Source organism: Cyprinus carpio, chromosome A16 (assembly GCF_018340385.1).
Source record: "Cyprinus carpio isolate SPL01 chromosome A16, ASM1834038v1, whole genome shotgun sequence".
NCBI lineage: Eukaryota > Metazoa > Chordata > Actinopteri > Cypriniformes > Cyprinidae > Cyprinus > Cyprinus carpio.
This window is the reverse complement of record NC_056587.1, coordinates 15863393-15989631: the sequence shown is the minus strand read 5'-3', so window position 1 is coordinate 15989631 and position 126239 is coordinate 15863393. Positions and strand designations below refer to the sequence as shown.

The window sequence follows — 126239 nt, the reverse complement described above, 5'->3', positions numbered from 1 at the left end:
CAAGTGTATCAAATTCATAAGGTTTAGTCTGTTTTATTACCATAGAAAGTCTTTGTAGCATTTCAAAAGGTTACTGTGGTTTTATATGCTGTCTATTTTCTCTCTCTCTCTCTCTCTCTCTCTGTGTGTGTGTGTGTGTGTGTGTGTGCTCAGTTGGTCTCTGTGGATCTGGCTCAGCGTGTGATTTACTCTGCTGTGTCTACCACACAGTGCACTCACCAAGTGGACTCAGCACATGCTTGTTTATAGTAGCACAACCTAAACTTGATGTCATTCCTATTTGTGGCTGCTTGTACATTGTACAGTTTAACAAAGGTTTATTTCCTAAAGGATAAAGTAAAAAGCAATGTTACTAAACTTACAGTACTGTTCAAAAGAGGTAAGTAAATTAATACTTTTAGTATTCAATTATTTCAGACAATTCATTTAACAGATTTACAAAAATGATTCACCAGTCCGAGTCCCTGAATATTAACTGGTCATATTTAGTATACATCTGCCAGGTTATCAGGTTTGACTTCCATAACCTCTCATTGTTTTTGAATGAGCAAAAACATCTCTGTCTGACAGGCCAGTGTCACATAATGCATAGAAACAAATCTTTCTATGAAATTATAGCATACAATCAAGTGAAACATTATCATAAATAAAAAATGTAGGATTCAATCCATTGTTGGTTGATCTTGAGACTTGCAGTTGATTGTAGGAAGTGAGATTGGAGAATGATTGAAGAAGTCACAAGAAAATCCAGTTGTGACATTTTATGAAGGTAAAAAAAAAGACAGAAACGTAATTGCTCACAATAAGATGAATAACATATGTTTAGAAAATAAATTGGGTGAATTTCCATTTTATTCCAACTTTAAGGGCCCACTGCTGACCTGTGTGTCAGACCAGTTCATTTAAAAGACACCTCATGTTCACAGCTCTTTACAGGCATAAGATTCATTTACAATTGGGTCTATGGGAAGTGAGGAAAAAGGTAACACATGCTTTGTGTTTACTTTGGAGTGCCGCTTTTGCCAGAAGAGTCACCATAAGGAGACATCAACAGCAGCCATCTGAAAACCGAAATTGTGCTGCTTAACTACTGTGTGCGTAGTTTTCCGTGCCTTTGGAGCACTACATGTGACACGAGGTAGACCTGTGTTTCCCCTCATACGCCTGCTCCCACAGAAAGAAAGCATTCACTGAAATACGTTCACTGTTCAGACATTTTATTTTGATTTCTGACAAAAGTAGTCAAGGCTACTGATCTATGACAAAAGCAGTTCTAAAGACACAGTTTGGAGCAATGGGTGAGGTGTTCTGTGGCTTTAAACAACCGCTGTGCTTTTCCAGTCTTTTTTGTTTTTTTCCAGCAATATCTTCCAATTACAGAAAATGAATGCAGATGCCATTTACAACAGTATTTACTTTGAAAGCAAATCTCGACCCCAGTCTGACAGGATCACTTTCAATCTTAGCCTACACATGACTTCAACTGTGTGCCTGCTTTGTTGTAATGAAGCTTATTCCATGGTACCTTTGACCTCTAGACCTGGTCGTTGTGGCAAATTGCAATTATTAAGAAACACATTTTCTTTATTTATCTCACTTTCTTTATTGGCTCCAGCACACACATACAGTACATACAAAGACACTTACAAGAGGATCACACACCTCTTGTTCAGTGCCAAGAAAAACAGTCAATTCTCGACTGATCCTGTGACATAAAACCTGTTCTAATAGTATATGCTCATGTCTGTCAACACATGCACAGGATTACATGCTGCTGGATTGATTTTATGGATGTCATTCTTTCTTATTGTTATCTATGTTATCATGAATGTGCTGGTAATCTTGGTCCCCAAAACTGAGCGTCACATTTACATGAGATGTGATTGGAAAACACAAAATCGCATTGTCTCCCATACACTCCAACATGTGCTCTAAAGCTGTAAAACCACAACCAAAGAGCACCTCATTTAAGCTTACAGCCTGGAAACCTTTTTCCTGTTGTGAAATACTTTTTAAGCTCACGACACTGCACGTTATTTGGAACTCATTCTGTTTAGCAAAACACTTCCTGCGACCGAATGGTTCACGCCTCAGTTGCCCTCAATGTGTGGTGGCAATAGAGCATGACCCACAGCTCACCCATGCCACTGTCACTCCTTGGACTCGGTTCGTAAGATCTATAAAGATGTTTTAGAGTTTTCCCATGTGTCTGCTAGGCTTAGCAAAGCACAGCCACAACAGAATCCATACAGGACACCTACTGCAGCAGCGGCAATACAAAAAAATGACTGTTGTCACCAGTTCTGTAAACAATAAGCACAATTACGAGAAACCACTGGAAATACAGCTTGTTTTTATAGCACGTCTGTAATTTCCTCAACTTTACTCTGGCGGTGAAGAACAGCCGAAGCTCAATGATTTCACAAGACCACATGCTTGATTCTCCACAGAAATAGGTCTTCCCAAAGTTGCAGTATCCAAAGTAGCAGTGGTCTGGCCCTTCTCTGCTATTGTTGCAACTGAAGATGTCCTCAGGGGGTCAGCAATTATTTGAGGTTTTGGTGCATTAAATAAAAACGCAAAGTTAGCGCCATTTCATTTTCATTTGTAGCTACTTCATATTTGCCTCATCCTTGTTATTTACCCAGGCAGGACCATTTATGTTTGTAACTAAATTAATTTTCTTTTTCTCAGTGTTATAGTGTTAAAACCTAACCCATATCATTTTATCACAGGTTTTCCGCACAGCACAGAGTTTTGATGAATTTGTTTAATATAGATTACTAGCTATCAGTTTTTGCTCATTGAAAGTTTTATATATAAATAAATGAAGAGTATTTTGGGTTTGGGTTTAGGGTTATTGGTTTGGATTCAGTAAGACTTTTTTTAAAATGTTTTTGAAAGAAACCTCTTTTGCTCACCAAGGCTCCGTTTATTTCAGTAACATTGTGAAGCATTATAAAAATGTAAATAACTGCTGTCTTTATATATTTTAAAATGCAATTTATTCCTGTGATGGCAAGGCTGAATTTTTTGCACCCATTACTCCAGTCTTGAGTGTCACATGATCCTTTTCTCTTCTGTAAATCACTTTGTGAACACTGTTTTTTAAAGGTGCTATATAAATAAAGCTTCACTTACTTCAGAAATCATTCAAAAATGCTGATTTGGTCAAGAAACATTTTTTTTAAATTCTTATCATTGTTGATAATAACAGCTATACTACCTAATATATATGTATATATATATGTATGTATATATATATATATATATATATACAATATATAAATTGTTGTTTTTTTTGTGGAAAACTGTAACCTTTTTTCAGGATTGCTGAGTAGAAAGATGTTTCTTTACAGTCACCTTTGGTCAGTTTAGAGTAATGCATCCTTTATGAATAATATATATATACATATATATATATATATATATATATATATATATATAGTCAAAATTGACCCTGTTTACAAATATAATGTTAACCAGTAGCCATTGTTTTAGTAATCTGTTTTTTGAAAAATTTCACTCTAAAATATATCACATAACATTGGTAAATGTGATGAAAATAGCATTCACAACAACACAATACCCCCCCCCCATCCCCCCATTATTGGACATTTTGTGCATTTTTGCACATTTGAAGAAATGCAATTTAATTTTATAATTTCACACCAACATTAAAATGCATTTGAACATCCAGAAAAAAACTGGACATTCTGCTTTTACATTAAATCACTAAAGCGTTTAAAATGTAGTCTTGACTTGAATTCTCAGCGCAAGCAATTGTGTTCTGGCTTACATGTGCGGTGCAAATGTTGTCTCTCTGCGCTTGGTGCAATGGGAGGTTCTGTGTGAGTTTGCATTGTTTGCTCACCCAAGTCAATGGCATCATATACGATAGTGCTGAAGTCAGCATCAGGCACAGGATAAGGGGTCTGGGATGGTAATTTATCACTAAACACGTCCAACGAGTGAGGTGATGCATATCTAAAAAGCGGAGGAGGGGGGGGATAATTTGAATTCATATCGCTGGTACTGAGGCCCTGAGCAAAGGTTTGACTTTGAGGTACAGTATCATGCATGGAGGCATTCATCTTTAAAGGCAATTGATTTGGATTAATTTGATATTGCAATGAAAGGCAGCTGGATGACTTGTCTGGCAGTGTCTTCTACATGATAAGGCAGCTATTAGTGGGGAATGGTTTTTCACGAAAAGTTTGGCTATGTGTTGCTATGTATATGGTCCTATTTCATTAGATCTTTTTTTTTTTTTCGTTTTCATTAGACGTCATTAACTGTATGCAGTGAGTCAAGTTTTTTTTTTAAATAACAGTTGAAAACAAGGCTGTCAGTATTGCCTAACATGCTAATTTAGTACAATTCAAGGAAGAATTCAAACATGACTAAAAAGATTGACGATAGTTAGGCTATTCAACATGCAGCTCCATGTTTTTAATCAATATCTTGCTTCTCTTATGAAATCACTTCACTTTCCCACTGACTTCTCAGGCCGCAGCTGGACTCTTTCTTACAATCTAGTCGCAAACTTTGTGTAGGCCTACTGTTTATATGATATATGAGATGGTGTAATAAAACAATAAACACAGTGCGAGCCGCGAATCACAAATAAATGACTCGTATGAACCAGTTCTTAGCCAAAAAGATTCATGTCTCGAATTCATTTAATGTCTGTTTTGAAATGAACTAGGAACCGTTTCTGTTGTATACTTCAGATTATCGGTATATTACTCTATTTATTCGCTGATTATTTTATGACAACGTGTAATTAAAGATACATATTCACAGTCAGAATTATTCTTGCACATATAACTTATAACACATAACACATATACAGTCTGGATCTAGTGAGAGTGTCAGTTTGGAGTGTATTTAAATATAGTGCAATGGGATGTTCCTTAGTCACCATCAGACAATTAAGAGAGACTAAAATGGCACGTTTACAGTGGATTATTTTTATTTTTTTACAAGCATCCAATCAAACTGCACTATGTCCCTGGCATATTTTCCCTCTGATTCACAGTGTGGGCCATGGATTCTCATTAAGGCTGCCTTCATATCTCCCAGGTTGGGTAGACTGTAGAGCACCTGGCAGCAGCAGCCCACACAAAGGTGCAGAGAAACTGTCCAAATGTGGCTGCTCTAGGGACCACCCTCCAATCTTCCACCCCTAATGGAGTCAGATAAGAAACAACAGGGGGTCTCCTCGACACTATATTTAACAATAGTTCCCTGCAGTTAAGCCCTGGCATGCACTAACACACCTGCTTTTGGCCCGAAAGTGGAAATGCCTACAGGGCCCCATATACATTTCAGAAATATTTCACTTATGCTGTGTTCAGTTAACTTATTTATTTATTGTGAAGTGACATAACATGTTGTTTGTTTGTTTAGTGATATAGCACTAATAATATAACAGGATTGAACATAGTACCAGAGCTTTCATACAAGTGGTTTTTACTTACTAGTCTTATGTAAGGTGCTGTTTCTTATTTTGAGGTTTATGATCGTGAAAGGAAGATAGATGTGCATTTGTGCATGTGCATTTGGAGTGGAATACTTAATTGTGCAAGTTATTATTTTTGTGGTTATACCCACCACTTTTCTCAGTTGGGATGGGTGGAGATGGAGCGTGGGCGTGCAGTATTCACTCCGACGTGCTGTGAAGCATCTGCATAGTGAAGTTTCCAGACAGAAGAGTTGTAAAAAAAAAAAGAAGCAGCAACATCTGGGGCAATCAGAACTATTCCTGCAAACATTTTACTGTCTACCACAGACATTTAAACCACCCATTTCCATCTACATAAACACTGCATGTCCAAAAACATCAAGGGAGATACTTTAGGAAATTTATTAATTGAGTTCATCTTTTACATCAGATTGATTTGCAGCATTTTGCAGGGAAATGTAGACTTTCAACCATGAGCTCATTCAACACTTCGTCAGTCAAATAAGGTTATAAAAAATTAGGCTAGATTTAGGCCTCCTTTTAAGAAACTGACTTTAAAGATCCAGTGGGACCATTTGGGTTTACTAACTTCATCCAATTGCAAATGCAGAAAGGTCTCTATTTTTCCGGAGCAATGGGTACGTTTCCCTCAAAGGAACATCAGCGATTTAATCACCTTAGCGCTCACAGTTTCCCGTGCATTAACAAAGCCACAATTTGGTATGATTCACTGTAAAACACAGTTCCTCTTTATAAATGGCTCTGTTTGTATTGAAATGACCTGTTAAGGAGGTACCAATGCCAAGAGAACTTTTTATGCATGTCCGCTTGCGTTTGTACTGCGTAAATTATGGGTCGCCAGCGTCACCTTGACTTGAAATCTGTAGCCTGCTCTTCAAATGTGTTTTGGTGGCTTGTGTTAGTCACTGGTGGTTTTTTGTCATGGTCTGTAACCACAAATATTAATAAGCAACGGATTCATATGTTCTGGAGTATTAGCTAACGTGTCAATCTTCAGGAACTATTATTTCTCCATTTCCTCATATGTCACAAATAGGTTGCTTCAAAGCAATATGCACTCATACTATAATAGGTTTTGTATTATTTAGCTTGATTCAAGTTTAAATGGATGTGCAACAGAACTAAAAAGTGAATTTTCATCACGCTCGCTGTCTCTGACTCTTCTAGCCTCACTCTTGTTTGGTGGAGCGGGTAAACGTGGATTTTCCAAAGCTGTGCTCCAGGGCCTCCTTCATTAAAATGATTGGCTGGTTGAAACAGGAGAAACCAGAGCAATTTGGCTTCAGAATTAATTTTTCAAAAGTAGTCTTAATGTCAATTAGTATTCTATTGCTGTGTTTAACCTTTTGCTTCTTCCTTTCCAACAGTCTTTGCCAGCATTGTACTTTTTCTGGAACTCATTGCCTTATCAAGTTTACAAGCAAAGTAAATAAATAAATAAATAAATAATAATAATAATAATAATAAAAACAGTTGATTTTGTTTGCTGATTTCAGCATATTGGTTGCATTCGCTCTAAAATACCTAATAAAATACTTTGCTGCACTCATCATATTTAGAAATATAATAAGAATTTAAAACACCAAAAAAGTCTCCAATTTAGAAAGACCTTATGAGCTACCAACTTATGTTCATGCCACTTTCATATAAAAAAATTACACTTTGATTCCTGAGAGAGAGAAAGTGGAACATGTGTACTTTATAAATAGGGACAGTGAGGAAAAATAGTTCTACCTTAAGTGCCGAAGCATTTACAATCCAGTTTTCACGGTTAAACCAAACCACTTAGTAATAGCTGGTAAATTCCTTATAAGCCTTGTATAATAATTTCACAAGAATTTTCATGGATGCCTCCCCAAGCCTGAGTGCCAGCTATAGGCTTGATGTGCAAATTGTTGAAACGGAAAATAAATTTTACCATTTTTAATTATAAAACAAATAAACAAAATAAGAGTATTAAATAAATGAGCTCCTTGCTTTTCTACAAGGTTATCACAGCACATGTACATTATATGCTCCCAAACAAGAAACACATTATTGATGTTGAATTATTTGGACAAAATTAGTTTCTCATGAACTCTGGGAATGTATTGTGGGTGTGACTGCAAAAACTACTCAAACTTTACTCAAAAAATTCTAATGATTGGTTTGTGAAAAAGACTGTGAAAACTCATAGCTAAAGCAAGCGTGACATTTCAATGTGATTTTTCAATGTTTCAAAGAAAGTCATTGTCAACCTTTTGACCTTAAAACCAACACAATGTCATTCCACTTAATGCTTTTCAAAATCTGTGAAAAGTTCGTCCAAATAAAAGTATTAAAATACAACAAAAATGTTTCAATATAAAGTTTTCAAACATATGAAGGCTTGAACAAAGACGTCTTTAACTATACTTCTGAATTTTCCCTTCCAGACTTTAAGTACGCCTGGGGTGAACGGTTAAACAGAGTTGGCCAAAGTGACAGCTTTACATTTGTGACTCATTCCACAGTCAGGAGAAATGAAAGGATCGATGTTACAAGGGGGAAATTGTTTTGGGATCCAGGACAGTGTCGTGTGGTTGTCAAGTAAACATGGTGCTGGTGGAACCTATTATAGATGGACCATTTAGGAGCTGATATTGGCTCTTCTTTGCAGTGCATGGCCAACACATGGGTATCTTTATGAGACAGCTGCTGAAGTGTGGAGTAAAACCCACTGGATGCGCTTCTGCTCCTGTCTTCAATTTCTCAGTTGAGGTTAGGCCCGTATTGCATGATTATTTTGACAGTAATGTCACTGAGTGAACTTTTTTCCTGTTGGACCTTGCTTTTGTTTTGATCTTGAAGTGAAGGTAGCTCTGTGTTCCAGAGAGAGGTCACTTTTCCCCGGGCCCGGTGAACTCTCGCTGATACTTGTCTGCTGGAGGAATTTCAGTGGGTTCTGAAAGAGGCCCATTATTTCAGCAGGATTTTACAAATTCAGCAAGTTTACTTGGCAAAACATGAGCTCTTTATAAATAAAATGTTTTGTTGTATCAATTCTGCAGTTAAATTATAGATTCTTGAAAGGTTTATAAGCATAGCTGCTATTTAACTTTACACATAAAAATCTGAGTATTACACTTAAGATTCTATTCTATTCGATTTGACTCTATTCATGTAGAGTACATTTTAGTAAACTTTCTATTTGTGAGAACAAAAATTAAACTTTAATTTAATTTTATTGCATTCAAATTGTTCTTCCAGCACGGAGTAGTCAATTACATTTTATTAATGACAATTCTATTTTATTCTTTAATTTTTTTTCTGTTCAGTTCTATTATATTTTACAACAGAATAATTATTAAACCTAATTATTTTCTAAATGTTTCCACTTTCTTTTATTCTGTTAGTTTTACTTTAACTTTATTATTAGAAGTGCAGATTACAGTTGAGCAAATTTTATTATTTAAACTAGCGTATTCTGATTTACTCCATATGTTTTATTCTATTATAATAAATTAGTAAATTGTATTAATAAAATTCAGTTTTATTCGTTACATTTATTCTTTTCTGTTCTATTGTACAATTAGCTATATTTAATTAGTTCTCTTTTGTTATCTTTATTCTATCATATTCTATTAGCGCAGAGTAGTCAAGTATTTTAATTACATTTTATTTTATTTACAGTTATTCTGTTCTGTTTTACAATACAGTTTTATATCATTAAATCTAATTGTTTTCCATTTTTTTTTCACCTGTATTTTATTCTATTAGTACTTATTTCAACTTTATTCTTATCTGGAAGAGTACAGCTGAGTCAATTTTATAATTTAACCTATCGTTTTCTGTTTTGTTAACTTTATTCTATTATATTCTATTAGCGTAAACATCTTTATAGAGCCAACATCATTCAATTTAAAGCAGTATATTCGCTTTGATGCTGTGTGACACCTGCAGATGCAGCCCATGGCGCTTTGGACTGTGTGTGAATAGATTTTATTAAATAAAGTTTTTCCTGTTTTGAAGCGCGTCCTCTTCCGTTGTCAACATGGCGGAATATGATCTGACTACCAAAATCGCCCACTTTTTGGATAGGCATCTCGTTTTCCCACTGCTGGAATTCCTCTCAGTAAAAGAGGTACACGTGTAACTTACGTTCGTATTTGAAAAGCGCTGTAAAACCGTTTGTTTGTAGACGGCGGCAAAAGTAGTACCACGTGCGCCACCGGCACGTCCGGTTGTGTAGATCACATAACTCACGATTTCGACCGGTAACGTAATAAAATAATAATGAGTATCGAAAGAGCCAACAAACTTTGACATGAATAATAGTTTATTCATAATATAACCAACTCTTCTGCTGGTTATTTGCTAGCTGTAGGCTATATCAAAACCTAGTAAGCTGCCTAACTAGACAGCATTGTAAGCAGCTTTAGAGAGCTTAGGACAGCTGACAGATCTGTCACTTTGTCTTGGCTTGTAACTTTCAAGGCAGTGCTGCGTTGTTTACATTTATCTTCTACGTTCGTGTGTTGTGATGTTGTTTCATTGTTTGAGTTTTCACCAAGATATATAACTGATTATATCTGACAAAGACAGACGAGGTTTTGTTGTAATTGCAAAAATGACGTCGAAGTGACAGCCTTAGAAGAACCAGTGCAGTTGATGCATTTACCAGTATTTATCATATATGTGTATGTTTAAGCAAAAGTGTTTCTGAATTTACATTGCAGTTACATTATAGCCGTTACAGTTTATTGCAACAAGAATCGTGTTAAGAAAAATATATACAAAATAAATTTCTGTATTACTCAGAATAGATGTTATAGTAGTCGGTGCATATACTTTTGCGTCCTCCTTATATCTGTGTGAACATACTGTTTATGTTTCCATCACTGTTTTCTAGATCTACAATGAGCACGAGCTCCTCCATGGAAAGCTGGATCTCCTCAGTGACACCAACATGGTGGACTTTGCCATGGATGTGTACAGGAATTTATTTCCTGACAAAGAAATACCCAGCTGTAAGTGGATTAACTTCTAATGGTCTTCTGTGAAGAAAGGCGCTTAATGTGATGCATGAGATTCATATGAAAAGAATGTATCATCTGTACTTTTTCAGCTCTCAGAGAGAAGAGGACTGAAGTTGTGGCTCAACTGAAACAGCTGCAATCTGAGACCGAGCCGATTGTGAAGGTGTTTGAGGACCCAGAGACCACGAGGCAGATGCAGTCAACAAGGTAAATGCTAAAATTATACATGTACTAACAGTGTAACATCTTCAGTCATCTCTGTCAAATACTGTGTCTTGTCATTGTATTAATTAAATGGTTTTATTGCTGTATTGCCTGCGTATCTAAATATCAATCTTCATAAGCTGTTTGTAAGATTTCCATTTAACACGTCTGTCTAGATTGTTATTCCTCGCCTTCTTGACTGAGACTTTGAGAAATTGAATTCTGTTTTTTTTTGTACTACATTCAAAGCAAAAAGCATTACTTTGTAGTCAGACCAAAAGTATATTGTATAAGTATATATTATTATATTAATATTTATTCATTTTTAAATATTCTGTATTTAAATATTCTATTCTAGAAATTAAATTATTTAATTTCAGTTCTTTAGAATTTTGCAGAACTATTTATTTATTTATTGGTGCTTATGCCATACATGCAAAACATATAAGTGTAAGTGTAAATCAGTAAACCCAATTTATTTAAAATTTACACTGGTTTGTCGATCCAGATGTGTTTGAGCAAAGAGATCCCCCAAAGTCTGCTACTTTGGATAATCTAATAATGAGTTGTTTAATACACGCTTTAGGGTGTGTTGTAGTTGTCTGAAAAGTGACCCTTCTGTACTTTATAGTACATTGTGTAGACCTTAACTTATCTGCGGAGACTGTGGAGAATCTTTTATGACAGTAGTTTAGTCATTTTCTATTCCAAGCAACAGCTAACATGGTGCTTTACTAATTTTGTTGTTCATCTTATGTAAGTCGAACAGTGTTCAGTTGCACAGTTTAGACAAGACAGTCCTAAGGGATGTGGGACAGAGCCCTGCTCGATGCTAAATGATACTCCAAACAGAACATTTGTGGCTCTTTTTCTGGAAGGTCGGGATTACAGTAAGTGCCATTTAATTAAGTGGATGGCAGAACATCAGTGAGCATTTGTTATCACAATCGGTTTGTTTGAAATTGCCATGTGGATGAGTATATGGTTTCATTCTGCAAATTTCAGAAGAGCAGAATGCTAGAGCATCCTGTGGTGCGTTTCATGGAGGCTTTTTTTTCTGATGCTGACTTTGCCTTAATTAAAATATTTTGGTTAAACCCAGTCTTTGTCCAGTGCTTGCTTTTCTTTGATGGATGTTTCTCATTTCTAGCCGCCTGCCAATCTAGATGTTTTAGGTTTAAATATGTAAGGATTAGAGATGTTTTTATTTCATTAAAAGAAGGCTGTTGAACTGATCACTGAAGGCAGTAGAGATGTTCTCAGATAGTTGTCTCCATTAGCATAGATTAGTAACAGAGGATTCTTGTTAATTATGTTGGATTGAGAAGACATTGTTCTGCTCTCATTCAGTCTCCATCAAACCTAGACCGAAGATACAGCACTTAGTGGCTGATTTTTCCACTGCATTTGATGTGATTTAGGCCTGATCTTGAGAACACTATAGGCTTGTCAAAATGTCAAAGAGTTTAAATATTTGAGTCTCTCTGTGTCTATGCTATATAGCAGGGATTTCCAAGCTGAACCTCTTTGTCCTAAATTTATATTTACTTGAACTATCCCCTGAGATTTTAAGAAAATATTTCAATAATTTAACAACACATTTGCTTGTTCATGAGTCTCTGATGTCAGTTAATGACAATATGACATGCAGGTCAACAAATAAAATAGTAAAATTTTTTAAAGGAGTGTTTTATATTTATTCTTATTTTAAAATTATTTATTTGATTTTTACATTTTTATGATTTGAGTAATGATTGTATACTTTTATGATTTGAATAATAAGTTTTTCCTTAATTCATGAACTGCATAAAGTTCCCTCATGAACCCAGCAAAACTGTTAATGAATAATTAACTGAAATGGTGAAATAAATGACAGTGACATGTAGCTTTAAGCTGTTTAATTAAGTTACTTTGACTAATTATTCAAAACTGCAAATAACAAAAAAATAAAGTTTGCTGAGTTTTTTTTTGTCACTTTGGTTATTGTTAATTTACATTTACCATTTAATTTACATTATTGCTGTAAATTTTAGCATTTTAATTTTAGTAATTTTATTACCTGGGGCTTTGACGTCTCTCATGTACATTGTTTAAGCTTTGTTTGTTTTGAAGATTTAGTGTAGAAAATTAGATAGTTAGAAACTACTTTTTTGACTGGAGAATATTTGTGGTATTTTCTATTGCAAAAGTTGCTGATATGATACTAGGGTGCTGTTAGTGTGTTCTGTGAGGTTTTTATTCTGATTCTATATATTTGCTAGGTTATCTTGCACCTGATAGCTTGGAAAAATTTAATTGTTATATAAAAATTGTTATAAAATTTATTTTGTATAGCGCCTTTAAAAATTACTTTCTCAAGGCGCTGTCCAAGAAAACTACATAAAAGAAAAAACACAACAATAAAATACAAGATATTATACAAAGCAATAATGCAAAAGAAGATAGATTACAGAACAATCAAATAAAAGCTTCCCTAAAAAAGAATGTTTTAAGCAAGGTTTTAAAAACAGCTAAAGAATTAGCAACCCTAATGTCAGTTGGGAGAGAGTTCCACAGTATTGGGGCATATGAAGTAAAGGCCCTGTCACCCCTGGATCGTAACCTTGTTTTGGGGACAGCTAAGAGACCGTGCTGAGAAGAGCGTAAATTGCGAATTGCCGTGTAAGATGTTAAAAGATCTGCCAAGTACTGTGGAGCGAGTCCATGCAGAGCCTTATATGTAAGCATTAAAATTTTAAAATCTTAATAGCTGACCAAGAGGATAAATATAAATACTGAAGAGCAAGGGACCAAGAACTGAGCCCTGTGGGACACCAGTACAGACAGGGTCCACATCAGATCTGAAACCATCTCTTAGAAAAAGGTGTCTCATATTCTAAGCACAAACCACGTAGGACAATGTACATTTCAAAGTTTAATTCTTGTTTGTTTGTCAGGGCTATGTTGATATTTGCATGCCATAGCAATTGTCATTAATTACTTGTAGCTGTTTTGTGTCTCTGTTCAGTGCTTGAATCTGTTGGCCCCCACCAAGAGGCAAAAGTAGAGGCGGTAGCTGATGCCACAATCTGTACTTATTGTTTAATTGCTTGCTTTGACTAGCGCTAATACCTCACCGAGCTTCAATATATTTTATCAGGCTACCGCTGTGTGTTTGTGGTGTCTCAACAGTGAGAAATCTCAGTAGGTGGTATTGCCTTCCCTAGACATTTTTAAAGACCAGTTTGCGTTTCGTTTCTCCAAAACATGCTTTTATCACAGTTCAGGATTAAGTTTGTGGCCTTAGAACCAGGCGCAGTCTTAATTAACCCACTCAAATGGATGTCTGCTCTTCATTAACGAGCGACTTTGAAGTTTACTTGTTCGATCTGAATATTTCGGGTTTCGGAGGGCATTTTTCGGTGTCTGGAGTTTCACGGGCCGAGACGACCACGAGGAAGTGCAGATCAGGACTCGTCTTTATTTGTTCTTTTATTTGTTAATGGCTGCTCGCGTGTGACGTGTTTCTTTTAAACCGCGTCGTCGGATGTTTACTGGATCAGTTCTCTGACAGTGTCGCTTACGGGCCGGATGCTATAAGCAGGTGATATCACATTTGGAAATCTGTCAGGACCATTGTTTAGGAGTGTTAGGACATATGGAGTGGCGATGGATTTTTTTTCTGACTGAGGGTGATAGATGGATGAGCTGTGCTGAATGGCCAAGGGCCGAGTTATCTCGCAGTTCCCTCAGCACCAGTGCATTGACCTCCATAGCAAAACCTGCCCTGTCTGTTCCTCATTTCAACCCAGAAGGGAGGTGGTGAGAGCTGACAGAGTAAAGATGTAATGTCCTCTTCAGAAGACAGATAAACATGGACTCACTGTTAGTTTTTGGAGATACTAGGTGAGGGCTGAGGATGTTGGTTAAATGCATAAATGCTCAGTAAGGACAGTAACACTGTGTCTTAACTAGGTTTGATGCAACAGTTTTTAGTGACAAGACAAGCAATTTGAAACAATCAGTGTTAGTAGATATTTAAAATTTAGAAAGATAGTCCAAAAAATGTGATGTTTCCAAAAGTGTATGACTTTATTTCTTCTGTGAATCACAAAAGGAGATATTTTTAAGAATATTCACACTGCTCTCTTTCATACAGTGCAATGAATGGGGACTGGGCAAGACTGTATGTTTAATCAAAATAAAACTGAAATTTATGAATCTGCTCAGCGCTTCGGTTGTGTATAACATGTATTTGGAAATGCAACTTTTTTTTTTTTTAACTTACTAGTTATATTTATTTTTTGTCATTATAATTATTTATATTTATTACTTACTACTCAGAATTTTGGGGGGATTTGTGAAGCCCTGCAAACAAGATGAGGAAACATTGAGCCTAAACCAAAAGAAAAAACAATAAAAATCACAATTTTTTTCAGAAAATTGTTTCCCCAAATTGTGCTGCCTTAGGACTGGGACTGTCAAGCTCCCAAAAATGCGTATCATCAAAGTAGCCCTCATGATTTGTGTTCTGCTCTATATTCTAATCTTCTAAAGCCACGTGATAACTTTGTGAGGAACAGACTGAAATTTAAGTTACTCAATATTTAGCTTGACAGTTGTGGTCACCATTCACTTTCATTGTGTGGAAAAGAGCAGCTTGGACATTCAGCTATAAAATTCTATTTGTGTTTCACAGAAGTCGTAAAGATTGACATGAAGGTGAGTAAATAACAGAGTTTTTATATTTTAAGTTAAACTATTTCTTGCTTCTTATGGGATGGGAATGAGATTTTAGACCAATGAGAATATGAGATTTCAATAAGGGTGGGACTCGCCAGCCCAATGCTGTAGAAATATAAATCAGACAATTGCAGAATTGTAATGTTTCTTGTTGTGGCTGGTTAGGTCAGTCAAATCTGATTTACATGAGTGAGATGGTTAGGTTTTATTGCTTATCGCTGGTTTGGACCCTGTGTAAGGGAGGTGGCCCCTCTCCACCCAGAGTCCCAGCATCTGTCAGATGATAGTATAATGGAACAGAAGCAGTACTGCAGGAGAACGCCTTTATAAACAGCCTTTGAACCTCCCCGCAAATAAAATAAACGTGCAACCTCCTCTTTCTGTCTGGAGCACATAGTGACGCAGGCCTTCGTTTTTGCCGAATTCTTCAGATGACGGCCACATTTGGCGGAGGTGGTCATGTGGTAAGCATGGTTACCAGACCCCGTGCTGAGCATTTTGCCAAAACTCAGTGAGCATTAAATTCTTACTTCATCGCACCTGATGAGGAGACACAATGTTTGTTTTTCGTTTCTTCATTACCTTATTTCTTTATTTAGTGGTGTTTCCTAAGGAGTACTTACTAAGGCTCATATTTAGGCTTATTGGTTTTTCAAAACCCCAGTATTAAATGTTGGTGTGTAACTTATCCCACAAAGTTTGTGCAACGGATATGAATGATACCTCAAATCATGAGTCTGTTTGAGAAATATGTGCTATTATAAGTAATCAGACTTACTATTTTTGCCAGGCGGACAATAAAAAAAATATTTACTTGTAATTGAAAAAGACCGTGAGGCATATAGGGATCATATTTTCTTTCGATGTGTCAGGAAATAATCTGAAGCAAAAGAAATGTTTAATAACAGTTTTGAGTTGTCACCCATGTGATCACCATACTGTAGCTCAATGTGTTAAAGTGAAAGTGAAGTGACGTGTGGCCAAGTATGGTGATCCTTACTCGGAATTTGTGCTTTGCATATAACCCATCCAAGTGCACACATAGTGAACACACGCGCACGCACACACACACACACACACACACACACACACACACACACACACACACACACACACACACACCAGGAGCAGTGGGCAGCCATTTTTGCTGCGGCACCCGGGGAGCAGTTTGGGGTTCGGTGCCTTGCTCAAGGGTCTCACCTCAGTCGTGTGATTGAGGGTGGAAGAGAGCGCTGGTTATTCACTCCCCCCACCGACAATTCCTGCAAGACCTGAGACTCGAACCCACAACCTTTGGGTTATAAGTCAGACTCACTAACCATTAGGCCATAACCATTAGACCATTTAGGATTTTTTTAAGTTATTATAATTTAAAAAATCATATCAGTCAATATCAATAAATACCATGCTACAGTTAGTGTTACTACAGTAAATCCATGGTAAATAATGTCGTTATGGTTAGGTATTTGTATTATGATTGTTTGTTTGAGTAGTTTTTCTAATGTTTGTTCATAGCTGTTTGTTGTTTGAAGTGTTTACTTTTTTAAATAGCTTTTGCGAAAATAAAATCATAAAATAAATTAAAAAAAAATAACATTTTGTCAAAACATGGGTGAAACAATGTTCGTTTATCATTCAGGGTAATAGATATGTAGGCTGTATATGTAAAAATGAGGCAACAATTATTCTGACCTGTACTTGTGATCATTCTAAAATTAATTATATTTTAAATGATTAATAACTTCTTGCTGATAAATGAGTAAAACCCAGTGGTTCGAAGGATAGTGGCAAAGACTGGTGAAGATTTAAATTTGCAATAAAGGAGCTTTTGGGTGCTGCACTGTGATTATTCTTAAACGGAGTCTTTTAATGACATCTAATGATGAATTTGTTATAAAAACTACTGTTATACTGAATTAAGTTTTTCTGAAATCATGGGAAAAATGTATGAAAGTCATTATTTTTTACTCAGAAAAGATTAAATTAAACAGGATATTTTATTTCCTAATGTACAGGAAAAAAATAAAGCTGTAAACTTAAACTTTTATCGTTTTGATGCTTGAAAACCCCTTTTTGTTTTTGACCTGTGTCTGTATATGTTTTTAATTTAAAATGTATGAATCTATTATATATGTATTAAATGTTATTTAATATTGTTTCATTTATATGAGTTATTCTGGGAACTTTTACCTTACGAAAAGAAGTGTATTTCATCTGGTCTTGGAACCTTAAGAAACCCTTGCTAACCCCAAAATGTTTGTCTTTCAGGGACGGGCGTATGCTGTTCGACTATCTGGCTGACAAGCATGGTGTAAGTACTTCTGCTGACTCTTCCACCCCTCTGAGGAGTTCTCATGACTCTTCTATGAACCCAGTGTTGTTTTGGGGGGCCAATGGGAGGGGCAGCCCTGAGTAGCAACACATTAAACGACTTCCCAAAACCTTAAGTCATTTTTGGGGATTTTATGGCTTGCAGAAATTTCTGCGGACATTTACATTCTGTGGCGAATTGTTAAGAATAAACGGAACAGCTCGGGACCCGTGAGCATGGCCTCAAGAATGCTGGGGATTCTATATTTGACTTGACGGCACTCCCACCCCAGCATCCTGAGACTGACCTGAGGCCTGTCCTCTGTGCACCTTCACTGCACGGGCTGCGCCGTCTTTACGACACGATCCTCGCCTTAACAACCCTCTCGTCGCCACCCCCAGAAAGGCCCCTGTAGCCATAATGACATCCGCACCAGGACTCTAGTTTACTGTGACCACACACACATAAACTCACACACACACAATGAGTGCTCTGTTCTGAGACGCTCTGCCAGCAAGTTTCCCGAGCGTGATCCACCGAACTGTCCGTCAAACTGATTGCGTTTTCTGGTCATTGCTGTTAGCTGAATTTGAGAATTGCAGTTTAAAATGGTGACATGGATAATCGTGGGGTCATGTGTGGTCACAGTTTCCTGAAGAGGTTTAATGATAGTGTACAAATAATTTTTCTGTACACAGAAGTGAAATACTACTCCAAGCACCAAAATCACTGCCAGTCATTGTTTAAAGCAGGGGTACCTGCAGGTATGAATGAATGAATGAAGGTGTCTCTAGACACGTAAAAAACACTTTTAACCTAGAAAACAGCAAAAAGCAATGGAATGGTCAAATTCATCCATCGCATGTTCACACAGGAATACAACTGAAAAACAGCACGGGTGAAAAAAAAAATTAATTGTGAACGGCCGCTTATTTACAGGACTCAGCACAGCAGTAGCTTAGAGTTTGGAAAGATAACTATCAAAATGAAGACTATTGTTTCAGTTGTTTGTAGTTGATTGTCCAGTTGACGCAGCACACGTTGGTCTCTGGATTCTTGTTTTTTTACTGACTGAGAAAGCACTTCAGACCCTTCAGCATAGGCAGAGGTTGAACCAGCTCCATGGTATAAGGCTAAAAGGAGCCTAATATTAGTGTAATCTGTTAACTATGCACATCATAAACCTGTCTCTTTAGGCAACTACCAGATATGGGTGTCATGTCATAAAAATTTTTTTACGACTAAATTTGTATTTGACATGATCACAGTTTAGCAAAAAATTGTAATTTAATAATCATTTCATTATTTTAATTTTCACGTTTATTCAAACTGTGAATAAATTATATACAGATGGTGAGCAAACATTTACATTATCACATTACCACTATATAATAATACAGCTGTGGCCAAAAGTTTTGAGAATGATACAAATATTAATTTTCACAAAGTCTGCTGCTGAAAAGATCTTTTTGCCAAATGTTACTATGGTATACTGAAGTATAATTACAAGAATTTCATAAGTGTCAAAGGCTTTTATCGACAGTTACAATAAGTTTATGCAAAGACTCAGTATTTTCAGTGTTGACCCTTCTTTTTCAAGACCTCTGCAATTCGCCCTGGCATGCTGTCAATCAACTTCTGGGCCACATCCTGACCATTGGCAGCCCATTCTTGCATAATCAATGCTTGGAGTTTGTCAGAATTTGTGGGTTTTTGTTTGTCCACCCACCACAAGTTCTCAGTGGGATTAAGGTCTGGGGAGTTTCCTGGCCATGAACCTAAAATTTTGATGTTTTGTTCCCAGAGCCACTTAATTATCACTTTTGCCTTATGGCAAGGTGCTCCATCATGCTGGAAAAGGCATTGTTCCTTACCAAACTGTTCTTGGATGGTTGGGAGTAGTTGCTCTCGGAGGATGTTTTTGTATCATTCTTTATTCATGGCTGTGTTCTTAGGCAAAATTGTGAGTGAGCCCACTCCCTTGGCTGAGAAGAAACCCCACACATGAATGGTGTCAGGATGCTTTACTGTTGGCATGACACAGCACTGATGGTAGCGCTCACCTTTTCTTCTCCGGACAAGCTTTATTCTGGATGCCCCAAACAATCGGAAAGGGGATTCATCAGAGAAAATGACTTTACCCCAGTCCTCAGCAGTCCAATCCCTGAACCTTTTGGAGAATATCAGTCTGTGCCTGATGTTTTTCCTGGAGAGAAGTGGGTTCTTTGCTGCCCTTATTGACACCAGGCCATCCTCCAAAAGTCTTCGCCTCACTGTGTGTGCACATGCACTTACGCCTGTCTGCTGCCATTCCTGAGCAAGCTCTGCACTGAAAGCCTTCTTCACAGCAATTGAACCTCTCCCCTTGAAGTTCTTGATGATTTGATAAATGATTGATTTAGGTGCAATCTTACTAGCAGCATTATCCTTGCCTGTGAATCCCTTTTTGTGCAAAGCAATGATAACTCTACGTGTTTCCTTGCAGGTAACCATAGTTAACAGAGGAAGAACAATGATTTCAAGCACTACCCTCATTTTAAGCTTCCAGTCTATTATTCTAACTCCATCAGCATGACAGAGTGATCTCTAGCCTTGTCCTCATCAACACTCTCACCTGTGTTAATGAGAGAATCACTGACATGATGTCAGCTGGTCCTTTTGTGGCAGCCAGGGCTGAAATGCAGTAGAAATGTTTTTGGGATTAAGTTAATTTGCATGGCGAAGAGGGACTTTGCAATTAATTGCAATTCATCTGATCACTCTTCGTAAAATTCTGGAGTATATGCAAATTGCCATCATAAAAACTGAGGTAGCAGACTTTGTGAAAATTAATATTTGTGTCATTCTCAAAATTTTGGCCACGGCTGTAATCTAGCACTTGTTAAAGTACTCTCAAGAAACTCCCGTTATTATCAGTGAAGCTGTCTACACTGTCAAATGAATTTCTTACTTTCATCGTACATCCATCTGCACTTTGTTGCTTATGATAAGAGAATCCATGAGAGTGCAGAATTCATCCAGAGAGTGCACAAACAGAACAAAACTCAGGCATTTCAGCGATGACTCAGTTGTGTATGATTGGTTATAATGTTCAATACTGTAAAATGCTTAAAAATAAATATGGTGGGATATGAGCCAAGCAAAATGTAATGCTGCAATCAACACTTTTTTTTTATTTAATTTTATTTGCAACTGTCCAATTTGGTGGCATTTTTGACTAAAGACCACGTTAATTTCAGACCGATGGGCAAAAAAATACATATTAAACATTATTATTTTCATTGTTATTGTTATCATTATTATTAAATGATATTTTGTGTGTGTGCATATGTATGTGCGTGTATATAAATGTACTGTATATACCATATATAACTATAATATTATTTTTTATTTTAAAAATGTCTTATATAATATTAGTATAATACTATATATTAATAAATTAAATATTATATTTATAATAAAATTTCTATTTAAGCTGTCTTTTTATTTTATTTTTTAAATATGTTAAAATATATTCATTTTATTGACTGTTCTCATTTGTAAGTCGCTTTGGATAAAAGTGTCTGCTAAATGATTAAATGTAAATGTAAATTGACTAATAGCTAACTTGTGTAAGCTAATACAATACCAGAAATTTCTTTACTATCACAGTTCATTACCTTTGCACATAAGTACACATTTTGTGTATTTAATCGCACACATAGTGTGTACTGTTCTACATACATTTTTGTTTTAACTTCTGTTTTTCCATGCAGTTCCGTCAGGAGTATTTGGACACCTTGTACCGATACGCCAAGTTCCAGTACGAGTGTGGGAACTACTCAGGTGCAGCGGAGTACCTCTACTTCTTCAGAGTCCTGGTATGTGTCTTACCACGCCCCTGTCTTAACAGATGACAGAGTTGTGTTTTCTAGCATTTTCCTCTGGGACGTTCCCAGCGGGGCAATTTTCAAGAGCTTCATTTCATCACGACACCCTTTCATTTTCTCCTTCACAAATTGAAGCCATTAAATGCATTCTTGTTTAATAAGTTCTTGTCTAATGGACAAACAGTTTTATTTTGATGGAGAGTTCCCCTGTGAGTGTTAATTAAGCCAAACAGTTGCCCTATTGAGCGTTTGAATTATTGTCTCTGCTTAATATGGTTCTGCTTTTTTAGTACAAGACTCTGCCAAATCCCATGAGTTACGAGCATTACGCATGCACTTAACATTGTGTTTTCCAAAATGACAAAGATGAAAAGTGGACATGATTCGCTCACAGGTAGATTTTCTCAAATTAGAATCCAGATCCTTTTATTCTGAAATATTGTGTCATTTATCCATGTTATCCTTCTGTTACAGCAAAACAGTCAGTTTTTTTTTTTCTTTTTTTTTGCACTTGAGGCAATCCAAAGAACTAAAAGCTCCTGATCTGTAATTACTTCTCAAAAGTGCCATCCCATGGCTTGTTAAATTCCTTGCAGGTCTTGAGTGCTGAAAAGAACCTCTTCAAGGACTTGGTTAAGAGTTGTTTCAGAGCTATGTTTAGTGGCAGACTTCATAAGCTTATGGGGTTTATGGGCAGTGCTGCTACTTATAGATGATTGGTGGGGATTTTGTGGCCTAATCATTCTTGGTTTGACAGGATTCACCAGTTTTTGCAAGGGTTAAATGTTACACAGCATGCTCCATATAATCCCGATTCACCAAAAGCATGCTTTTCGACAGAAGATAACTAGAATTTGTGTTCTTCCAACAGTCAAACCATTTTGAGTATTTTATTGAGCCAGAATCTAACAGGATATTTAGGTCACATTCAAAATGCATTTGAATGAAGCCCAAATCAAAAATGTTTTACATTTTAAATCAGATCGTTTAAGTTCTGATCAGGGAATAAATCAGATGTATCAGATTTTGTATTTATCTATTTATTTTTTTTGATTTCAGGTATTCAAGTTGTATTTTTTATTTTTTTTTATTAATCTCACGTGACATTTGTTATAATTGTGCTTAAATTAACTGGCAAAAAAGTTAGATATATTAAAACTATCCTAGATGACAGAAAGTTATTCTAATAGATATTTAGCAATATCTATAATATATCATTTATTGTTATTATTACAACAACAAAAAATAATTGTATTATTTATTTATAATAATAATATTATACTACTTATGATTATTGATTATTATTAGAATTTTAAATGGCATATGAGTGCTTTTTTTGTTTGTTAATTTTTCATAATTTTTGTTTCATTAATCGGTGACTGTTGAATTATTGGCATGGATGAAATATTAAAATTTTAATTTTGAATTTCATTTTTCAGTGTTAAACATCCAAGGATAGGATTTTTTCACATGCTGGTTAGTTGTCGCCTGATGATCCCCTTGTCTGATATGGGTTACATTAAAAGGCTAAGTGAACAACCTTACCAAAAAATCTGATTTGAACATAGAATTGGAATTTTTTTTTTTGTCTTTCGGTGTGAAACTAGCCTAGAACACATAAACACCCACATCTTCCTCTAAGTTCCCTGCATAAGGATGACGACCAATTTACCTTTTTTTTTAATGTTGTTGTCTGGATAAAGATCCAGGCGGTGGTGCACCGAGGACCTTGGATTAAATAATTTTCACCAGTGGAATACTTCTGGAATCAGATAATACCAAAGTAGGTTTGTGGGGGAAGATAATTGCAGTTCACTGAGAGTACTGGCAGTATCCATGTTACATGTCCGTACTCCTTATTTCCTCTATAAACAAAGGGCTCATTGCTGGGGCTCTGGTGTTTGTGGCTTCTCTCCCACTGCCTGTAGAAATGAGTGAAAGATGAACTTTTGGGGAAAAGCGGCCGGACGCTCAGGGCCCAGCGCTGTGCTGTCTAGTTAGTGGGGCGGGGGGCAAATGACGGGTGGGAATGAACAAATTGACCCGCTCCTTTCTCTCTGGCCGCAGTGTGTGGAGGTAGTCCAGTATCTTAAAGAGAGGTGCCCATTGTCAACGCTGCCCTGGGCCAAGAGTGTTGCAAGAGGCTCCATGCCTGGCTAAGTTATCGGACTCCCTTGCCGGCGAGTGTTTCTCATGTAACCACATAGCCTGCCTTCTCACATGGAATGCTCTCCTGTTTCTTCAGACCTGCTCTCACGTATGATTCACTCAGCCTACATTGTTGTTAAAAAAGGCCAGACATTTGCTAAGCGATGCTGTGGCAACAAGTGACCGAAAAGAAACCCTTTATTAGATTTGGAATGTTTTAGCATTTCAGAGGTGTGATGAAGACTGTGTTGTTTAGATTTGCAACATGTTTCCCATTTGATAATGATTTGCAGCATCAGTCATGCTGTTTGTTTTTTTTGTTGTGTCCCTGTGGTTTTCTTGGGAGCCGAGGGAAGGAACAGCCGACAAGCCTTGAATTACACCCTTCTGTTTTTCTCACTCTTGTTTGCATATTCATTAGTATAGATGCGTAAAGGGATACTTGAGCATTCTGTCTTCATTTACTCACCCTCATGAGGTTCCAAACCGATATGACTTCTTTTTTCTGTAGAATACAGGGAAATATTTTGAATAGTGTCCAGACAATGGAAATCAGTGGTGTTCAAAACAACACTGGAGCCTGTTGACTTTCACTGTATGGCGCTTGACTTTCACAAAGACACTGAAACAATATTTGGGGTTGGGTAAGAATTTGCATCCTTGCTGAATAACATTATTATTTTTTTCCTTCAAAAAACAAAACAAAAAAATAAATAAAAGTGTCTATGTTTCAAGAGCTCCGTTAAGTTTTTTTCTGAAAGTTTTTTTTTTTAATTTTTTTTTTTTTTTTTAGAAATGATAAAATTCGAGTCTACTCATCATAGGAAAACTACATCATTAATATTTTGATCACATCAAGCACTTTGAGTAGATTAGATCATTCACAGCAACCAACCTTGTTTTTGCCGTCACAGCTTAATCTAAATAAACCAAAATAGCTTCCAGAAATTCCCTCCCTGTGTATGTTTTGAAGCGTTCAAATTGTTATCTTCTCATTTAAAATTCAAGATAAAATGCTTTGAAACTCAATACCTTCTGTTTTCATCAACAGTGGAAAGACGCTTGGAATAGCCATGATATAAAAATGGATTTAGTTGAGCTTTCTCACCGAATACCTGCCTCTTTTTTTCTTTTCTTTTTTACTTTTTGTCCACCCCTGTTCAAGCCGGACCTCTCATCTCATCAGTCGGCTCCTAGCATGGGAGATGTCAGGCTCTAGAACTCCTCTAGCGTGGGAAACACAGCCATTTAACGAAGGAAGCCAGGCTTGCAAAATCCAGACCCGAGGTCCTGTTACAGTGAGGGCCCGGTGCGAAAAGAGCAACTTATTCATATCATCTGTTAATGCAGGGATTGGATGTTGAGAATAAAGATTGAGTGTCTCGTCGGATCCCCAGCACAGTAAATTTATTGTTGCTGGTCAGTCATTGAAAATGTGCCCATTTCGGCAGGCAGTGGAAACTCAAGGTAACTTGTGGAAAAACCCAGGTATTGAAAGTATTCTTGCATGGCCGCTGCTGAAAGCCAGTCAGTGTGCACAAAGCTGCCATAATGACATGGAGCGTCGCCAAATGTAGCAGGCAGGGACTTCCAGGAAAAAAAACAAACACTTTTAGAAATGAAACATTGACCTTTATGTTGGCAGAGATGATTGCTTTTTCCCCAGCTGTCCCTCCGAGCTGATCTCTGGGAGTTTTTGGGCTTTGACTGTTGTTTAGATGCATCCAACTTGGGAATTTTGATCAAAGTGCTCTGCTGTTGCAAGTGGATGGGTGGTTGCATCTGTGCTGTATGGATTTTTTAAACTGTTCCATACTACTGAGTGTCACTATGGAAATAATATATAAGTATATTTTAACCCACAATTAATGCACTGGGCTATCTATTCATTTATATATTTATGTATTTATTTATTTATTTATTTATAATATATTATAATTATTATTATCATCATTATATACTAACAAGTACTATTATATTGCTATTAGTATTATCATTATTATTATAAACTAACATAAATACTGCCTTACAAATAACAACAAATTGTATCTTATGTATTTTGATACTTTGTTTTTGTAGACCCTTGTATTCTCCTGATTTCCATTTGTGTATAGAAATTTATTTATTTTTTTATGCATTTGCTGCACTGCAAATACAAGCACACTGTATTTTATTTGTATTGTACTTTTTGTTATTGTATACTCTTGTATTGTTCATATTTCCATGATGCTTTGCAGATGGCATCCTATTTATAATTTTCCTTGTGGAACTTGAGAGATTTGTCACATAATATCCAGTGTTTCTTCTCGTCCATATTTAATGATTAATGTGTATGAGGAGCGATATGTTCGTTCAATCAGATTTCAGTGTATGCATTGCTCCTTATAACATTCAGAGCCTAACTTCCTGGTCGTCTGTGTGCCGCTACGTCTGTCGTAGGTCATAATCACTGACTAGCCTCTGGCTATAGCTCATCCCCCTTTTATTCATGAAACATGCTTAGATTCTTCAGCAGCTTGCTAATCTGCAACACATTATCTCGTCACTTTGTTTGTTTTTGTCTTTTTGGTCATAATTTAAAACCGCTTGCATTACTTTGAGGCTGATTGTCTCTGCAGAGATGGACATGTTTCCATATAAGAAGCTAAACGAGTATCTTTCAGGGGTTTCATAACTCGATTCCGCAGGATGTTTTTCTTTTGCGCTAAATGTTCAGGAGATTATCACAATTACTAGTTAATCAAGTTATTTAACCCCTTAACTGTCACCCCCATTTTTTTAAATAGACATTAAAGTGCACTATCCAAACTTAAATTGTTGTATTTTATGAACACTTTGGAATATAGACCTAAGGTTGGTCTCTTTTTAAAGAAGAAAATTAGCAGATTTTTGTCAAAAGTGGAATTTTTTTCAAAAAATTAAAGTATAAAAAGTTATAGAAGTTTAAATGTACTGTGCTATATTAATTTTATTTTATTTTATTTATTATAAATATTTTTTCATAACAGGTATTTTACTCTAAAATTGGTATAAAATTAACACCTTGTGTCTAAATAAGGTTCTGTTCCAAATTTGAAGTTGATATGAAAAAAATTGAGGTTCCTGTGAGATTTTATGTAGGGCGTCATACCACAAACAGCCACTGGGAGCCATCACAACTCCTTTGAATTTTGTTTAATGAATTTTTCTCTAGATTTCTCTGTCAATTTTACTTCAATACTCAAAAATAACCACCAAAATATGGGAATAGACTCAGACCTTTCCAGTGATATGTTTGTTGCCAAGATTGTAAAAAGTTTTGATTCTAAAAGACCGTAATGCATTTTGTAATATGACACTTGACACTTGCCACTACGGGGGAGGAGACCGCCATAGATTTTAAAGTCAAACATTTCCATGGTAACGCAATGTCCAATTTCAAAACTGGTTTTCACAGGATGAATCTTGGGCTTCTAAGCTTTCAAATGATATATAATTTATGATGATTACTACTAAAAGATTTTTATAGAAAAAAGGACAACAAAAAAAAGAGTGCCAAGCGTCCCACAGGTGGGACGGTGACAGTTAAGGGGTTAAACATTATTTTCAAGGGCCTGTTTCTGCTTAACAGGACTTATGTTATTGGCTTCTGCTGTCAAAGGGTTTTAGTCAAGGTAGAAGTGACGTAGGACCATAGGAACAATGTAGCCCCTGTAGCCTCATGAAAAATGAAATGCTTTTAATTATTTGTCCAGCAAAGGCCTACTCAAATGGTTCTCATTTACATCCTCACCCAGTTTTTGTGATTAGTTTGTTCTTTGATTTGATTGGTTGAATTTCTTTACCTAATGTCTGGACCTCATTCCCTCACTCCTCCACGAGCAGACATTTTGATTAGCGTCCCGCCACTCAAGCCCTGTCCACATCTCTGGGCTGATCAAAGCTTGCAGACATGTGTTAGGGCCAGTAACAGAGGCTGCAGCAGTAGCAGCACACGTCATTAAAGACCCCACACCGACGGCAATGCACTAAGGTCACCGCAAGTTCACGTGAACTTTGGAGAGCTTGTCTTCCCCATTTGTGCTTGATGATGCTTCATAACAGATATCAGAAAAACAAATTATCTGTTTATATATAACATATATTGTTAGACTTTAATTCATGTATTTTTGTGTGTTTCTGTGTTTCAAGTTGATGTTTTTGTTTTTGTTGTTTGAGTGATTTTTAGTCTCTTGACATGACCCTCTTTACCCTCGAGATAGCACTTGACCCCTAGCTAGTTAAAGAGCACTTGTTTAACTTGTGTAATTATTTCCCAGCAATATCACAGACAAGTTGGCCTATAACCTTTGGCTCTTGTCTAAGGACCTCTTCGACCTACTCACCTCAAAAACATCTTTTCTGAAAAAAAAAAAATCTATTATAAAACATGGATTCATTGACTAGAAATTTGACATGAATCATTATAAACCATCAGTGTAAAAAGACAGAAATTTTAGTTGATTCCTGACATAAAAAAAATAGAAAATTTATTAATTAGTTCATTTATAGGGGTTCACACGTGATATAGATCTAAAGTGAAATGCAGAACAACACCGCAATGGCTATCACAAAAATTCAGCAAATTAAGTTTTATACAAAGCTAAATAGCCTTTCAGGATCCATTTCTTTTTCCCTTGCAAGCCCAATTCCCGAAGATGACATAATTTAATCTGTTTATCCACTGTAAATAAATAAAGAAGTTACTCTGGTGAGCAGCGTTGCCAAGAGAGCTTAACTTTTAGCTCTGGGGAATGGTAGATGTCAGAAATACAGTATTCAGAAAGTATTCAGTGTATTATAGTGAGTTGATTCGTTGTCTACCTTTTGTTTACAGTGGGTCAATGTATTTTTCTATGTTTGTCTCTGTTTGTGCAGGTCCCCGCCACAGACAGAAACGCGCTGAACTCTTTGTGGGGCAAGCTGGCCTCAGAGATCCTGATGCAGAACTGGGAAGCTGCCATGGAGGACCTCACCCGCCTGAGGGAGACTATCGATAACAATGTAATGCCCCGCCACTCAGAATTCAATACCACACTCAGATTCCCTTACATAGGCCATAATATTGACCGCCTTGCATTTCAGCACAGCTCTGCCACTGTTGTCGTTCCTCCCCTCCTCTCCTCCATCTCCTCGATTCCTTCTTACCGCAGCTCACAAGTCAAGCAAAACCTTAATTGCTGTGTTATGTCGGTGCAGCTTGATTTTTAATTGGAGGAATTGAGCTGGGAAAGAAGGGTTTGGCCTGGGGAGAAGTATGAGTAAATAAAAAATTAAAGTCTTTGGAGATTGTAAATTTCTATTCTGAACTTTGATTTGTACTGAGCCTGGAAGGCAGTGGAAGCCAATTGTTGGTTTTTTCAGAGTCAGAAGTTTTGAAGTCTTGTTATGATCAAGTCACGATCAAGGGAAGTCACGTTTTAAAGGGATAGTTCACCCAAAAAACAGTATTTCATTATTTTTTACTTGCTATCATGATATTTCAAATGGAAATGAATACTTTTATTTAACAAGAACACTTTAAACTTAAAATTTAATTTTTACAAAAGATCTCAATTCGAAATGAAGGCTGTTCTTTTCAACTTTCTATTAATTGAAGAATCCTTTGACAAAAAACAATTCATTGAGAAAAAACGTTTACATAAAAATATGAAGCAGCACTACTGGAGTAATGGCTGCTGAAAATTCAGCTTTGCTATTACAGGAATAAATGACATTTTATAATATATTAAATAGACAACTGCTATTTTAAATTGCAATAACATTTCACAGTATTACTGTTTTTACTGGATATTTGATCAAATAAATGCAGCCTTGGTGAGCAGCTTTCAGACTTTTTTTTTTGCATAAAGCTATAGGGATGTAACGATTCACTCAACTCACGATTCGATTCGCGATTTTGATTTCACGATTTGATTCGATTCACTTTTTTTTTAACAAAATTATATTTAAGACAAATTAAATGTGTCCTTTTATTATTGCTTGGACAAAATGCTGTATATTTCTTTGTGAAATTGAAATATAATAATATACTAATATAGCACTTGCATATTATTGCTATTTTGTTGGTTTTGGTCTGTAAGTCGCTTTGGATAAAAAGCATCTGCTAAATAACAAAATTTAAATGTAAATCTAAATAACAAAACTAAATTGAAAATTTACAACAAGCCCCAAATTAAATACATAAGTAACACAAATAAAATAAATCTCTTCATATAAACAAAATAAGGTTTTGTCCGCACTCTTTCCATATAAATTAGAGGCAACCACTGCATTTTAATCATGATCCAAAAAAGATGCTGCATACATGCAACATGAGCAGTTTTTAATTTAAATTAGATTGTATAATTTCGAAATTTTGAAGCAAAAACATAATGATTTGACTTCAGTTTTATGAAACTATACATAAAAATATCTGCATGAAACAGCGGATGAGCTGAATGAAACGCAGATTCACTGTCTGTCAGCAGGTGGCACTTAAAGCATATCCTTGTTTTCTGCTGTAAACGAAGCAGCACTGCACTTATGAATTTAATATGCATTAAAGAGGCAAGATGAAAAGAAAAAAATACCATCTAAACTTTTCTAAAGACAGTAAGTTCCCCTCGGACATGCATTCATACAAACTCCTACCCCTAAATGAATCGCGATTTGTTTAGCATCTCAACCGATTTGAATCGTCACATATTTGAATCAGTTTTCAACTGGCTCGCGGTTAATCGTTACATCCCTATAAATCATATGAATTCAAAACAGCACATGAGCCAAGTGGAGTATTTTATGGTAATTCACTGGTGCTTTTTCTCAGTTCCTAATTATTAGTAATTTCATTGAATGACCAGTACATTCAGTTCAAAAATCTCCTTTTGTTTTCCATGGAGAAAGAAACTAATATATATTTGGAACAACATGAGGATTTTAATTTGAAGTTGAACTGAACCTTTTCGGTTATTTTTAACACCCCATTTTGTTTTTTCTCTACAGACAGTAAGTTCTCCTCTTCAGTCTCTCCAGCAAAGGACTTGGCTGATCCACTGGTCTCTCTTTGTGTTCTTCAACCACCCCAAAGGGAGAGACAACATCATCGAGCTTTTCCTCTACCAGCCACAGTAAGCACCTTCTGCAGCTGCTGGTTTTCCATCTGGGATTTGGTTTTGCTTTGGTTTGACTCTAATAAAAACGGATGAGGCAGGAAGAGAGCTTGGGTCCAGGTTGGAAAGCCCGCCACAGTCCGCAAACAAAACTGCTGATGCTGGGCTCACCAGCCAGCCGCTCACAGACCCACGACCCCAGCGGTCAGCGCGAAAACGAGCCTGGCAGCTCGGACGAATGCTGACAATGGCAAATGCGCTGCTTAACTCACGGGTTCAATGTTTTAAACTTCTTTAAGATATGTTGTTGAGCCTGGAGTAGTCTGTTAATCTTTATTCAATCATTTTCAGTTTGTTTGTGAACAGAAAATTTCCAAATGGGAAAAAATAAGTTAATGAATCAACTCTGACCTTCATTTGTAATCAGGTCTCACTGTTCCATGAGGAAAAAGTGGTTTCCCTATGAGACGTCAGTAGTGTGAATTTAAGTTTGTGGTCACAAACCCAAATTTCAATTTCAAACAAGCTCATGGTCATAGAAACATGAAAATGTTATCAAACAACATGGCAGAAGGATATGTGGGTTTTTTGCACCGATTTGCACAGAACATTGGATAACTTTTTCATGCTTATTTCCCCAATTTTGCTAGGTTCTACAAGTGAAAAAAAAAATAAATAAATAAAAAAAAATATATATATGTATTGCGATGTATACTTGTTCCAAATGGTTTTAAATATAAAATAATAATATATAGTAATATAATTAATTTTTTGTCATATATAATATATAAATATTATTATAAGTATATATTATTTAAAATTATAAATAAATTAATATCAAAATATAAATATGAAATAAAAGAAAATAAAACATTTTTTTGAATATAATAACTTGCATTTATATATTACATATACTACTACTACTACTACTACTAATACAAATTTTTGTTGTTAGAATTTCTCACAAATAGGTAAGAGTCTTGGCCCCAGCTACTTGCTGTAAGTTGTCTGTAATCTGGGGCCTTTTGTTGCTCACTTGTCAAGGACTTAACACATTTAAGGGCTACAAGGTTCAGTGGTGTAGTGTGCACCTTAGTGCAAAGAAGCTTCAAGAGTCTACTAGCTTTTTTTTTTTTTTTTTTTTTTTTTTAAAGTAGGTTTTTTTTTTTTTTTTAATGTAGGAATCTTGACCTACTAAAGGATTCTACATTCCATCTATTTTAAGGCCACACTTTTCTCCTAATGCACTGTTGTGGAGCCTAATGCCTGTACACTGTTCGAAGACAAAATTAATTTATCTGCCTTTAAGATGTTGTTTTCCACCAGCACAGATGATTAAGGGTGACCAGACCAATAATTAATCATTAGTACCTGACCATAGTGGGTAAAAAGACAGATTGAGGTGGGCTATTGTGCTGTCGCTAGCTGGAAAACCATATTTTGGTTTGGCTTTTTCCTTCTGTTCATGAATGCTGTGTGCCGTTTTAAGGCCAATGACCTGTGGCTGTGAACCTAGTGTGAATGTTTGACCTGCTTTTAAGACAGTGGGCTAGCTTAACAGCAGCCCTTTGGACATAGGTGCTCATTATACAAAAACATTCATTATTCGTCATTAAAACCGCTCCAGAAAGGTACTTCTAATTTGCGGTTGGGCTCGTCAGATCAGAGGTCTTTCAATGCTGGCAGCGTTCTTTTCACTTTTTGTTTTTGTGTAGTTCTCTCACCTCTTCTGCCTTTAGCTTTTATTTGCAGAGCTGTGGCCATGTAGAGCAATCAGACCCCATAAATCTGAATCTGAGTGTAATTTACTGCATTAGATACACTGCGTTTTGTGCACCACAACAGTATTGTGTTCTTGGAGGATAGATACATTGATTGTCTTGTTTTAGTTGGAAAACGGCAACATGGTCTGTTTTTGGCCCTGTGAAAAGACCTTTTGTTTTCTGTTCTTCTACTTTTGGTTATTCTTAAAGTTTTGTTGACAATTAGGCTGACATCAAGCCTGTGGCGTTCAGGTTCATTTCATAGTCGTTTGGCCATCATTCAGGATAGTGTACGATCCAGTGCTCTCGGCCTGAAGATCGTTCATGATGTAGCCGTGCCGTCGAGCAGACGGCCAAAACAAAAACAGAAACCAAATTTTTTTTGTGCAGGAAAAACGATACCAAAGATAGACTATCATATAATATGCTCCAACCAAGTCCAAGGGCAGTTCGAGAGAGAATATTGTCACAAGATGACCTATGATGTAGGTGCAAACAGGAAAGCTAATGCCGCTGAAACACTATCCTGGCCAGCGCAGAGTGGATTCAGAGTTTCACTTGATTTACCTCTAATTCCCCTCCTCCCTCCAGATGCATCATGAAATTGGAACCGCACCACCGTTCCTTTCTTTGCTTCATTCCTATACCTTTTTCCATCCCTGCTCTCTCAGAGCGACCAAATTAGGGCTGCAACAACTAATCAGTTATAAAATTAATTTTACATTGTTACATTTCGATTTCAAATAAATGCTGTTCTTTTGAACTTTCTATTTGTTAAAGAGTCCCAAAATAATTGTTTCAACTAAATCAGCGTATCAGCGTATGATTTCTGAAGGATCTTGGGACTCTAAAGACTGGGGTAAAGGCTACTTGAAAATTCAGCTTTGTCATGACAGGAATAAATTATATTTTAAAATAAATTACAATAGAAAAACTTTATTTTAAATTGTAATATATATATATAAATTTAAATTATAATATTTCACAATATTAATGTGTTTACTTTTACTCACCAAAGCTTAATTATATCAAAATTGTATGTCTTTTAATGTATGTTTAAAAAGTAAAACAAATTCTAAAAAGATACACACACAACCATTCAAAAATTGAAATTGTTGCAAATTATAAATGTTTTTACTTTAATAACACTGTTTAATTTATTGTATTGAACTATTATGTGATGACTAAATTCACTAAAAATGTTTTAAAAGCATTTAAAATCGCTTATTTTATTTAAAATATATATATATATATATATATATATATAATATGATATAATATATATATAATATATATAATATATATATATATATATATATATATATATATGAATAAATATATATATATATATATATATATATATATATTATTTATATATATTATTTATTCATTTATTTATTTTTACTTGAAATAGAGTAATCATGTTATTGTGAAAAATAATTCAGTCAGAATTGTAGTAATAATTTTTTCAGAGGAAGGAGAACATTCTACTTCTTACTACTTCTTCCTAGATGACACTTACTTTGTAGCATTCCTTATTTAAACTGCTCCAACAGGAAAGAACAATTACACACACACACACACAGAGAGAGAGAGAGAGAGAGAGAGAGAGAGAGAGAGAGAGAGAGAGAGAGAGGTGAAACGGGAGTGAGACATGATGTGGACCGGACTCTAACTCGTGTCAACTGCACAATGAAGACCTTAATCCATTATCAAAGTGAACTACTACTTCCTGTTTTGCCCTCTTCCTCGCGAAGTCATTTAGCAACTGATTAAGCCGTATCATGGCTTTGGTCGTAGCTGTCGGGCTTGGTTAGATAATGTTTTTTTCCCTTGTTCAAAGCCCAGATATGGCATCATGACTCATGTGAGCAGTCTGGCCATCGGAGCCTCCCTGGGAGAGCGAGTAGGTGTAAGTTAATCAGGAACACAGCATGAAGTGTTGTGGTTTGCCATGAAGTCAGACAACTACAAAGGGAGGAGAGACCGAAGGCTGCACCAACTGGGATCACACATCGCCGAAGCCCGCTGCTGTTTTTAGCTTCGACATCACAAGTGCCACAGGCCCCCTTGTCCCTTTAATTGTTTCGGCTAATTAAACCATCCGGCAGGACCTCCAAAGGACATGCGTTTCTCCATGCTGATCCATAAGGGAGCTTTAGGGCCTGGCCAAGGCAGAGCAGCACCACTTCCTCCTTGAAATTTAATTTAATGAAGAGGGGGGGTCAAAGATGTTCGTACAAATACCACAGGCACTGAGGCCGTCTTCCTAATTTACTCAATGGTAAGTTCACTTTAACAGGAGCTCTCAGCCCTGTGATGAGGTATCTGTTGTATGTATTTATTTATTTATTTATTTATTTTTTTGTCTTTTTAGCCATATAAGCATGTCTCTAGTCAGTAGAGAGGAAACTTTGTCTTGGATTGTAATAGTAGTGCTGTGTAGCTTTCATTCTTGGAGAAGCCCACAGCTAGTTGACCTGTGGCTGAAAAACAAGTCCCTGGTGTATAGTGTTTCACTGCTCTGCAGGCCTGTAGCTGGTGATCCGTGTCTAGAAAGGGGCTTTTCCTTTTCCCTTCACTCCACAGTGGGACCAATGAACAGAGATGCTTTCAACACAGTCTTGTTCTTCTGTTTAATGAGAATCTGCAAGTTCACTATATGTGAACTTGCTGGAAATTGCTGTGATGATGTCCAACCTTGACATATTACATCTTGTGGCTTCGTGTTTTCATGTAGAGATCATAGCTGTCCTTCAAGCATGTGACCATTGTTTGTTTTTCTGTTTTCAGGTACCTCAATGCTATTCAGACCATGTGCCCACACATACTGCGCTACCTGACCACAGCCATCATCACTAACAAGGACGTCCGCAAGCGTAGGCAGGTGCTAAAAGATCTGGTGAAAGTCATCCAGCAGGTATCAGGCAGGACTTTGGTTCTTCATTTATGTTCTGCTTTGTCAATTTCTATTCTGTGAGAGATATATATATATATATATATATATATATAGATATATATATATATATATATATATATATATATATATATATATATATATATATATATAAAAATATATATAAATTGTTATGCATCCTTAAAAAAAAACAAAAAAAACTGTTGAATTAAAAATATAAATATATCATAAATTTGTAATTGTGTAAACTTTATTTATATCTATTTTTTATAAACTTTAAAATGTTTATACTAGTTAATTTAAAAGCAATTCACGTTTGAGTTTGATTAATTTGCCTTTTTATTTGTAAAGTATTTGTTACATTAGATATTTATTTTGTTCACATATACAAGTCATTTTAAAATTATTTTTTATTCATTTTACAAACAGTAAATGGAGAGTTCCCATAAATGTTATTTTTTTTATTTTTGAAACACTTACGTTTATGCTAGATAAATACAATTAATTCATATTTTTTAATAAATTAATTCACATTTTTATTATTGTATTATTTAGATTACATTAATTTATCTTTTATTAATAAGTCTTAATTATTATTTTTAATACATTTTACGAACACAGTAAAACTTGTGCCAAGCTGAAAAACATTTAAAAACATATGTTTTTCTATTGTTTCTACACTGTGCACTTTGTATAATTTTAAGTGTATTAAATTTCAAGCCTTTATCCTTTTATTTCAGTATGAGCAATGCTATTGGTCAGGTGGTGCTCTGTTTCATGACCATTTAGGCCTTGTTGACACTGCATGTCTTCATGCCCAATTCTGTTACCTATATTAAAAGACCTTCAAAATGATTTATGATTTGTTGGAATCGGACAAAAAATTACTGAGTCACCCATTTGAATTCGATAGGGAAGTCCTCCGTCTTTTCTTATTATTAATTGCTATATTAATAATTACAATACAGCTATTTTTTATTTTATCTTTGCTATTATAAATAAAAATAGATGCAAAAAAAAGCATTCATGTACGAAAAACAATCAAATGTAAAAATAACTTGTGTGTTCATTACAAATAAATTGATTATTAAAACTACAAAAGCAGTTCAATGAAGTGCAGCGAGTGATTCCCTCTTTTCTTTTATTGTTAGATTAACATTATCATAATGATACAGACGTCCTATACTGTAATGCATGGATCTAATATAATGTTACACATCAGATGTTTTCCCCTAACAGTTCCATAAGCGTTCACTTAAGACAGAGCAGATTATGTCTGCGTGAATTTTGAAATACTGTAATTCTGTATATGTGTGTGTTTATGGGGATCACACGCTGTCAGAAGCGCTGTTATACGCACTCACTTAGGATGACAGTCAGCACGAGAAGCTAGCGGAGAAAATGTACAAATACATTTTTATTTTTTTTTTGTCTGTAGCTCAAAATAGCCCGTGCAAATTTACACTTATTTTGCCAGCACAGGACACATATGACGTCATTAAACCGCGGAGAAGTACCAAATTGTCTCAGTTTTAATGATGTACAGAACGCAGTGCCTCAGAAAATCCAATCAGCCTGTTTACATGACAGTCGCATTGGCACGTATCAGAGTTATTTCCACATATGAATGAGGCCTGAAACCGATCACGAAATATCCGAATGCATGCGTTTTTTTTCTGGTTTACACTGTCATAGAACAGATCCGATCTGTGTCACATATGAGCAAAAAATCAGAATTGGGTCACATTTAACTGGCAGTGTAAACAAGGCCTTCATTTTCTGTTTGTCTTCCTGCTATCATCCACACTGGCCTTGCATCTGCTGAAAGATGTTTTCAGTGGGAGGTTACCCACAACAGACCAAACAACAACAACTCTCTCTTGTGTTAAAAAAAAAAAAAAAAAAATTATTTGGATTTAATACATCCAGAACATTGCAGCGAATCTTATACCTCACTGTGTCTGTGGAAATAAATGAATAAAAAGTGTATTGGCCTGAAAGTAAAATCTCTGTTTATCTATGTGCCGCCTCAGGCCGTGTGAGTCTTGAACCCATTAGATTTGATGAATGGCCCTGGACAGTCTGATTGTAGAGTTCCTATGTCTCCGTGTCCAACAACAGTAGCTTCTTCAGCGATCAATGACACTGAAATCCAAATAAGCGTGTCCCCGCAGCCTTTGCGTAATCACTTAAACATGTGTCCTGAGGTGCTCACCATACTCCCTGCACAAATTTCCTCTCTCATGGTTACTTAAGCATCTATGGTATTTAGATCTAGGGAAGACCCGAGACTATCACATATCCAAATCAGGCTCATCCCATCAGTTCCTCTGCAAAAGGGACTGTACTAAGTCTTTCAGCTTTTGGCTATTTGCAGACGTGGCACATTAGACAGAAGTTTTTGCTCATAATTATATACAGCCAGGTTGTTAAAAGGATAGTTAAACAAAAAATTAAAGTTCTCTTGATCATCTGCTCACCTTTATATTGTTGGAAATTGAAACCAAGATTTTCTTTCTACTATGTAACACAGAAGATATTTTGTAGAATGTAAAGGATGTTCTTTTCAATAAACAGTAAAAGGTGAGTTGTTCAGTTAATCTGTTTGTCAAAGCTGAAAATGTAATTTATTTGACACTTTTTAACATTTTAATCAAATTAATAAAGTGGTACCCGCAGGGAAAGCTACTAAGACTTTTATTAAATTTAATAGATTAATCAAGTATTTGTTCTTTTCAGACCAAAATTATTCGTAGACATAAATTTAGAAAGTCATATTAGTCATTCACTTCTTGGTGTTTCCATTGAGCATTTTTACATGAAATTGCAAAACAAACAAACAAACAAACAAAAAAACAAATGCCATAAAGTAGTCCATATGACCTGTCTACTTAAGGACAGTTCTACTATTAAAAACTCATTCTCATTATTTCTGCCATATATGTTACATACTGTAGCAAATTGACTGTCAGCTTGTGCCAATTAAGAAAATGGATACAAAAGTTTGGCGACAGCCACGATTGTAACCACAAGATGAAAGCAGCAGTAATTTAGTGCTTGAACAGCTGATATCAGTTCTGCTTGTAATGTGAAATTTTATTAGTTAATAAAATACTGACATGCATGTTATCAAGTAGATTTACAAAGAGAAACGCACCCCAGTTTAAGAACCAGCATGGTAGGTGAAAAGTACATTTCATTTGTGCTTTCCCTTAAATTACATAATTTTTTTTTTTTTCGTTTGTTATCTTCTTTTTAGGAGTCGTACACCTACAAAGATCCCATCACAGAGTTTGTGGAGTGTCTGTATGTGAACTTTGACTTTGATAGTGCTCAGAAGAAGCTGAGAGAGTGTGAGGCGGTAAGTTCCAGCTGTCTTTTCCTGTTACCTTTTTATTAGCTTGTTTCTCAGCGTGTCCTTAAAAGCATGGCACACCCTCCTCTTTATAGAGACTTTGCAGATTGATTGCATCTTCTGTCATGTTCCTGTTTTTCCAAAAGCACACGATTCATAACGTAAGATTCATAACGTTTCACAACAGGTTCCATTAGCGAAAGCGTTTGAAGAGACTATCCTTCTCCTAAGACGTTAAGCTCATCCTTCACTACTTGTCTGGCCACAAAAAGCCTTTAGCTTTGTAATTTATGCAGATTATGCCTCAGTTTCCCTAATGATGAGATGTGATGTCATCACACAATCTATGACCTCTGATTGGTCAGAGGTGACCTCTGAACTTTCCTAGAACTGGTGATAGTCATTAGTGATGCTGTGTGTCACTTTTCTGCAGCCACAAACATCCTACCCTTCTGTTTTGGGCCCTGAAAGGGGTCTTAAAGCACAGCGGTCTCTGCATGCCGTGGTGTCATGGGCAGCTGTGGAAGTGGGCCCCTGAAAGAGCCTCTGACTCACCATTTGTCATGTTTTTATGATAGCTGGTAATTGTCAGATCAGTGGGATGGTTAACAAGAACTGCTTTTGGTGAGCATAGGCGGACACACACACTGGAAAGAGCTTTTGCGGTACAGACAAGCCAGTGATGTGTATTTTTGTTCCCGTTTATAAATGGCCTTCCATAATGGTCACTTCATCAGTTTTCACCCTTGACCTGCTGTATCATTCTTTCTGTTTTTACAGTTAAACTACTGACTTATAGTGGCAAAACAGCACAGAAAAACAAAATGAAATGAAATAGAGTAACAAACAATGTTTCAAAGGAATAGCTCACCTCAAAAAATTAAAAATGTCATTGTAAATATCACTCCTTTTTTTGAGAGATATTCAGAAGACTCTGCTACCCACTCTTTTCCATGCAGTTTTTATTAAAATGAGACTGAAGCTTTCACGTTTTAGAAAGTCCAAAGCATCATTAAACTATCTTAGAAGTGGTCCATGTGACTTGTGAGCTATATTCCAATTCATACACCAGTTTTATCTGAAGAACAAAATAAAATTTGTGTCTGTTCACAAGCAGTCTTCCCCACTTGGATCTGACGGAGTTGTTGCTTTGACTAAACTCAGATGATAATCGCCAATATCGAGAATTTTTTTTTAATATATTTAACATTGTCCTGTAGTTACCATGCACATTTTTTCACATGATATGGCATGAATGAAATATTTTGTAGCTTATGCTAGTAGCTAATTAATAGGGAATAAAAAAATCTATTCTGGAATCACTTAATTTCTTAAAAGCCAGAAATCAAATAGGCCTACTCTTTATAAAATTAACATTTTTTATTTTTATTTTTACTTATTAATAATGTGATTTTATTTTTAATCCATTCTTCAAGTGCAAGGTGAAGCTGACACTTCTGTAGCTACCTTGTGCTGTTTTCTGAGCTGTGCACACTTCCAAAGCCACCTCATAGACTAGTTCGTGGACATATACAAACAAAATTGTCAAAATATCCCCGTAAACACAGTTTTGTCATGTAAACGGTTGAGAAAGAAAATGTGTGTGTAACAGCCTACATTGGATTCGTGGATTAACATCAACCTACCTGCTAAGGATGTTCATTTCAGTTTTAACCGACAAGATCATTACATTACAATTAAATTAAATTAAATTAGAATGGATAAGTGTCTATGATTCATAAAAAATAACATTTGTTTTCATTTTACATGCGCAAATACCAGCATAAGCAACAGAACTGGAGGATTTACATCACGTATAAGCTTATTTACCATAAATGACGGAGTATTTTAAGTTGTTTTCACTGACGTAAGGAAGCCATTAATTTTAGACAAATAACAAATATCTTATAGCTTGACTACAAGTTAAAAAAAAAACAGTGATTGATGCTAGTGGAGGTTATTATTTTTTTTATTAATTGTGTGTGTCTACTGAAAGAAAAATGAAAGAGAAACATTGGACCTTATGAAAAATAGGCAAGACATATTACTATGTGACATCAACATGCATTTATTATACTTACAGTCACCACCAGAATGTCCACCTACACAATGAACTCTGTTCAATTCAACAGTTGTCTTCACGAAACAAAATTAATTTCAAATACTGGATAAGAGAAGTGTAGAAATTAACGACACTAACATAACAACAAAGCTAATCTTTTATATTAAGCACAAAGTAAGAAAAGAAAAACAAAACTTTAATTAAATTAAGCTTACTGAATCACAGGCTAACTGATGTGTGTTTACAGTGTGTGTCGGCTGTGTTGTCTCCGGCAGGGGTGGGGCGGAGGGGGCGTGGTAGGGGGGCTGGGCTTAAATAGACGATATTATCACATATCGCAATATTTATTAAGATGATTATCGATAAAATATTTATTACATATCACCCAGCCCTACTTATAAGCTTTAGTCTACCCTCACCATACTCTTCACGATTTTTCCTTTTGTGTTCTAAAAGATTTTAGGGCTGCTGGTGCAAAACAATAAATTGTGAATGTACTGTACATTTTATTTATTTTTATATATTTTTTTAAAGGGCTTTAGTAAGAGAGGGTATTTTTCTCTTCGCAATAGATTGGTTTTATCATTACCATAGTGTAGGAATAGTGCAAAGACTTTTGCTACCATGGGATTGCAGACATGGCACAGCACTGAGATTTGTTCGCCGTTCTGACCCTGGAAAACATTACAATTCTAAATGCACCTAAATGCATTTGGTTAGCTGACCCACAAACGTGCCAAATCTTAAATGGCAAAAAGTATTTTACTTTGAATAAGAAAGTCTCATTGTGATAAAAGCCAGAAATGGCCTTCAGGCACGTTCTTGGTTGCAGTAAACACATTACATTACAAGGATTCATCCCAAGCGTAATTAGCTTGAGTGCCTGTAGCCTAGTGTGCACTTATGTCGAAGATCATTCCTGTTCTCTAAATTATTATGAATTCAAAGACCAGTTGCACTGCCCATCATGTGCCGTTGCCTAAAATAAAACAATTCAGTTTTGTTTAGCAACAATCATATGTTAGATAGCAGGCTTTTTATAGGAGAATGGAATAACCCAACTTGAAATGGGAACCTTCCTAAAATGCTGACATGATTTATAAACATTTGCTCCTGTGAGAGTGCCCATTTGATCAGGCCAGCTGTTTTTCATTCTAGCCGTTTATCGTCAAGAAGCAGAGTGGAAAACGAGGCCCAAATCACCAGGGGTCTCATTTATAAAACTCTCCGTAGATTTCATCCTAAAAGTGTATGTGTGCACAAAAGCTAGATTTTGTGTACGCACAAAAGTTTTCAGATTTATAAAACCATGTGTATGCCAGAACCTGTGCAAAAATCCCTTTATAAATCTCAGTCAGGAGAAGATGTGCATTCGTGCATCTCCATCCCGTCTCCTCCCTGAAATCACCATATATGGAGCTTACAACGCCTAGTTTTACTATGCATAACCTCATCTGCATATGATTTCCATGCATATTCCCATTCACATGACACCATATTTAACACCGTTAAAGGTAGAAGACATCAAGGAAATATGAGATACAGAGTATAAATGCCATTATTATTGCTAAAAATCATCCAGTATTCTTGTTGTTTAAGCATAAATATATAAAAATCCATAAAAACAAAACTGTTTAAAATAGTTCTCAGATAAATATTTTAGAATTGAGTTGATCTCCTCCTTTTCCACTGGCCAAATAGTATTTCAATTGTTTTAAACAATTCAAATCAATTTTAATTATGCAGTTTTGCTGAGAAGGTGAACATCTTTTAGCTATTTTTAGGGTATATTTATTGAGGTGTAAATATAATTGTCTGAATTGTCAATGACAAAGTAGACTATTTTAAAAAGAAAACATGCAAATTACCATTTTCTTCAAGTTGTATCCTTCAAATACAGTGGTATTTTTTATAATGATGCCTTCACACGGCATCAACACTTCCGTGCAGCTGTGGTTGTACAGTAAGATATTATCACTGGACCTATTCAAACCAGACATGGACCGGTCCACCGAATCATTAAAAAAGCATGCCACAGGAAAAGTGATCAAGCGCATCCACTAAACATGCCTAAATTCATATTCATAAGTTTTAACTTCTGCGTGATGACTTCATGTAATTTCAGTGATTATCTCCATTAATGAGAGTGGAATATTTAATTTAAATGTGTATATCGAAATGAAAACAGATTTTAAAATCGTTGTTTTCTAATGCATCTTCATTACTTTTCTCACTTCAGGAAAAAGAGTGCGTACGCATGGTCTAAAATGTCCATAACTTGCGTACATATTTATGCCAAGTTTATTTTTTATAAATCCCCATATGTGCATGGAAAATTGCGTATGAATTTTCTATGCCCATTTTGTGCGTACGCAATGTTTATAAATGAGGATTTAGGGGGGTCTCTGTTGGTCCAACTGATCGAGTCATTTGGGAGATCTCTATTACACTTTGCATGCTTGGAGGCCAGGCTTTGTAAGTCTAGCAGTAATTAGCACACCTGCATCTGTGAGATCTCGTGAGAGCCCTCCGGCTACCGGACCTCCAGAACCAGACGTATTCTACAACGGGAGCTCAGCCCAGACTCTGGGTAAATGGTCACTAATTAGTCCTGACCCTGATTATGAAAGCCTGAGGCATTATCGAGATCACAAGCTGCAAAAAAAGTTAAACTATGTGGCATGTGAGAATAACTGGCTAGGCTCAGATGTATGTCAGCTCTAAATGCTCACAAATTCACAGTCTGATTGAGTGGTTACTTGACTTAGAAAATCAGAGTTGCCCATCTACAACACCCCACGGCTTTTCCTGTTAGACTGTCGAAGCCTTGTGAGTCATCAAACTGTCTGCACTCAGCCGTCTTTGCTCGTACTAAAACAAACATCCTCTCACCTTCAAACAGATCAGTCGCATTGAATATTTGGTTTATAAGTGACTGTAAATGAAAAAAAGACCCAAATGTGCATTTTATTTTTTTTTTTAATTAAATAAAAAATATTATTGAAAGGAGCTGCATTTAATATTTATAAGTGTATATCTGCATATTTGTCTGTTGACAATTTATCACCATTTTAAATAAAAATATGTACGAGATTTATACAATTTCTCTCCTCATTTAAGTCTTTACATCAATTATATTTTTTTTTCCAATTTTATATATATAATATTATATATATATATATATATATATATATATATATATATATATATATATATATATAATATATATATATATATATATATATCTATATATATATATATATATATTTTATTATTTATTTAATTATTTATTTATTTATTATTATTATATTTTTTTCATACACTGCCTTACAAAAATTCAGAATATTTTCTAAATGCTTCTGAAAAACTCTTGTGCTCACCAAGACTGAATTTATTTGGTCAAACATACAGTGTGAACCTGATTTTTCAGCATACTCAAGTCTTTAGTGTCACATGAAACTTCAGAAATTATTTGATGCTCAAGAAACATTTCTTATTATTATCAGTGTTGAAAACCGTTAATAAACAGTTAATGCTTAATATTTTTGTGGAAACTGAGATGCATATTTTTCAGGATTTTTGATGTATAGAAAGTTCAAAATAACAGCATTTATTTGAAATGGAAATATTGTGTAACATTATAGAAGTCTTTACTGTCACTTTTAGTCAATGTAATGCTGGATAAAAGTAATTTTTTAAAATATTGTACTGACCCCAAACTAGAAGTCTAAAACAACCCAAAATTACCCAAATACTGTACCCGTTGTTTACAAGCAATTCTTTAGCATATCATCAGCACCCATGGCTCCAGAGGTTCTGCAGTCCTGTGATTCAATCCAACTGGACACGGTCCTGGATCTGTAGAGATTGACCGCATAAGTGTTCTGGAGTTTCTTCAAGCTGTGGATCATCACATAGCTTACTTTGCACCTTGTGATTACCTTGCTTATCCAGTCAGCTTTTGTAATTTTTTCCTTTTTCAGTTGATCTATCTCAGTGGTGTGGGGCCATTTGCACAATGGTTTGGGCTCAGAATGTCTATGCTATGCATAAAACATAGATGCAAGCTTATATAGCTCAGTCTGAAAAAAATAAAAAGATTCCAGTTAAGCTGAAACTCAAAAATTTTTGTGCTACTTTGTAAAGCGTCGTAGCCTTTTTCTCCCCCCTCTTACAGAAAAACCTCAACAGTAATTATAGCACTTAACTAAACTGTTATCAGCATAAGATAAGACATTGTCAATGATGAAATGTGTGTTGGCTGATAGGGCCATGACTGTGTAGTTGGGATTTCTTCAAGCAGAACCACAGAGATAGTAGCTCTCAAGCCTAAGCAAACAAAGTGGGAGCTGTCAGTGGAGACGTGCACATGAAGACGCGGGACTGCATGTGGACCATGAAGGGACAGCAGGGGCTCACAAATGTCTTCAGCTGTGTGGAATGCACTGACTATTTGCGTTTTGACTGCAAGGTAAAGCACACCAGGTCTCTGCAGGATGTGGGGGTTTAGTATGTGGTGATCAGAACTCAGCTGCTCTGCGTGTCAGAGATTGATAGAAGACGGTAGTTGAGACTTTTAAAAGTAGTGGCATTGTAAATTGGTTCCACCGTGCAGCCCGGTGGACCCTGCGGCAATGGGCAAGACTAACGGTGATAAGTCACAGCCATTGCGGTGAATTTGGTGGCTGGCTCTGTTCCTGCCCCGTTTCATGTGGGGAATGTGGAATTCCAAGATCTGCGGTTAGTTTAGAGTGCTGAGAATGACCCCAAAATCTTTTTTTTTTTTTTTTTTTTTTTTTTGTTCTTCCAGATACTGGTTTTCTCCTATGAGGATTACATTAAACACTGTCATTTATGTGTTAGCTATAGGCCTCTCTTGCTTTAACTTGCAGCTATGAATTCATTTCCAAAATTTGTCATAATTCTATTTTAATTTGTCTTGCTTTTGGCTTTTTTCCCATACCCTTATTCCCCAACCAGGTGCTATTACAGAGACCTCAGGATGAAGTAGAACTGTTTTCATTTCAGTTTTGAGTTTATATAAACTTCCTGTTCTGCTCCTTGTCCAGTTTAGCCACAGTTTTCTGTGTTCCAGCAATGGTTGGGAACGAGCACTGCTCTTAAAACATGTGACAATAAGTGCATTTACATATGTTTACTTAAACGCTTACACTAGAACGATTACATAAAAAAAATTCAGATTTTCATTTTTCTTAGAAAGTTTTTACATCAAAACTTGTTTCCTTTATATTTTACAAATAATATTTATACTATTTATATTTTTCACAATATAAAACATGCATTAACTGAAGACATTTAAATATTCATTTATACAGCAAGGATGCATTAAACTGATAAACTGTAACTATATTTACATTGTTACACAAAATCAGTTTTAAATAAATGCTGTTCTTTTGAACTTTGTTCATCAAAGAACCCTTGAAAATAGTTTATCACAGAGTAATGGCTGCTGAAAATTCAGCTTCATGATCCCAGGAATTTATTACATTTGAAAATACATAAAAATAGAAAATAATTATTTTAAATTGTAATTATATTTCACTATTGCTTTTGTACTGCATTTTTTTATAAAATAAATGCAGCCTTGGTGAGTATAAGAGACTCCTTTAAAAATATTACAAAATCTTACAGACACCACAAATTTTGAAATGTTTGTCATGAAAATAAAAAGCCTTTATATTTTAGGGGGTTATACATGGGGTGTTAGAAAATATCGATACATGTGAGTATCGTGATATTTTGTTTGGCGATACTGTATCGATTCTCAAAAATGGAATATCGATATTCAAAAAAAAGAAATAAATAAATTCATTAGTGTTATTATAGCTTGCTGCCAGTAATGGAGGATGAAAGAATTGTTCCAGTTGCCGCTTTGGTTCACCAAGCTGAAGTGTGCCGTCATTTGGGCTTTTGTGGTAACATCCACCCCAGGACCGCGGCACGGGTGGCACCTCGGTTCCGCCGCTTGCCGCGTCCCATGTGATGAGCTTTCGCATGTGGCGCGTTGGGCGGTAGGGTTGCCGCGCGGCTGCAGCTTTCTCTCGTTTTGTGCAGTTGGGGCGGTGGTCGCGTCGTGGTCTCGGTGATTCCACACAGAACAAAAATACAAACTGAAAAACCTGTGAACCGTTTTTTTTTTTTTTTTTTTTTTTTAATAAAATACATTTTATACATGTACATTTAACTAAAGAATCCTGCAAGCACTTGAATTTTTGCCCCTTTACTCATACTGCCCAAAAAGTGTTTCAATAACGTATTTTATAACGTTTTCAATAACAGTATCGCAGTGTATCGCAATATATCGTAATGCAACCCCTGTATCGTGATACGTATCGTATCGCCAGATTCTTGCCGATACACAGCCCTAGTTATACAGAGGATTCATTGTATTTGGGGGTCAGTGGCATTAAAAAGTTTGAAACCATGTGATTTAAGGCATTTCCTTGAACTTACATGTTTTTTAGCATAATCAACATTAAATTGAATGCATTTTCATGCACGGTCTCTAATGCAAATGTTTGTATCTTTTAAAGGTGCTGGTGAATGATTTTTTCCTCGTGGCCTGCCTTGAGGACTTCATCGAAAATGCCCGTTTGTTCATCTTTGAGACCTTCTGCCGAATTCACCAGTGCATCAGTATAAGGTGAGTACTCGGATTTCGATGTAGTACAAAATAACTTTGCTGGATCATGTAACACAACATTGAAGTACCATTTAAAGTGAACAAATTGTTGTCAGGAATGATCAAAAAAAAAAAAAAAAAGGTAGTAGGTCTAAAATTGTGTCCGCAATGTGGGAACGCTTTCTGTTCCCTCTCTTCCATTCCCACTCCACTCTCTGATAAGTTTTATTACCCATTCTGCTGGAGGAAGCATGTCCAGAGACCGGCTGCCAGCACCTCGATCACACACATGGAGACACGCATTCAGAACCAGACATCCCAGGCACATCCACCCATCTGTTTTAAAGCATGTCTAAAGGGTCTACATATTGGCCCTCAGGAGGATCTTAATGGCTGCATCCTGTCTGTGGATAACACAGCAGATTTTTCTCTTCTAAGCCCCACTTACTCTGTTATTGTCTGTTGAATCTTGTCACATCCTTGTTAGGACTATAACATAGTGTCGGTTTGAGATTTTTGTCCACTCTAATTCACTTATAGTACAACCAAAGAGGAATATTGCCACAATTATAAAAATTATAGCGACTAGTCAAGGTTAATTAACAGTGATTTATATTGTCCATTGATCCACATGGTTCAATTACTACTGACATGATGCGTCTTCTGAACTCCTCATAGACTCTCCGGTCTGCGTCCGGCTGAATGCGGCAGGTGTTTTATTACCACTTTACTCTGGTTGTGCTTTTTTATTACCCCTTTTACGGTATTTATGCGGCATTGTAGGCTTCCAGTGAAGACACGCAATGGTTTCAGTCCTCAAGATTTTCCATTGGTGGAAAAGAAGTGGTCTGTATGGAAAGGGAGATTTGGGCGGGTGTCACTGGTTTCCCTCTGCCTGGTTCCTATTAGCCTTCCAGTGACAGAGTGCAGAGCAGAGAGGCCTCGTTGCCCTCCTGCCTGTTTAATGAGCTTTCATAACTAGTAGTCTTTGAGCATCTGTCCTGCGTTCATTTTCCCGCCATCGCGCCAAGCAGAAAGCACTTGACGGCAAACTGGAGATCTGCTAACAGGTTGCATCTACCTCGGGGGATTTATGACATCCTGTAAATCCCAAGAGGGACCATGTTCGCAAATGCACACGCTCACCCGACACAATATCATATTCCACGTTCGATGAAAGCCCTGTGGAGGTTTTCTTTTTGCAGTTTCTCCAGCAGCGCACATGCAAACATAGTTGTAGCCATTCGGAATCTGTTATTTCTCTTCTAACCGCACGCTCGGCGATCAAAAAACGGCCATCCCCAGGTTCTCACTCTATTTCCATGCTTCATTGTACAGCCTAATTGCTTGCTCGCATTTTCTGAGCTGTATTAAACCGAGAAGGGTTGGAGTCAAGGTTGAAACATGGAAAGTGATCAGGCTCTGTCCAAACCTCCAGTTACAGATAGTCTGGAGTTGATTTGGAGTGCTGGCTCTTTGCAACTGAATCCATTTTCTTGTCAAAGGCGTCAAAGGTAATGCTCAACTAGGAAACTGAATTGTGATTGCTGTTTATCTGTTCAAGTTAGTAGCTCAAAGGAGTCACCTGAAAGGCTGTATAGGGGATTGGTAAACATCCATTTTGGTCTACAAATGCATGTCACTGATACAGTATGCAGATGTCCTCTGCAGCTAATTGTGGGTTCAAATAAAATGTATGCCAGTTTTGTAGCACTTTTGTTATGTTTACAGTTGTTGGCCTTGAATGAGTAGTCAGGATTTTTTTTTCTTCTGTTTTTGCCCTCAGCATACACCAGAAAAAAACCCACAACTACAAATGGCTTTATATATAAAAATGTCTCTGAAAAGGCTCTATTTGAAATCTGGTTTTATGACTTGCATTTATGATGGCATTTGCATTTTTGTGTCTTGTCCTCAAAGTCTTAAATTCCCAATTTTGCATTTATTGGCCCTGATTTGAGTAGAGTCTGTGAGCACTTGATGATAAATTTTAGTTTTTAATTGGATGATGTCTCCAATCTTGTCATCTGTAAATCATTGTGATATTTTACAGTCCACAGTAATTAATTTTGCAGTTGTTGTATTTTGTCTACATGATTGTTTTTGTTTTCCTTACCTTAAGGCCCATTTGCACTAAGTATAATAACTAAAGATAACTGTATTAGCGTCTACACCAAAATGATTCTGTTAATTACAAGCTTGTGCACAGTTATGTCGTCTGCTGCTTTAAATGCAGAAGCTCTTTAAACTCTGATGGATTCTGATTGACGTTATCGTTATAGCATTATTGTGGACTCCCCTTTTTTCATAGAATTAGAATGATTATTAAAACTTTATAGGTAGTTATCATAGTTACAGTCTTTCATATGGAAATGTTTAACAATGCATTTGTTTTAAGTCCACTATGTAAAAACTACTGCAGTGCAGGTCAGCACTATATCAATTCAAAGCTGACCTTTTAACAGTCTACAACTCCTGGAGTGAGACCAGTTGCCCCAGTCCCACCGGCCTGAATCGGAATTGGATAAATCAACTGCGAGGAGCTGTTACATGTAAGGTGAAAACGATCCTTACCCTACACCCCCCAACCCCAGAGGACCAGGTTCAAGTCTGTGTAAAATGAGACTGCAGTGAGAGGAGTCAAGCTGCTTAGCTTAAACTGCCCTGTCAGGCACTTATGCTTGAGTGGATCGTTCACCCAACCTCTTTCTTTTCCATAATTACTTCTTTCAGTGTTTGTGTATTTTTGGTTTCAGTTCAGACATTTTCATATTAGTGGCAAGCACGTGTACGTACTACCTTTTCCCCCCTTTCTCATTTTAAAGACGAATTTCTGGATAAAATTAGATTAGTGTGTGTGTGTGGGCCATTTCATTGTGCCAAGGCTGTGGTTGACCTTGGTCTCTGGTTTAGCTTGTCCAGAGGGTCAGCTCCCCTAAGAGGAAACACGATCTTATTTGTTTTGAGTCGATCTTTGACTCTGGCTTGACTGATGTGTGTCACCACTTAATTAAACCAGTGAAATAATATTCGCTGCCGCTTGCATCACTAGAGTAAACCAGCACTATGTTTGTTTAAGCTGTTTATTTATCATGTGATTGACTGCAAAAATGTTGGCTTTTGATGAACTCTTTGGCATTTCCATTGATTTTTCTGTGAAAGCTCACAAGTCTGCTTCATTTCAGACATGGTCTAGTCCTCTAAATCTGTGGGCCTGTAATGGATGTACAGCTATCTAAACTTCCCAGTGTCCTAATTGGTTTCCTGTTCCCTTTCGGCTGTAATTGTTCATTAACATGCCGCATGCTTCACGGAGTACTTTGGGGCTGCCGAAGAGCTTGGATTTCATTTCCTTGCTTTACCCCTGGAGTCGTCAGGCGTTCCTTTTTTCCGTAGCGAGTGTCACCGCTTGATGTTGGACATGTGTTGACCATCACCAGCTTGGAAACCGTGATGTGACAACTGGCACATTCGTTGGTGGTTAGCTCTTAAATAATGAGCTTCATTACCAATCTAGCCTGTCGCGTGTCTTTTTCTGAAAGTTTCACTGGGAGCGAAGCTGTCATCTCTGCCTGTCTCCAAACCCATGCTGTTGCCACGGTGGGTGATTGAGTTAACCTTTCACTGTGAAAGCATAGTCATTGTTTTTGGAAACCTGGTGTGTAGGCTTTAGTTAAAGAACGGAATGGGACAAGCCTGCTCTCTCTGGTTAGCATAAAATGAGCTTAGCCAAAAAGAAAGCCAGCTGCGGTAGTAGGATTTTGGATCAAAGAACACTAGAGCCCCTGCTGCCACCTTCCTCCCTCAGTGGCACATTTGTTAAGGAGAAACCTGACTTCAATATGGAGAGTTTCTCCAAAATGTCAGGTGGATGGTCAGTGAAAGTCATGCAAGCACAAGCATTCTCTTTTTATTTCTGTCTGCAAAGTTAGTTTCATCGCTACCTTGACCTCATACTCACAAAAGCGCAATGATGTAATTGTACTCCATTTTTATGGGTTTCTTAGTGCAATTAGAATCAAAGACTTGATTACATAATGCAACGCATTTGTCACTCTTGAACAGACGTCTAAATGCTGAGCTATGACAGTAAACCCATTATCATCCAGCACTTTCGATCAGCACTTTAAACCTGCGTGCACACACACACACACACACACTCCACTTATTATATACCTCACGATTTTCACGTAATGCCATCAGTGTATATAATGTTCTCCTAATTTTTCTCCCAAGTTTTGTCCTAATGGACTGTGTTGCCCCACAGTATGCTTGCCGATAAGCTGAATATGACTCCCGAGGAGGCAGAAAGATGGATTGTCAACCTCATTCGTAATGCCAGGCTGGATGCCAAAATCGACTCCAAACTGGTGAGAGTCTCTCATATTTTATTTCACTCTTGTTTCTCGGCCTCCCTCATCAGATAGCTAACGATTGATAGATGCTGCGTTAGTGTCCTTTAATTAGTCTGAAAATCAAATTCAGCCTCTTTTGTGCGGGGATTGTGTTCTGCTTTAAAACATAAAGGAGAAGCAATCAATTACGTCAGTAATTCTGCTCAGTGCTGGCTTACTCACCATATCCTTCCTCGAGGGTAAGAGGACTGTCATTAGTCCTGAAGGAGGGTCATTCTCAATATGGTGACAAACACGTATCTTTACTTCTTAGTCATGGCAAAGATTAATATTTAAGATATATATTTATTTATTTATTTTCTAACTTTATTAATGTTTTTACTCTCATTTTTTATTAATGTAATGCGTCTATGCTGGAAAAAAGCTTACTGACACAAAACATTTGAACAGTATTGTCATTATTTAACATTTATGTGAAAGGAACAACACATTTTTTTTGCAACTGACCCAGGAACTTGGTCATAACACCCTAAACAAGTAACAGGACTTCTGATCTCAGAAATGACATGGCATTTTACTGGAATGACCTAGAAATTAGCTCCTGTGTGTTCGTGAGGAGGTTGTGAAAATGTATCTGTGATAACAGAAAAGGATAGGTGTTCTCAGAGTTTAGCTCTAATATTCTTTTCCTCTCCTCTTTCCTTTGGCAGGGTCACGTGGTGATGGGCAACAACGCCGTATCACCATATCAGCAGGTGATCGAGAAAACCAAGAGCCTTTCATTCCGCAGCCAAATGCTGGCAATGAACATCGAGAAGAAGCAGAGCCACGCAAACAGGAATGAGGTCAAAGCAGCAGAGCATCTCTCCTTCACTTCTTTTATCTGATCTCATCTCTGTTCGTCTTGAGCCCTGTAGTTTACACACACAAATGTATGTGTAGAAGAATGTCGAGTGGCAATCAGCCCAGAACTGTCTTTACACGGTGTAAACCAGTAAGAGCAAGTTTAAGAGTGAGCGCTTTCATCATGCTGTTTTTCTTCAAAGGCCTAATGACAAGGTAGCACAGCACAGCCATAAAGAAGAGGGTCTGAGTCCCATGACTCAGCGCTGCAGAGTAAATAACGCATGCACACAATCGCATACACACTCCTTGGAGTTCCCTTCATTTAGGAGTCACCACAGATGTTTTGCTTGGGGTCCAGTTGGTCGTTTGATCTTGGCCTTGCGCACTGATTGGCCCACGATAAACGTGCCCTCGCTTCGTTTGAAATAGAATGTCTCAAAATAACGGCCTTTAAATGTCTCAGTCCCTCAAAGCACATCATTTAACTGACTCACTCACACAAACACCACAATAGCAAAGACCATAACACACAGTCCTGTATTTTGATGTGTTTGGCCAGACGCAATTTAATAGAACATTTTCTCAGGGAAAATCCAACGGAATGGTGTGAACGTGAACTCGATATTTTTGTGTTTTATTCTACATCATAAACTACATCAGTAATAGCACGGGTTTTTTTTTTTTAAGCTTTTGTAGCTAAAGGGGACTACAGAGGTTCTCAGGGACAGTATAACATAATTCTGAAAACTCATCTACTGACAAGTCCACTTTCACAGCCTCTTTTTGTTTATAATCACACTCTTGTAAACTGTTCTAACTTAAACTTCCAGGGAAAAGTTTTTTTTTTTTTTTTTTTGTAAGGCTGAAAATGTTGATGGAAGCATGCGACCTTGATGTAATTGGTTTTTTTTTTTTTTTTTTGTTAGGATTTCATAGTTGTGTTCATTTGCGAAGATTCTCATGATAAGACCTATAAACCTTAGTTGTTTTTTATTTGTGTTGTAAAAAAAAAAAAATCAGAATTGCGAGATGTAAACTCTGAATTGTGAGAAAGTAAGCCTGAATTGCAACAACAACAACAACAAAAAAGTTTAATTTAACACTTTTTAGTTTTATTTTTATAAAACTTTTTATTACATGGCAGAAATGGGCTTCCATAGTGATACTAACTTCCAGATTGGCCAACAAAAATACATAATCACTGTAGCACTGTATAGCATGTTCATTCATATATAATGAACTCACCTGCGTTTGTGTTGGATAATAACATTTTTTGGCTCTCTCTTCCTCCTTATTCAGACTCCAAACTGGGCGGCTCAGGATACTGGTTTTTATTGAGTGGATCTTTGCAGGAACGTACACTTCCATCTAACCTTCCAGCATTCCCATACTGCAGCCGAACATCCTGTTCTCCTTCTTGTGTCCCCCAAAGGAGCGTGACAGAGGCCTTAATTTTACAATTGGGTTCAATGCGTCTGGTATTAAATAAAAAAAAATACTTACAAAACAATCTTCATCTCATGCTTGGATTTTATTCCTGGACATTACGAATGGTGGTTGAGGGTTAAGTGGTTGTGATCTTTTGTGTAATAGATAAATATTTAATGTGCTCTGAGTCACTGAGTGGGATGGGTGGTTTTGTGTCGCTGCACATGTATGCGCCGTAATGATAAATGTATGTTTAGTCTGCAGCATTTACGGCACTGTTATGTAGTGGTCCACTCCGCTGCGGCGAAGAGGGCACGGAAAGGTGATGGTCCCAACTCTCGTTGTCATTTTCAACATCGCTCGTCCTACTTTGTTTGCAGACGGGCACGTCAGATGTGCTAGACAATCAACATAATGCCTCTCCACCTTTCCCATCTTATCCCTTCTTCTGCATGTGACACCTAACATCTGCCGCCGCTCTATACGTTTTCTATTTCCATCCCTTGCTCGCAGATGCTGCAGGATGGGATTCGAAGCGTGTCTTAATGTCTGCTTTGGCCTCTCTATCAGCTGACATGTTTATGGGCCCTGTCTCTCTGGACGAGTGAAGAGGGGGCTTATAGCTGCCACAGCGCTCGGGCTCCCAGCCAGACATCTAAAACAACTGACGTCACCCTTACTTTCCCAGCGAGTGTGCGGGGAGGAAGGAGGGGGGTGGGCTAAAGTGATTGGTTTACCGGTCCTGTGCCATGACACATTACGAAAATAAAACCCTCCTAGCCCTTAATTATCACATTCACCTTAGGAGTGCTGTCTCAGATGTTGTTTTAGTAAGACATCCAGACCAACAGCAGACGTGTGGCTGAGAAGGTTGTCCACCACAATGTCTGTCACTTCACTTAAAGTAAATAAACAAACACCCAAACCAAAAGGTCAACGTAGGTTTTGGTTAAAAGGGCTACATAATTTTTCCCTTTTTCGCATTGTTCATTACTTTTTTCCTACATGAAAAGGTTAAGGCATTTGTTCAAAAACAGGCCACATATTTAAAATATACAACATTTGTTCCCTAATAAATTTTTGTCTGGATTATTCTTGAATCCTGTTTTCCAAATTGCAAATGTATTTTTTACAAGAGCAGGCCTTTATTTAGAGCATGCAATATGAGAGATCATTACAGAGTCTTTTCCAATGCATAAGCTTTCAGTTGAGTTGAGTTGAGATCGCTTCAGGTGCATCAGTTTTATATTTAGATTCTACATATAGTATGAACTTAAATGTATCTGCAGTAACTGAACTTAGACAGTCTTCAGCTACAAGCAACCTGATACAACTCTAGCGTAAATATGGCAGGTGAATAAATATATCTTCAATAACATTTTTTGATGAGAAATTAAACTCTGTGTTTCACTGATAGAGCCAAATAGCCGTCATATAATTAACATTGACTTTGGGAGAATTTCACTTTGATCTGAACATCAAAGAGCTCTGGAGGAGAGAGTGTCATCACTTAGAAATGATATATATATATATATATATATATATATATATATATATATATATATATATATATATATATATATATATATATATATATATATATATTATTTTTTTTTTTTAATTTTGGGGAGGGTAACGGGGTTCGTGCGGACTGTATCAAACATGTTTTTAAGGATGGATGGACATTTCTCTGGTGTATATTTGTTTTGTTGCATAACACCTTTTTGTTATAAATCGGTGTATCACCTCACCTGGAAGATTTCTAGATAATTTGAGCCAGAAATAACGGGAAGAAAAAGACATTTTAAGATAGAGTCAAAAAAAAAATGATATATAAATAAAAGATTAAGTGCCACACCTAGTGGTCAAGCTGGGTAAAACATTTTTTACATTTCAAAGCAATGTCTATTTTGGCATAGAAGCTTCTAAAATAAATTGCCTCAGCAATCAATTTTTTATTTATTTATTTATTTATTTTTTACACATTTTAAATGGATTTAAAGCTTAAAATAATACTATTATATTAAAAGAAAGCTGTTATGTTCGACCTGAAAATAGATATTAAGTTGTATTAAAGCTAATGTATAAAAATAAATTGCAGTCTTTAGATTTTACGACTTCCAAATATCAATAAACTGAACCTTTTACGTTATTGTACCATCAGAGATCATAAGAGAACACTTATTTTTCCTTCTCACACTGTATGTATTAACTATTTGGGGTTTTCTGAATTCATTTATCTGATTTCATCCCTGTTGATTAAACAATTCAACCACCCTAAGAGGTTTTGCTGATCTTTAAACTGGTCTCCCATCCTGGCCAAGCTGGTCTTCAACTCGTTTATTGAGTCACCAAGCTGGTCTTCTAAGTCCCTACGAAAACCAGCAAAACCATCATAGGCTGTTTAGGTTTTTGTTTGTTTTTTCCAACAGTATGAAACCAGTGAAATTAAGATTGTAGTTCTGGTACTTTATATACAGTATTTTAAGTTATTTTAATTATGTTACTTTTTTGTGCAAATCTCTGTTGATGTGATTTGGGGGGCGGGGGATATAAGATCAATCCATAATTCAAGCCAATGCACTAGGACCCTGGGGAAGCTCATATGTGGTATATAGATACAGTGGGAGAAATTTCATTTGTCATCTTCTAAAACTTAAACAAGGAGGGGGGAAACAGCCCTCTCTCTGGCCGAGGGGCTTCTGAAAGTGCTCCGAAAAGATCTTGGAGTCTCCACGTGACAGCAGCGCCTATATAGCATCAGCACCAGAAGAGTGATACTCCATCACCAGCCGAGCACTGCAGCACATGCCACAGTTACACACACATCCTCATGCACCTCAATGGTTTATTCTAGAGCTTTTGCAGACTATTGCATCCATGTGTTTTCTCGCTCTGTCTAGGGGACGAAGGGACTAAACTTTTCCTGCGAGAGGGATGCTGGATGTTTCAAGTTTAATTTGGCAGTCGGAAGGAACTTGATGTATAGGCAAAGTTTATCTTTTTTGGACTGGACTCACGCTCCGTGCATCTACTTTTAAGGGCACCCATCGCGTCCCGTGCGCTTTTGGTTCAGTTCAACCGAAGTCCTTTTGAATGAAATAGTTCGCTCGCAAACACGTTGATCCGTCAAGGTGTATTTGTTACTCGAAGAACATAAAGTTCAGAGCCTTTTCGCTCTACAGACAATAACAAGGTACTTTTTAGTGTATAAAAAGCGCGTTTCGCTCTCTAAAATGATATTAACCGGTGGTGAAAAATAATGTTTTCTTTAACGTTACCTCTCTAATGTGTGACACAACTGAGTCCGGACTCCTCAACTCCCCGCTTGTGTGGAAAAATATACATATTGAAACCTCATATACGGACCTTGAAGGCTCGCGGCGAGTACCTTTGACGCTTTCTACCGTGAGTCGGGACAATCTTACAGCCGCCCAGATGCAGTTTCGTCTGGTCTCATTTGCGCTGATCGTGTTGAACTGTGTGGACTACAGCCACTGTCAGACGCAGCAGTCTCACCGCTGGAGAAGAAACAAAAGAGGTGAGGGAACTGTGCATGTGGGTTTGATAGATGCTTTTACTAATTCTCTAATTATTAGTCATTTAGCTGACGCTTCTACACGGAGAGACTTACGGTCCCCGCATGACAGGGACTGTCCCATCTGGTGTAAGGCTACTTCTCCTCACAAAAATTACCGTGGAAACCGTGGTCACGCTTTCATAATCTTTCTGTGATTTGACTTTATTTTTTGATGGCAGCAGTGGCAAGTTTCCATAGTTAAAAACAACTAGTTGTAACTGTAATAGTTTGGCAAAAAGTCTCTTTACCACAGTAATTTTTGTAGGATGAGGTTCGCTGTCATGCTCAAGGGTTCAGTGATGTTCACGGATAATTTCACGTTTGAACGTACAACTTTAAGCTTCCTCGGGGCACCGTAACTTCTCGAAGTTTTAGACTTCCACAAGTATGTTGGCAAATGTTTAAAATATGACACTTTTACTGTTGTTAACATAAATAATGACGTGTTTTAAGAACATGTGTTACTCATCCACGTTTTTTAGTTTTATTTATTTTTGGCATGCTTAAGTAATCCTAGTGCGCTGAAGATTTTTAGGAAGTGTAACGTTACCTAAATTGAAAATATCAGGGGTTGTTGTATCTTGAAGAAGAGAAGTTTGCATTAGAATTGTGTTTCAGCATCTGTTCCTATCACAAAATGTGCGTTCTATGTTCATTTTAAAGCTCTCTTTCTTCCATCGGCATGTTGTTTAACTCTTACGCCTTTAATTTGTTAATAACGGCGCCCTGATCCATTTTTCAACCGAGAACGCTATTAAAACACTGTAAAAGAACATTTTTGTTAATAGATAACATGACAAAAATGTGATCAGACGTTTTATCTTTTTTTTTTTTTGTGCACCACTTTCCAGTAACATAGTTTCATATAAGTTAGTGGGTGTGAAAATATAGGCTAATTATTTCAACATTTCAGTAAGTTCAAAATAGCCTACCGTTACTGAAATCCCGTTTGTCTACAGATGTAACCATAGCAACAGTACGCTGCTCGATTACCGGACAGTAATAAACGTAGGTGTTTGCACTCGTTATGTATCATTTTATCATATATTTATCACAGTTTAATATATATATATATATATATATATATATATATATATATATATATATATATATATATATATATACACATATACATACACACACACACACACACACACACACAATCTTTGAAAGTCTTTAATTGACGGTTGAATAAGTAAGTTATGCTAAATACGTTGCGACAACCTTAACAAATGGCTTCCGGAAAGTTACTGACATTCTTTTAAAAAGTCGACACCCTGAAAGTCGTTGAATAATTAGCACACTTTACTAAAGCCTTGATTTTATAATGTCAGATCTCATTATGATTAGGATAGGTTGGTTAGCATGTCTTGTTTTGGAGAGCTGCAGTATGTACAGTATGAATAATATTAAAGAATCTGGAAAATTCATTCTCAAAGTAACGTTAGGCTACTGACTGTTGATCAGATTCTCACGGTGCGGCGCTGTCTGGTGGCCGTTTGATGAATACAGCTTTCCTTTTGCCTTTTCCCTTTTCAAATGCTCTGACCCTCCTTTTGCCCTAAGCCGCTTTTAATTGATTAAGCTTTGAACAACTGGTGCAAGTATAACAATCCACTCTTAAGAGCCGCAGGGATTTAACCCATCAGTAAATATGAGGGCTGCCTTGCTTAGCCAATGCATATGGACACGGGGGTCTGAAAGTCAAACATTTCAAACTTATCCATCCCTCCCCAAAGCCTCAAACCCTTGAACATCAGTCATTCACTGCATGTGGCAGAACAACCGTCTCCCAATTGAACTTGAACCCAAATAAAGACACTTGCTGTCACCATGCGTACTTAAATCTGCAGATATGTAAATTGGGAGGCATTCATATTTAATCACATCCATGGCATTCCAGGGGAAACCTCTGCTCCCATCTGCAAATAATCAGCCAGAAACTGTTGGCAACTGGCACTCATGAGTTTTCAGCCCCACTGTTTTTCTACAAGATTTGCGATTTCAGATACTACGTAATATAATTTTCTTAATAGGATCAAACTTGTTGGCAGAGGCGGACTAGTTAAGCATTTTCAGGGAGATTGGGGGAGTTTAACAGGGAAAATGGTGGCAAAAGTGCATCTGGAGGTGAGCGGGATTCTTTGTAGTGTATGTATAAATGGTGACGCATTTGTAAAACATGCCTTGGAGGTGCAGTGAACTCGACTGGCTTGAGTTTGATCCTGTGGACAGAAATGTTTGTGCGTACGGGCTTGTTGCAGAGTGACATTTTGAAATGCCGCCAAGCTTTGGATTTTCTTCATTTCTATATTTATCATACTTACTGAGGGTTGTATCGCTGTTCAATTGAGTTTTCTTGCTCTCAGCACATTTGAGACAGTCTTTTCTGGCATTCTCGTGTGCAATCTACAATCCCACATCACCCCAGCGGCACGGTCAATCATCTTGAACTGTTTTACAAGACTTTGTCTTAACCACCCCTCAACTGTGTTTATTTTCATCAGATACTTCATTAAAGCTGAGCAGGAGCACATGACCTTTTACTTTGTTTTTATTAATAATTGGTTACATTTCAGCTGTTTGTATTCACATAGACTTCCTCAAATGAATATAACAAAACCAACAGCAAGAAACATTAAATTTGCTCTTCTGCACCCCCCATTCGGTGCTTTACGGATGCCAGCGAGTTTATGATATCATTGCTTGGCCCCGGGGTAATACTTTTCATTTTTATTCTCTGGCTAATGATGCCACCTGCTGACTACATAAAAACTGTGGGCTCGCTTATACCAGCACAGACCAGAGAGCAAATTCACACACAGGACTTGCTGGTTTGACAAGCTGGAAGTGGTCTTAATGCTTTAGCCTCAGTGCTACTGCTCTAAAAACATTAAAAAAAATCTTTTAGTTTATGTAAGAACATATAATTCGGGCCTTTCTCAGTGCGCAAGCCATTTACTTGCACTTTAAGTGAAACTCTGCACCAGGGGAGGTTCAGAAGTGACTAGCTCTGATGAACGGTCCGATTAAGCTCACGGTAATGGAACTAATAGAAGTCTGTTTCCAGAGGAACACAGTCCTGGTAATCCATGGGAAAGTGGAGGAGAGGAAAGGCTTAGCTCCATCACTGAGCTCCTCAGCTACACCCTCAAGGGATTAGGGGGAAAGCACCTGTATTTTAACACTATCGAACAGTTATATCTTAATCTGCTGGCAGCACACTGTGATCTGTCCCATTAAGCGTCAGAAGTTGTTTTGGATAGATAAATGTTTAATAAAGAAGTTTGAAATGCAAGTTTATATGGCTCTCAGTTGAGTAAATCTAAAACTGTATGTGGTTCTTTCTTCTGTGGTGCACAAAAGAAGATATTTTGAACAATATCTCTCTCTTATTCTGACTTTTTCTGTAGGATGAAAAGGTAACAATGACATTTTTTTATATTATTATTATTATTTTAATGAAAATGGGCTTTCATAGATGACAGAATTTTCATTTTTGGGTAAACTATGTCTTTGCTGCATGACATTACCAGTGTGTACAGCTCAATGATCTGTGTAATTAGAGAATATATGTCAGAAACTCTTGCCTGTTTTTGAAACTGAAAGAGCAGACTGTAAGATGTAAAAGACCTCTTTGTTATACAGTGATCAGGTCAATAAAATTTGTTCGGGAAGACATATAAAAAGAGTAGGGACAAAAAGAACAGTTTAGAGCTACACTTTTTAAAAGTTTACCCAAGGTCCCAGGTTTATGGGTGTAAGTGTTAATGTTGGCTCTTGCTATGTTCATGCCATTTAATGTCTTGATGAAGTGCGTGACAGGATGGGTGACTGCTCCAGAGTCTCTTTATTAAAAAAATGACATGTCTTTTCATTCTAATCCATAATGGAAGTGATCTTCTATGGAATTGACGTTCATTTCGTTTCATCAAGTACATCCAGCTTTCTCACCCAGCCGTTCTTTCTACTTGCCAGGAGTGATTATTTTATTCCAGCAGGTTAGACGGGGTTGGTGGTTGTGCCCACTGTGTCCCTCTCCTGTTGTACCGCAGCCTGCTGTCAGTCTGTGAAGTGATCGCTTTAGTGAATTTCTGAGAACTCCGTGTGCGTGAGAGAGAATATCGTTAGACAAAGAGTGTAAACTGAGGGTGGGATAGAGGCATATTTGAGGAGATCAGTTAGAGATGGTTTAATGAGAGCACCATCACCTGAGATGGATTAAATCTTTTCTGGTGTTCTGAGGGAACAAATATCTAAGACGTTCCGCTTTCTTTTTTTTACTCACTTTCAGCTATCCTGTATACTCTTAAAAAAAAAAAAAAATAAATAAATATATATATATATATATATTTTTTTTTTTGCCATTTATGGTTCCATGAAGAACTTTTAACATCCAGGGAAACTTTCCATTGCACTAAAGGTTCTTCATGGTGAAAGAAGGTTCTTCACACCAATAGAATGTTCTTTACACAAAGAAAACAAATTGAATTGTTTTTGGAATCGTTATTTTTAAGAGTTTATCTGCACAATGTGGTGCTTGTATATAAATACAAGTGGGGCTGCTTTTTTTGCCTGATTTAAATTTTATTTTTTTTCATTGACATCAATGAGTCTGATTGCATAGAAAAGTATATGCTTTTCCTTAACAAGCTGTACAATTTAAGGTCTCAGTTACACAAAGTTTTGAAAAACCCTAAGATGTACTACTAAAAGACTGTGTCTTCATTAGTTAACTCAGTTAACTAATTTAATTCATTTTAACAGGCCCAAAGTTTTGCACAAGACCAGGAATGCAAGCTTGTGCAAAAAGTTTTGAATTTAGCTGTGCTCAAGATCGGTTAACTCTGACCTGCGAATTTGCATCACCAGAAACCATGTGACCAACAGCAGATTGATATGTCACAGCATGACCTCATAGCTGAATTAAAAGAACATAAATTTAAAACTGCAGTGCTGCAGGAAAGTGTAGTAGATTGTATGTTTTTACATTTTAGATGTGTTATTATTTGTTGCAGAATTTAAGTTTTTAAAAAGGCACTGCAGAGTGTGACTTCATATCACGACCATTGCAACGTAAGAAGAAATTTTGCATGCTCAAAGTCTAGTGTGGCCGTGGCTTAAAATGTAAGTTATTTACGTAACTTTTCAGACTTACAAAGGAATTCTTGTGAATATTGCAATCGCGGTATTAAAATTTTTATTATATTGTATTCAGTTATCCTTGGCATTATGTTTTAAACTCTATTTATTAAATGACATGATAAAATTATACACACATCTTAAAGATATAAAAGATTTGTAAATATTTTAGTTTTTTTAAAAGCTGTAAACATTAATTTTGTTTCAAATTTCAAATTGTACGGTTTATCATAAGTCAAAACGTACATGTTTTTTTTTTTTTACATTTTTTGCATTTAAACGTTATATATTAATACTTACGTATAAACAGTTAGACTAGGCTGGGCCGTGTAGCTGAGAAATCAAAGGTTTCACAAAACTTAACAGTCCATGCATTCATCATGTCACGGCAGAAAAATTCCCATTGTGCGTTCATGTTAGTTTTTTTGTTTGTTTGTTTGTTTGTTTTTTGCATCATGCACAAGGGGATCCTTTCCACTGGCCTCAATCATGGTCATCAGAAGATCCAATATGTTGGCAAAATTAAATGCCAAACAGATTGGTTTCATCTCAGGCTACAATTTACCACACTCAGAAATGTGAAATAAAATAGACTTATTATATAAATCCTATTATAATATGGTCTATAATTCCCGATGATGATTGAAAACCACGGTGCCACAGACAAAAGGTCCAATGTGCCTTTTAAATTCCAGGGAGATATTTTTGACATGTTCACCTCTGTTATTTCCTCAACAGCCAGCCCCCTGAAGTAATTTTACTTTAATGCATTTATTATAAGGCTACTAAATTTGTTTCAATTTCCTCTGAAATATTTGTTGATCAGTTTACCTGTAAATGCGATTAACATATTTGGCCTTTCCATTGTCTCAATTTGTCACCATTGTGAACATGAGTGTTGCGCTTTTAAAGTGGCATGTCCATTTAAGTAGTAACATTTTGGAAAAGTACATCTTGAGCCCCTTGCATTTTGTTCCACTTCATTCCACGCTGTCTGTTTGGTTTTGAATGCAAAAATGAACAATTTACATTTGCACATCTGTATCGTGCATGTTATTCAAAAGCTTTGCTTTTTACATCAGGTACTGGTTTTACTTTACTAAAATATAATACATAAAGTAGTAGTTCTTTACTGGTTTTTATTTAGATTATGCTGCTTATCCATTGTTTTTTATATGTAAACATGGACGCGTTTGACTGTTGTGCTCGCATCATTTGCAGCATCTCATGCATGAAATGGCATTCTAAAAATGCGTCTCTCAAGTTAAAAGAAGTTCAACTGCAAACTTCTTGCATTTTTTTCCTATTCCACTGCCCGCATCGCATCTTTGTCAACACAAAAGTGCATTTTATTTGAATGGCACCTTATGATCCTTCACAGAGCGTGTCACACGTGAGCGGTTAATCACGTGAGCCGACATGCCATTGGATCATTGTCTCTTTACTGTTATCATTGGCATAATGTCAGTGTCTAATCCTGACGTTTGGTAATATTTCTATGCAAAATCGTGAATCCTCGATTTATAAAAAATAAAATTGTGGCAAAATATTAAATTCAAATTAATCGCCCAGCCCTAATTGCAACAAGAAAATTTATAAAATACTTATACTTGTACGATAGACTATGCTTAGCCTAATCCCTTGTCTTGTGTTTTATTATTATTATTATAACAAATCCCTGCCTTTTGTAGAGCGTTACGAATCACTTATCATTTAGAGGTTATCTTTCAGTTAGAATGCTGCCAACCCCCCCCCCCCCCTCCCCCATCCTGATCCAGCTATATGAGAAAGGACGGGAGAGCACAGACAGGGTAATGGGGTGTCAGTTGAGTGTGCTGGACATTTTGAAGAAGTTAATTGGTGGTTCAAAGTGCTTTGGAAGGGTTGGAGAAATCGAACTGCCTTGAGTAGGCTCTCTGTGTTCCCAGGCCTTGCCAGGTTCTATTCTTTACCGCATTTATGTTCATCCTTTGCGAGAATGTCGGTCCGTGTGTGCAGGCCTCCTAGACCGAATCGATCGGCGAGGCCTTGTTGTAACATGAGCTCTATAGGCTTCCTCAGACAGAAACACACATACATATGCAGGTGTGTGAGGTCTGTCTCCTGCTCTGATGGATATTTACATCCACGCCTACACAAATCGCTGAAACAACAACAAGGGGAGCAATGGGCTATCGTTTCCCCCTCCCTGTCCCCCTAACACCCGACAGATGGGCTTGATAGGACTTCTAATTACGCATCCACACCACATCAAACCAGCCATCCACACGCCTTGCTTTCAGTATGGTGCGGAAGTGAGCCATTCAGGGGCAATAAAGCTACACCGCTCGCTTGTAATTTGTCCGTGGATTGAGCTTGGGTCTCATCCCCTTTGCCCTGTCATTGTATCCGTCTTCATTGTGGGTCTGGGTCGAGAACGTCTGGACTTTCTAAGAACTTGGAAGGGAGGTAGAGACACCCTGCCTGCCTGCCTGCCTGCCTGTGGAACCCAGAAGCCCTGGTGTGGTTTTAATCAAGGCCAGGCATGGTAGTCATTACAGTGCCCTGGCGCTAAGCTCATTGTCTTTCTTTGTCTCTCTCCCTCCCTTCCTCCCTCCCTCCATCCCTTTCTTTTTTGTGAGGATTCAACATGCAACTCAGATGTGAAGAGGTCCTCAAGGGTCACTAGCTGTTGATGAGAAAGTGAATGTGAGTGGTTAGTGAGCAGTAGCCAACATGTATCTGTAATCAACGTATCTGTTCGGAGTCATGAGTCATACGCGATGCCAGCTTAATGCAACAGAACTAAACAAAAAGGACTTCAAAACATTCTGTTCTCTATTATATAATAAGCTGTGTGCTTTTTGCAATGGGAAATGGGAAATGAATGGGCAATTCTGTGTCAATCTTGAATTTGTTATGGCTAGGAGTATAAAATGCTCAATTAACTTCATTACTATCATGCCGTCACTAACATGGTTTATAAGTTCTCTCTCACAGACTGAGGTGTTTGTTCCCCCAAGAGAAAAATAACCTTTTACTAATATATATAAGGGACACAGTGATGTATATTACGAATATATTTAATAATCTTACACTACTGTTCAAAAGTTTGGGGTCTGTAAGTTTCGTTTTTTTTTTTTAAGGAAATTAAGATCTTTTAAATGTTCTGTGTGTCAGAGAATCACAGTTTCCACGAAAATATTAAGCAGCACAGCTGTGCTGAAATGTTTCTTGAGCAGCACGTCAGCATATTAGAATGATTTCTGAAGGATCACATGGCACTGAAGCCTGGAGTAATGACACTGAAAATTCAGCTCTGCCATCATAGAGATAAATTACATTTTAAAATATGTTTAATTAGAAAAAAAATCACATTAAACTGTAAAAAAAATATTTCACAATATTAATCTTTTTACTGTATTATTGATCAAATAAATGCAGCCTTGATAAGCATGAAACACTTTATTCAAAAACATTAAAAAAAATTAATAACCCCAAACAAATGGTAATGTTTATTTGAGAATATGTTTTATTGCTATATTTAGAATATAGTCTCTTTTTTTTATGTAAAATATCTTGATGTTAAATGCTAGCAGTTAAATCTGTAAGGGGTTTAATACTGATTTGAGTTATAATCATTGTATCAAGTGATACAGTTATGTAGTCATTCTAAAAAATATTTGATTGCAGAATGACCAATCAGAATCAGGTTTTCCAATGAGCTGTGTGATAACAGGAAGTTTCAGTCTAGTACTGCAGCAGTTATTGTAGTCTGTTTGTGCGTTGTCTTTGCTGATGCTGGTTTGTGTGCATGCATATTATGTAGTCTGGCATTGTGCCATATAAATAGGAAACAACTGAGGAGAAAAGCGTTGTTTTGTGCTTTGTAATCTGTTGCGCATAATTTGGGGAAATTCACAAGCTCGAGTTATGATTTTAATGTGCATGTGGCCTTAAAACGCATTCCTCAGACTCTTCAGTTTCAGAACACAGAGGACTTCAGTTGTGGTGAGTTTATGTATTGTGCGACTTCAGTATATTTCTATTTTTGTCTCTTTATTTCCATTTTTCTTTAACTACTGACTGAGTAGTAGATATTTAGAAGGGGTCAGGGCAGTGGCGGGGGAGAATGTTAAAGAAAGGTTTGGGAGGAGTGGAAAGAGAAAATATCCCTGTACATTTCACAAATTCCTCCGTTTTTCACCCTCTCAGTTATCCACTTGTATTACATCTTGGCTGACTTGTGTATTATTTTATCTGAACCAGAGCCAGACCTCAGAAGCACACCGTCTTCTCTTGTGTAAACAGCTGTCATGGAGAGGGACGGTACGTATCTGCAGGCAGGGGTCACATGTAGTTGTCATGTTCATGTGCTAATAATGGCTTTGGTACTTAGATACTACTACTTTGTCACTGTAATTAATTAACTTGCATAAAAGTCTGGTTACTTTATGGTTTTGCACACATTTTTGTTTCGGTTATAGTCTTTTGATGATTTATTTATTTTTATTTTTCAGTAAGTCATATTCATTAATTTAAGTAATTTTTCATTAGGATATTTGGACTGTTTAGGATATTTTTTACAAGCAAAGTACTTTATGCAAATTAATTACATATTCTAACTAGCATGTATAGTTCAAGTTCATTTGTGTATTTGCTTAATTTTCTGTAAAAATGTAGATTACCATTAAAAAGTTTAGGGTCAGTAAGATTTTTTTCTGTATTTTTGATAGAAGTCTCTTACAGTATCTGTTTACAAAGGCTGAAGTTATCTGAACAAAAATGCAGTAAAATCAGTAATATTTTTAAATATTATTAAAATTTAAAACAACTGTTTTCTATTTGAATATATTTTTAAAATATAATGTCTGCCTGTGATGGAAAAGCTGAATTTTCAGCAGCCATTACTCCAGTCTTCAGCATCACATGATTATTCAAAAATCATTTCAATATGCTGATTTTAATCAGTGTTGAAAATCATTATTATGCTGCTTAATATATTCATGGAAGCCATGATCCATATTTATTTTAGGATTTTTTATTTTTTTTATAAATAGAAAGTACAAATTAACAGAATGTATCTGAAACACGACATTTTGTAACAAAAGTTTTTTAGAAATGACAGCGACAGACTTTTGATAAATTTAATGTCTCCTTTCTGGCTAAAAGTATTGTTTTTTTATTATTATTTTTTTTTTATTAAATGTTAAATAATATACTCTGTATAGGATGTGTTCATTCATTAAAGCAGTTAAATAAAACAAGTTGTATAATTTATTTATTTTTTACAATGATGCATTATCATTTTGTCAGCAAACATTTTTAGCAGGAATTTCATTGTCGAGAGCAACACAATTCTCAAAGGCAAAAGAGGAAAGTTGCATGATGTGGCCAATGTGTTTATGGGAGTACGGGGCCACACAGGGGCCGTATCTGAGATGTATCTGGCTGCCAGACAGGTCTGTTTTGGTAAGAGCAAGAAGAGGTTGAAGTTGAGTGATTATCACAGAGCTCTTTAGTGTATGCTCTGCCCTGGGGAGCAGATGAGATGAGCGGCCATTACATAAAACCCTGCCCTGGTGTTCATTTGTATCTGGAAGTGTTCTGGCATGTCCTCGCTTGCCAGGTTTTCACAGGGATTTGACAAATTTGTAACAATACACAAAGATTTTATACATTGTGCCACCCATGTGTTCAGGAAACCGCAACCGTAGAACCTGTTTTTGTTATTTTAAAGCGTATGCTGATCGTATGCATGGTGTTTTTGAAGTCGATGGCATGGGTGTTGCGTGGTATCCTGTTGAATTTTTGGTTAATTAACTCAATGTAAGTTTTTAGAGGGTCTTCTGAAGCTATTTATGAGGTAGAAATCTCAGTCTTGGGGATCAGGCTTTGAAGTCCCCTCTCAGTGGTTGGGACCATATGAGGTTCCTCGGCATGTTTCTGCCTGCCACCCCCATGGTGCTCTCCACTTTTGACCCTATGGATCACTTCTGATCTGGCCTGGTAGGAAAGTGGAGAAGAGGTCTCGTAAAATGGTTAATAAGGTATTACCTTTCATGTTCCCCAGCATAGCACAGAGTCAGCCGTGAAAGCAAACAATTCTGTTTTAGAGGGAGGTCTGCTGGATAGTGTGTCTGTATATGTATGTGTGGGTGAGTTTTATGTGCATTCATAGTTCTAAGAGTTGTTTGTTAAGGCGAGCATCACAATTACAAATGCTCATACTAAAGATCTGAACAACTCCTTAGCTGTTAGTATTAACCATATCATGTAATTCATAAGGACATGAATGACTCCTCAAACTGTGTGGCTTAAGAAGAGGTGTGCTATTACTTTTCTAAGCGAATCAACTATATTTTTTTGCTGATCGATGATAAAATGAAAGAAAAAAACAAAACAAAACAAAAGACAGAACTGAGTCATATCTACCAAAATATAATTTAGACTGGTGGGTAGCAACTGCATAGCAACACACCAAAAACCACCAAAACCACCCTTGTGCAAAGGTTCTTAACCTTTAGACGCAAGGCCAACAATATTTGAAGGAATTTTAGAGCATGGCATTTTTAGAAAAACATTTATTCCATGCTGTATTAAGGGTTTTATTAATTTACATTACTTATTTTATTATATTATTTAAGTCTAGAAGAAGATTAAGCCTCCTTGTCCAGGTTTGGGGAACTGTGGGAATCCTGGTTCTTGTAGCTGTTTTGCCCCTTTGGAAGTTTTCTAAGGCCCCCTAGTGGCCCCTGGCCCCTTGGTTGAGAACCACTGCCTAAAGCCCAATTTATACTTCTGCATAGAACCTATGCTGTAGCTACATCGTAGGTTGTGCGTAGCATGTGTAGCCTACGCCGTAGGCAATGCCCATGATACCCTTTGATTTAAGAGAAGTGCCTCTTAAAGGGATAGTTCACCCAAAAATGACATTTTTGTCATGTTCTTCTTAACCTTGTATGCCTTTCCTGTACGCTTTCTTTTATCAAATGCTAAAGGAAATATTTTTAAAAATATAAAAATATGAAAGTCAGTCTAATATTGTTTGCACCCCAATATTCCTCAAAACATCTTCTTTTGTGTTCTACAGAAGAAAGTAAGTGGTACAGATTTGGACTGACATGAGGATGAGTAAATGATGAAATAATGTTCATTTTTAGGTGAATTGTCAGTCTTGCATAACTTTGTTTTGGATTGTAGGATTGGAGTGGTATTATTATTATGAACTGGTATGCGATTGGATCACTGGCAGGTGGAAAAGGAGGGTCTTGTTAGGTCCACTAATGCTCAATGGTGTGAAAAAATCCCAGGCATGCTGTTTCTCTGATCTTTGGCCATGATGCTCTTTCTCCATGCAGGGAACTCACTGCAAGCTTCTCAGCATGTGTGTAGAACAGCATGTGTGACTGAATTGCGGGATTCAGAACCCATTGTGCCACAGGTGTGAAAATTAGGTGTGAGTTTTATGTGTGATAAATTACCAACAGGTGCGCTAATTTTAGCTGTTCCACTTCCCACCCTCTCCACCACCACCCTCCTGTCTTCCCTTCTCTTCCACTTTCTTTACACTGCTGTTTTTTAAAGTATTTTTAAAGCATAAATTACACAGTTTAATACAAATTAAATGATTTTAAGAAATATGAATATAATCATTAATTAAATAATGCCAGTGGAAGTGGAAATAATAAATCAAATTCAGTTCATATTCAAGATATGTTTTGTTTAAAGAAGTCCTAATACACCATTTTAGTGTAAAGTTTAGTGTATTTACCTTTTTATACAAAAAATAATACCAAAATATTGATGGAGATTTTTTTTTTCTTTTTTTCAGTTTATATCTTTCTCACCTCTTCTCTACAGAACTGAGAACATAACAGAACATCTCACTCTGAGAAGAATTCATAGAGTGGAAATATTTGCTGACTTCCAAATAGTGTATTTTATAACCTACTTTTCAAAATGTTATCTATTTTTAATTTTTATTTAATTGTATTATTATTTTTTTAATTCAGTTACTTTAAACTCTTTTTCTCATGTATCATACCCTGCAAGGATAGAACCAGCAACCATTTTTTTATGAACCCCAAATTTTAAAGACTTTTAATCAAGTAAATACATTTACAAATGTTTCATCAATGAGGAAACATTACAGTTCAGTTCTAGAGACAGCGTTTCAATTATTGTCTACCTTAACTGTATTTCCTATTTATTACTAATTGAATGAGTGAGAAGTCAACAATTATCAGTCCGTGTTTGTGCTCTACAATCTCTCTGCGGACTAAAAAGCCATGCCAGAGTATTAGCATATACGTATGCAGGTTTGCCCTCAGGTCGTCTGAATCCCTTTTTGTCTTGCGCAAACTGAAAACAAACACTAACACAAGTACCAGGTGCCCGAGCTTACAAGGTATGTTTGGATATCAAGTCCACCGATTCAATCACGGTGATCCAATCAACAAATCTATCGGTGCTTGCCATGTCTCCCGGGCCTGTATCACAGGAACACTCTTACTAAGCTAATAATCCAGTGCAGTGAAACAAATGTGTTTGCTCAAACACATGGTGCAGAATCATTATAAGTAATGGGATTGCCCTAAATTGTAAACATATGCATACAGTACAATCTGTTAAAGTAAACTGGAGTTGGGTGGGGAGTGGGGGGACATGGATGCCTAAATCCTGACTATTTCCAGCTGCAAAGTAGTCGGAGGTGAAGTCCAGCATATTTTCTGCTAAATTGGAGGAGAAATGTGCCTGTAGAGCAAAATGCACCCTTGCCATATACCACCATTCTGGCTCTGATGTTTTAATCTTCAGCAAAGTGTGATTTCCATACCCATGACCATGACAAATAAAGTCAGATGCAACAAATGCGGGCGGATTGATGCAGTTTTCCATGTACTGTCTTCAACCATGTGGAACAATGTGGGGACTGGCACACTTTTAGTTGATGATCTGAAAGTTTTACTGCATACTCCCAGTTTCTTTTCCATTGTAAGAGACAAGCGTTTCTGATTCTAAATGGATGGGTTACCCAAAAATACTTATCCTCATGTTATTCCAAAGCCGTATGACATTCTTCCTTCTACAAGCGGAGATTACTATTGAATAGTGAATAGTGACTGAGGCTGTCATGCAGCCTAACATCTCTTTTTGTGTTCAACTGAAGAAACAAAGTTATAAAGGTTTGGAATGACACAAGGGTGAGTAAATAATGACAGAATTTTAAAATGAGCCAGGCGATGAAGACTGTTACTGATTTTTCTCTTCAATTTCTCAGTAACGTTAAGCTTATTACTCATTAACAACTTTGAATATTTAGACCTTTGGGTAACACTTTAGATTAGGAAATACTATTCACTAACTAGTTGCTTATTATCATGCATATTACTAGTATGGCTGTTTATTAGTACTTATAAACCACATATTAATGCCTTATTCAGCATGACCATATTCTAGATGCAATGCTGTGGTGGATTTTGTAGGGTGATTTAAAGCAGCGTTGTTATTGTTAACTAAAACTATTAAAATATTTTTTGTTAATTGCAATAAAACTGAAATAAATGAAATATAAATATTATATATATATATATATATATATATATATATATATATATATATATATATATATATATATATATATATATATATATATATATATATATATATATATAAATAATAAGAAAAAATGTAGAAATGTAGTCTTGGCAACTACCTGAACAAAATAAGTTTATGTTGAAGTACTAAAATGACAAACTGAAATAAAAATAAATTAGAACTGAATATAATAAAAAATGGCAAAAACACATAAAATTATTTATGTAAAAACAGATTTATTATTTTAAATAAAAACAGAAATATAGAAATAAAGCTTATTTAAAATATCAAGAATTAATATAATGATATATAAATAATACTAAAATAACACTGGTTGAAGTGTAGAACACACACACACACACACACACACACACACACACACACACACACACACATATATATATATATATATATATATATATATATATATACAGTACAGGTCAAAAGTTTGGAAACATTACTATTTTTAATGTTTTTGAAAGAAGTTTCTTCTGCTCATCAAGCCTGCATTTATTTGATCAAAAATACAGAAAAAAATTTAATATTGTGATATATTATTACAATTTAAAATAATTGTTTTTAAATTTATTATACTTTAATGCAGGCTTGATGAGCAGAAGAGACTTCTTTCAAAAACATTAAAAATAGTAATGTTTCCAAACTTTTGACCTGTACTATATATATATATATATATACTTTCAAAAACATTAAAAATAGTAATGTTTCCAAACTTTTGACCTATATATTCCCAGTTTGTTAAAACAACTATAAGCAAGTGATTCATTCCTCTTGTTTGTTTGAGTGGTCTGACAACTTATGGCTCAGTGATTAGTTTTACAATTTCAGTTAGTGCCTTAAACTTTAAATTACGGTTCTAACTTAAAGCTAATACTTCAACATCTTTACAGTACATTGTAACAGTGTCATGTAAATCATCTGTAAAACTGTTTTATGTCCAACTTTAGGAAGAATCAGACCGCAAATGATCCCGCTTTAGCTTATTTAATAGTAGTAGCATTATGGCTTATGTAGAGAGATACAGAGAATGATCTGTTTTTCAAACAATTCTCACTAATTCAACGAACAGTAAATTAGCCTCAGTGTTGTAGATACTATACTTCTTCATAGGTTCCTCTTCCTCTTCTAGAGTTACTTGTATTTGAACTTTTTACAGCTTTGAATCTTGACATATCATTATCATATGACCCATGATATCTTTGAGATTGTAGGGACAGGGATGATGTCATCGTATGATTTCATTGGTATTTGTGAGTGTGAGAAAGAGAGATCACTGGAGGTTGTTGGCAGTGTTGTGAGTGTTTGTTTGAGGTGGGGGTTTGCCATTGCCATTTTTTTTCTGTTGGATTTCAGTCACTCTGTAATTACTGTTGATGAGAATTCAAAACAAAGCCAGCCAAAGCTGAATAAAGGCAACACACTCCAACAATGCCCTCATATGTTGTGTTATGAGTTTATGATTCGCATGAATGAAGGACCAAGAATTTTGCATTTACCTGAATGAACCACAGTCTCCCTACAGAAACTGGGCACAGTGAAACTAGTGGAGAATATTGTTGGATAGATCTTTCACTTCTTTTTAAGTTATATTTCATTGCTCTAATGTCTGTAGATGAATATTTATGAGCTTACTTGTCATTTGATGTTCCTGAGAGAAGATGTCAACAGGGATGTGCCTATTACAGATGAAAGTAGGAAAGTATGGATTGGATTGTTTAATGAATGATGAAAGACTGCACTTACATATTTTGATTTTGTGAAACATTTGTCCCATGCTCTTAGTGTAAACTTGTTCACTTTGTTATGGGGAAAACCTATTTTATTATTGAATATGTGTGTGAAGCTGCATAATTACATTGATTATGAAATGTAATTATCCATTATAATTTACAGTGTGTTACAGAAGCCATCTCATATTACCCATATGCACTTACAGCAGAGGCTGACAAATGCTCAATTTAAATAAGGAAGGTTCTTGCTGCAGAATTTGCATTTCAGCATTATTATTAATAATAATAAGTACATGCATCTATTTCAGCAAAGTTAAATGTTGTCCTTTTTTCTTCCCCAGTTGATATTTTGATTCTTATTTTAAGTATATTTTTGAAAAATTGCTTTAATATGCCTTGACTTGCACTGTAAAATAATAATAATAAAAAAAAGTTCTGTAGTTTTTACAATATAATTTTGGCAGCTGTGGTTGGAAAAAAAAAATTGCACAAACCTGTAAAAACATTTACAGAACAAACTAAATTTTATAGTATAAAACTGTAATTTACAAACAATTATATTTGATTGTAAACGTGTAAGTTCAACAATGCACACTGCTACTAAAATCTGTTTTGTATCTTTAACATAAATTGACAACCACCATAATAATGCAAGTGGTAAAAGAGACAGCAATATGATGAATCAGTTTATCACAAGTAGCTTTTCCACAAGCTGAAGTATATACAGAAGGTGCACAGAGTTATTCATGCAAACACTAAACACCATTATGGTAACACACAGGACACTTAAATAATAAAATAAACATTCATTAAACAACAGAAGATGTAACATAAATCAACAACTAATAACAAACATGAGTGTCACGCAGGCAATTCTGGGAATATCAGTTTACAGTTTTTTTTTTGTTTTTTTTTTACTGTAAATTATACATGATTTGATCTTTTTTTACTTCTAAAAATTGTATTGTAAGCATTTTACTGTAAAATTACATGAAATGTCTGGTTAGATCTTTTACAGTTTTTCCCTGTATATAGTACAGGAACTTACTGTTAACCTATTAACTTTTTCCGTAGCGCAAATATTCAATATTTTACAGTTGAAATTACACTCATTTTTTACAGTGTATAATGACTATTTGTTCATTTACACATTTTAATTAATAATTTAGTAAATACATTTGTATATTTATGCATTTAGCAGACACTTTTGTCCAAAGCAACTTACAGTGCATTCAGGCTAACATTTTTTACCTAACATGTGTTCCTTGGGAATCGAACCCACAACCTACAACGCAATGCTCTACCACTGAGCCACAGGAACACAAGTAATCAAGTTCAGTAAGTTGTCTGCCATTGATGTGCACATCTAATATGCATATCAACAGTCTAGGAATAGTTAACCTAAAATTCAGTGATTTTCCCTCATTGTTTGAAACTTGTGACTTTCGTTCCTCTGTGGAACACAAATGGAGATATTTTGAAAAATGTCTTTGCATTATTTTGTCCGTACATTAAAAGACAGTGAGGTCCAATGTTGCGAAAGAACGCAAATAGGATTTAATTTTTAAGTGAAGCATTCCTTTAAAATCTGTTAGTGTTAGATATTATACTTTGTTTTTATTGGATCAGTAATAATTGTACACAAATTGAAATTTGGATAAGAAATTGAGACTGTGAGTATAAAGCCTGATGTATTATTTTGTTCTCAGTTCAGGGGTGGATTTGTGACGTTAAAACAAGAAATGCGTTCATCTGCTCTCTCTTTTTTTTTTAAGTCAACAAGAAATAATTCTTCTTTAGTTCCATAATACACGCTTGCCAGAATAAGTTACACTTCAGCAGGATAACATGACAGACTTATGGTAAAGTTTAAAGCTCATGCTGGTATGATTCTTGGAACAAAAAACACTCTTAGCAGCCAAATTAGGCTTATCCACTGTAATTTACGTAGAACTCTTAATTCTGCCAGACCGACACACTTAGATAATTAGCATTCTAGAGTGACTTAAAAACATAGACGGAGATGTTGTTTGCATGTATGAAAGCCACTTGGATCATTCGGCTTTTCTTGGACTGTTTTTTTTTTTTTTTTTTTTTTTTTCATTTGAAACAACGAGGGCAAATTGCTGCACAAATAAGATGAATAAATGCCTATACATAAACTATAAATTGAGTTGAATGCAGAATATGAATAGGGTCCCACTGAGGCACTTTTTCTTGTTTGTTTCCCCTCTTGGATCTCAGTGTCTCTTTAAAACCCAATTTGACAGTGATATTGGAAAGCCATCATATTTTCTGGTTTAGAGCTTGAATGTGATCCCGTCTATGAATTGATGAAAATACGATGTGGAATGAAAGACTCCAGTCATAGCTTCAGGTATAAATCAGCTGGCGGTGAAAAGATTTCCGTAAAATGTGGAAGCACTGGGCCCTCAAGGGTGGCTCTTGGACATCCTTGCCCTAGACGCACCAGATCCCCGCCTCCTTTTCGACATGCCTGTGGTCAGAGCTGGGAAAGCCGTCCTCAGACATGCTGCTGATCCAAAAATCTTGAATGAGACAAAAAACATCTTACGTCTCTTACTCTTTCCATTTATAATTACTAGGCCAGTGATAGCACAACCCCATCAAGATCTGAATGTCATGCCATACAACTGATAACAACCTAAGGTGATGAGGTAAATGGCACGACCATGCTAAGCGATCAATGCGCTGATATGCAGTCATTCAAGGTCAATAGTGTTGTTCAAGCTCATGTTGACAGCAGTAGTTAAAGAAACCATTTATCTGCCGCAAGGCTTTGCTGAAACGGCTCTGCCTCTGACAGTGGGATGAAAGAAATAACACCGCTATGATTAAGGAACAGGGGAAACAGTTTGTGATATTGCCATACCACCTTCAATTAGGGAAATTCAATAAGGGAAACGCTCTGATAGTTCTCAGCTTTTTAAAGTTCCAACCTCATGCCAGTCCTGGTTTCCCCCCGTTCTCTGCACTACGATCGCAATTAGGTCTGAAGTGTGGGCTGAGTCAAGGAGATTCTTACCAATTTACGGTGAATGTCAGGTTTCTGTAAACATGTTCAAACTGTATAACATATGCCTTTATGTGTGGTTTGGGAACAAATGTGTCCAGGTCATTTCCTCATTATAAAAACAGTGATGTCATGTGGCATGAAACAAGCTACACAATAAAGTTGTCTATATTTTGTTACCATAAAAACAGCATGATACATACAAAAGATATTGTAAATATTTTTCTCTTGATGTAGACATCTTAATCAGCTCTTGGGCTTTTTGTTGTGGACTAGCTGATTGGCAACGCTGCTATTTACAATGTAAATTTGACTGTGTGTATAGCATATAGTTTTGATTGTGTGGCATATAGATAACAATAAACGTTGTCTGATGATTAAGAATGCAGTTTTATAATTTTACATCACTGATATTTTAAAGAACTACCTCCACAACAACAGATAGAAAAATAGTAATTGGATTATATTGTATTAAGTCTAGCATTAGCATTAAAGAGGTTGTCTTATTTCACCCGCTATTATATCATTAATACAGTTTTCAGCACTATGAAGGACCTTGTTCAGCTGAACACTGGCATAAACATGACAACATTTGCCATGAATATAGTGAGCTGCCAGTGCTTACTGATTCTAAGGTGCATTCTGGGAATTTCTAGCTAGCAAACTTTCTAGTACAATGAGGCATCGACGAAAACTTGCTCATCTAAGGAGCAGATTGACACAGCCTAATGATGAAGGTTTGAGAATAGTAAGAATTATTTCAAATAGCAAACCTTCACTCCTACTGTATGGTTTGTCCATCTCTCTCAATGCTTTGTATGTATAATTTTATGGAAAATGTTTATGAATGTCGCCTATTATTTAACACGAAAAAACAAAGTTTGTGTAAGCCATGCAGAAGCTATTTCAATGTTGTCTCAATTATTTATTCAGACTGAAGAAAAGATGAGGGGAAAAAGGGAATGGGGAAAAAGGTCAGCGAAGTGCATGATATTTTATAAAGGATTGTGGTGGGTCACCAGTTCGGACTGTTACTCTATCTCGGTTTGTGATATTTAAAACTTGGCTTCAATCAATAATAATGTCTCTGGTTTGCAGCTATTGTGTGCGCCCAAGGACATTTTCCTGTAAAGGGGACGCTAAGGAACTTACATTAAGAGACCTTTATTGTGAAACGGTATGGTCGTTACTGGCTTCTTTGTCTTCTACCAGCAACATGATCCTGCACAGAGTCGATGTGGTTTTGGGCTTTCAGCGGCTGTCTGAACTCTACATACAGGAGTTGAGCTTTGAATCAAATCACTGTGCTGCTCACATTAAAAATGGTTTCCTCTGCAAAAACATCAGGCCTCGCTAGTGTCACAGTAATGACAGTTTCTTTAGTCAGTGAAAGTTTTATGTGTCAATGAAAATGTCTGTGACAGTCCTCTAGCGCCACACGTTTAACCGTTCAACAGAGCACTTTGCAGTTAGCTTGCTCTGTGGTGTAGTGGTTTACAACTTAACGTTGCTGGTTCGGTTGCAAGACACAAGTCGTGAGCTATCACCATGTTCCCTTGAGCGAGGCACTTAACCTCAGTAAGTGTAAGTGTACAGTAAGTTGTTTTGAGTAAAAATGTGTGCTTTTGCTTTGCTACTTAAGTACATTCTGCATATCCCTACTAGGTCAAGATTTGGGTTGCTGATAGTCCTGTATTTAAGTAAACAATCTTGCATTTTATATTAAATCCATATGGAATGCAATTTTCATGTATTTTAGCATCTCCCACCAAAACACTAAGGAAAGCTGCAGTATTTATTGCATTTGAATTGGTTTACTATTCAATACACATTTGCATACAAGTGTCAGTGTTAAACTATTGCATATTAGAATGGAAAATAGATTACATTCAAGGGGAAATAAAGACAGTCTGACAATTTCTTGTGTATTTTAATGTTATAATTTGGCTAGGTTGAAGCTAAGTTATTAAAATGCATATGTTTTACAACAGACGCGAAACTTGCTTCTGAAATGTATTTTAGCATTTAATTTCTTTTATATACACATAAACAGCTGACGGCTGTATTTTATATTCACCATTTTTGTACTGAAATCGCAAGTGGCATGTGCTCATAAAATGGAAAGTGTTGGCAAAAGGAGATGTTACTTTAGCATTTTTTGGCATTATTAGCTGGTAAACCTATCTGTTTTTTGTCTTGCTTTATTGCAGCTAGCTATGGAGCTTATCCCATCTGTAAAGGCTGCTCGGTGTGTTCCAAGGACAACGGGTGTATGAACTGCCAACCCAAGCTCTTCCTGTTCCTGAGGAGGGAGAGGATGAGGCAGTATGGCGAGTGTCTCCATGCCTGTCCGTCAGGCTACTATGGCATGCGTGGGACAGAGATCAACATGTGCTCCAGTAAGATCCTACTGCACACTTACTACACTTCCGCACTTACATACACATAGACACACACTGCCTATTTGTAGCACTGGTGTGTGAATGCTAATGCACAGACATGCTGGTTTAACATGGATTTGAGAGAGAGCTTAGCTCTGTAAAAATATATTTATGTGGTCACGTACTGTGAATACTTAAAGTGAAGCAATACTGCCTTGTATTTGATGTTCAAAATCCTTGTAAACTTGTTATGAGTGAACTGACAAATCTGTTTATTGACTTTTTTCCCCAGCATTTTCCATGTGCCATTATTGGTTTAAAGGCTTTCTGACATGCTTAGATCATGTAGGTCCCTTAAAACTGTTTTCTTAGCAAACTTATATTGCATTGTGAATGCAACAATTAGGGATGTGCAAAACTTCATATTTCCAAAATCAACTTGCTGTTCAGGCAACTGAAAAAACAGACTTTAGTTTTAAATTGTCAAATTGTTCTATACTCTGAATGCAACCTAAACCTCTTCTAAACATATTGATGGATCAGTCTTAGGGAAATCCTTGCCCACAAAGAGAACATGGTGCCATATAACAATTAAAAACTAAATTACAATGTGGAATAGAACAGCATCCAGAAGTTCTGCTTGTATCATTGTATCTAATTGTAACATTGTGCACTGACTGAACATTGTGTTGATGTGTAGTCTACAGCATATGTGATTTCTCTAAATACGCATAGGAGGATGTTTATACGATTTCATTAACTGACTAGTTGGCTGTTGGACGTCCCCAATGCTTAGAAACAATAGCAAAATAGGAAAACAAAATTCTTATATTTGTCTGCTGATAGCAATATAATAGTCCTATTGGAACCGTGTATCCCTCTCCTTCCATGCCCTGTATTTTATTACCTTATTTTAACATTTGTGCCAGGCCTGAGACACTCTGGACCTTTGAGGTTAAGTGAAAAGCCTGAGGTGTTGGCTTTGTGTTTCATGTGAAAACAAAACTCTAACTCGTTGGATTGTTAAGCCAAACTCCTGACAGACAGACTTAGAACCTCAGAGGAGTGTGTCAGGACCTACAATACTAATAAACCCAGATGCTTTACAGAAACCCTTGTATGTAATGAGGCCTTTTTTCACTCAACAAATTTGATACAGATTTATCTTCCAATTTTATCAAAAGACCAGGAGGGGAAATGTTTAAACGCCTCATTTACCATAAAATGGGTGTACCAATTGAGGCTATATAACATTATAGAGTTTTCCCATTCTCGACCGCTAATCAAAATCATCAACCTACATTTTGTTGAAGTAGTCAAGCTCTTAAGCTGTGGAAAAAGACATGCTGTTTTCTGAGACTGTGTCCTCCAACCATTCGTTGTCCTGGGTGAATTTTGATTTTAAATGATACTGATATGTGGCCAGTTAATCTGGATTCCTTTCATGGAGAACTTCTCTCAGAACAAAACCTCACATTGTCACGTAGCATCAAATCTCTGCGCAAAGCCTACTTTGATGTGATCGCTGTTTCAGTTGTGACTTTGTAATCCCGCTTCGCATTTGACCCTCCTCCTTCAGTTATGCTTTTTCTGTCGTCTTCGCTAAGCTCCTCGTGTCTGTCAGTCATAATGGGATGTTCTATCAGGGTTAGTGCAAGAACTAATCATTGGGTCACTGGGAACAATTTCAAACACACATCAGCCATTCAAAGTCACTCCATTTTCACTCTTGTCCATGTTTTCAGCACGACTTGGTTCTTCCAAGAGCCTGGAATGGTGGATTCAATTGGAGTTGATCATGTTTTTAAAAAAACAGGCTCTGAAATCACTTAAGCAGCAGCTGCTTATCATTAGACCCTAAGTGTGTGTGTGTGTGTGTTTGTGTGAGATCCTATCTCGTTTAAGAATGCTTTGCAGAGTTGCCGGGCCTGAGCGAAAACAAAAGCAAAGAGGAGACAGGTTTGCACTACATCTGTGCAGACTCTTCTGCTGGAGCCATGGGGTGGAGTCGAGCCGTTTTGAAATCCGCTCAACAGATTGAATGCACAGACCTACCTCTAGTGAGCATCATATGCGTGACTCAAGCATCTCGAATGAGTAGAAGGAAGGCTCTTCTGTGAGAAGATGAGCCCAGTGTTTGGAACCTACTTTGAAACCAAGCTTACTTTGTTTCCAAGCTACAAGCTACTTGTAGTTTAAATATATAATTATAACATTGTATAATTGACCCTTTGCCGGGAATTTGATTGACAGACGATCTGACCAATCATAATCATTTTGTCTGACAAACAAACCAGACAGGAGTAGATTAATGTTTGTGGATTTGAACTTGAAAAATAGTGTGTACTGACATCTTTCTGTGGTTGAAACAAGATGTTCATTCATGTTTATTTAGTGTTGTAACTAGTAAAGAGGTTAATCGGTGCACGTGACGTTTGAACTGAGGCGCCACAGCGATCTGTTACGACACATTAAAGAGCCACAAAAAGGTATTTATTGTTTGAAGTTCTTAAAAAATGACAAAATTAAAAAACTGGGACTATAGCTGAGATTACCAAAAGTAACCTGCTCTGTCTTGAATGTCGGCGCATTGTCAGTGTCCTCTTTGCTCTGCGATGTATTTTTCACTGCGCAAGAACATGATGTGTGGCGTGAGAGCACCATGGCTCGATGGACATAGCAACAGTAACTAAAGTCTTTGCAAAGGGTCAATTGACCTGAAGGTATAGTTCACCCAAAATTAAAAAATTGCTGTCATCATTTACTCACTTTTATGTCAATAGCTATGTTTCCATCCAAAGTTGAGAATTTAACTTATGTGCAAAATTTGAATATTGCATAAAACATTTGCGAATTAAGCACCATCAAAAAGGACAAAATCTTCATCTCCTGATACAATGGTACTATATAACACTAAGAAAAGTAGGAGAAGCCTCTGAATATAATAATTTTCATATATAATAAATTACTTGAACGAGAACGAGCAGACAAAACAATAAATGTGGTCATTGCTTTTGGAGACGGATGCTGCTGTTTGGGAACACAGTCGTGTAAGACAGTTCTGGGAGGCCATTATACAGAAATACTTTGATGACAGGCTTTGCTCAGGCATATAGAAAAGACCATAACAACATTTAAGATGCTGTGCAGCATGGTTCCGCTGGTTAGTCCAGGTATCCCATCCCATAGCACAAAGTCACATGACTTTTTGATGTGCATGGAGGATTTTTATTTGGTAAATGTGTTCCGATCGTAGTTTATGCACATTTTTTCTTATCGAATAAAAAGTGTATCTGACACAATTGTTCACATACGTTTTTACGGGCATTTTTAGAATTTATGTGTTTTAAGAATAAAAAAACAACAAAACAAAACAACAAAAAAAAATCTAGTAAAAATTACAAAAATGCATAACAAAATTACTAAAACATAACCAAAAAAATAAAATAAATAAAATTGAAAAAAAGCTAATTAATAAATCAATAAATCAATTAATTAATCAATAAACACTAAAATAACACTGTTTTACAGAAGAAAAAAGTCACACAGGTTTAAAATGACATGAGGGTATGTAAATGATGACAAAATGTTCAGTTTTTGGTGAACTGTCTCTTTAAGAGTAGAAATTATCTGGCACAAAAACGTAGGATATCAATTAGTGTAACAACATCATACCTCGTGTATTAATACAATTAAATTTGCAGTGAATACAACTAATAAAAAATAAAAAAAATAAAACTTTTATTTTAAATAACTGATTTGAAAACTTTAACAAAAAGCTGGATTTAGCTGTTTTGCTGTAATATTACAATACTTATTTCATTGCAAAGATGCAGGGAGTTGCAGAAACACAACTGACCGTTGATTCATATTAATTTGTCATTGAGTGTTTTTTTTTCTTCTTCTTCTTTTAAATAGTTTGTTAAAATGAACCATTTGAGTGAAGAAACTTGCTAAAATAGTCTTTACAGATTTATTTGAGACAGTCATACTTGGAGAGCATATTTAATTATTACCTGATCTCACTAAATTGTTTGACTGTGTTTGCGATAAAATATGATCATAAATTAGTAGCCTCTCTGCTTTTGGTTAGTTGCTCCCATACACTGCTTCAGCCTACCACTGAAGCTAACCAGATAAAGAGAGCATGTGGGAAGGATGAAGGAGAGATAAATGCTAGAAAAGATACTCTGAATGTAGAGAGAAATGGTGTGATGGTACCATCAGTTTTTCCACATGTTGCAAAGTGAAAGCCCACTTCCTCATCGATCTTGGACCCTCCTTTTCTCCTTTTGCATTTGAAGTCTTTCAGTGTCACCACAAGGAAACCCCCCACACCCTCTTTCTCACGAATACATGAAAAGGTTCAAGACTGAGAATTAGGACAAAACTTGCAAGTAGAGACTAGTTTCAACCATAACCTTTACAGCAGCCATTAAGGTACTTAACAGCATACTGATACTTCTCTTCACGGAGGCAGGGCTGTGAGTTTTAATGCTGACTTATGACTTTATGAATTATTTTTCATGTGATTTATAGCCTATGCTAGTAAGAAGCCTTCCACTGAATGAAATATATTGGTCCCAGATGACCTCCTGTTTGTCTACATGTGAAGTTCTCTCTTTACTCATATGGAAACCCTTTTAAAGCTTTCTGATTGCCAATATCCTAGACGTGTAGTTCAAATATCACAGTTCATCCAGGACTAGTATATGTCAAGGATAATTGATTCATCCAATTTGATACTATGTTTTATCATCCCTGGTATTGTAAAATCTGTTCCTAATGTTCTGTTGTTGTAATTATTCCCACTTTGTCACTAATTTAAATGGTCAAATGCAGGAACTTGAGTAAGTCTGTTCGAAACCTTCCTAAGCTTCTGAGTTTTACAGGTAGTTTTGATAATCCAGTGGGACCAAGGTGGACCTCAGCCACACGAAAGGACTTTAGTTGCTTAAAGTGGTACCCAAATGTAGTTAAAGAATCAACACAATTCCACAATATGTCCGTCTAATGAGGTAATGAGTCCTGTACCCTCTGGGAAAGAATGGGTTGCAGTTAAAGTGATGTCATTTGGGACCTGCAAATGAACAGTTGTTGTTGGCTCCTCTTTCTTACTCTTACACCAGAGAACTGCATTTGTCAGACAGTGTAAGTGGTACAACTATCCTTAACCCAGTTTTACAGGTCTGTTTGGTCACTGAGAATTTAGATGGCTCTTGTAAAGTTCAGTTTAATATACTCCACATTTATAGAGACTTTAATAGTTGTCATTTTTGTTATTATTATTGTGGTGTACAAAAAAATCGACTGTTAGGCCACACTTAATAGGAATGAATGTCATTGCATTTAAAAACAAAACATCAAACCAAGTGGCATCTGTAAACAATTGATGTTAGACTTTTTCTCAACCGCTTTTAGAATGACTTTCTAACCAGTTGGACTTTTAACTATTAATGCTTGACAACCACAATGAGTTTTTATTTAAATTACTTTTATTTATTTATTTGTGCTGTTATATGTTGTTGTACATATTCCCACTTGGTTTGATACAATGACATGCTAATGCAATGACATTTATACATTTTTATGTGTGACTTAAAGGTGGAATAAGCCTTTTTTGTGCTACTAGTGTCACTACAAAAATAAAGCATGTTTTCAGAAAATCTTTGCAATTACTCATTTCACACATCACATCTTCCCCAACTCAACAACAGAAACAGCTCTAACAGGTCTATAATCGTGAACAGGTAAAACTAGGCTACTTTCAATCAAAGGTCAAACATATTATGAATACTAACTTAAAGTTTAGCTTACCTGTCGAGAAGAAACTCTGCAAGTTCTTTGTATCGATTGAAACCCAAACATTACATCAAATTCCTCAATCTTGTAAAAATACTGCCATTGTTTACCCTTGTTTTACCCCGTTGTCTGTCTTTGTGTATTTTGGCAAGTCTTTGAATTTTGGCTTGCACTTCTGTAACAGAATCTGAATTTCTTTTTCACTGGCTAAACACCAGACTGAATCCAATGTTTGGATGAACATTTTTTTATTCCTGAGACTTCCAAAGAAGCCACAAAACTGGTTGAAAAATGGTGAACATCATTTAAGTATCTAAATAAATTTGTAAGTAGCTTCCTCTCTTGCAGAAAGCTGCCTGAGTGCAATGCAAATAGATGCTCCAAGGTCCTCATAAATAACCCAGAGGGCTCGTTGTACCCATTGGCAGAACAAAATGACATTTTTGGGTGTGAGAAAGTCAACCACATGATATGTTCACCATAAACAAAACAGATCAGATGGCACAGGCTCTTTCAGTGAGGCACTTTTAATTTGAGAAATGGAAAAATGTGGCCCTGGGTTTAGCGCTCCCTGAACGTGGCCATCCATTTTGCACCGCAGATGGCTGCCGAATACTATGCATTGGTTAAGTGACCCATACATAGTCTGGCTACCAAATTTACCCCTTGTTTATAAGGCACTGCCATATATGATTTAAAAGCTGATTTTTAGTTGAAAAAGAAGTTACTGTAACATGTTTAATTGCTTAAAAATCAAGTAAACTTTAAACAGCCCTGGCTAACGTGGTTTGCAGCCGCTTGAATATGGCACTGGCTTGAATGTCCACAGTATAATTTGCTTTATTGTTTTTTTTTGTTTCATCCAGACCACAGCAGAGAGACATTCCTGCCACAAGTCTTTCAGAATTAGATCACCCCTAAAGCTTGATGATTCAACTCAACATGCACTTGACTTGAAAACCACGCTGAAACCCAAGTGGAAATAAAGGACAAACATAAATCTCAAGCAACAGTTTGCAGCAGAGTAGGCAATTTCATCTTCCTTTAATGGTCTGTTTAGGCTTATTTTTTGTCCCTCTTGCATTGGGCTTTCATCAGATTCCCACCGTCTGTCCTTATTCCCATGTGTGTGTGTGAGAACAAGTGATCTAATTATGTCATATTAGCCTCCTGTAATCATCTAGGCCTTCAAAAGAGGCACCAAGGTTAATCCTATTGGAAGACCACCTTCATTGCATCTCAAGAATTTTTTTAGTTTATTTTTTTAGTAGGGCTTCACCTAGCCCAGGGGTTTCAAACTTTATCTACAGTTAAAACTTTTAAACCCAAACTCACCAGATTTACTCATAGACACATATAGCATTTCTAATTTGTTATATTCCAATGCAGCGATTTTTGATATTGCTGCATCTGCACATGATCATGGATGACAATTTCATGACAAGTCAGTCCAATCACTGTCTGAGTCGGTTCCCAATAGTTGCTCTTTTTACGTTTTCCTGCTCAATTCCCTGAAGTAAGCGATCCAGAATGTGATGACAGCCTCCCTATGGCTGCGATATATCAGGTGGAGGACAGAGGCAGCTTTTCTGTTACAAAGCTCATTTATTAGCTGTTGCTCCCTGTCATAGACTGGACATGTAGGGACACAGAGACTCCCAGAGCTCTGATTACTTTGGGAACAAAAGCGAGTGGATCCATCTGTGTGGCCTTCTTCTTCTCCTCGGACTCCGCGCCAAGATCTCTACAGCACAGCGTAACTCGACCAGGCAGAGCACGTGTTTATCAAACAAAAGATGCAGTTCTGGCCCGGTGTCTTGGCTGATGTAAAGACAAGGGTGTTAAAGACAATGATATGATGAAGATGTACTTTTTTGTTTTGTTTTGTTGTTCTTTTTTTTTCTTTTTTCTTTTTGAATGGCATGTTTTACATTCTTGCCCTACAGCAAAACTACGAGACAAAGCGGCTCATCTCTTTAATCTGTGTGTCTCTTCGGTTCTGTCTAAGTGTGTATTACATTAGTTGCAACTATGATTTAGCAGTTAGAATGCATGTGAACATGATCAGTCCTGCTCATATTGGCATCACAAATTCGAGTCTCGTCTCTGTAATAGTGTTCAACAATAATGATGGCCCACTGGTTTTTTATAAGAAGAAATGTTAAGAATTATAAATTTAAAAAGGATAATTATAATAATAAATAATAGAAGTACAAATAAAAATAAAAATAAATAATAATAACAGTGAAAAAGTAGTGGGTCCAGTGAAAATTTTGGCAGGGCGAAGCAGAATCAGAACTGGGCTAGCTGAAAACATCCCTGCATAACTTCTCCTAAAATTTCATCTCTGTCATCTCTCTGCTAATAATTAAGCAATAAAATATGAAGGTTGGACCTATTGTTTATGTAATTAGGCTTAAGGAGTGTTGCTTGCCATTAAGGACATACAGGACTAGAAATATTGGTTTTAAAATTTGCAAAAGGTCAAAAAATACCGTATCAAAGTCTTTGGCCTGGGAGTGATAATGATGGTGATTATGGTTGTTGGAGTGCAATGTGTGTGTGTGTGTTATTTTCTCTGCATGAGATTGTTTTGGACTGGTTAAAGAAAGCGTGAGAGATCAGGAAAAGTGGGCGGAGGCTTCAGGGGTTCAAAGTAAAAAAGAGGAAGGACTCATTTGTTGGGAAGGAATGTAGTTTAGGAGACAGGCTGGTTAGCTGGAGATGGTCTAATTGGGGGGTGTGATGGTGAGAACCATCACAAAACCCAGAGAGGGTCAGAGATTAAAGCACAAGCTTTATCTCTTTGTAATGTGCCAGATTTTCTCTTTAAAACCCTTTTTAAATGCATGCTTACCTGCGGACCGGTAAAAGTTACCAACTTCCTGCCACAAACAGGTGCCCTGACATAACTGAGTGGAACCTGCAGCAAGTTTCACATGGATGTTGGATAGCTGTATTCTGAGATCCAGTGCCTATCAGGCAATCGGGCCTCTGAAGAAGCTTTTAAGAAGCACCATAAATTAGACAGCTCTCAGTGGCTCCTTTTAATTATGTAGGCCAGCGCATCGCCCTGTTGGTGTGGCTCATGTAATTTCGCTGTGCCTGACGTGCTATTTGCAGAGTCACAACATGATGACATGCTGGCACGCTGCCCTTGATATGCTGTGGCAAGGCGGGGCGTGGGAGGATCGGTGCAGCGGTATTGCCTCCTTCACAGTGTCTTGACCCTTGTTTCCCTTCCGCCCAACTCTGATCTTAACACAGCAGAACTTCATGATGTCCCAGACTAGATCATTTCACTTAGGCCTAAACTACAACCTTATAAGATGTTATGCTAATTATTATTATGTGCTAAGGTCTTGCTGAAAATTTGCTAAAATTTTATCCTAATGATAAGTTTTTTATCCTAATGATTTTAAGATAAGTTGTTGTTAAAACTTTGCTCAGTTTTTATGCTAAAAATGGTTATATGCTAATTTTTTGTTAAGAATTTTCTCGATTTTGTGGTAATAATGATTTTACGCTAAATTCTTAAAACTTCACTCAGATTTATATTAATAATTTTAATGACAAGCTCTTGGTGAGAAATTGTTAAGATTTTATACAGATTTCATGCTAAGTTCTTGTTGAAAACCTAAAATTTTATGCGAATAATAATGTTATGCTAAATTCTTTTTTATAATTTATCAAATGTTATGCTACTAATTATTTTATGCAAAAGTATTGTTAATAATTGTTAATAATTTGTTATTTATCCTATGTTCTTTTTCAGTATTTGCTAAAAATTTATTTTAATGATTTTATGATAGATTCTTGCTGAGATTTTATGCTAAAAATTATTTTATACTACATTCTTGATAAAAAAAAAAAATTGCAAAGATTTTATGCGATCAATGATTTTATGATAGTAAAATATCATAAAATCATAAAATCTTGCTCAGTCAAGAGAGGGAATGAGAATAAAACTTTCCTTCTAACTCTGTACTCTTAAATGCTTGGAGGTGTTCTGCTTTCCTTTCTTCTGTGAAGGGGTCATGATGAGGTAATTGCTCATTCCGGATATCATCACATCTTTGTAGTTCTATGCAGCCCTGAACTCTCACACCCCACACTCCCTGGCTCAGCAAGCATGTCAGAGGAAGTTGCACTGGAATATTTCACTCCCCTAAAGAGAAAAGCTTCACAAGGCATCAAAATGCCTTTTTCCCAACCCATAATCCCTCTCTCACACCAATCCCCTCCCCCACCCTCCAGTCTACTCCAGATGAGGAGGTTTGTCTGCTGTCCTGACTGACGTCTGTCTCTCTTGTTTTTTCACAGGGTGTAGGATAGACAACTGTGAGGCCTGCTTCAGCAAAGACTTCTGCACAAAGTGCAAGCCTGATTTTTACTTGCACAAGGGCCATTGCTTCGAAAAGTGTCCAGAGGGCTTTGCTCCTCTGGAGGACAGCATGGAGTGTGGAGGTAAGTAAACCTTTTTATACAAGCCTACTGGAGAATCCAGATAAAGCTGGTGGCTGTTCTAGAACATAAATGGTTTGAAACCGAGCTAAGATGGTCATTAGTTTTTCCAAGTTAGTCATTAGCATTAGGTAGACCATCTTAGACCAGCAACAAACCAGCAACCAAATGGTCAAACCAATTTAAGGTGGTAAAGCTGGCTTTTAGGACATAGTGGCTGGTCAATCACCAAATGCCAAGCTAACAACCTTTTTTCAACCACCTAGAACCTGCTTATAAGTTCCAAAGCACAGCTTCCAGTTTAAGCTAGATTTTACAAACATTGTCTGTTTATGATATTCAATTCTTCCATCCACAATATACATTCAAAATCCTATTTTTGTAACATGAAATAAATTGATATTGTTTATGAGGTCTAATATAACTGTATTGTATCTTACCATATCCAGACTTTCATAGTCTCTATCACTGGTTTCATCATCATCTAGTTCTCTAAATTCTAGTTCTATTTCACCCAATAGAGGGTTGTGAGGTGGGCCAGTGGAGTGAGTGGGGGACCTGCACCAGAAGAAACAAAACCTGTGGTTTTAAGTGGGGTCTGGAAACCCGAACACGGCATATTGTGAAGAAGCCACCAAAGGACACAATACTATGTCCAACCATCGCCGAGTCCAGGAGATGCAAAATGGCTATGCGACATTGCAGGAGAGGTGAGTGTATGTGACTGGAGAAGCATATATGGATCTACTCTTGCTTTCAGTACAAGCCCTTGTTTAAGATACAAATCTTCCATTTCATCTGCAAATCATCAATTTTATTAGATTTCCAAACCTTCTTCACTCAAAGAAGGAAATATCACTGTGGCCTTTTCGTCTGCATCTCACCTGTTTAATCTTGAGCTCTGTTATTTGTATTGAAAAGTTGGCCGTCCAACCACAGCCCCTCGATTTGGGTTTTCAGTGTCGACTGGCACTTTCATTCAGGATTTATTAGTATTTTTCCATGCTCACTTTAGCCAGCTCGCCTTAGGTTTTTTCTCTCTCTTTTCTTGAGAGCTTATGTGTTCTCTCAATTATTCTCTTCTCCTCCCAGTGGAATTCCTTAAAAAAGTATGAAGTGCAGGTTTCCTCAATGGTACTCTGTTTCCTTTCTCTATAAGAGAGTTATTTGCGGTAGGTGGTGCATGTATTTTATCACTAAAATGAGAAGTCAGATCGGAGGGAAAATATTTTTTGAGTAAATACAGCCAAGGAAACATATTTTATAAAGTGTTTAGTTTTAGAAGAGATGGGCCAAGTTTACTCGAGAAATAATCACTGTATTCAGGAGGGCTTATCAGGGAAAACTTACGATGATAATTAATCAAGACGTTTCCTTGCAGCATTTTTTTTGTTTTGCTCTGCTCACCTGAACAAACTTAAATCTTATGCGTTCACTGACTTATGATACTGTCACACCAAGTACACATGTAATTTCAATTTTGGAGGTCAGTAAAGGACAGCACATTCACATTAAGAATGTTTTTTGACTGATTATGGAAAGGTTAATTGTCAACTCAGAGACCTGAGGCAATACAAAGTTGAACTTAAGTTTCCACTGTTTATTTAGGTACCTCAGTCTTGTACTACATCTAAATCTCCATAAAGTCCACCTCAGTATCAGGTCACAGCCACTGAATTTTGCTCTATGAGCTATTACCAGTTTTGAATGCATCGTTAAAGCTGAATCCATTCATCTTCACTCAAATCATCTGTAAGTCAAAAAATGGCCTACATTTGTAGCTTTAGAAAGGTGCTGATTGAGTGAATACATTTCAGACATGTCACATGAACCTTTTCCCCATCGAGTGGTTGTAAGGTGGGGAAGGAAGGTTGGAAATAGTGATTTTCTGGCACGTCTTCCTTCTTTACCCTACGTTGGCTCTCTCCACAGGAATTTTTCCCTCCTCTTGACCTTTTCCAAGAGTATTTTATAGTCATCTTTAATTAAAAACTGCCATTGTGATGCATGGTTTCTGGTCTCAGTTATCTCATCTGAGGTCAGTGAGCCATTGTTAAAGTCTTAACTGAGCACGGAGTGAAGCAGTTCATTTTTTACCTTTAGAAATCACTTTACAAGTAAGCTTATGGAAGTCATTGTTATGGTCATGCGCATTGTTATGTTATGGGGTACACACCCCAAAGCAAAATTGCTTAATCAACATCTCTTATCAACAATTAATCGATTATCAATTAATTGTTCACATCCGTAATACTGACACAGTACTTTTGATACCGATATCACTGAATATAATAACTTGCAGTTTAGAAAGTGAGTCATTTGTCAGACTGATTCAAAGCAGTAATTTTTTTTTTTTAAACAACTCCCTCTTAAGAGTCACTAATTTGGGAATCAGACTTCACTGGTCAAGCTGTATGTTTTAGATTCACTAAAAAGAACCAGTTCAAAAGAGTCATTTATTCATGAATCAGGTTGCACACGTAACCCTATGTTTTAGTTTTATTAGAAATACCGACTCACAAGGATAATTTGTTTATGAATTTGAATACACTGGTCATGCAGTATGTTGTTGGTTAACTAAAAAGAACCAATTGATAATAGTCATTTGTAAGTGAATCAGGCTACACTGGTCACACTGTATGATTTTGATTCATTAAAAAGTACTACCTCATAAAGTAATTTGTTACATGGGTCGCGAACTATATAGTTTTGTTTCACTAAGAAGAACGATTCATAAGAATCATTTGTAAGGAATTCAGGCTATCTGACTGTAAATCTGATTACACTGATTGTGTTGTATGCTGTATTTAAAGGGGGCATCAGAATAAATTTTCAACTTTATTTTAGCTTTTTTTTTTTTTTTTTTTTTTTGCATTTAGTTCGCTTTCTGGCTTGTCTGGCAGCTCAGAAAAGCTGAAAATAAAACACGCAGACAGTTTATTATGGGCTGTCTGAGTCTGATACTGTGTCATCCAGCAAGCTGTTTCAATTTGCAGTAGGTTTCTACATAGATAGTTAGCTATTTGAATAAGACCACCTATGAGCAATACATGGATATATTCACATGTCTTGTGTCGACATGCCCCATGGAAGAGTGGGGTGGGATGAGCAGTAGCTCATTATCATTTAAAGAGACATGCACAGAAACGGGTCACTGTGAATAGAGCTGTTTTTGACAAGGAAAAAAGGTTTTGTTTTACACGATCAATGTGGAGTTTTAACCAAAGTATGGAACAGACTTTTAATGAAGACCCTAAAGTATCATACCAACTTGTGGAAAATTGGCATGCAATGTCCCCTTTAAAGCAGTGCACTAGAACTGACTTTCAGGGGATCTACTAGAGAAGTATTGCTAAAATTCAATAGATATTCTATGATTTTCTATAGAATTAATGTTGTTATGGTCATTGTCTTGCATCCCAGTGTAGGTACGTCAGAGAAATTATTGTGCACAGGTGACCACGAAGTAGCCAATTCTTGTAGATGAGGATGGGGTGCTTGGTCTAGTGTCTTCATTAACCGAGAGGCCAGAAAAACATAGCCCCTGACTGACCTCTACATTACACTGGATTCCCAGGACTTCGCGAATAAGTCCCTGAATGCTACCTAATACAACAGCTTTGCTCTGCAATATAACAAATTACTTTGTGAGACATTAATAGGATTACAGCCAGACTATAAACATGTACGCATGTGTAAGTTTATGTATGCCCTGCTGTTGGGCAAATTGCTCTACATAAGAAGAAAAATGAGGCAAAAGGTGACTGTGGGAGAGTGTGCTAGAATACGACCCTGTTACCATAATGCACATAACATGAGATACTAGACACCCGCCTGTGGAAATAGGTATAAGATTACATAACAGCAGACCTTGCAGATTGTTATGGATTAGACAGAGGCAGGAAATATGAGACGGTAAATAACATCAGAGGAATTCTAGATGTAAATGTATTTCTGGCATTGTTTATCTGATCATCCAGCTTCCATTTCTATGAGCTTAAATGTCGCTGGACATAATTTACAGACCTTTAGCACTAGCTTGAACTTGGTGCACATGCAACTTAAGAAAAGATGAAAACATCTGGACACCAGTCATTTAGACCCCCTGCATGCACCAGTGTAACAATAACTAGTACACCCTTATTTTACTTTAGATTGGCCATTAGTATAACTTCAGAGCCTCAAGTATTACTAGGGGTGGGATAATTTGATTCATTGTGATTCTTTAAGTAATGATTTTCAATCGAACCACATGTGTTAACATTAAATAATGCATTAGCTTACATTGAATAAAAAATTATTTTGCAACATTAATTGATATTAATGTTAATTTTACATATACTAAGACATTTCTAACATTTCAGTTCAGTGAAAGTTACTTTAAAATGAACATCATATAAATGTTTGAATTTTATAAAGTATTTCATTTCAGATTAATAAATGCTGTGAAAAAATAATGATGCATGCACGTAATGCATAAAATAATGTTAATGATTTTGTAGAGTTACCAAAATCGTAATAATAATTTAAAATGAATTATTGATAAATATGATAATTAAAAAGTATATGCAGGACAAAATGAGTTTCGAGTGGATGTCTTTTCAGCCATGTTCAACTTGAGAATTGTTTTGGATTGTGAATCTTAAATCAGTATTGTTGCTAACGATTGGTGAATATCACTATATATTCAATAGAATGTATGGAATATTCACTATTCTATTTAGGATCTGAGAGTCGGTTGCCAAGCCAACACTCTCCCAGCAGGCTAGACAGCCTCTTTCTAGCAGCGTGATGGGACTCCTCAGGGTGGTGGGCCATAAACACAATTTATTAATAGTTGCCCGGCTGTTTGCAAAAATGAAATGCCTGCTGAGCTCCAGCTTGCACCTTACCCAGCCCTGTCATCAAATCAACTGACTGACCAGACATGCTTGGGAGAGAGAGAACAATGCTAAGAGAATTCTGCCATGAAAGTGCTCTGTAGAGTGATATTCCAGCAGGGAGCGTCTGTCAGTAGTATCGGTGTTCTGAGGATAGAGTTTCCTTCCTTCCTGGCGCAAACATTTTCCAAAAAGGTTTTTAGCCCTCGGCCTTTCTGTAACCAACTAGCAGCAGTTTACTTAATGTCAATTGTTTTACATTTTGTGTAAACATCTCAGACTGTTATTGCTTCCAATCATCTTGTTAATCCTAGTAGTAATTCCCTAACATTGGATTTAGTGTGACTGAAGTTCAGACACAAACACGACATTGAGACTTATTGGATAAATTTGCTGTTCACAGCAAAGCGGCTTTCAGATTCTCAGACAGCTAGAAATGGTGTATTCAATGCCATATTAGTGCATTCATATCCACATCTGCGCCACTTATGAGTGGCTCTATCGGGAAAAAAATGCTACTTCGGGAACAAGTGAGACCTCATAGTGCAATGATATGCATGCTTGACTTCTCTTAACGATTTTCTGTGGTTTCTAGATTCTATAGCTCAGGGCCAAAGTGCCTTGCATGGTGCAATTGATTTCCCATTTCTGAAACAGGAGAAACATATAGTTTTTCCTATATGCCCTGATATCTGTGACAGTTCCTTGTCCTTCTTATGTAACTTATGATCCTTTATCACTTTTAAATGTAACATCTTGCCACTTGGGCTTCTTGAAAGAGTTGAATTCAGAATGCCTTAATTTTTTTTAATTGAGGTAGTAAACAGCTTGCAAACAATTGCAATTCGAACTTAAAGTTTGATGTACTGTAAACCTGTGTGGTCCAAATCTATATTTATTTCTTTTCCTGCAGAACACAAAGGCAGATATTTTGAAAAATGTCTGTTTTTTGTTCTTATAGTGGGAGTTTCAAATAAATGTCTTTTCAGCCATGTTCAACTTGAGAATTGTTTTGGAAAACAAAAGAAAGTGAAAACCCATACTTGGAATTGGTGCTCTCCATTTAACCCATCCAAGTGCACACACACGGCAGTGAGAAGTGAACACACCGTGAACACACAACTGGAGCAGTGGGCAGCTATATCCAGCACCCGGGGAGCAACTGGGGGTTCAGTGCCTTGCTCAAGGGCACTTCAGCCATGGGTATTGAGGGTGGAAGAGAGCACTGTTCATTCACTCCTTCCCACCTACAACTCCTGCCAGCACCGAGACTCGAATCTGCGACCTTCTGGTTACAAGTCCAATTCTCTAACCATTAGGCCACACACACAGTACACAATAAACAGTTTACCAGTGCAAGGTGAATATTCTGAAAAGCACCTTCCTTTTGCCTTCTTCGACAAATATAACAAGGTGAGGTCAGGATAGGAACTCTGGAGCGGTACTGAAAAAATGATCCATGCAGACATCCATTTTGGGCCCCATTGACTTTCAATATATGAACAAAAACAGCTGATCATCTTTTGTGTTTCACAAAGTCCATAAAGGTTTTGAATGCAACAATATTTCACCCCCTCTGTATTGGCGCTATTTGCCGTCCCTTCTTAGGATGAGGATGGACGGATATCCAGGCAACAGTAGCACTGTGAAAGAGCTACCCCCCCCCCCCCCCCGCCCCAAATACTTTTCTTGTCAGTCCAGGCCAGTCTGGGAGCCAGATGGAGACTATGGTAAAGTGATGCACACAGAGGAGTAATTGCCTTTAATCTGTTATTGAGGGAAGCAGGACGAGACCCGCAGCAAAGCATACCCCTCTGTGCCACAGAGAAAACACTGGCGGAGTATCTTTTAATGTGTGCATGGCTTTGCGCGGCACTGGTGTGTTTATGGTTAGTTAGCGGACTGAATTTGGGGGCTTGGCAGAATAACCTTGTCCTCCGAGCATTTTAATTATGCACCATGATCTGACTCTGGCCCTGTGTTTAGTTTGGAAAACCAAAATCCAAATCCATACTTGAATGTCTTTTGAGTGTCAAACATTCCTGCTACAGATGTGAGCTTCCACAGACAACTAATTCACTTCTTATGTGAGTCTCTTACGCTCATCCTGTGCCGAGAGCCCCTCTAAAACAAATATAGGACGCTTCTCGCCACCTCTGATGAGTGAGAGAGTGTGTGTCTGCACTTATTTGTTTAATAACTGTCAGGCTGCCTCGTGCTTCCCACCAAAACTTGGGCCTCTCGCAGGAGAAAGTGATCCGAAGATGACGACTCCCGATGAGATCCTGACTCAGTGTTGAAATTCAGGAATGATAAATTGTGAATTACGCCTGGATAATATTGCGGGCTATCACTGGATAGAGCAGGAGTGTAGCGTGCGCTGCTTTCCCAGGGCAGGCAGAGCACATTAATTGGCTGGTGTGTTTGGTGATTATCTATGCCTTGCGCCAGGTCTGCTGTGACCGGTATGCCAATGGACTAATCTTTCATTAATTAGCTGACTCAGCAGGACTGACATGGGAGCAGAAGGCCACTTTTTCACAGCCAACACGCTTTTCTGCATTCACACAGCAGCTCCCATATATTCTCCCATTTGGTCTTCTTTTAAACTTTGTGTTTTGGCATTGCTAATGTTATTTGCTTTGTACGATTAATTGATCAGTTCTTTCACACTGTTTGCCATTTGTAGATTGATTTGGACAGAAGTGTTTCCCAATGTAAATGTCCATTTAAAGCCTGGCTGAAGATGAAGTGTCTAAGTATAGGCATCTGGTCTGAGGTCAACAGCAAATGGTGTTTTTCAATAGTCATTGATCCTTAATGATTCTTATTGAATTATTTATAAGATGTTGGTAAGATATTGATATCCCAGTCCACTGATTGCAGCTTTTGTGATTTTCGGTTGTTTTTTCTAAAGATGCTGATTGCAAGAAATTATTTTTTTTTTTTTGTTTTTTTTATTATTATAAATTTGTCTATTTTTATATTTTACATGGCTGGATTTGGCTTGAACTATGATTTTACATGAGATTGTTTAAGAGGTAACCTATAACTTTTTTAACAACACATTCTCAGCTAAATAAAGACAAAAGTAGTGATTTTTTTGTTGTAATTTCAACTTCTTATCTACCAATTATACCATTGCATCTCACAATTTCCATAATCGTGTCTTTACATTCAAAAATGAGATTATCTTACAAATGTGACTTTGTCTCACAATGTTTTTGCTTACAATTGTGACATTTCTCACAATTGCAATTTTATATTGCTTGTATTTGCAACATTCTCACAATTACAACTTTATTACTCATAATTTTCTACATTACATATCACAATTACAACTTTTAAATTTGACTTCATAACTTTTTTTTTTTTTTTTTTAAGGGCTACCATACTTTTGTAGATCTACAAGCTTTTGAAGTTTTGGGGAATAAGTAATAATCAAAGCAATCTGTTGTGATATATTTTTGAAAATGTTATGAGTGTGTGTGTGTATTTTTATATGTTGAGCTCCATGAGGAGTATCAGTCTCACTACAGTATCTGCTGGATGTTTAGCACTGTTACATCAAGAGGTACGCTCTAACTTGAAAGTCACTTTGATTGCCCCCTGATAGCAGAAGATTGCAGCTTTTAGAGTAACAGCTTTATGTTCCCTACTAGAGAGACCAGGTTGTTGAAGCCAGCTAGAAACCATGTAAAAGTCATAGCTGTCAGTCGGGGTGTGCATTAATTCATATAATTTCTTACCTGCTTTACAGTTTGTTTTGCATCCTCTGCCTAAATTTTTGTGGTCTCTGAGGAGTTCTGCCAATGGTAAATCTTCCACAGGGATCAAAAGTTATTACTAGTCACTTTTTTTTCTTCACAGTTACATTCCTTGTAGGGGGAGAGGGGAGTCTCTGATTAACTCCCCACAAAGTCCCCTGCTCTCTGACCAAAATAAATACGGCCCCTGTCATTCTGTCAGCAACTGTCTTCAGAGAGCAATATTTGAAACACCCCATGATCCCGCCGATTTTAATATGGAGAATCCGTCGTCACACCACAGGCATGAATCTTAAACATGGAGTACTGTAGAAGAGGGACTAGGGTGAGGGGGAGATCTATCTATCTATCTATCTATCTATCTATCTATCTATCTATCTATCTATCTATATATCCATCCATCTACCCATCCATCCATCCATCCATCCTTCCATCCTTCCATCCTTCCTTCTATTGGTCTGTCTGTCTATCTATCTTTAAAAAAAATGTTTTTTAAGGCAGTCAAAGTTAGTGTGTATTTGAAGATATTAAATATATTTGACATAATGATTACTAAAAAAATCACATTCACCTAATATTATGTTACTACTTCAGTTCATTCTGATTTCTAAAAATATGTCAAAAATCATTAGATTAATTTAGGTTAATTCTTTTGACAGTCATAGTTTTGAACTTTAAGGAAAAAAAGTCATGTAGTTTTGTGGGAAAAATTGTTAATCCCAAATATCCCACCATTCATTCATTCATTCATTCATTCATTCATTCATTCATTCATTCATTCATTCTTTCTCTTTCTTTCTTTCTTTCTTTCTTTCTTTCTTTCTTTCTTTCTAGGCTGTAGACTACCTAAAGCAGCCCATGTTTATTTCACAATATACATTTCAGTGACAGTGACTTTAAGCAATTATTCTGTCAATTATTATGACAGCATCATAGGCTTATCATCTGTCTAATTAAGCTGCAATCATTCAGTGTTTGTCAATTGAATGCGGACCTTCTGTCGTCCAGGCCCCTGCGTAGCCCACTGAATCCCCTTCCGCAAGGCCCCACACATGCTTTCATCTCCACAGACACACACAACAGGCGTACACACATCACACATGACAGGCAAGACATTTCCTCCACACAGCCTTCAATAAACATGCTTTCATACATTCCCACACATAAGCACTAATGTATAAGCTCGACTTTTGATAGAGTGTATGCCGAGGTTCCGTTTTATGTGCCCGCAATATCAGTGGGACACTGGCAAGGCCTAGACCACCCCCTCTTCAGGGCTAGCTGGGAGCGGTGTATGACTTTCAACATCTGGTGCACAGTTGCACCAACTCAGCCGGCAAAATCTTCTGTCCTCTCTCTCTGGCATTTTTATTGAGACATCACAGCTTGTAATCAGAGCCTCATGATACTGAGGGAAGCTGTGGCTTCTGACCCGCTCACAGCTATAGGGTTGGACCAACGAAACAGACACCCTGACAAAACAAAGTATTGTTTGCTGCTAGATTCCTGTGTTTTAGGTGTTTGGACATCCAAGCTTGCATACACACAGCAGGGAATAACCAAAAGAGACTGTGTCAATTTACAATTGGGTAAATGCACCAAAATAAACAGATGGGTTGTAAACGGGGTTGTGCACCATTCAGAACTGAATTGAGATTCCAGTTCAATTCCAGAATTTGAATTGAGGTAACAAACAGGATGCAGAAATTATATATATATATATATATATATATATATAGATATATATATATATACAATAACTACAACTTAAATTTAGACAGACAGACAGACTCATAAACTGAAAGGGAGCCAAAAATTAACTTCTGATTTTCGCCCAACACTGGCTTTAAGTTTAAAAAACTACCCCGAATTTTCAGTCTAAATGGTGCAGTCGCTCTTGGTAGAAACTGTAGTTTTCTTTATGCTGAATTGATGCAAATTTTATTCAGTATTGTAATTTCAGTATAGTTGCCTTTCGGCAATGAAAGAAATCCTCCCCTTTTTTAGCTGGTTTGTTTGCCTCTCAACATTTATCCAGTTCCCAAGACTCCATATACTTAATACCTGGATGTAGGACAGGTCCTCGCTACCTTCTAGTTACTTTTGGATCTTTTCCCTGACATGTTCCTGTTTTTCTAACCATTGCTGTGGTGTGAAACCCCTGACCCTGCTGGGCCTTGAAAGAGCTTAGAAGAAGTACTTTAGCAGAACTAAGGGGAATTACTAGCATTTGAGGCATTTGAGTTGAGGGGGGCTCCATGGGTAGATGATAAAAGCTGTCAGTTTGACTCAGGTGAGTGGTTTTGGTTTGACATGAACCTTTACACCTAGATCCTCAAAACATTAAACACACCTCACAGCCCCACAGGCCCACAGATGCAAGTACAGAAGTTTTATATTGCTCTTTTATAGAGTTAAGTCACCTCGGAAGGATACAAGTACCCTGTTTAGACAGATGAAAGGTCTTTGAAGGGAATTTCATAAATTGAGGTAAGGATAGGAGAGCAGGCGTGATGCCCTTGACTTAAAGTATTTCACAGAGGGTCCCTCCTCTCCAAAACATGCACGCTCGCACACTACTGTCTTTGGTTTTAGTGTATAAGCCTGTCTAATTTGGCACAGCCTGTCTGCTTCATGGGCACTTCCTCTTTATGTAGAAACCCGCTGGGTTCCTCGAGACACGAGGCAGATTTCCTCTTCGTTCCCCATTGGAGATGGAGATTGAAGGCCTTGTTTCTGAAATGAGATATAAAGAACACATCATGCCGCACAATTTCCTCTTACATCCTCCAGAAGAACCCTTGGGGAGTGAAGGAGCAAACAGATCTGAAACGGCTGGGCGTATAGCTCAGAAACACATATGGCCCAGACAGGGCTACATTCTCGGCTCAAGATGTAGCCTACAGGTTTTCTTTATAGTATGGCTGTGCATCGGAGCATATTTATATACGGAACAGATTAGATTGTATGAATTTAACATGGACCTCAGTTTGAAAAGCCCCAGTGGTGGCAGCAGCCCCAAATTTTTCCCATAAGCTCACAATGAACGTTCGCTCTCTTGCCAACACAACCACACATCATGGTGTAAAATAGTATTACCTCTGCATCCATATGTACAATACATGACAAAATCTGAGGCTTGGCCCCTGTATAGGGGGGATATGATGTTCTTATTTGCCATGACGCACACACTTATAGGTAAGGTTTCCCATCACCCATAGCACTCGCAGGAAATGCAGCTTCAGGAGCAAAATGGAAAACAAATGTTCCATCAAATAGTTTGTGTAATTGTAGTGTGACGAGGTCACATCCTTGGCAAAGCTGTTGAATTTTTTTCTGCTTCCTCTCCTTTTTTCTGGAAAACGTGAAAATGTGCTTTTAAACATACAGTAATTGTACAGTTAAACATTGCGCACTCCCGGAGCAAGTGAAAAGTGATGGATTCCAGGGACAAGATATTTTCCTACCAGTTTGCAAGTCAGAGAAGACAGAAGCTAAATCATAAGCTAATTCTATCAACTGTCTTTTTTGTACTATAAACAAAAGATGTTCTTAATACATTAAACATTCCAAGATGTGCTTGGTAAAATGCCTGGGTGTGTAACACAACACACCAGTTCTTTTCCTCACGAACCGACGATAGCTGAATTGATAAGAACCACCACTAGTATATCATTCCTCCGTTCTATCAGCACGAACAGATGTTTACGTAAATCTGAGAGATCAAAGCACCGTGGTGAGTTTTAAATAGACTTAAGCGACTCCAGAAAAACCGAATAGTTTTACCTCAGCATAGCCATTATTTGCCTTATCAGGAATGATGTGTTTGTGAAATTTTGACATATGACACAAATTATAAATACGTGGTGTTCCCAAAATAGCGCAGGGATTTTCTTTGATAAAGCTGTTGAAGCTTTTCATGCTCGTCAGAAATGTAACATAACATTTAGGCAGTAATTAAATGAAACTAAAACTAATTATGCCTCATTTTCTGAGGGACACAAGACTATAGCTCTATGTACTTAAGCCCAGATGTGGGGGTGCATCAGGCAGGGAGATAGGAGGCCACAGAAGCTGTTTTGCAGCCTTCTCTATGGGTTTGCGGTGGCAGGCATATCAGCTTCTGTGTGTGGCATAGAGGGCAGCTGGCATCACTGTGGTAACTCATAGTGGACAACACTCAAGTCTGCAGGTTACTGACTGATTTATGAATATAATGATAGCCCCATATATTTAGATTTTATATACATACTGAATACATTCAGTATTTTCCCTAGAGGAAATGGAGTTACTTGGAGCTTTTTTTTATTTATTTTTTTTACTAGCTTTACTGGATAGAAAGAAAAGAAAAAAAGCCTAAGAAATTCATATAACAGAAAAACTTTTTTTAACCTAAATTCAAACATTAAAATGTATTATTTTATTCATTTTAATTCATTTCCAGTTTTAGTAATTTTGTTATGTGCTTTTGTCATTGTTATTATTATTATTATTATTTAGCATTAATATATATATATATATATATATATATATATATATATATATATATATATATATATATATATATATGTATATATTTTTTACCTCTAGCTTTTACATTTCTGAACATCATTCTCTTTTTATTGATTAAATGCAGGCTGTTCAGACATTTCCAGTTCAGCTCTGGCTCATGGCCTGAAGGCAATATTAACCACCAGATTAATCACTGCTCCAGTAATGCTTGTTTTTCTGCTAAAAATCATGATATTTACTTTGACATATCATCACGGACATCTTCAAAGGACCGATGCAGTGCACTCACCTGCTCCTAAAGCTCTCTACATTTCAACCGTTGCTCAGAATTAAGACAATTATGACCCACCTAACTTCAACATTAGCATTAGTTTGGAATGCATGTGTTTTAAATCATTCCTTCTGATAGTAAGCAGAGCTTCAGAGGGAGAGAGAGAGGAGGGGAAAGAGGTATGATCCAGAGTAACCTTGTTAGGCTAAGTGACGCTGTGCAGAGAAGCTTCTTGTCAGCTGGTTAGCAAGATGGACTTCTACCTATAAAGGATCGTCTTCTCAGGGAAGTAACTTAAGCTAAATGCTAATCATAAAGTAGTTCAACTACAGTTAAGTTACTTTTTGTTACAACTTTATTTACACAAGCTGCTAATAAAAAGTCACTTACTGAATTGATCCTACTAGATGGCAGTATTTTTTAATTATAGTACTATCTGATGTCATAATTATAATTAAAATACTGTACTTGTAGTTTACTTTTATTACTTGTAAATATTTGATTGATTTAAAGTGTTATCTACACAACAAGCTGGTAATAAAAAGGCAATTATTGCATTGATCATACTAGATGGCAGAATTTTTAATTGTCTGATGACATAATTTATTATTAAAATACTGTACTTGTATTTTTCTCGTTTTATTTGTCATTTTAATGTAATGATTAAAATGTTTGCGGTATCAGTTGTTTTAAATTTAAAAGATTATTCAAATTATTATTGTTGTATTTATATGCATTTGTGTAATGTTTATGAATTGATTAATTTTTGAATGTATATGTTACGTATACCTGTTAAAGAAATTTTAGATGCTACAATATAGAGCAAAGAATAATTAATATTCCGCACACACACACAAAAAAATAAGAAAACAAAATGAAGTGCATTCACTGAAATCAATTAATCTTTTAGTAATTTTTTTTTTTTTGTATTATTATTTATTTTGTTATTTCTTATCTCCCAATATGTGATGAATAACTGCTGCTTTGATCACTATAAAAGTTACAAAATTCTGAAAATGACAATATTAATTACACCAGGAAATTACTTCTCACCTTTGAACAAAAAGGCTTAATCTGTAATTGCCTTAATTTGTGTATAAACTAGACGTTATTAGACCAGTAAAACTAGATTGCATTGGTGATGAATAAACAGGGTTCAGTGCCGAAATGCTTTGTGTAAAACTGACTCAACAGTTTAGTGAATTCTCCCTCTGTGCTGTGCCAGGTTCACTGGATCTCCTTCCAGACACATTGTCCACAGTGTAAGTCCAGTGTAAGTCCATCTCTTCACAGCATTATAAATGTATGTGTTACAGCCCTTAATGGCTGCTAATCCAATTTCTGCCACTGAAATCAAATCTTGCTGGCGCCAGCGGTCCTCTCCTTTACTCACAAATAATGACTTTGCGTTTGGTGTCTTCATGAAAATGATGGACCACCAAAACTGCCACTTTATCATCTCCAACTTCCACAGGAGTCCTCATACCCTGTTTTCCATTTTGCGTCTTTCCCCCTCATTCTCTCTTTATCTCCTGCTGATTTGGTAGGAGAAGTGGATGAGATTAAGGAGCAGCAGAGAAGCCAATTATTAATTGTTGATCACTTGAAAGATGAGAAGGTCCTGAGCAGAAGAAGAGTCTTCGCAGAGAGGCCCATTTACCGCTCTCTCGTAATGCTTTCCTGAGGTCAGGCATCGATTTCCTTAAACCACATGCTGTGCTGATAAGATTAGACCTTTCGATTCCTGAACTACTTGAGTCATGCAGATGAACTCACTTTGGGTTGAATTTGAAGGCTTTACGGACGTCTTTTCATTTGGTCACGGCTTCTCTGTTGGCAGGTCACTGCCAGGCCTAGATGGAATATGTGACTTTTTATTCATTTTGTCACTGTATTGGTCAGGAAAAACTTTTAAACACTTTTAAATTGTAATGGAAAAGCCTTTTTACAATGAAATAAAGCTTAAGATGCATGTTTTTAATGTTTCAAAGGATCCTCATTACTGTACGTTGTTCTTTTCAGCACATAATATAATTCATTTGTATATGCATGTATAAATAAATATTACACAGTATTTATTTGCATTTAAAATAGTATAAAATGTCACATTATATTAATTAAATTGATTTATCTGTTTGAATATTGATATTTATCTATTTAATTATTCATACATTTGCATATGCATTTTTTTTAATTAATTTATTTTTTTTTTATCCAAAGTGACTAACTTTGCATTCAAGTTATATATTTTATCAATTCATGCATTACCTGGGAATCGAATTCATGTTGTTAGCTCTAAACTACAGGACTGCTATTTCCATTAGCATGTGATTAGAGTTTTTCCATCTTGATAAAACTGTAAAATTCTAACATTTATATGATAGCACTGATGTGTTATTTTGACGGCATGAGAGCATAAACATGGTGCAGTCAAAGATTGAAAGGAGAGAGTAATACTCAAATCATGTGCTGAAGGAATTTGTGGTTGGGAGTGGAACAGCGGTTGCCAGGTATTTCAGCAGATCGCATCCATGCGTGTGGCAGGAGAAGTCAGGAGAAGAAAGAAAGTTATGAGGAAATCACGCGGACATACAGTACAGAATGTGTTTTAACTTACACCTGTGTCCTCTTTTCTTTGCTTTCCTTTCTTGATACTCATTCACTCTGGGGAAAACTCTCTCTTTTGTTGCCAAGGAGTGGTAATCAATTTTCCGTGCAGATATCAGAACATACTGTTTCTGATTAGCACTAACTTGTTTATTTGTTTGATGCTGAAATTCATGTAAAATTGAGTGTCTTTTGGCAGATGCTTGTTTTATCTACAAAAGGAAAGCAATCAGTGGCGGAAAGATTTCTCTTTTTAATTCCACTAAAAAAAAAAGAAAGAAAAATAAACCAATGTTTATATATAAAAACCATTCTGGCATATGGTTGCTTTCAGCTTTCCCAATCAGAGATGCTAAAAACACATAATTTTCCCCCTCATGTTTCTCTGCCGTAATTCAAACTGTAAGGTTGTAGCAAAAAGCACCGATGTCTTGACCTCACTCTTTGAACCTTGCTAATTGGACTTGGCAATTAATTATAAATATTAGATAAACTGCAAACACGGCCCTAATTCAAACAATCTTATGCCTGACATCAATTCAGGTTGAGACATATTAAATAGTTGCAGACATCTTGATATGGTTTTCCATTTCAGGCATTGTTTTGACCTGCTCAGACATAAGCCTTTCAGTTAGTTTTGGTTGCCCTCTAGCTGTCAGTTATGATATTCTATAAAATTTCCATCAGCATTTGACCAGAATTCATGATTTGAGCGTGTAAACGAACTGTTACTTGTAGAAACTTTTATTTGACATTGTTAGGACATATTTTGTTAATGATATTTCTAGTTTTGAAGGTCAAATTTGAAATGTTACTAGGATTTTTATTTAATTTTTTTTTTTTACTGTATTTTGAACCATGGTAAATATAGTACTGTCTTGAACTATGGTATATCATATTACATTGTCATACTACTCTAAATTACAGTTACAAACTATAAAAGAGTAACGTCTGACATTCTTTTTCTTTCAAATTAATGTTTGTTGAATAACAATGGTGTCAACGTGAATCCAAAGCATGAATTTGATAGTAAGCTCCATTTTTAGATACACAATAAAAACAAAGACACTTCCATGCCGCCAAAATCAGGGACTCATGTGCACATGGTAACTCGTAATGCCTCTGACAAATATTTTCTAGCAATAACCTTTAGAAAAACCTGTCCTTTAATGTTCTTTTGACTGATGTCTTTGAAACTATTTGATCAGCAATAGCCTAAAGTTTAGTTCTCTCCTAGATAATCACACTGCTCTCCACTACTATAAACAGAACTTAATGAGACAGGATATTGTTCTAATGGTTGGGAGGAAAGAACACATGTGCTCTGGCCTGCAACACAGGTCTTTTTAATGTAGACCTCTCTTTACTGCCATCAAACTGCGCCCCTAAATTGATCACGTTGCAGACTCTTTATAAAGCAAGCGGTTTTGAATCAAAATGGCCTCTTAAATCGGAAAAAAACGCCTTTGCCTGTGGTAATTATTCATATTATGCCTGAATAAATCTGTTATGACTTACTTAGAGCAATTGGAAGTGACATTTATCCAAGAGGTTCAACAGTTTCGCTGTTGCTGTTGTTTTTATGTCAGGCGCATGAAGATTCGGTTCAATGAAAACGGAGTAAAATGGACCCGAGGGCTTTTCAGAGCGTTTTGAAGGCATACGTGCCGTCGTGTAAAGACAACATTTTTGCATTGTGCCAAATTGCAAAACAGCAAGAAATCAGTCCCAAAATAGAACGATTGTATTAATTGCAGGAAATTGTCTGTGGAAGATTAAGTGAAATTGTTAAAAAAAAAATTCTCATGCCACCAAAAGAGAGCAAAAAGAGAGCATTTTCTCAGGGTTGTTTCCACTTAAGAAAACCATTTTCTCAGAATTCACAAAGTGGGGCGAGCCAAGAGCTGGGACAGCGTTTGAGAGAGAGGCCCACTTGAGATAAAGTCACCACACATTATGCTGCCTTGCCTCATTTTGTGGTGCTAAATGGCCTGAACAAGTGCAATAATAAGACTGTGAGCCAGGCCTTGAAATACAACTATAGAAAGATTATTTTCTGCAGCCTGTACGTGAACTGTAGCACAGCTAGCACAAATGTGTGCCAGATACCACCCGGCATCCAAGTCTGACTTGTTTTTTCCCTGCTGACAAATTTTCTGTGCCTCTCAGTCACACTTTCTCCTTCGAACATTCACACACTCGCACACACACTCAATCAAATGCACCTCGTTATCTTATTTGCCACTGTTGGATTGAGCAAGCCACCCTTCATTGTGTGTGATATGCCACACAGCCTTTCCCAGAATGCATTGCCTGCGACACCTGGCTTGCATTAATGGCTGAGAAGTGAACGTGTGTTGTGCACTTTGCTCCACTGTTTTTTAGGCTGGAGTGTGAGGAGGGGAGATGGGGAGAGGAAAGGATCATTTGGTTTGGGGTTCTGCTCAGAGAGCTGCTGTCTTTAAATCATAAGAAAAATATAATTCACAGGCAGCTCAAGTTCTCGCTTGCTCTTATAACTCTTTAAGAAACTGCAAGAAATGATTAAGAGGAAAAAAATGTTTTCTTATTGAGTGAAATAACTTGAGTGCTTGTTTTCATGCTGAGCTTTAATGAAAAAAAAAAAAAGCTTTGCAATCACAGGAATAATATCAAAATAGAAACAGAAGCATAAGAGCATTAGAGACTTTTTCAGAAACATTAAAAATCTTAATAATCCCAAACTTTTGAACAGTAGTATACATAATATTATTTTTAGTTTCACTGATGAACAACTAGATGTTTGTTTAAATATCAATCAACTCCCAGTGCCGCAGAAGCTTCTGCTTGGTCTTATAGATATATTTATTTAAAGCACATATATATTTTCTTTTCTGTCTGTTTTGCTATAGGGGGTTCGGGGAAGGGCCAACGGACCAAAGACCAGAAGAAGAAGCCTAACAAGCAGAGGCTGCGCTTCCGGGCTCAGAACCAACACAGTGACCACCTCGCCTCTCTTCGAGCCAGCCAGTAAAAAAAAAACAAAAAAAAAAAACAAAGACTTTTCGATGGAACAAAGACCACAAAGCTGCTAACCCATGCTCCACACACGCGCATCCAAACAGGATTATTCACACTCATGTGGTCACACTGTGTCTCTGTGCCTCCTGCTGCTTCCCTCAACGGTGACACGTCCCCCTGACCCACAACCCTACTGTGATATCATGGAACACTATACCAGCTGTTCATATAGCTCATATCTCGTCCTATTTGAAGAGGAAGAAGAGAGAGACTGAGCTGGAAGCACAGAAAGCTTGGGCCTGGAGACCTGGAGGAGTAGAACGAACACAGAGTGGTGAAAGGAGCAGAAGGGATTAGAAACGTGATTGACTGTTAATGATGCCCTGAAAAACAAGAGAGAGACTCTTCCGTATTTATGTACAATTTACACCATCCCCTTCCCTAAAAAAATCAAGGCAGAGTGTGTCATGTATTGCCTTTCTTGTCCAATAGGTACTTTGTTTTTCATTGCAATGTTGCAAACCATGCACAGTTGCGAAATTATTATTCTCAGCACAAGATGTTTACGTCCAGACCGCTTTATGCTTTAACTGTATATTGTGGGTAAGAATCTTAGTTGTTCAACTAGCATGGCCACAACTCATGTGTACATAGTTGGTGAGTTTATCTAATAACGGTAACATTGATGCTAAATATATAAAACAATTACTGTATTTTCAGTATTGACACCTTCAGCGTTTAAATGTGTAAAGGGTTATAATACCAGCTACAGTTAAATGTATTTAAAAAGAACACAAAGCTAAATAAAAAGCATAGCCTCCACATAGCTATTACATTTATATGGTATATAATTGATTTATTTATTGATCTTTTTTATTATTATTATTTTTATTATTTTTGTTTGGTGAAAATTATGTCTCTGTACCTGATACTCCTCAGTGCTGAAGTATTCTTTTAACCACTTATAACAATACAAAATATCTCCAACAGTGGAAACCGATTGTGTCTGATTTGCTGATAAATGTCCCACAGAAATGCATTGTGTAAACCTGGTTTAACATCTTGTACTTTATGCTGATCACACATCCCGCAGCAGCTGAAGTGTATCGTCAACTGATTGATAATGTGTATATTGTGTGCTATTAAAACGCAGTTCATGTTGCACTTCATGGTGCTGTTGTATATTTTCAGAACCTCGCCAACCTCCCATCAAGTCCCAAAGCTCAATTATATAACATTTGTCATTTCACAGCACACAAACAGATTTGCCCAACTGGCAGCAGAGAATAGGGCCCTTATTGGAATGTGATATCATTCGGAGAAGCTGTAAGTCTTTTTGACAGGTGCAAATGACATCACTCTGTCTATTGCTACAGGCACTGAAACCACTTTACAAAACCTCTTGGAAAGAAAATTAATAAACATTTTTTGCAGGTAGGTTCTGTCAAAACAGTTTGATTTGAGTCACGGACAATAACCTAGTGCTGTGTTCTGTATAATCATAACCTCTGGGGTAATCTTCAAAACAGTCTCCATTCATCATATATAAAAAGTCAGACAGTAGAAATCCAGATTCTGATGCATCTGTGAGCCTAGAAATTATTTCTAGAAGAGAATTAGGATTAATAAAAATGATTTGGAGTGGTTACACTGCAATAAATAAATAAATGTATGTACAATGATACTTTAGATACATAAATAGTGAAATATAAAATAGTTTTACATGGAATTTAAGTGGGAGGGAAATCTGGACTTTTTTTTTAACCTTGTTACATTTCCACAAGAGGAAGTATGAGGGGCCTTTTCTCAATTAATTTACAATTGTATGCTTTATCCTCCTGATTATTTTGAAAGACACCTGGACAAAACTGTTGAATGAATGAGACAAAAAAAAAAGAAAAAAAAAAAGCCCATCCTTGAAGTAGGAGTAGGTTTCTTAAACCCTCCATGTAGTTAATGCATATGTGCACTTAACTGTTTAAACACCCATCCGCTGTGGGTTACAGGCTAAAAAACTGCACACAGATGTCACCTCCGGGGCCACACCCTCACCAAACCAAATTGTAAAATCATAGTCAAGAAACAGGCACACTGTAATGATTCATTAGAGACGAAAGCCACCAGCAATAGAACATTATGCTACATGATTTTTACTGTAAAATTTTTTTCCTGTGGACTTGTACAACATTATAGTCAGTCCCAACTACCGGTTTGTCACCGTTTACTCACCATCACATCGTTCCAAATGCCCGATTTGTGGGCTAGTCATTCTTTTGAATCAAATCTTTTCAATATGAATCAGTTGGCTAACAAAAGCAGTTCGAATGCTTCATTTGCTAATCGAACAGATCAAGTTGTCAAGTTCAACTCACTGATTCAACGATTCTCTAGAGAAGTGATCTCCAACCCTGCTCCTGGAGAGCTACTGTCCTACAGATTTCAGCTCCAGCCCCAAACAAACACACCTGAACCAGCTAATCAAGGTGTTCAGGGCTACTTGATAATTACACACAGGTGTGTTGGAGCAGGGTTGGAACTGAAGTCTGCAGGACGGTAGCTCTCCAGGAGCAGGGTTGGAGATCCCTGCTCTAGAGCTAAAAATCTTATGAATAATATATGGTGTATACGCCATTTGGACACATTTTATGATGCTTTTATGGAACTTTTGGATCCCTTTTGAAGTTTGAAAGCTCCGATTGCTATCAATGGTAAATTAAATGTGAAAAAATAAATAAAAATAAAGTTAGGTTTGGAGTGATGATGACAGAATTTTTTATTTTTGGGTGAAGTAATCCTTTATAACCCAGAACCAGGACACACTGTACATGCTAATGTTGTGGTATCTAATGTCTGTCCACACATCAGACGTTTGTATTGCCGGTTTCCTCTTGCCATTTCGTGATTTTCTTTTCATCATTAAACCACTTCTGTACACTACGCGGCAGCGCCTTGAAGGCAAGAGTATCATACTAAGGATGTCTGTGTTTTCCTGGTGTGTGTCTGTGGTAAGAGGTTCTGGTTTAGTTGAGTCTAGGGCTTCCTTTTAATCTGACAGAGTGCGTTTTCATTAGCTCCATTTGGTTCTATTATTATGGCACACTTCAAAGACTGAACAAGAGGAACCACAAACAGGAAATGCTGTTTTTGAGGCCGGAGTACTAGTGGTCCTCATTCTTGTGCAGTGTGATTTCCCTCTCATCATTCTGTCATGTACAGAGCGTTTGCTGCCTGAATGACACATATGTTCCTAAGCAGATGCCGGAGATGGAAGTTATGACATTGCATTGCCAGAATAATAACGTTGCCCGGGACAATAAATGTTGAAATAATTTGCTGTTTTCAATAAGTGTGTAATGGGGCATTGGTTGCCCACCAAGGCAAAGGAAATCTGGGATCATTGGCCCTCTCAATGAAAATTAAATTTTTGGCGAGAGATCCTGCACGGATGTATATGCTCCGATATTACAAGCTAAAAGTGTCCGCTGTGGAGTACAACTATACCATATGACATTGCCCAAAACAGTTCAACATACTGTGGCCGCAGGGAAATGACACACAGGACCAACAAACATAGGTGGAGTTTGTTAGTTATTCCTTATAATAGGTTAGTGGTGCAGAAAAATATAAACCAAAATACAAAAAAATATAAACCAAAACCAAGAATAAACCAAAATACAGTGCCAGAATATCTTCTAATTATGCAGCAAATTGTTCACCATCAAAATTAAGATAATTTAAAGTAAAATTTGTTGTCTCTTATTATGTGCAATAATATAGAACAATGCTGATAGTAGAACACCAGTTAATCATAATATATCACTTATATCACTTCTTCTTCGCAAACAGACCTCCTGTGTACATGCAGTGCATTACCTCTGCCACACTCACACATCAGCGCGATCTTGTTTTAACATTCAACTGCTTATGGATATAAATAGACATTTGGGGAAATCTTCCAGTAAACAGCAAATGTACTCTTTCATGAAAACATTATACATAGAAACCTGTACATGGATGATGTCAGATTACACTTGGACAGCAATCGCACACGCATGCAGCATAACTCTGTGACTTCCTCATTGCGCTCACATGTTCGCACTTGTACACAATGACATCACCTTAAAGGGATAGTTCACCCAAAAATGAAAATTATGTCATTAATGACTCACCCTCATGTCGTTCCAAACCCGTGAGACCTCCGTTCATCTTCGGAACACAGTATAAGATATTTTAGATTTAGTCCAAGAGCTTTCTGTCCCTCCATTGAGAATGTATGTACGGTATACTGTCCACGTCCAGAAAGTTTAATAAAAACATCTTCAAAGTAGTCCATGTGACATCAGAGGGTCCGTTAGAATTTTTTGAAGCATCGAAAATACATTTTGGTCCAAAAATATCAAAAACTACGACTTTATTCAGCATTGACTTCTCTCCCGGGTCTGTTATGAGCGCGTTCACAGCACTGCAGTTTAGTGATATCCGGTTCATTTACTGTTTGAGTAAATGAATTACTCCGGGATATTGGTTTATTTGAACTCAGAGGGAGTGTCAGCCATGTTTAAAAAGTTAACAGCTTAAGTCATTTGTGGATTAATGCTTATTGTTGACGCGAAGCGTTTCAAACGATTCAGTTCGATTTGGTGAACTGGTTCAAGAAGATCCGGTTACATCGAGTGATTCGTTCGCGAACCGGATATCACTAAACTAGTGTTGTGAATGTGCTCATAACAGACCCGGGAGAGAAGTCAATGCTGAATAAAGTCGTAGTTTTTGATATTTTTGGACCAAATTGTATTTTCGATGCTTTAAAAAATTATAACGGACCCTCTGATGTCACATGGACTACTTTGAAGATGTTTTTATTACCTTTCTGGACGTGGACAGTATACCGTACATACAATTCTCAATGGAGGGACTGAAAGCTCTCGGACTAAATCTAAAATATCTTATACTGTGTTCCGAAGATGAACGGAGGTCTCACGGGTTTGGAACGACATGAGGGTGAGTCATTAATGACATAATTTTCATTTTTGGGTGAACTATCCCTTTAAAGGACCTCTCATTACATTGTCCACAGCTATGGGCATCATTAACACTTAAAGTATTTATACCCCCTTTAAACAATCACCTGGTTAAATTCTCCCCTTCTCCCTTGCAATCGTCTGTCTAGATAGTGTGTCAGCTACTGTGTTTCGATGCCCCCAGTGATACTGGACATCAAAATAAAAAAGACAGATAACTGTGAAATCCATCTTTATTCAATCGCTCCAAAGTTTGCAATTTTCAAGTGGCACAGAGGATTATTGTTGGTTATCATGGTAAATTTGGACCCCAACAGATACCCCCAAAACTTCTCAACAATTGTCCACTTGAGAGCATGGAACTCGAGTTTCATGCTGCTATAATTTCTATAATTTTTTCTGCATCCCTCAGACATCTACTTACAAAGGCAATAACACGTTTCATATCTCCCTGTTGCATATATGTAAATGGCGCCCAAGCCCTGACTGCTCGCATCTGTCTCCACAATAAAGGGCTTCGTATAGTCAGTCACCCCTAGGACAGGTGCACTAGGCAGCTTATCTTTGAGAGTATCAAAAGTGGTTTGATATTTTTCAGTCCACAGACTCCCCAAAAGGACATTAGTTCTGTTGGAGCTTTCAGTGGTGAGGCATAAATTTACATTGTGACGGGGACATTGTCTTCCATGAAAATTGCAGATTGACTGGGAAATGCTTGCAGGGAAGGAACTGCATGTTGCTGAAGGAGGCTCTTATATACATTTAAAATCACCCTGTCATGTGTCTATATAAGAAACCCAACTCCTGCTGCAGAAAACATCCCCCAAAGTCTTAAACTTCCTCCTCTATCCTTTTACTGACTTCTTTATGCACTTGGGTTCAGTCTTTTCCCATCAGACACAAACAAATTAAACTTGCTCTCATCACTAAAGTAAACTTTGGACCAGTTCTCCTCTCTCCACACAACATGCTCCTCAGCAAAGGTGAGCTTAGCCTTTTGATTCTTCCTGCTGATGAGGTCACTGCATAGTGCATTTTCAGTCTGACTTAAACACGCTGAGACAGATCCTTACCCTGTTCAGCAATGAACTGGCAAGCAATTCCAGCTGCAGTGTTGAACCGATTCCCCATTGAGAGTTTTTGCATTATCCTGCCTTCTCATTCATGTGTCTTATGTGGACGACCAGTCTTTTGGGGGGACTTGAATGAGTTAGTGACTTTGTAAAGCTGCAATATTGTAGAAATCACAGATTTGGAATGACCAGCTTCTTTTGCAATGGCTGAAAGGGTCATCCCTTTAACCTTTATCTGGACAACCTTCTGTCATAGGGTTTCAGTCAACTTAGAGCGGCCCGCCTTCATGTAATCTCAGTGAAAATGTGAGGAATGCTGCCAGTTAAATTGGGTTTGTCATATAATTAAAGAAATAAGGACCAGGTGCCAGATTACTGCAATAACTTGTAGGTATCTGTAAATGTTCTCTAGTTTTGATCAGTTCTTTTTCAAATTTCTCATTTAAGTTTCTTTATACTGTGCTTCAGAATACAATTTATTTATGAAATATGCTTAAAAAACTGCCCTCTTACTCCTGTTAGGATAAATTCAAAGAGGACTAAACAGTGACCTTGAAATTTAGGAGATTGTAAGTTGTTCTCTAATTTTGATCTCCCCCGTATATGAATATAAATATACATTTTTACATGCATATAGTGTAAATGGGACCTCAAGAGTTTAGTAGTCCTTTGGGTGGGTGATGTAATATAAGGTAATGGTGCCGTTCCTTTATAGGCAAAAAGTGTTTAAGAGGCACCATTGTGTTAATTTAATAATGCTTTTGAAAGACTGTTTGTCTTCCAGTGGTTTTCATGCCTAAATTTAGAAGTATACTGTACATGTAAATTATTTTGGTGTTTTGATTCATTATAGGGGAATTTGAGAAATTCTCTTTTATGCTTCTGTCATTGGAATGGTCTGGCCCACTTAATGTTCACTTTCAGCCTTGGAGTCAAGAGGGAGTAAAATAATATTTATGGCCTAATTTTTGAGCCTGGTCATCTTGGTTTCATTATGGCAGGTGCAGTAGTGGATATGGGTTCAGTATGAATCCCACTGGAGAGAGATTTTTTTTTTGTTTTTTGTCAGGTCTGGCTTGGGATATGATATTATTATAAGGGCATACAATATTATTCTTAGCGTCGTTTCCCTCGCCACGGCTAGTTTCCTTGCTAGTGACCACAGCATCGCCACACTAAGTCAGCTGTTTTATTTTAGTCAGACAACCACACAAGACCTTACGTCTTCCGTTGAGGCATTGAGGTCTCGTAATCACATGAGAGGTCAAAGTCGTGAGTCGACCGCACCATCACCACCTTCCTCTGGACTCCAGGTCTTACCAGAAGGATCTTTAACATATGTTCTTTATCAGTGCCGCTGAGTACAGTTACATATATTTAAAAGACATTAGCTAGAGCTCTGAGCTCCCTTTATGACCAGAGAGCGGTATGTGGAGACAAAAGTCACTTTTGGCCAAGCTTCCGTGCCTGTTGCTGTGGACAAAATTAAAACTTCCATCATGATTCTGCCTTCCCCTTTTTGTTTGGCAACAGCTCTCCATTTATTGAATTTTATAGGGGTCAAGAAGCTACATTAGCTAGTGGTTTCAAGGGAGGGCCGTTAATACAAAACAGCCCTTTTAGACCATAATAGAAAGACTGCTGCCTATAGAATTACCAGCAAGGTCCCAGAAAGGTGATATCAATCTCATAGCTGAAACAAATGATTTGAATGTGCCAAAATTCTGTGACGGACTGTTCTTGCCGAATTAAACCACTGGACATGACAATACTAAAATGCTGCAAGGGTTTTTATAGAGGTAAAACTGTGTGTGGGAAGTGGCTGGAGGTGTAAACCCAGAATATTCTTCCCACATAGCAATTCTTTGAGTAGTTAGCTAAATCACACCTCCCTCATGCACTCACACTTACAGGTGGTCTCTGATAGAAATCACCCTTAACATAACCGCAGATTATAAAAGGAATCACAGAGTGCACACATAGAGTTTAAAAGAATGCTGGGTTTATTAGCTGTATTATTGACAATTTGTGTGTGTGTGTGTGTGTGTGTGTGTGTGTGTGTGTGTGTGTGTGTGTGTGTGTGCAGAATGTGGTGGCCACACTGAGCTGCAGTCTACAGTCTCTGCTGTTTTCACACTTTTTTGGTGCCATAACACCCAGAGTTTCAGTCTAACACCCAACTCGGCCTCTGCCAGGCCATTCTGTGCTTGTTTCTAAATTGTGAGTGGAATAATTTCTCACAAAACAGTTGCTACTGTATATTCATGGCAACATTAACAATATAATTTCAATACATCTGTGTTCTGTACATTTTAATGCAACAAAATTAGGATAATAATGGGACTTTTAAAAAGAAAATAATGAAATAATGTCACTTTTTTAATTGTTTTAATCGTTCACACAAAAAAAATAAAATCTGTCATTATTTACTCACTTTCAATTTTGAGGAACACAAAAAAACTTTTCAAATCTGCTTAAAAAAATTCTTGACACATAAATATGCATCAGACCAGATTTAATAGTAAATATTAAGCATATTTGTCATTTTATTCAAAACCTGAGTCAAACGCAATCATTTTTTTTTTTTTGCACCAAAAATAAAATATTGTGGCCAACAATTATTAATTGTTTATGGTACTGATAACCTATGTCTTTTCTAAATTCTTTTTTTTATTTTTTTTTTATTATTTTTTTTATATATTACAGTTTTACTTTAAGGTAATTTTATTTACATGTATTTAAAAGGCAAAAAACAATATTGAATTAAACATACAGAAAAAAAAATGAAAACAGTGTTATAGAAGCCACAAGTCAGTCTTTTTAAATCTAGTTTAGTTGCTGAATACCCAGTGAAGTCCTGTGCTGACAAATGGAGGACAAAGGTGCAAATTGCAAATTGCACAGTGTCCCTGTGGTTATGTTTCAAATTCCCAAAGATTCTACTAATAAGATCTGCTAGGTTGAATGAAGCTGTTTATCTCCCTTAGTGATGCGTGGAGTACAGTTTATAATTTTTAAATCTTGAGAGGCGTCATAGATATTAGTCAGCTGTGTGGCATTTATGTGGCTGACTGAAATAGAAAATCAGAGTCCAGGTGAGTTTATTCTGAGATCTGTTTTCTTCATCAGTTTGCTCTTTATCCCCATATTACACATTCATTATGCTCTCCTCTCATCAGCGTGTCTGAAGCAATGACAGGCATTTTTTCAGAGTGGAATACCAACTGAATACATGCCATCACTGGCCTCTAAATTAATGGCTAGTATTCTGTGCAAGCCTTTAATTCAAATGCTTTTACTACACCATGTGTTTAGCCTTTAACCTTTTCACAGAATGTTTGTAAGCTTTATGCAACCTCCCATGTATCTTCTGTACATGTTTGCCTGTGTGTACGTCTGTCTACCAGCTTCAGCTGGCACAAGACATATTTACTGTTTTCCTTCTTGTGAACTGAACAAGACTATACATTTTCTGAAGAAACTTGCTACAACACATGGGTGTTGTGGGTGGTTGCCAAGACATGGGTAGGATGTTATGGGTAGTTGCTAAGGCATGGCTACTGGTTGGTAGGGTGTTCTGAGTGGTTACCTGCTGCAAAGGTTAAAAAAAAAGTTCTTAAATCTTTAATTGTAACACCTTAGCTTCAGAAAAGAAACATTTCCTCATGAAAAATATTCTGAAGTATTTGAAGTTTCACTATCCAAATATTTATTTATTTAATATTTATATTTATAAGTCAGATTGGGCATGGTCATTTTTATGTGCCAGTCTTAGCTGTCAACAGTCTGTTATGCTGCTCAATATTGCTTTTGTTAGCATAGTAATTTATTATTATAATCATAAATACAATGGTTTGTAGTGGTTTGTAGTTTTTTTTTTTTTGTTTGTTTGTTTTTACTGCACTTTGTTATTCTGATCATTTCACTACAGTGGCTAAAGAATCGGATGTTTCGCATATTAGCAGAAAACATCTTACTTCTGCATTAAAAAAATAATATGGATAGGTTCTGTATTTCAGTATTTTGGATTCAGTGTTTGATATTTTTAAAAAATAATCACAAAACACAGGTAATCACGGTTATTTAGACCAATAAGAGTTCATAATCAGTCTGAAATTACATTTCAGACAAAATAGTTGGTGCTGTTTTTGTCTGTTTTTGCTTTTGTTTATTTTCACCAAGAGGAAGCCAGAGCTGAATTAACTGTTGCACGTGTAGCTCCTAAATTAATCAATGTTTTGAGTGAATGAAGTCAATGATTCACCCAGAAAGACAAGTCATTTGCTTAATTCCTGAATGAATCAATGTTTTAAATGAATCGGTTGAATTAATGAATCAGTGACTCATTCATAAAATCACTTGTCATCACCTACCTATCACTGTATTGATGTCATTTTCACAACAATGCATTGACATGCAAAAAATACTAATATAGTATATTCTGGTACATATTTTTTTTATTATTGCCCAGCAAACAAAAACTGTAAAATTACATTCATTAGAATTAATTTGTAATTTTTTTTTAAATGAATTAGCATTACAGAGAGGGTATGTGCATGTGTAAATTTAATGTTTTCATGCAGCATATCTGTACTAGTAGAAGCTGCGAGTTTAATTACAAAAATATTACCACCTCGTTGCTGAGAAATATAAAGTAGTGATTTTACCAATAAAAGATGTGGAACAGAGTTGACAAGAAGTCTGTGATCCTGAGCGCAAAATTATTGGAAGTTATATTAAAAGCTCATAAAAGAATAATAATAATAATAAAATAGAATCAATCAAATAAGTATAATATAAATCAATACAATTCATTTCTGTAGCAAAAACATTACCAAATTGCATTGTGAGAGATAAAGTGAAGCTCATGCTCTCCACCCCTGCTATCTGTTTGTGGTTTGAGCTGTAGCGTAGAATGGGCATGAGTCTCGGCGCAAGGCATGGCATGAAGCCGAGATCTACCATGCTGCTTAAAGAGACTGTTATCTGGGGATGGCCCACTGCTCGGGGGCCTCCCTGTCTAAGAGAGCGGCTACGAGGCACCAGTCTCTGCAGGGGAGACTTAAGCTCCAATCAAAACAGGATTATATAGACCGTAGTTTAAACGAGAGTAGTGCCCACACACAAAGATAGTCACACTGAGGCAGATGACATGGTGAGGGCAGCTTTCTCTCACACCACACACTGCTCATAGCTATAGCATACCAGTTTAGTCTTAGACTAGCCCACGGAAACTGCAAAGCCATTTTATAAAACTTGTTCATTCTCAATCCTATTACTCATTAACTAGCTCCCCAAAGATTAGCACAACGCCATCCAAGAAACACAAAGCAAAACTTTACGCGCCAAGAAGTGACGCACTAACAATAATAAAGCTAAAAGGTGCGGAAGGCCATTTGAGACTTTTGTTAGTTAAACCAAATCCCACAAAAGTTTCTTCACAGTGGCACGGTGCTGAATAAAACGACATTGTGACAGGACATGGGAACTCCGCCAATGCATCTGTAACACAGGAAGAAAATTCAACAGGAGCCTGCTGTAATTAGACTAATAAATGTTTTACCATGGATGTACTGGAAACAAAGCAGGGCTTATTGCAGCGTGCATGGCTTTCATTGCAAGACCTTGTACGCGAATTATGTTTTCTACTCCAAGTCAAAGGGCGTCTTTAGTGTAGCAATGAAGCAATCTGACGGGAGAGCAAAAGCTCTAACAAAAAAATAATAAATAATAATAATAAAAAAATGTTGCTACTAAGGAAGGAGAAAATGTGGAACTGCTTTTCCTGTTTTATAATCGACGGATGTTAGAACATTTGTATGAGGATTTTGTTTAATTCAAACACATTTTATGAGTGTATAAATCCTGATTAAAGATATAAATGAAGCCCTGAGCGAATGTCACTGGTAAAACATATCAATCTGACATTATGATAATGTGTGAAACATTTTGAATATAGGTCAATTAAAACTGGTGGAGAAGGTGGTGTGTTTTTGGTTTGATGTGGTGCTGAGGAGTCTGGCTCATTATTCGATTTAGCCACAGAATAGGACCTGTTTAGACCCAATTGGCCCTCTTTAATTGCCCTGGGGCCGCCATATTGCATTTCCCCAAGCTTTTATTATTAAAGATGTGGTTATTCAAAGAGTGTTGGGGGAATAAATAGTGGCATAGAGTGGGTCAGGAATTCATACACCGCTGGTTGCTGGCAGACCAAATCATTGCCATATGAATGATGCTTACAGGTAGGTAGGCTGAAGTTCAGGTTAGGCCCCAACGAGAGCAAATAAGATTAAACTAGAAAGCCAGACAGGTAACCTGATGTTTGCATTAGCAGTGCATTATGGCCTCCATGTGTATACTGTATATCCAACCTCCTACAGTAGCTTACATTGCTCTGTAATTTGCACAAACTGTGTCCTGGGATGGTGAATTAATCCCGAAGACCGAACCAGAAACAACTGCCTGATTATTTTGATTGGGACGGTTATATTTAGCTGTCTGGCATGCCACTCTGAGGTGGTTGCTTTGGAAGTAACTGTGAACCTTGGCCTGCTGGGTTTCTGTCTGTCAGAGATGTAAAAATGTAGGTGTTTCATATCACCCCAAAAGGACTCTTTACTTAGACACAAGCTATAATAATAGATGCATGAGTCTATTTCCACTTATTAAAGACCTGTGTGAGCTATGCTAAAAATAAAATGGACAGCCAAATGTGTAACTGCTTTTGTGGTAAAAACTTTCTTAGATTGTCTGCTATTTTACAGAATTTCTCATTAGTCATGCTTGCAAACCAAGCATCACTAATACACTTATGTATAACAGATCAGTAATCATTAACAGTTGATCCATATTTATGTAATTTAAAACTTATATGACTTTCTTTCTTCTTTGGAACACAAATTTGAAAAGAAAAAAAAGACAAAAACAAGAAAATAAAGAATTATATATTTATTTCACATAGGCTACAGTTAAAAGCAGCTGGGTCCAATGTTGTTTGGACTGTACACCATTCTTCAAAATATCTTCTTTTGTGTTTCAAAGAAGAAAGACAGAATGTTGACAGAATTTTTAGGCAAACTATTCCTTTGACACATTTACATTGGCATTTAAAATGGAATTCACTTGAGGAGATTTAGAACACAAATACAGTTTTTCATCTTCATTTTTCTACAGCTGTAGCTCCTCTAGAAAGTAGTTTGAATAGATATACAAAACTGTGCATGTTTTATCCATCATGCTAATAACCAGCTTTCATAATTTAACATGGCACCTTTTACACACTGAGTATCTAATATATTTGCTCAGCTGGAATACTAGAATAGCATCATGAGCTTTGTTGAAGTGCTGAGTTGCAGGTGATCCACATCCACTGCACATGAGGGGGGCTCTGAATGAATAATCTATAGAGGAAATGGCATGTCCTGCCAATGAAACATTCACAAAACCCAGACTTTACCCTCTGACAGTGAAAAAATATCAATTTTTAATGCTGGGGAAAGTAGGCCTGGACAGACGATTTCATCTCTTGGTTAATGGAAACTCGACAGTCCGTGGTCCCTCCAAAATGAAGCTACAGCTGTCAAATCAACCTGTCAGGAATTGCTGAGCAGTTGCCATGGATGAGACTATTTGCCAGGTTATACAGATGAAACCTGCTATCCAAACATATATATAGGTGGAGGGACCTTTCAGCAGTAAAGTGTGCAGAGCAAACTTCTCTCCATTAATACAAATGTTGCACACCAGCATACTGATGATCCTGTTCGGATCAGTTTAACTCCAGACAACTCCAGACACCCCCACGATGGCTGTAGATAAATAAACAGTCACTCTCATATTCCCCACTCATACAGTCATGCCCAAAAGTTTTGGCAGTGACATAAATTTTGTGTTTTGCAAAGTTTGTGGTTTAATTTTTTCACGTTTCTATGGTATACTGAAAAACAATGATACGTATAACAAGTTTTAAAAGCTTTTATTGGCAATATACATATAGTCAATATTTACAGTGTTGACCCTTGTTCTTCATAACTTCTGCAATTCGCTCTGGCCTGCTGGATATTAGCTTCCGGGCCAAATCCTGACTGATGGTGATCCATTCTTGCCTTTTTAGTTCTCTGAGTTGATCACAATTTGTGGGCTTTTGCTTGTCCACTCGCCTTTTGAGGACTGACCACAGGTTCTCTATAGGATTGAGATCCGGGCAGTTGCCTTGGCACAGATCCAAAATTTCAATGTAATGATCTTCAAGCCACTTCTTTATCACTCTTGCTTTGTGACATGGTGCTCCATCATGCTGGAAAATGCACGGATCATGACCCATAGCTCATGGATCACTGGAAGAAGTTGCTCTCACAGGACATTTTGATACCATTCTTTATTCATGGCAGTGTTTTCGGGCAAAATTATGACAGGGCCGACTCCTTTGGTTGAAAAGCAACCCCACACATGGATGGTCTCGGGTTGCTTCACTGTTGGGACAACACAGGACTCATGGTAGCGTTCACCTTTTTCTTATGGGTGAAATCGATTTTCCAGATGTCCCAAACAGTCGGAAGGAAGCTTGATCAGAGAAAATAACTTGCACCAGTCTTCTGATGTCCAATCCTTGTACTACCTGCAGAATTTCAGTCTGTCCTTGACGTTTTTCTTGGAGAGAAGTGGCTTCTTTGCTGCCCTTCTTTACACCAGGCCATTGTTCAAAAGTCTTGGCCTCACTGTGCTTGCAGATGTCTCACACCAACCTGCTGTCATTCCTGAGCAAGCTCTGCATTGGTGGGACACGAGTCCGTAGCTGACTCCTCAGGAGGAGACTGTCCAAGCGTTGCTGGACACTCTGGGACGTCCTGAAGACTTCTTCACTGCAGTCGAATCTCTCTCCTTGAAGTTCTTGATGATTTGTTAAATGGATCTTTCAGGTGTAATATTCTTTGTAGCAATTTCCTTGCATTTGAGGCCATTTTGATGCAAAGCGATGATGGCTGCATGTGTTTCTTTGGAGGTAACATTGCTAACAAGAACACAATGATTGGAAGCGCTTCTTGCCTCTTTTTATAGCAACCAGTCTGCTCTTACAATCTAATTTGTATGATAGTGATACCTGACTAGTACTCATTCACACTTTCATGTGTGCTGCTGATATGATTAGTCAATTAATGTTAGCTGGTCATTTTGTGTCAGGATCAAAAAACAGAAAAAATAATTTGTTTTGACGAGGGAGCCCAGTGGAGCCAGTGGAGACGATGGAGACTGGCAGACCCATAAAGTATGCACCATACAGATGGTGGGCTGAGGGTGAGCAGTGGGACTGCCAGACGACAGTGGTGGAGGAAGCAGGAGTAGGCGGGTGGGTGGGTATTTTTGAGCCCTCCCTGGGCCGAACTTGGGACAGGAAGTGCTCTCTGTGTTGGACTAGGGGACACGAGCCATCTCAGGGCTGGACACGGGAGCCCTCTCTTGGCCAATCTCAGGAACAGGAGCCCTCTCTGGGCTGGATGTGGAAACAGGAGCCCACTCACGACTCTGGTCAGGGGCTAGAGTCAACAGTCTTTTCTCCTCATTCTCTTCTTTTGAGCTGAGGTTAAGGAGATTGCTGCTGTCATTATAGGGCTTGGGAGTAAATCGGCCAGTGGGCTTGACAGTGGAGCAGCCAGCGGGCTTGACTCAGGAACTGAATGTCTTACTAGGCTGGACAGGGTAACAGGACTGACAGATGGCTCCAACGAAGGAGGGAGGAAAGAGGTCAGGTCAGCATATAAGTCTGATTCGGCATCCCCTTCAGCATTCCTCAGTCCCAGTTCCTAATTAAGCTCACCCTCAGCCATGGTGCAGGGGGGCTCTCGTTGTCCACAGCATTCTCCCTTATGGCGCTGTTGTAGCCGGCTCTCGGACCTGAAGTGACGTCATATTCACCTCCAGGCTCCACGGCGATCCTCAGCTCTATCGGCAATGGCACGTTGGTTGCAGCAGTCTCGGGCTTGAGCTCCGCACAGCGGGGTGATGGTGGAGTGGAACTGGTAAAATCATCCTCGGGACAGACAGCGAACGGCGATCCATTTCTCACCAGTATACACTCCACAAAGGTGGCGACATCCGCTCCAGCAGGAGGAGGAGATATCTTGGATGGGAGAAGGGGTCGAAGGGAACCATAGGGAACAAACAGTAAACAAAACACTGAACTAATCGCAGAAACAAAACGGATGGGAAACACGCAGTATTGCTTTTTTGTGGGTCGGGTCTTCTGTCACACTTTGTGTCAGAGAGAACAACGGAGACGTGGATCAGAGAAACAGTCTTTAATAAATCCGAAACAAGGGGGTAATCCACACTAGGAATGGCTGTAACGCACGAACATAACATTTGAGACCTAACAAACATAGACTGCACAGACTACGGCTTAAATACATGGGGAAACAAGGCCAATTAACACGACACACCTGAACCAAATGAACAAAATCAAGCAAGGGAGAAACTAGGTCATGGGGAGCACATGGGGAGAAAAACATACACAAACAGTCCAGAGGCGTGATAATTTGCATTATCTACATATTGATACATATTAAATTTAACAGCAGAGATGAGATGCACACTTTCAAATATAAGAGATTCAAGAATATTGTTCTCAGCATGCACTGTGGTAGTGTTGGTTAAGCTAGTTTGAAACTCTTGACAAGCTACATGATACATAATTTAATTTAGTTGAAGTGCAGTCAAGCTATTTACAAAAATATTTTTGTAAAAATATATTTTTAAATATACAGCTATCCAATCACAGTATTTATTCTTATATCAATTAAGATTTTTGAGTGACTGAACAATCCAAATTAGACAAATTTAATATAACTAAAAAAGAAAGAAAAAGATTTCTCTACAATTTATATGATCCATCATTTTTATGAGTCAAATAAATACTGATAAATAAAAAAACAAACACTTTCCAGCACTTTCTCATCTTGTTCGGAAGTGAAGTTGAAGTTCGTGAAGTGAAGTATGCACATTTCAAACATGAAAAAAAAAGAAAAAATAGCAATCGCTTGTTTGCTACACAGCTGATCTTTAGAAATTGTTCCTTGTTACTGGAAAAAAACTACTGTATATTGTTTTGATAAGAGCCAAGCTGATGTCATGCAACTTAAGGAAGTCACAAAAAACGTTACAA

The 126239-nt window shown here is 36.9% G+C and overlaps 2 protein-coding genes across 2 annotated transcripts; both read left to right on the top strand.

The window, feature by feature from the left end:
- Window positions 1–9439: 9439 nt before the first annotated feature.
- On the top strand, window positions 9440–54299 carry LOC109105417 (eukaryotic translation initiation factor 3 subunit E-A). The gene is made up of 13 exons (XM_042772945.1): window positions 9440–9590; window positions 10359–10476; window positions 10575–10692; window positions 17680–17722; window positions 21478–21582; window positions 28636–28761; window positions 30742–30866; window positions 35405–35531; window positions 38788–38889; window positions 47500–47609; window positions 51856–51958; window positions 52654–52788; window positions 54089–54299. The coding sequence occupies exons 1-13, from the start codon at window positions 9501–9503 to the stop codon at window positions 54125–54127; spliced, it is 1341 nt and encodes a 446-aa protein (XP_042628879.1). The 5' UTR covers window positions 9440–9500; the 3' UTR covers window positions 54128–54299.
- Window positions 54300–56748: 2449 nt separating this feature from the next.
- On the top strand, window positions 56749–110148 carry LOC109092825 (R-spondin-2-like). The gene is made up of 5 exons (XM_042772944.1): window positions 56749–57758; window positions 79511–79699; window positions 89807–89950; window positions 90469–90657; window positions 108876–110148. The coding sequence occupies exons 1-5, from the start codon at window positions 57506–57508 to the stop codon at window positions 108995–108997; spliced, it is 897 nt and encodes a 298-aa protein (XP_042628878.1). The 5' UTR covers window positions 56749–57505; the 3' UTR covers window positions 108998–110148.
- Window positions 110149–126239: the final 16091 nt, after the last annotated feature.

Bases quoted from the DNA above. Each gene is read 5' to 3' on its own strand.
- LOC109105417 (XM_042772945.1), top strand. From the start codon at position 9,501: ATGGCGGAATATGATCTGACTACCAAAATCGCCCACTTTTTGGATAGG. The intron at 10,477-10,574 runs GTAAGTGGATTA...GTACTTTTTCAG, and splicing joins TGACAAAGAAATACCCAGCT to CTCTCAGAGAGAAGAGGACT. The intron at 47,610-51,855 runs GTGAGTACTCGG...GTTGCCCCACAG, and splicing joins CACCAGTGCATCAGTATAAG to TATGCTTGCCGATAAGCTGA.
- LOC109092825 (XM_042772944.1), top strand. From the start codon at position 57,506: ATGTGTGACACAACTGAGTCCGGACTCCTCAACTCCCCGCTTGTGTGG. The intron at 79,700-89,806 runs GTAAGATCCTAC...GTTTTTTCACAG, and splicing joins AGAGATCAACATGTGCTCCA to GGTGTAGGATAGACAACTGT. The intron at 90,658-108,875 runs GTGAGTGTATGT...GTTTTGCTATAG, and splicing joins TATGCGACATTGCAGGAGAG to GGGGTTCGGGGAAGGGCCAA.